At 41.5% G+C, this 115,648-nt stretch overlaps 11 protein-coding genes across 24 annotated transcripts; 9 read left to right on the top strand and 2 right to left on the bottom strand.

The window, feature by feature from the left end:
- Positions 1-14,724: 14,724 nt before the first annotated feature.
- LOC130165327 (transcription elongation factor A N-terminal and central domain-containing protein) lies at positions 14,725-17,159 on the top strand. The gene is made up of 2 exons (XM_056370512.1): positions 14,725-14,808; positions 15,017-17,159. The coding sequence occupies exon 2, from the start codon at positions 15,022-15,024 to the stop codon at positions 15,940-15,942; it is 921 nt and encodes a 306-aa protein (XP_056226487.1). The 5' UTR covers positions 14,725-14,808; positions 15,017-15,021; the 3' UTR covers positions 15,943-17,159.
- Positions 17,160-18,166: 1,007 nt separating this feature from the next.
- On the top strand, positions 18,167-22,384 carry LOC130165263 (ras-related protein Rab-9A-like). Its single transcript, XM_056370366.1, has 2 exons — positions 18,167-18,294; positions 21,338-22,384. The coding sequence occupies exon 2, from the start codon at positions 21,427-21,429 to the stop codon at positions 22,030-22,032; it is 606 nt and encodes a 201-aa protein (XP_056226341.1). The 5' UTR covers positions 18,167-18,294; positions 21,338-21,426; the 3' UTR covers positions 22,033-22,384.
- A 1,883-nt stretch (positions 22,385-24,267) lies between these two features.
- LOC130165262 (neuronal membrane glycoprotein M6-b-like) lies at positions 24,268-47,340 on the bottom strand. Its single transcript, XM_056370365.1, has 7 exons — positions 47,169-47,340; positions 30,494-30,680; positions 30,178-30,337; positions 29,468-29,636; positions 28,222-28,295; positions 28,067-28,132; positions 24,268-27,179 (listed from the first exon to the last, which is right to left on the bottom strand). Exons 1-7 carry the CDS (start codon positions 47,236-47,238, stop codon positions 27,027-27,029), a joined length of 879 nt encoding a protein of 292 aa, XP_056226340.1. The 5' UTR covers positions 47,239-47,340; the 3' UTR covers positions 24,268-27,026.
- Positions 47,341-59,074: 11,734 nt separating this feature from the next.
- Positions 59,075-61,580, bottom strand: gemin8 (gem (nuclear organelle) associated protein 8). Its single transcript, XM_056370463.1, has 4 exons — positions 61,459-61,580; positions 61,107-61,176; positions 60,416-60,746; positions 59,075-60,163 (listed from the first exon to the last, which is right to left on the bottom strand). Exons 2-4 carry the CDS (start codon positions 61,107-61,109, stop codon positions 59,904-59,906), a joined length of 594 nt encoding a protein of 197 aa, XP_056226438.1. The 5' UTR covers positions 61,110-61,176; positions 61,459-61,580; the 3' UTR covers positions 59,075-59,903.
- A 173-nt stretch (positions 61,581-61,753) lies between these two features.
- On the top strand, positions 61,754-88,492 carry LOC130165305 (uncharacterized). Of its 12 annotated transcripts, XR_008826774.1 has the most exons (14): positions 61,755-62,339; positions 62,599-62,667; positions 64,024-64,125; positions 72,081-72,398; positions 73,096-73,216; positions 81,231-81,270; positions 81,367-83,434; positions 83,654-83,971; positions 84,261-84,375; positions 84,601-86,097; positions 86,293-86,598; positions 87,322-87,436; positions 87,671-87,728; positions 88,012-88,492. XR_008826774.1 is itself a non-coding variant. In XM_056370459.1 (7 exons), the coding sequence occupies exons 3-7, from the start codon at positions 64,035-64,037 to the stop codon at positions 88,135-88,137; spliced, it is 696 nt and encodes a 231-aa protein (XP_056226434.1). In that variant the 5' UTR covers positions 61,796-62,339; positions 62,599-62,667; positions 64,024-64,034; the 3' UTR covers positions 88,138-88,492. The 12 variants fall into 12 exon arrangements, 2 of the variants coding, with proteins under 2 accessions (XP_056226434.1, XP_056226435.1); XR_008826775.1 differs by having other exon boundaries at positions 61,754-62,339; positions 81,234-81,270; positions 81,367-83,971; XR_008826771.1 differs by having other exon boundaries at positions 61,754-62,339; positions 81,367-83,971.
- A 349-nt stretch (positions 88,493-88,841) lies between these two features.
- On the top strand, positions 88,842-92,008 carry LOC130165306 (uncharacterized). Its single transcript, XM_056370462.1, has 5 exons — positions 88,842-89,479; positions 89,659-89,964; positions 90,186-90,306; positions 91,327-91,366; positions 91,451-92,008. Exons 1-5 carry the CDS (start codon positions 89,407-89,409, stop codon positions 91,595-91,597), a joined length of 687 nt encoding a protein of 228 aa, XP_056226437.1. The 5' UTR covers positions 88,842-89,406; the 3' UTR covers positions 91,598-92,008.
- A 3,402-nt stretch (positions 92,009-95,410) lies between these two features.
- LOC130165138 (OX-2 membrane glycoprotein-like) lies at positions 95,411-99,263 on the top strand. The gene is made up of 6 exons (XM_056370105.1): positions 95,411-95,468; positions 95,759-95,848; positions 96,032-96,283; positions 96,629-96,952; positions 97,868-97,961; positions 98,085-99,263. The coding sequence occupies exons 1-6, from the start codon at positions 95,432-95,434 to the stop codon at positions 98,116-98,118; spliced, it is 831 nt and encodes a 276-aa protein (XP_056226080.1). The 5' UTR covers positions 95,411-95,431; the 3' UTR covers positions 98,119-99,263.
- Positions 99,264-99,609: 346 nt separating this feature from the next.
- LOC130165137 (OX-2 membrane glycoprotein-like) lies at positions 99,610-101,954 on the top strand. Of its 3 annotated transcripts, none has more exons than XM_056370102.1 (7): positions 99,611-99,845; positions 100,194-100,532; positions 100,645-100,950; positions 101,027-101,059; positions 101,167-101,254; positions 101,357-101,407; positions 101,522-101,954. In XM_056370102.1, exons 1-7 carry the CDS (start codon positions 99,791-99,793, stop codon positions 101,646-101,648), a joined length of 999 nt encoding a protein of 332 aa, XP_056226077.1. In that variant the 5' UTR covers positions 99,611-99,790; the 3' UTR covers positions 101,649-101,954. The 3 variants fall into 3 exon arrangements, with proteins under 3 accessions (XP_056226078.1, XP_056226077.1, XP_056226076.1); XM_056370101.1 differs by having other exon boundaries at positions 99,619-99,845; positions 101,345-101,407; positions 101,522-101,951; XM_056370103.1 differs by lacking the exon at positions 101,357-101,407 and having other exon boundaries at positions 99,610-99,845.
- A 627-nt stretch (positions 101,955-102,581) lies between these two features.
- On the top strand, positions 102,582-105,836 carry LOC130165377 (OX-2 membrane glycoprotein-like). Its single transcript, XM_056370607.1, has 6 exons — positions 102,582-102,859; positions 103,164-103,502; positions 104,120-104,425; positions 104,564-104,672; positions 104,826-104,888; positions 105,151-105,836. Exons 1-6 carry the CDS (start codon positions 102,805-102,807, stop codon positions 105,278-105,280), a joined length of 1,002 nt encoding a protein of 333 aa, XP_056226582.1. The 5' UTR covers positions 102,582-102,804; the 3' UTR covers positions 105,281-105,836.
- On the top strand, positions 105,718-108,305 carry LOC130165640 (OX-2 membrane glycoprotein-like). Its single transcript, XM_056371086.1, has 7 exons — positions 105,718-105,766; positions 106,549-106,884; positions 106,997-107,302; positions 107,379-107,411; positions 107,519-107,606; positions 107,697-107,759; positions 107,874-108,305. The coding sequence occupies exons 1-7, from the start codon at positions 105,718-105,720 to the stop codon at positions 107,998-108,000; spliced, it is 1,002 nt and encodes a 333-aa protein (XP_056227061.1). The 3' UTR covers positions 108,001-108,305.
- A 784-nt stretch (positions 108,306-109,089) lies between these two features.
- LOC130165378 (OX-2 membrane glycoprotein-like) lies at positions 109,090-112,178 on the top strand. The gene is made up of 6 exons (XM_056370608.1): positions 109,090-109,211; positions 109,795-110,133; positions 110,246-110,545; positions 110,687-110,792; positions 110,956-111,018; positions 111,260-112,178. Exons 1-6 carry the CDS (start codon positions 109,157-109,159, stop codon positions 111,300-111,302), a joined length of 906 nt encoding a protein of 301 aa, XP_056226583.1. The 5' UTR covers positions 109,090-109,156; the 3' UTR covers positions 111,303-112,178.
- Positions 112,179-115,648: the final 3,470 nt, after the last annotated feature.

Below are 115,648 nucleotides of genomic sequence, written 5' to 3'. Positions count from 1 at the left end.
ACTTTAATTATGATGCGACAGCCAGAGACAGTTAGCTTAGCCAGAACTTACATGTTAAATATAGTGTGCTTAATCATTATTAATATATTATTTATTATTACTTAATCTTTCCCGGTTTTTATGCTAGCTGCAGATAATGTCTCCTGGCTGTAGCTTCCTAATTAGCGAACAGATATCTCTTGGCAAGAAAGCAAATTAAGGTTGCAAATGATTACAATTAAAAAACCCTTTTACATTTCAAATATGCAAATGATATTTTGGGAAATATCTGCTTTGTTCAGTATCTTTGATATGGGATAATCTTAGCTTAGCTCAAAGACAGCTAGTGTGGATCTGTTCAGAGGTAACAAAGTCCACCTACCACCAGCACCTCTGTCGCTCATTAATTAACAAGTTAAATCTAGTTTGTTTAAAACTGAAGTATAAAAACAACAAGCGCCAAGTCTGTTGACAGTGTCTATGTTAACCTAAGCAAGTGAAAATGCCAATTTGAATATAATGAAACAGGTAAAATCCTTGATATCGAAACACTTTGAAAATACAAGTAGACATGAGCATGAGTTTGAACAACAGGACAGTAGGAGTTTGTCTTGACAGTCAGTCAGTAACATCAGGAGTTTTTGAGCTTTTATTTATTTCCTCTTCCCAGCTTTAAATATACAATCTGTAATTACCAGCTAATTAAAGTGCTGAAACCCCACCATTAGGTCCGCCTGCTGACTCTTGAAACAGGAGACAAACTTCACCCTGCGGTTCATTGTCTGTGATTTTGATATCTGAGTATCTCACCGTTAGACACGACTTTCACACCATTTAAACAAACTGCCGCAGAGCTTATTTTTCATTTAACACAGAATAGAAGTGGTCAGATATGATGCTGCCTTGTGAGGGAGATTTGATATCTTAGCAATACCTTCATTGTGACACTTTTACAACACCTCATTCAGCAGGTTGCAGCACTTCTCAATTTGGCTGGAGGTTGCAATCTGTAAATAAAGCAACCATACAGGAGTGGGAGTGGACGAACCCTTGAGGAATTGAAAACTCACGTTCAAAATGCGAGAGAAAAGGTCAGAGGAAAGAGGATCTCTGCAGATAAAAGGAGTAACCTGTTTTCATGGGAACTGGAGTAGCGATAGGGTTTTTTTTTTTAGATTGCATTGTCAAAACCACTAAGGAAACTTCCTCTAAATCTTAAGTGATTGCATTTCTTGAGATCATATTTCGGTGAGATTCCTGTTTTCAACTCCTTCAAAAACCCCCAAGTATAACTTCTAAAAAGCCTTGTGTACTAATGAAGTTATTTTTCATTCCTGAAAGGCATAATGTTTAAAAATATGTGCTCATGTTCCCAGCAACAGCAAGTTCCCCTCTGTTATGAAAATGTTGATCCAGGATTACAGCTCATATCTGTCAGGTCATATCAGCGGCCACCGGCAGTCATTTTAATAAATATACAAAGGAAGCAGTAGAGAATTAACTTCACCACACGGACAGATTGCAGACTTAAATAAGACTCTCCATTTATCAACACTGCGTTGTCATGGAAATGCTCGACTGGGCCAAAAGTGAGCAGATGGCTCAAGAAATCGATGGCTGTGACTCAAACTAGCTGATCCGCTGATTTGCCTCAGACCCAAGGGGAGAGTGTTTGGACTCGCTCTCAGCTTGTGTTTTCACCAGCTGTGTGTGTGTGTGTGTGTGTGTGTGTGTGTGTCTTTGCAGTATAAGATAAGGTCCAACGTGCACAGGCCTGCCACTATCACCACTGATTTTGAGGGTTTGTCCACTTCTGTCTTCTTCTAGCTCTGACAAGTCAGAAATTCCCCCTAATGGAAAGAGTGGGTGTAATCAGCAGAGTTCAGGTGAGACTCTCTGAGCTGTTTCAAGCTTAAAGTGGAACTGAAATAAAAATTTGTGGTTGCTGAGAAAGCAGTATTTATTTTTACATTGGGGTGGTTTTTCTGCTTTTTCTTTAATTGTGCAGGTAAAATCAATTAATTAATTTGGATGAGTGGTTAATATTTATTTTTTGTACAATTATGATGGTATCAAGGTGGGCTGTAATCTAGAGTTTCTCAATTCTTCATACCTCTTTTGAGTGATGAGAAGTTTGCACAATAGCTGAAATACAATTATAATTCATATTTCCTCCACAATCAGATGCGTTCACTGTCACATCATCTGCAATTTTAGAATGACCTGGCCATGTAAATCAAGCAAGCGTCCACTGTCTTCTATTGAAATGGCTTTCAAAAAAGGGCATTTTAATATCCATGCGCTTACGCAACCTTACGTAATCTTGTCTCAACTGTCCATCACTGATTCAGGTTGGTTTTCTTCACTGTTCTGTTTATAATTTTTACCCTAAAACACTGCAGGACTTTTATTTTGAAAACTGCTGCACAAACAAAGATGAATCTCATTGTTTTTCTCTTTGTTTTGCTTCCACAGCCCTGCCACTGTATTAATATGAATATCAATATCAATAGAGCCCAGAGAAACTGAGAAAACAGTCAGTCAGACAGACTGTCTGCCTTTAATGCAACTTTCCAGTATTACCCATAATCCACCGGGATGCATCTGTGCAGACCGGTCCAGTTGTCATGCTTAGAAGCAGCCAATCAGACCTCATCTTATGTAATCCCTGCATCCATCTAGCGGCATGGTGAAGGCAGACAAATTGTGGAGGAGTGGTTTGCATGCGTGCACACACACGCGCACACACACACACACACACACACACACAAAATTAGACTATTTGCCATTCTCCCTCAAGATAGATTTTCATCTCCTTTTGTCTTTCAATCTTTCGGCCCTTTTAAACACACACTCTCACACACACACACACACACACACACATCCACTCCACCCGTACCAGCTATAATTGCAAACATTCCTCTTCCACGAGCCAACGTCTCCTGTTGTGCATTCCTCAGACATTAGACCGGGCCGCTGCAGCAGATGGGAATTACTGTAACCGCTTCTGTTCCACTTATGTCATCACACACATTGTATGTGAATTAATAGTGACGTATAAATCTCTGGATGGTTGGGATATTATGAATTACGATTGTGTTTTGTTAATGCTGTAAGGCAGCGGGCATGTGCAGTGTGATGGTGAATGTGGAAAGTAACACTTCTATTTATTGCACTGTAGGGGGATTATGGCTGTAAAATTGGTTAATAGAATTTTATGGCTACAGTGAATGTGAAGCCAATTTTCCAGCATGTTTGTTTATACTTCTATTAGTAGAAGTTATCATGTGGTGTATTTTCCTACTTCTAAATGCCATGTACTCTAATTTAACTGAAGTTATATCAAGCTTACACTAATTTCCCTGCATTTCTGCTTAATGTACTTGGCGTTTGTTGAAGCGATGGGATAATAACAAGAATTCAAAATAAAGTTCTATGCGCCCATATGACTCAACTTAAATGCAAACCAGTTGATAAGATGGAGATTTCTTGCAGCGTGTTCATTACAGGAGTGGGACATCAGTCAAATCCAGCTTGCTTCGAGTTAACTCTTGGAAACATCCTAACTTTCGCCAAAGCAGGAAGTGGCCTTCAAAACTACAATGTGCAACATTTTATCTTGAGATAGGAAGTGTACTGTCACCCCCCCCTCCCCCCCAGCCTCATGCACTTCAGTTGATAATGCTCCCCAACAGTCTGTCCAACAGTAAAGCTGCTCCTCCAGATAGCCAGCCAATTCAAAGCCCTCTATCACACGCCACACCACCCCTCTGCTCCTTTCTGCCCATTCCTTCTGTCCCTCGCTGTACAGTATTAACACACCCGTGGCGGGAAAAGCCAGGCGTGCCATTGTCTGATTTGGGGGTGGGGGGGGCCACCGTTAGCTGCGGACAACAGACGACCAATGAGAGGACCCCCTGTTGCGACAGCTGTCGTGCTGTTTCACTGATCTGTGGGCATTCCTGCTCATTAGCAGCCTTTGTTGCTCATTCTGTGTGTGTGTGTGTGTGTCCGTGTCCGTGTGTGTGTGTGTGTGCATATAGCTGGGTGATGAATTGACTGTGGCAGGTAAAGTAAGAGGAAGAAAATGAATATGTATGAGCTTTCCCGGACTGGAGGGAAATGTGTGAGGGCATCTTTGTCACTGTTTGTGCACAGCAGGTGCACCGAGCACAGACTTACCAACGCTGCCCCTGCTTTGAGACTCCACCTCGGGTCAGGGGTCTGTTCTCTTGTTTTCACAGCATGGGCGTCAAAAAAGCAAGGCAAGCTTTTGCCTTTTGGAGCGTCCGTAAAGGAGAACACACATGAGCTCAAATCTGTCGCTCTTACCTCATTATTCGCTTCTTGCCAAGTGCCAGCAATGAAACCATATTTGGACACGACTGAAAAACACTCTCATTTTCAGGAATTTCTCAATCTGACTCCTTATCTCTGGTAATCGAAGCTGTGATGACAGATACTTCTGGCTCAGAAGTGCACACTTCAGGGAAGAGAATGAGGAAGAGAGTGAGAAATAAATAATGACCTGCTATCTGCTTCACCCTCTTAAGAACGGAGGATCCCTCATTAAGATTTTATGCATTTTAAGCCACAAAAATCTACTCTGCTGAGCTTCATTCATCCTTTGTGTGTCACTCTCTGCTGGCCTCTGCATCTACATACCTACTTTTTGCTTTTTAGAGCAGGCATAATGGTTTTCAAACATGAGGTCAGCTCTAAAGAATGTGGGCCGTCCCTTCCTCTGTTACACTGAAACCAGCCAGATAACCTGCCCGTTACAAGGACAATACATTACCACATCAAGAGGGAGTTTTTTTTTCTTTCTTTCCTCTGCTGTTTGGCCCTGAGCTGAAGAAGCACTGTTTTTGGTACAGAGAGCAGCCATTGTGTCAGGAATGTGGGAGGGATGGTGTCTTTATTAAGGCGAGGACATTAACTCGGGCCTGAAAAAGTCATTCAGCCGAATCAAATCTAGTATTTTTCAAGAGGAAAAGAGGGATTTCTTTTCTTTATCCATCCTGTAACTGTATTGCTTCCATATATTTCTGTCTTTAAACCCTTGCTATTCATTAATATCATGTCTTAACGACTAGATATATCTAGTGACCTTGTCATATATAACAATTTGTTGTCAATGCGTGTGCACATTAACTGTCCGGGCAGTTTCAATGCTGCTGTGTTTAACAGGGTGGTTTAATAACCAGTCCATTGAGCTGCAGTTGTTTTAACTGGCTCAATAGTCAGAGATCCATGGGACAAATACCATCACCACCACCACCAAACACCTTGTAACTACTGTAAAACTGAGGCACGTGTGATATTACACACTCCGAAAGTTACCAGTAAAGTGCAGCCTGTGACTATTAATGTACCACTGGGAACTGGGAACAACATTTCCTGGTACTCGATGCATGGTGGGTGGTTTCCCCCGAAAAAACAGAGACATCAGGTCACACACAGGGATGAAAACTTAAAGTCAGGTGATGCTCAAAAAGAACTAGTGGACACGCTTGTTAGGTCATCGGTTTCAGAACGTTACAAAGACTGTCAGACGCTCTGGGCGCCGTGCTTCACACGATCATTATCTGACGTTCATCATGCATCCCGGTAGCTATATGTGTGACATGCAGTCGTAGACGATGTCCCTGCACCAGACAAAGTGGATTCTTGTGCTTTACATGTTCAGAATGTTTGTTTGTTTCAATCAAAATGGATGTAAAACGGTGTGGGATAGCTGTTTGTTTGTGAATGCTGATTAAAAGGAGGAGGAGGAGGGAGGAGGAGAATGAAGAGGCTCAGAAAGAGAACTGAGAGCGACCTTTCTCCTGTCTGAACCATCTCCACTTCTGCATTTGTTCTTGCCCAGGAGGAAGTGGGAGCGCAAACTTCCTGCTGCCATAGGTGGCAGGGGGGAGGACCCACTGTACCTCCAGTCCTTACCCAGAATCCCTTGCGCAAATTCAAGCACAGCAGAAAGACAGGAAGTGTGACCCAGGCCTGATAACAGCGGGGGCGGCTATTTCTGAAAACGGCGAGCGCAGAACAGACAAGGAGGTGTCTGTTCTGTTTCCTGTTGGTTGTTTTGTCAGATGTGAGCGGCTGAATGTGTCTTTATGTGTCAAAATGAACTGTTTGTGCTCTGGGGTCGCCACACCGAGTTAGTGACAGACAAAGACGCCTCTACATGGGCTCCTCGGATGAGTTTGGATCAATGTTTTTGCAGCTTTAAGACGTTGCTCCACTTTTTCTTATCAATTTCTTCCCAAGCTGTACAATTATAAAGAAGATTACAGCTCAGTATCACGCCATCAGAGGCCAGAAACGCAGCTTTGTTTACCTGAAGGAAAGACTTCAGGCCTCAAGATGGCTGACTCCGGATATTGTTATTCTGCTTTCGTAGCAGACAAACCGAGCTTGAAAGGCCGCTGCTGACTCCACATCACTCTTGGTTTGATAAAAACCTGATGTGGAATTTTGGCCCCTCGCCGCCTCCTTCCTTCCTTTTTTCTTCCCTGTGATGCCAAATAAGGCCAGTTTGCCACATGTGCTGTAATTCGAGGCCTCGCATTGTAGCTGTCGCTCAGCGTCTTGGCATTTTTGCTCCGGCTGAAAGAATGAGAGAAGGAAAAAAAAAAAAGAAAAGAAGAGCGATGTTTGTGTGTTTGCTCTGCTGGCTTTATCCCCTTCTCTTACTATGAAACGTATGACATCATCTGGTTTCTTTCCCTCCTCCCCCTTTTCTCTCTCTCTCTCTCTCTCTCTCTCCTCTATCTTTCCCCTCACTTTTTCAGTCTCCTACCTTTTTGTTTTTTTTCTTCTTCTTTCACATGTTCTCTGTTATGTAACTCTATTGAGGCAGCCAGGGCGAGATTGTGAACCTTTGCACCGCGTGGAGAAAACATTTCCCCTTTTCCACCCCTGGCCACAGCTGCTGTGTTTCACCAACTGTTAGTATCAGACTACACACAATTAACCCAACAGTCTCTGCACCTCTCTGGGTATGTTCAGTCGCAGAAACAAAAATGGCCTAAAATGGTCATTTACCCAGCTCTCAACAGCTGATGTAACTGCTGGCTGTTAGAGAGGTGATACATTGAATTTATCTTTGCTTTGACACTTTAGAAGGAAGTTTGGTAACAAGAGGTTGGTTGTCTTTATGAAAATGAACCACGCGTTGTTGCTTTTACAGATGTTGGTGCAAAGATAAACCTGCAAAAAGTCACTGTCAAATTAAGAGCATCTTTTTATGCACATTTGACAAAAAATATTGCATTATGCATTATTTTGAGGGTTATATCATGGCAAATAATTAACGTGGCGTCAACGTTTTCAGCGTTGTCAGCAGCTGTTCCCATTTGTTTTAAGTAAAACAAGCTATCGAGTCTCTATACAAGACTACGTGACTGCTTCTGTTTAGTGCTACTTCCTCTAAGCTGTGAACCAGCACAATGTGTGTGTGTTATGTTTTTTGAACTCTAAAGTTCCCCTTTGGGAATGAAACAAGTGTTAAATGTTGGTTGAAAAGGAAGCGAGACGCAGTGTTGTGGTGTACCTCAGATCAAGGCCTCCAGTTCAAAGCCAAGGGGAATGAAAAGAGCATGACCCGCGCTGTTGCCTTCAGACGTCCCCACTTAAGAGTGTGTGTATCTGTGTGTTTCATCAGTGCAGGAGCAGCTTTCATCCTTCTGAATAGGGTTTCTAGCTGCAGATGAGAGAGTTCAGTGACCGCCACCTCAGTCTGACGCGTTTTTGTGTGACACCACAGATTCCTCATGACCAGCAGTTCCGTGGTGAACTATTTGCAAAACAGAGAGATAGCCCCACCTTTTCAGACAGCCAGTCACCACATGTGTGTGATGTTCAGTGTTTGACGAGTGATGATTTTTGGATGTGTGTTTGCGCCGCGCGTGTTTGCCTCTGCAGTGCAGCCACTGGCTCCTTTAATTGGGTTTGATTTAACTAATTTACCTTTTTTTTTTGCTCAGAGCAAAGAACTGTGGGTGTGATTGCACCCATTTGACACCTTAACTGTGCATTCCTTTATTGATTACTAAAAAGAGTGAGGTGTTTGCTGCTCTCATTTGGCTGCTGATGTCTTCGCCACATGACCACGCGGGACTTTGTGGGAGCATTTTTTCCGTGCGCAGATGAACACATGCAACAGTAAATGAGTGTGAATACATTCCTGTGGCTCATGCCCAATCACAGTCCACCAAACACACCTCGTCCCACAGTTTCTTTCACACTTCCTTCTGTCTTCAGTTCCTCCTTTCGTACAATATGTCAGCCCCTCGGCGATTCTGATCCTCCGAGCTTCTAATTGTGCATCCATCACAAGGCTGAAGTGGAGGACGGACGCCGGTAGGAGAAATGGAGGATGTGAGAGGGGAGGGGAGGAATGTGTGTTTGGCAAATCTGCAGGGGGGGGGGGGGGGGGGGGGGGGGGGGCTGTTGAGAGGAGAAGTGACGTGGAGGAGGAGAAAGAGAAGAGAGGAAGGTGAAGAGCAGGAAATGAAGGAGAGAGAGAGAGAGAGAAGATGGAAAAAAAAAAGAATAGGAGAAGGTAGAAGAGAAGAATGAAAGGTGAACGGGGTTACGAAGTGTCCTGTCCATGCACACCGCAGGCCCATGAATCTTAACTGTGGGATATCTGGAATTCAGACTCAATCACCCAACGGAAATTACCAGAGAGGTGGGGGGAAGAGAAGAGGGAGAGAAGGGGGAGGCTGAAGGCTAAAAATGTAAAAAGGACAGTACATGCTGCCTCTGTCCTTTCCGTTTTAGAAAAATATTTTGTACATAACTTTGATAGATCCATTGTACTAAGAAGAGTTATGTTCTTCGTCTTAATTCTCTCACCGCAGCTTCAAAATGCAAATTAGACGATTCATTATCTCATGCGAAGGGACTTTCTCATGTTAAACAGTAACAGAAGCATCGTAGGAATAATGTTTCAGAGGAATTTAAAACTTTAAACTTGAATTTCAAAATATACATATCCAGCTTTGTGAGAGGGAGAGAGGAGGCGGTGCACAACATGTCACACTGCACAAAAGGCCTTCTGTTACAGTGGTCACCTACACGCAGGGCGCAACCCTTCCAGACAAAAGCATTCTCTGCTCTTATCTTGGCGTACCTGGATCACACCTGTTTAAACCCCGTCACACAGGTAGATGTGTAACTGTGTGTACAGCGCTGCATGCGTGGTCGCAGCTCTGTATGTGGTAAGAGAAACAAAGGAAGTTATGTATGGCTTCGCATGAGCGGGACATTCAGCTGTGCTGTGGATTCCACCGCAGTAGAAGTGCTGTGATTGATCCACCACAGCTGAGGCTCGGTTTCAGGCAAAGGATTTAAACATAGAGACGGTCAAGTTAAACATAAAGTTGAGGATGCTTATATTTAGGTTTTAATTTGGGAATTCGTTCTTTGAAGAAAACTATGTTGAAATTGTTCTCCATCTTTTTTTTATTTATGTAATGTTTATTTTTATGGGGACAACTATGGCGCAGCATTTGTAGTTTAAGTTTTGGCCCTTCATACAAATACACATTACTCATTTGGAAAACACATACAGGACAATACAAAATATAGATAATGTTGCAATATAAATACTATAAAATGTTTTTAAAAAACCCACTAAAATCAAGCCAAAGATTTATAGATAATAATAATTAGAGCAAATTGTAAAATGTGTGGACGGGACCAGATTTTTAAAAAATAAGGCAAATCAAAGCAAAATAAAATAAAATAAATAAAAAGACAAATTAAGTTTCCTGTGGTTGCCACTGTTCTTCAAAGGTTTTGTCGTCTTGCTTTGAGTTTGCAGTCTGGTTCTATCTACATTTGTGTTTTTGTATTCGGTGCAAAAGTCTCACGAGTTACCACATACTTGTTTATCGGGAACCAAAGTCTGGTAATTTGTCGTTGTTGCCAACATCACACTGTATGTCATGAAAGATATCTGATCCCAGTAATAACAGGTGACTATGAGTCATGTGTTTGCTCTCCAAACATAACAGCTGCTTATCAGGTGTGAGCATATCTGTTTTTACCCATAAATCCTTGCATTATGTGGGTCATTTCGGACCACTTGGAAGAACTGAGACGCTTATTTGGTGCCACTTGAAGTTGAGCATCCCCACACACACACACACACACACACACACACACACACACACACACACACAGCTGAACCCAAACTAAAGGGCAGTGAACACCCCCTCACACCTGTGCACAGTTTACACTTTGAGCCTCACCCCTCCTCCGGTGATCACATTACAAACGTCGGTCCGGTAGATTCTGCACAACTGCGAGCGACGTGGGGAGGATGTGGTTATTTGGAACCCCGGGGTCTGTTGGTGGCGGATTTCCCATGAGGCAGAGCATGTGTGTGTGTGGGACAGCGGTGGGGGTTTCATGGGAAAAAAAAATGTGATGAATCAATGTGGATAATTGTTTGTGCACCGGAGGGAACATATGGTCATGACCACAGAGGATAGGTCCTTGAGTGCAAAGTCATGTGTGAGAATAGTTTTAAAATCAATACTTATAATTTCTTTGATGTTTCGGGTCACTGCTTTGGTATAAAAGTCAAACAGAGCTAGTTATTTAGCTACATGTGATGATTTCTACTTTCCTTTACAAACTGCTGCCAACAGAAGTGTTGCATCACATCACCAGAAGTGTTGAGAAATTCGAGATGCAACGTAAACTGCACCGTTTCCCACTGCAATCAAAAGAAAAGTGTTACTGTATCTTGTGTTTGTTTCTATGAACACACCATCAACAACATGCTGATATCATTGTGCTTCCTTGTTGTCTCTGGCTTTTACAAGAGTGTTATCAGGGAAGGATAATATTATGATCAGCCGGAGCAGAGACAAAACACTGAACAGTTGTTACCTCTTGTGGTTGCATGTTTGGGTGGAATCTCATATCCTGCAAGCTGCAACTTAAGACTGTGACACTTTGTCTGTCGTACAAGCCCCTTAAAATAGAAAGTGAAGAAACACAGAAACCTTGCAGAGTGTCAGTCAAAACAGAATCGACCCTGTGGCAGAAACGAAAAGCACAGAGGGGGGAAAAAAAACAGCCTCCACTCCAGTCATCTGTGATCACCCTCAAGGTCATGGTGAGTGGGTTGGTGGGTGTGGTGGGTAGGGAGCAGCCAAGCAAATGTCCGTCCCCCCCGTCACACAGACTGTCTCATGCATACAAACACACACACACACACACACACACACACACACACACACACACACACACACAGACACACTGTCAAGAGCATTAAGCACAGATACAAAATAGAGGTTGATTTTCATCACGTGTGTGTGTGTTTGTTTTTTCGCAGCCATTGTGAACTCCTAAAAAAAAGAAAACATGCCGTCCTCATCATCAGCATCATAGATGATAACAACTAAATACAAATTCAGTAAGGGACTGTATGACAGTTACTTGGGGAATTTCACATTGCATAATCTCCCTCAAACCTTTGTATATTTTTATATTTTTATTATTTTTGTATATAATAACTTTCACATGAGCCACTAATGCGTGTATGTAATGTGAAGTTAAATTTTTGATTCTCAAAATTTAGCAAACATTACAAAGCCTAAACTATAACATAATTATATGATTTAATTTTAAATTAAAAAAAAAATTATTTCTTATTCTGATGCAGAAAAACATTAAGCAGGAAATTTAGGGGTTAGATTTAATGTAATGGGAAACATAACAAAGACAGGATATGACAAAACACACCTTTATATGACCCACCATGCACACTGGAAACCACCATTTTTAAGTAATTTCTCAATTCCTTCTTTCTTATGTTCCTTAAGTTTATTCATCCTTCAAGGGAATGCTGAAATATGAATTTGGGGTTTTACCTTTTCTACTTTACCAAAAAAGTCAGACAAGTCAGTAAAAAAAAAAAAGAAGAAGATACATACTGTCAGCCTCTTCTTTTTCTCACCCCTCCCACCGAATAATTTGTGTACAGTCCCTAAATAGGTGGAATGATGCTATGACAGGGTAAGAATGTGAATACTTCTCCTTAAAAACACCATTTAGCCATTTTTTAGAATACCTTTTATTCTGTTGTGTGGTGTACTGTGCACACACACACACACACACACACACACACACACACACACACACTCATGCAGTAGAACCCACACTTGGAGTGTTGGGGGTGTTTTCAGGTTGTGCGTGTGTGTGTGTGTGTATGTGTGTGTGTGGGGGGGGGGGGGCCTTACCATGTTGTCATGAATGTCTGGCCATGAAGAAACTGATCACTTTAACAAGAAAGCCTCCCTCCTCCTCAGGATTTCTCAAGCTCAGGGCGGGGTAGTGTGTGTGCGTGTGTGTGTGTGTGTGTGTGTGTGTGCGTGCGTGTGTGTGTGTGTGTGTGTGTGCACGTGCGCGTGTGTGTGCTCATGCGTACACGCCATCAAAGTGTGGCGTGGTCTGCACAAGAGGCGGAGACAACAAAAGCAGGATGTGATACAGCAGTACTCCACTTCCTCATAGAGCTCCATTGCAATCAGCACAGTGCAGAGAGCGCCACCTCTTGGCGACAGTGCGTCACAGCTGTGGCGTGCTGGTAAAATTCCATTCCCACAGATAAGGAGCACACAAGTGTAGACAGGCTGCAGTGAAATGATTTGATAAGATCCAAGGAGCCTTGTGAGTGTTTTCGGGAATTCCAGCCATGTGTGGCCTGTAGGAACAAAATTCGGGGGGGCTGCAGTGTGTCGACTGGTAAAAGTTTTTCTTTCTTTTTTTGTCCCTTACATATGTTCACTGTAGGATCAGCCAGACCCCACCCATCCCAATACACACACACACACACACACACACACACACACACACACACATATAAAGGCAACACACAGTTTGACGTATAGAAACCCTCCTGAGACTGAAAGGTCACAGCACAACTCCAACCTAAATGGCAAACAGAAAACAACACACACCTGCATGAAACTTTACTCTTTCGTTGCACATTGCTATACATCGCTGACAGAAAACTCCTGATAGTTAGACATTAACTCTGCTAAAAGCCTCCCGGAAGCTTTAACTTTTTAAAAGCTGCTGTTCGAAGACTCGAGAGCCAGAAGCTATTACATGAAGAGACTGTATCAGTTTTCCCTCAGGGCCTCCACCACTACTGGCCCCAGCTGCGTCTGAATCTTGGAAGAAACATTTTTTAATATGAGGTTAAGAGGATGATGTCATACTGCCGGTTACATAATGGCACCCTGCTCATCTATTTATGTTATGGAGGTATCTGTGCGTGAATGATATCATATATAATTTGCTGGGAGCGCACTTTGAAATATGGTGCTGCTATTAAATGTGCATCACTGAATTAAAAGGTCATTTTTGATATAGAACTAACTCTATGTCAGTGTTAAGTCCACATGGGGCAGCCATTCGCAGTCAGTGGAGTCCGGCCAAAGGGACATTTGTACAGATTGCAAACTGGACTCTGGCAAAACTATTGGCAAAACCACCATGTATGAGTTATCACTTTTACAATAGCCTCCCTCGTTAGCCTGGACATTTTCATACAGTCCCTAAATTGCACTCAGTTTTGGCTGCCATATTCCGTTACATTGCTATCGAATATTCCTATTCAAATAATGTTAAATGATTACATTAGAACCTCTCACCTTCAAGGAGGATTTCTATCTCACTGGCTCTTAGAGCACAACAACAACCACCTGCAAACTAGTCCGTCCACTGTTGTGGTTTTAATGCACGGAAAGATTTCTCGTCGCAGCTCCACAACCACGAATTATCCCCACGCACTCATTCATCTTCTTCCTTCATAACATGCAATTGCAACAACAGCTGAAAGGCCTGCCTCAGCTTGTGAGATAACCTTCCACTCTTGAATTCTTGTCTAGCGGCTGTTTGGCAGTTTTGTGTGCGAGAGCTGCAAGTTTGTGCACGCAGACCCCAAACATCCCCCTCTACGTCTCATGCAAATCAGTACCACAACTATCCAGACAAAAAAGTAAAGAACGGTCATAGTCGCACAGATGAATGCATGAACAAACTCAAAATGATCTCTTTATTGATTACTTTAATCCGTGGAATACTGGGTCACACCCTCAGCTCTTCCTATGCATTCACACAGGAAGTTAAACCAGGTTTCTGAATACCTGTCGTCACAAAGGGAATAACCTGAATGGCCTACTGCACACGCCTAAATCCTTACATAAAGAGATAATCCTGCAATGCAATTGAGACAATTCACAGAATCCCAGCACAACTGCAAGGCCTGCCTATTATTGTGGCGTAATAACAGATTCAACACGTCACAAAGTAGGACGAGGATGAGTATAGGATTCAAGATGATGCTCCCTTTAGTGATGCTCACATTTGGCATTTTTACATTAGTCTGTCTGTCCAGATCTAAATAACCTACAACATAGACCAGACTTCAGAGAATATAGTAAATGATCTGAATCTGCCCCAAAATGTAATGGGTTCCTCCCTGGTCTCTCACCCAACCCTCCACCAAGTTCGGTGCATATCAGCTCAGCTCTTTGCGTGTAATCCTGCTGACAAACAGTCAGGTGAATGAAAAGAGGTACATTTAGTTCCATTGTTAGAAACTGACTGAAAAGCTAACCCTAACCCTCTGTGAGCACGTCCATGGCTTCTGATTCTGTGAGGCTGTAGCTCCATCTAGTGGGGAGTTCAGGTCATTTTGCTTCTTCTGAAGCCACATTCAACATGGCCGCTCCCGTGTAGACGCTTTCTAAGGATTGCTGCTTGTGTGAAGAAGCTGTAAACCATGAAAGAGATGAGGTAAACCAACACAAACACATAGAAAGTAATGTTTTAACATGTTGCATACTGCTGAGTAGAGCATCAGGAAAACACCACGTCGCTTTTGCAGTCAGTGGCAAAATCCTGCACATTAAGTTACATATTTGTATTTATTGATACTTTTTCTGAAAAGTTAGGTATCTTTATCTTTTTAAATAATGATGCTAACTATTTGATCTCTCTGTAGCCACCATGGATGCCAAAGAAATAGTTCACTGTGCCCAGCAGATAGAGAAATTCGCTGCAGACAGAAGCTATGGGAACATCTTGACCCTCCTCGGTGACCTTGATAAGTCGGAGATCACGGCAGAGCAGCTGGAAACGACGGACGTTGTCAAAGTTCTTTATAGAGTCCTGAGAACCTGCTCTGATGACAGTGTGAAGAAGACGGTCAAGAGCCTGTTGTCGAAGTGGAAGAGACAGTACAGCAGAGATACACGAGGAGTGAAATGCACAGCCTCTTCATCACATGAGGATGAGGATGGAGGAAGTTCAAAGCAAGAAGCATCACCCCCAATGGAAAAAGATGGCCTCCAGACTCTTACTGCAGAGAACACATCTGCATCCTCTGATTTCCCATCTGTAAGAACCAAATGTGTTCAGCTCCTCCTCGCTGCCCTCCGCCCTCAACCTCCCGACCAGGACATGGCTGCACAGCTGGCGGGCGACATCGAGCGGCAGATCCATGACCTCCACAAATCCAATCAAGTCAAATACAAAACCTGTGTGAGGAGCAAGGTGGCCAACGTGAGGAATCCTAAAAACGGTCACCTGCGTCAGGGCCTCCTGAGCGGCTCCCTGTCGCCTGAAGCCTTCGCCCGGATGTCAGCAGAGGAGATGGCGAGCGCAGACCTCCGCCAGCTCAGAGAGGAGTACTCCTCTCGGGGGGTGAGCGAGAGGCAGCTTCCTCAAGGGATAGAGGGGACGCAGACGCAGAAGATTCGCTGCAAAAGGTGCGGAGGATTGGACTGTAGGGTGACGCAGGTGTGCAGGGGGGCCCTGTTCTTGCCTGCGTGGGTGAGGAGCGGTGGCCCCGATGAGGATGCGATGACTTTTGTGACCTGTAGCGGGTGCGGGCAGCAGTGGTACCACAGCGGCTGGGTCTGCCTCTGAACAGAATCCATCGATTCATCAGCCAATAATTGTTTGGCCCATGAATTGACAGACAACAGTGGAAATTGTCATTTTAGCTCTCCTGTTGTGTATCACCTTGTGAAACCACCAAAAATGTCAATGGTTGTCCCGTTTTAACCGCAGCTCAACATTTTCTTTATGGGTTGAGAAACTTTTCTAACCTTTCGCAACAATCTGAAAAAGAGTTGAAAACATTGTGGTCAAGGTTTAACTGCTCCTTCCTGAGTTTTGACATGGTGAAAGATTTTGAACCCAAAAGTGCTGACAAGTTGTTCCTGCAGTGTGTTAGATATTTTCTCCAACATGGTGAGAGGAATGCAGAGTGGAAACAGAGGACAGAGCATTCCTGCAAGATGAAGCATCCACTTGTGGTTTCAACAAGACATTTTAGGGATTTATCTTGGGTTTTTTTTTTTTTGCATGACAGAATGTGGGGTTTTAAATCCTAAAATGGTGATTACCTTTCAACTGGAGGTACAGAAAAAGCCAAGTCACTGCCTATTGCAGCTGCAGACTGAAACCACAACTTTTCAAGAAGTAGCTCTCGTCATCTTCTCCTCGCTGAATCATTTCCTGTATCCTTGACACTAATTGCCCGTCACTTTATCTTTCCTTACAGTAGACCATTTAGCTGCTGTTCCTGGCTTCTTTCTCTTACGCTGTCTCTTTCAGAATCAAGCAAAGCCACTAGTATAATTCTTTTAAATCTTTATGAAAAAAGTGTGTTCTGTTGCACTTATTATAAGTCAACCCGGCTATAAATGTAGAGTAAATTCCTTAAAAAGAAAGAAAGAGAAAGAAAGAAAGAAAGAGAACATGCTCCTGGCTTTCTACAATATCCCATTCATTTGGAGGAAACTGGATCCAGTGGATGAGACATGTGACCTGAGTAAACGGCGAGCATGTGAGTCAGTAATCCGCAGGGGTGGATATCCCCTGATGGCCCACTCTCTGTAAAGTCAGTCGACGTGGCACAGTGACTCACTTACACATCATCGTGACATCACATCGAGGGGCCTTCACCGCGCAGAGACGTCTCACAAAACACTTTAAATCACTCATTTGTATTCTTAGCTGGTTTGTCTGAACCAGGCTGTTCTGTCTTCAATGTTGTTTTGGCTGTTCTTCTTTATTTTTGATTTATTTGCACTACACATTTTTTTTTAAATAAAAAACACTTCCTAAACTGACAGTGAGCGAGATCTCAGACGTGCATTTCATTTGTAATGGTGTTTTTCCAACATCCTCAAGCTGGTTTTAAAGGACAAATCAGGCATGTCCGAAGATAACCCCCCCCCCTTTGTCATGGCTATTTTCATGGTTTCAGATATGGAGCTGCAGTATCTTGTCAGTCAGATACAGTAGGAATGTGGCAGCTCTTTCTCTGCGTTGTGTCTCCTTTCAGACGCTCTCTACCTTTTGGTTGTTGTGCTGTGTGAAGGATTTCACCCTTTCAGTCATGGTGGTCGGTCAAATCAATGCTCTGTTATTTCCCCTTCTCTCCCTTACACACAGATACAAGCAGAGTATAGTTTTAAGTAATCAAGTTATTTGGTTTGGGGCCCTTTCTTAATGCAGAAATGCATATTTGTTAAGGCTTTGCACTTGTGTTGTTCTGTGCAAAAATATTAACAATGCACAAGAGATATTGGAATTAACACAGGGCTATTAGTCCTTAGTTGCAGAAGACTGTCAGGTCATGGTTCCCGACATTTCTAGCTTGTGATCCCTTAAAACAAATCAGTATTTATGTGAGACCCCTCATCACAATTTATGTCTTTAATGCGTTTCATTCAAGGATTTTTACAGCCCAGAGGTGGTGAAAATATCTTGTATTTCACACAAAAAAAGCAAAAGAAATTGAGAAAAGTTTGAAAAATTCAACATAATTGTAATATGTTTTACTTTTCTATTACACTAGTCATGTTGTCACCCCTCATATTTATGTAGGAAGTTTTTGGAGGGCCCCAACTCCCAAGATGGGAACCACTAACCCAGTGACCTCCCTGACCTAGTTTAAGATAAAATATTCTCCATGTTTTAAAATAGTATTTGAAAAGTAACATGTGCAAATAAGAGGAACAAAGAGAGTATTTTTTTTCCCCACAAAGATGAAACATACAATACAATACAATGTGGATGCACTGACCGCATCCAGGCAAGCGCATGATGAGAGGAGGCGTGACACTCCCGGGTCATATGAGCGTCACCGGCGGCTCCGGGGGCCAGAGTGCAGCGGGGACACCGGAACGCTGTGTCACCGGCTGACAGCAACACCATGCCGGGATGGATGACGGGAGTTTAACCAGGCAGTGACCACCAAACTCACAGGTACGCATACCGACATGACGAAACTATCCTTTCAGTGGCGAAAATAATGACTTTGTGTTGTTTTAATCGGTAAGAGCGTGCCAATGCGTGCGCACCCATTATCGGACAGCGATAGTATATGACCAAGCTTCCATTGTCGGACAACCCCTGGACGTTTCGCTTTTTTCCACATTTATCCCCAAAATATTGACAGCGACTAAACACAAATAAACAGGATCCGACACTGGAGCGTGTAAATGAAAGTGTAGGCCCTTTTTAATGTGATAAACTTCTCGTAGGAGTGAGTGTATGCTAACCGAAATCGGTGATGCTAATTCCCGATTTTACACGAGTAACTTGCAGTTTCTGTTATACTCCATCTGTTTTCTATCTTCTTCTCGCTCTTTCCTGCAACTTAACGCTTTCAGCTAAAGTGTTGAAAGACATAAAGTGTTTGTAAAGAAGAATAACTGGCAGCAGCATTAACCGCGCCCTGGTTTGGCTGCTAGTCCCCCCGAAAAAAATGAAGGATTTGTTCAAACACTGTAATTATGATGTAATTATTGTTCAAGTGTATTTGTGTTATTACTCTCCTGATCTAACATGAATTTAGAAAACACACATCAAAATATGATATTTTGTAGGTTTGAATCAAATCGTGTGGTGAATTGTTGTTTGGAGGAAGTAGTAATTTATTGATAGGAAATAATCCAAAAGAGCAACCTCCTCTATAAATGGGAGCCTTCTGCTGAATGAAGCACATGACTACTGAGTGTGTGACTGTGTGTGTGTGTGTGTGTGTGTGTGTGTGTGTGTGTGTGTGTGTGTGTGTGTGTCCACTTATTCCTGCTTCAGTATTGCATTGCCTTTTTTTATTTTTAATTTTATTTATTTTTATACTTTGCAAACATTAATGCTTCTCCTGAGGAAAGTCTGTGTTTAAAGCTCCCAGGACAAAGACATCATTTACTCAATGCTGGTCCTAAATGGGCTGAAAATGTGCATTGCTGCCTGTTCACGTGACAGTCCAGCCAATATGCCCCTATAGGCCGCAGCAGTTTAACTCTTCAAGTAGTTCAACTTCTCCCAACATGCTGCGGATTTGTTCAGTGGGTTGGCTGCAGACTGTGTGCACTCTCCCGTCTGGTAACACACAAATAGGTTTTATTGGCCGGAGAAGTGTGTAATCAGATTTGGATTCAAATATGGAACTTTAACTTTAACTTGCATCCATCCAACACCTGCACAGTAATCAGCTTAGATCATGGAATTGCAGAATTCAATGAAACCTCATACGTTTTACCAAATTGCACCGTACCCCGACCCTCAGGTGCTGAAAATCAAATAGCAATACCCAGTCTGATCTTTGTTACCTTGGAGAGTAATCTAAGGAAAAATAAGATGATTATTTTCTTAGTTAATGGGTTGATCAGTATATTACCAGCAACCAAAAGCATCAAGTCGTCACATTTGAGGAGGAGAAAACCAGCAAATGTTTGTTATTTTCCTTTTATATTTATATTTCAACTAATTGATGAATGAGCTACTGATTAATTATCTCACCTCTACTTTGAATAACACACACTCACTCTACCAAAACTACCCAAACCCACTTCCTGCTGCCATGACAGCCAGTGATGGACCGGTGCTCCATCTTAACTGCGGCGGAGGAGCTGATCCTCTTCATTATAACAAAGCTCCCCCTCACTGCCGTTTAAAAACCACGCTCTTTAAGATTTGTCTCAGGACACTCACATCAGCGAGCTTGGTTCCGGGGTGTGGGTGGGGTGATTGCCATGAGCCTCAACTGGGATGCAAATGTGCGGTGCCGGGATTAAACTCACACTGAAATCCTCATTAGTCGCTTTTTAGCAGCTGAGCCTGTGAGTGGGTGAAGTCTTTTGGCCACTTTGTGATCCGTGCAGTTGAATACTTTCTCTCTGTCTCCTGCAGATTGTTGACAAAATGAAGTGTGAGCAGATGTAACGATGAGAAATCGATTCTTGTCTCTCGTTGAATTGCACCGCTTGCGGACGACTCACTGGTCCTGTGATCAGCGTTCATGTGATGGGCTGCTGCGATCGCTTCATGCATAACATGCTCGACGCTGTGTAGGAAGTTCATTAGTCGTGCAGTGTAATGAGGGGGCAGTGGCTGTTTAATAGGATTAGCTAGTCGACTGACTTTAATCAGTTCTCCTCACAGTCAGAGTGTGAGGAAACATGTAAACAGTCAGTGTCGCCACCTCACAGCAAAGTGAAAGTTGATGAAGATGCAGTTTGTTCTTATCTCAACTCAACTTGTATCTGCGAGGCCAAAGGTAAAGAGTCAGTAAACAAAATGACACCAAATACTAACGAAGGCTAAACTGTTAACCAAACTGTCATACCGTCCCGTCGGCAGCCCGTGTTTTCATGTCATTTTTTGTCTGATACAGACACACGTCGGTTCGAAAATGTGTGAAAGTAAAGCAAATCTTACTTCTGCTTTAGATGCAGTCGCTGTTTCCAGATTTCTGATAGATCCTCTCATACTGTGTGCAAACAAAATATATCGTCATTCAATATCCAAACTTCACTGTAGTATTCTCTGTTTCCAGACATCGGAACCGGCCGGAAAGTTCACGTGAGGTCCAAGCTGGTTAATAATTTAAATAGTTTCAAGTGACAAAATTAATAAATGATTTAACCTATCTCACGTAGATTATTTTTTTAATGTGACTGCAACAGGGCTGCAACCAGTGATTATTTTCTCAATTAACCCTTTAGTCAATTAAATATCAGAATATAGTGAAAATGCTCATTATGATTTGTCACAGCTTGAGGTGAAGTATTCATGCAGCTTGTTTTATTCAACCAAATATTTTCAGTTTATTATCATGTGACAAAAAAAGGCTTCAAATCCTCACGTTTGAGAGGTTGTAACAAGGGAACTAGTTTGGCATTTTTGATAAATGATTGATTGGTTATCAAAATAGTTGCTGATTAATTTTCTGTTGAATTCAAAGGTTCATTATGACATTGTTGCTTTTCCTAAGTTAATTTAAAGTTTTCCTGCTCCCAAGGTGAAAGTTTCTCCATCGTTTGGTGTCTACAAACTCTGGTGAAGTCTCTTGGTGCAGACTAGGAAGACCACAGCAGGCCCACCGCCACCATGATGTCCAAGTCAGCTCTCCTGAAGGTGATCCTCCTGGGCGACGGCGGCGTCGGCAAATCGTCGCTCATGAACCGCTACGTCACCAACAAGTTTGACTCGCACCTCTTCCACACTATCGGCGTGGAGTTCCTCAACAAGGAGCTGGAGGTGGACGGGCACCACGTCACTCTGCAGATCTGGGACACGGCGGGTCAGGAGCGCTTCCGCAGCCTCCGCACGCCTTTCTACCGCGGCTCCGACTGCTGCCTGCTCACCTTCAGCTTGGACGACGGACAGAGCTTCCACAACCTGGACAACTGGAAGAAGGAGTTCGCTTATTATGCCGACGTGAAGGACCCTGACAGCTTCCCCTTTGTGGTTCTGGGCAACAAACTGGATGTCCCCGAACGTCAGGTGTCAGGGGAGGATGTGAGACGGTGGTGCCGTGACAACGGCGGACACCCGTACTTTGAGACAAGCGCCAAGGATGCTACAAACGTGGCGTCGGCCTTCGAGGAGGCGGTGCGCCGTATCCTGGCGCTGGATGACAGAGCTGATCACCTCATCCACACCAACACAGTGGACTTAGAGAAGAAGACTCACTCTGATCCCACCTGCTGCTGAGCCGAGTGACCCAGCAGGAGCGCACGAGATGCTTCTGCAGTCGTCACGTACTGTATGGGTGTGATGTGTGTGGTTTGTGATTCTACAAAAAGAGGAACTGGTGTTTGCTCAGCAGCTTCTGTACAAATCCTGGTCGACTTTTGACTCTCGACCAGGATCAGCAATTTTAAGCCAAACATGATATATGTTAGACCAAAACTGACAATGTTTTGTCCCCATATTCTGCATTTTTACACCATCAAGAGACAAAAAACTGCCCTGGATCAGCTTATATTTGGTTCCTTTTGGAGACATAATTATTAATTTATGAAAAACATTAAAAAAAACCTTTAATAAAATAACATTTCTGATATATCTTTGCAGATTTTATAGATTTATTTGTGGTTACTGACAAACCTCAATGTCACTCAACGACCGGAAATTGAAGAAAGTTTAAACACTGCTTTATGGTGAAAGGTTAGTGTCCTGAAGGGGCTTTCTGACAAAAGTTAGACTCTTCACCTTTAAAGTAGTAGCAGTTCTCTAAACATTCTGTTTCTCATGTAAAAAAACAGTCTTGACGTGACGGATGGACCTGTGGTCAGAGGTCGTAGCCCACACAAAGAGAAGTCTTCAGAGTGTTGTCTGCCTCTAGAAGCAGATGCAGTTACGCACACAACAAAATTTGAAATACAGGATTGGAACCAGCTAATTCTCCCAAAATGACTTTCAGGTCTTTAAATACACAAACTGCCAGTACCAAACAACTAAAATATCATTACTGCACTCACAAAATGTCAATTTTCCTACTATAATAAACTTGATAAAAAGGAGATATGAAGGTACGTAAAAATCTATGTCCATAGTACCACTGTCTATCTGATATATAAATTATTTAAATGCTTCAGATTTTATGGGGTTAATCAACTATTTTCTTTTCTTCTTTTTAATAATTTCAATTTTCATTGTTGTTTTTTTGGGATAGCAGTGATGCCATGATGCTATTTGATGTTCCTCTAAATAAGAAAAGACATTTCTAGTAGTTTTACATAAATAGACGTTGTATTTATTGATCACTAACCCCTCCATTCTCTACACTGCTGAAACTGAAGTTGCTATTATTACACTGTATGATCTTCATTAGCGCTGCACTGGAAGAGCAGTGTGCAGTTTGTCCACAAGGTGGCACCATTGTATCAAAAGTATGAGATACAAACACCCAGCTTGTGGCTTCATAGTAACATGAGTAAACTGATGTCTCTATCTGAAATGTAATTCATGCTCTACAGAGACACAATTATGTCAGAATATTTCATATTAATTTAGGCTCTGCACACGCACACACACACACACACACACACACACACACACACACACACACACACACGAACAGGCCTTTTCACTTAGTGGTCAGGTTGAATGTGGGAAAAATGTGGGGTCCATCAAGCTGTTTGTATTTATTATAAGAATTATGTTTTGTTTCCATAATAGTAGCAACAAAATGAATGTGAGGGTGAGAGAGATGTGGGCTAATTACAGTCTAATCAGGCAGTGTAAGTGAAAACATCTGTGTGGGCGAACCATGGGCTCGTACACTTTTGAAACTTCCACAGAGAAGGCAGCTCTGGTCGGCAGCTGTGAGTATTCAGCAGTTTCACAACTGTAATGATAAAAAAACCCACATCCCGATTTGATGTCAAGCTTCCTTAGAAATAAACCAATGATGTAATTTGGCAACTTGTAGTGACTTTTTGAGAAACTGCCTCCTATTTTCCTTGGAAGTGAGATGTGGTTCACTTTGTGGAGGCAGCAGTCACTGGCTGACTAACTTTACTGGCATCACCTGTTGCAACAGTGACTTGTAGGATTTTATTTAATACGTTTACTATTAAAAAGCTGTCTTTTATTTTGTAGTAAAATATGTAGAATGGGCTACATGAATTGATTTATATATTTACAATACCAAAATGTAATGTTTCCAGCTTCTAAAATGTATGGAACTGCTGATTTCTCTTTTCTTACATTATAGCAAACTAATTATCTCTGAGTTTTAGATTGTTGGTTGAACAAAAAAAGCAAATTGAAGAGGTCACTTTGGACTTTTACTAAATAAACAATCAATTATTTGAGAAAATAATCAGAAGATTATTGGATACTAAAAATTACAATTAGTTAGTTGCATCCGTACAAGAAAAAAGACCAAATTTAAATCACTTCAGAGACCCAAACTCAAGAAAGAGGCAGGAGACAACGGTGTCACGATAATAAAAAATATCGGTTTTACTAGAGAAGGTTACAAAAATCATCACTATATAGGAGTCATAGAACTATTTCCAACTTAAAAAATAAAACCATAATGAAACACCTACAGGGACTACAATGCCATCAAAGTACAATGGAGTTTTCTTTAGAAAAGAGTGGGTGGAAAGGGGACGGGGGGGTTGTGGAGGAAGAGGGGCAAACACCGCCTACCATAGTTGTCAGTACAATTGACTACACATCACCTGAAAAACTGCAAAGACACAGTCATGTCTCCTTCATGCAAATAACGAGGAAACAACAACACCCTGACACGCATCGTCCTATAGGAAACTGAAGTTTGCCTTTACATCAACCTGGCGGCAAAGCACGTATATTTATCAAACATAACACACATGGCAATATAGTCCTTTTTTATACAGAATAGACAGCTGCACACATGGACGATACTGACATGCTTCATCTCATCAAAGTTCAAAAATTTTGTCTTCTTCAGTGTTTTTTGAGGGTAAACTAACCAGTGATGATCAATATAGAATATAGTTTATGATTATTAAACAATATTTGATTATAAAATTAATGTATGAAAATTCCTGACTTGTTTTATTCTGAGTGTAAACATCCAAAACAGTCTCTGTGGCTCATGTGAGAGGCATGACGATAAAAATAAAGAGGAAAAATAAAGAGAAAAAAAAATGACATTTTCCTCAACTGGCGTGTTGAGTCACTCATTTGGCTGGCCATTGAAAAATAAGCACAAACAAGATCCATAAAATCATTATTACTGAATCACAAGAAGAACCCAGCTGCCTAAAACTGATCAAACATTAAAAATCAATTTCCATATTATTTTTTTTTCACATTTTAAAATGTATACGTCACAATCACCTCCATCCATCATATCATATCATGACTGTACTGTATCCCTCTCACGACATATCATTTAAGATGTTACATTACAATTATTATATCAAATGCAGAACTAGTATTTGAGTGCTAAACACATATCTCAAAGGGTACATTTACATATATTTGTGGAAAAAAAAAAATAATAGAAGAGCATGGCAAAACACTGATTGTGTTTCTCCCCTTTTTTTGGGAGAAGTGTAAATCGAGATCTTTTAGGGTGATTTGGCTATTTACAGGTGAACTTCATTCGCAAAAGGAGGAATTTTTTTTTAGAAAATGAGAGAACAGGTTTGACTGTATAATTCACACGGGACAGCGCACCAATCCGGTGAGGGTTAGCGTTTAGATGGTGAAGGTTTAGAAAAGGAACACAACTGACTAAAATCAGATTTAGTTTGATACCTGAGGTGTGTGTCTTCTTTGCCTTAAAAGACCCGGACAGATTTATCTTTGATTTCTGCTGCCGCTGGTGATGAGAGTAGCAAAAACCGTAAAGATCTTCAAAGGAATAGTTTGACATTTTGAGATTTGTATTTGCTTTCTTGCCAAGACTTAGATGACAGCATTGATACTACTCTCGAAAATACCAAGTAAACGCTTATCTAGAAATGGGGGAAAGCAACAAAATCAGCCTACCAATCTCATTAAGTAATACAGTAACCTATATCTAGCTGAGAAATAACCCCCCTGTAAAACCACAACTTGTTTTTAGACTTTGGTTCTTGTGCAAATTAAAAAACGGGTTAATTTCTAATTTTTAGAGGGGCTGTTAGGTGAATTTTTTTATATTCTGACTAAACCAGACCAAGCTACTTCCTGTTTGAAGCCTCATATTTACCACACACATGTGAGTGAGGTATCAATCTTCTCAACTAACTGTTGGCAAAAAAAACAAACATATTTTAACTATTCCTTTAAAAAAGTTTGCTGCACCTCTGGTCTTAAATTATCTGTAAATACCATCGTGGATAAATCAACTCTGATCATGTAAACGCACAATTAATCCTTGAGATACCACATGATTTGAGTGTTTTAGGGGTTTTCTATGAGAGACGGGGGGGGGGGGGGGGGGGGGGGGGGGTGCCTTGTGTTTTTAAGGGATTTTCACCCTCCTTGTTTTTTGTTTCATAAATAGTGCAACACATATTGAGCATTAGCAATAAAAAGTTAAGGATGGAGAAGAAAAGTAAAGGAGAAAAAAACCTATGAGCGCCAAAACATAAAGAAGAAAAAAGATCATAATAGTACCTGGCATACTTTTCAGAGAGTTATTAAAAAAAACAACAACATTCATACACATTCGCACAATATATTCATATTCATATATATATGCATATAAAACACCAAAAAAACAGAGGAAGTTGGTCGCTGCTTGGCTTCCCTGTGGCTGAAGCTGACAGTGAACAATGTTTTTTTTAGGCTGTTAGGAGCTGTGTGTCGAGAGGCTGTGCTGGCTCAGGGCGCGAGGCCATCACAGCCGGGCCACGTTCACGAGCCGCCGCCCCAAAAGCACGGGGGGGGAGGAGACACTTCTGAACTGATGTACCGTACCTGAGCTCAACCCCGGCGGGGCGGGCTCGCCCGTTCTGAAACATCTGCCTCCGTCTGGGCCTTCCGCTTCTCCTGACCCTCTATTCTCTTCCCCTCTGCTGTGGGTACGCTCCCACAACTCTTAATCAACATCGGGGAAGGGAAGAGGATGGAGAATCAGGAGGCTGGGGGGACTATCGAACATGACCGAGGTGGTTTGTTTTAACGGAGGGAGGGGGTGGGCGCTGGGTTGTTGTAGGGTGGGGGGTTGAGGTGTGGAGCGGAGATGGGTGGCGGCTGGAGAGGATCTCTTGTCCTTATGAGTAGGAGGAGGAGTTCTGGCCCTCCTTGGAGCGCGCCTCGGCCTCCAGATCCTGGTCATCCTTGGTCTTGATGTCCTGGTACTCGTGCGTGGAGACGGCGCTCTTCAGATAAGCCCAGTTGGCCGCCAAGATCATCAGGTAGTGGATCTGAAGAGAAACAGAGGTTCATTTCATCTACTTTAGGCACAGGATGCCGTTTCCCCGATTCCACGCTACATGCTAACTGTCAGAGGAAATCAACGTAGTTCACTGTTGTCTACGTAACAAGAAATGCTGTGCAAATAGATGCTAATCAATGTGTCCTATTCCTTACTGCAAGCTAATTCCAAGCAGGTTTTTAGTAGGTTTTCCCTCTCGTTTACCTCTGTTTTTGGTCTCTATTAACATCTGAGGGAAATGTCTCTCTTTAGCTGCTAAATGCTTAGAAATGACAGTAATAAGCAGTGTGGAGCTGGGATACAGGTGGAGCGTGTGAAGGTTTGATTAGAGCGAAAGACTGCAGGTGATTCCACGAGTTAGAGTAAGTGAAATAAGGCTGCTGCAAAAGAAGCAGTCGCTGTTGGTGAAATCACGCGGTCTGGTTTAGAACTGTCCAAATGTAGATGTAAACGTAAAGAATGCGAGGTTTGAAATACTTGGATACTCCTGGCGTCTCGGTTCTACTCTCTCTTGTCTTGTTGATACTATTCTCTATCTCGTTCTACCTCCTACTCAACGTGAGCTGTAAAACATCCAAGTGCAGAAGGGCTTTCAGGTGACCCGGCAAAACATCTGGAAGGTTGCTACTCGCTTTTTTTAGTCTCCATTTATTCAAACACGAAACAGAAAGGTCCGCCTCCACAGCAGAGTGAAACACTGACCCTGTGTCAGCACACGCTCGCACACAGAGGCAGGCTGCGGGATAAGATTTCAACCCATGAGATGACATAGTGATAAACGTGAGAGGCGGGGTTGCTATGGCAACAGATAAGCACGCCATAGCAACATGCATATTTTTGGGCCGCACATTATCAGTGGGATCACGAGGAGCTTACCAGTGCAATGACAGTGGCTCCGGCGCCGGCTAGAGCGACAATGTAGAGGTGGTAGGACAGGTAGAACTGTGGGTGACAAGAGTACATTAGCTCTGAGGAGATTAAAAAATAAGAAAAGAAAAGAAAGCAAGAAGGTCAGGTCAGTGTCCTCTCACCTCGCTTGTGTTACAGATGTCTCCCAGTGTGGCTCCGCAAGCTTTTCCCGGTGTGGCGTTCCAGGGAATAACACCTGCAGGATCAGAGAGATGAAACGTCACTGAGACAAGAAGCTTTTTCCTCCCCCGAGACTGACTGTATGATTGAAGGCTTTATGAATTAGGCTCGGATAAAGATTAAAGGAAACAGGGCTGCTGCTGTTCCAGCCTCTGAGCCTCTCCTACAGGAAAAATATGGGTCATTATTTTTGAATCACTTCTTTCCTGTCAAAACATTTTTACAGACTGTGAAGTTAGAGACTTTTTCTTTTTTTTTTTAAAGCTGTTTCTGCCTGTTTTAGTCTCTTTTTTTACATTTTTATAAATTCCTCTCATTAAAACAATTAACATTATTATACAATCTGTAAAGACTCCGAATTCCTTCCAAAAAAAAAAAGTGATGAAAAAACATCCTTGATCAATCAGCTTGTAACTGCCAGTAATTGGGGTTAATATTTCATACTGAGTTTGACTGCCAGTGAAGCATATGTGAGCCTCATCCTACTTTGTGAGCAGGCCAGCTGTCTTTCAAATGTGGGTCACATACTGTACATTAGGGCGTCCAACAGATAAGCAGATATGCAATCACAAGAGAGCGTCGCTGTGTAAGGTGGATTTTCATACAGACCCAATCAGGCTCTCAATAATCTAAATGTGTTTTGACCTCTTGCCGTATAGAAAATGACATTTAAAGCAGCAGGAGATGAATGTGTGATGTGGCTGAAGAGTGAAAAGCCTTCTGATTCACACTGTGGGCTTCTTTTTTTTATGATTTGCTCTCCTGCAGGTGAGTCTGGGCCACATGTGTGAGAAGCGCCGGGACGTTGTTTTATGTGCAGACTTAAAAGCTTTTATTGCCGAAGCCAGCCGGCGTGTTTTGAGCTCCCTCTCCTTGATCAGGAGGAATTTCTCTTAAACTTGGAGGGCGTGTAACGCAGCGTGGGATCTGGTCCTGTCTGCTTTAGCTGCAAATCAAAACGCACCAGGGATATGCAACATGTTGCACTGGGAAGTTTTTCTTATTTCACTTTACAGAATGTTTTTGCTTCATCTTTCCAGCGAACAGATTTTATAATGAAGTCTGACAACCATGCTTTTGCAAATGATTTTAAAGATAGCCTCTGGTCAGTGTGGTCTAAACTTGCAGCTATTTGGATTTTTGTTAAATTACAACACTGCTAAAAACTATATAAACCGTCTAAATTACCATACTGCCTGACGTCCACACAGATGGAGTCAGGTGAGGTGATGTTGGCGTCGGGAGACTTCATGGCGGCGCAGGTAGTCCACATGTTGAAGAAGAGGAACACGGGGATGGCCGTGAAGCCGAAGATGGCGAGGAAGGCCAGAGCGAGGATGTAGGTCAGGAACATGAACTGAGGAGAGGAGAGAGGTGAAAAGAAAGGAGATTTAGATTTTGTCAGGATCACTCAGTCCCTATAGTTTGAATTGCATTATAAAAAGTAGGTTAATATTGTCCTTAAAGACCACCACACACACATCCGCAGTCCAAGCTCAAGCTAATGCTACTGGACATCTGCAGCAATTAGAGTAATCAGGGTAGAAAGGACAAACTGTGCCAGAGTTACCCTCAAGGCTCGAGTGGGATTCTGTGTGTTTGCATATCTGTATCTGCCTAATGTGTGTGTGTCCATGCACAAGTCGAGGTGTGTGATTGTGCCTCAGCAACACTTTCAAGATGACTCTTGTCCGGGCTCGTAAAGCATAATGGATGACTGTTCTGTGCTCATTTTTCTAAGCCTGTAAACACTATTTTAAGCAAGAATGTTATAAAATACACATCAAAGTAATTACATCTCATTTACAGGCTTTCATTTGGAGTGAACTGGGTCAGTGGGTGTGATGATTCGCAGCAGCTGCTTGTGTGTGTGTGTGTGTTGACGTGCGTTGACATACAAAGGCGGTGATGCAGCGTCCGCAGACGGTGGTCTTGAAGTCGCTCTGCAGCTCCTTCTTGATGGCGCTGGTGGTGTAAAATCCCTCAGCCAACAGGATGATGGCGTAGACGAAGAAGAAGGAGGCGATGCCGTAGATGATGTACTGAAAGATCTGGATCCTGGAGGAAAAGAGATTTAAAAAAAAAAAAAAAAAAAAAGAAGCTAAGTAATGACAGAGGGCTTTTAAAGCTGCACTTGGCATCTTTGCATCCATGCAGCCAGTAGAACCAGTACGTTCTGGTCACACTAGTGCTTGATCCACACAGAGGACTTACACCATGGTGAGGGTGGCGTGGTCGCTGGTGACCCTGGAGAAATGGTTCTCCAGCATGGTCAGGGTGCCGGTGAGCGCCACGTGGCCGCAGCCGCAGAACAGAGCCACGCCTGAGAAGCAGAGGATGGTCGCCACGAGGGAGGCGTAGGGCACCCCGCCCAGACACTTGATGCAGCACTCGAAGCATCCTGCACAGGGTGGGGGGGTGTGTGGGGGGGGGAGACAGAGAGAGGAGAATTCACTCACAGATAGGAAGAGGTTCCTGTTGCATTTAGCTAAAAATACTTGAAGGAGGATGCAAGAGCAAACATCTAGGTCAGATCTGAAAGCAAAAAATGGCGAATGGCCCTGATTGCAAACAAAATGTTTGGTTGAACAACTGCAACGTGACTCCTCATAAAGTGGCTCAATCAGCTCTGGTGATGACACTCGGTGCAACACTTTGCCCGCCGCTGTTTGATCATCGCTCATGTGCAGAAACCTGCGAGATTCACGTTCATGCTGCTGGGGCTGAGTCAAGCAGGCGTGATGCAGGAGCGTCACGCTCGTCTCTCCGAGTCTACAAGAGAGGAACAACGCTTCTCCCTGTCAGGCATGTCGGGAGGCTAATCATAGCATCTTTCACAGTTAGCGTGGCTTCACTTTGAGCTCAGCTGGGGCTGCTGAATATTGCATGTAAAGCCGTGCCACATGCTCACATCCTACTCTATCTCCCTTTTGTCTTTAAAGAAAAATTTCAAAAGTTTTTATTCTTTCCTAAGACCAGATTGCATGAATAAGTCATGAACTCCTAAATAAATCATGTCAAAATAAATGACTCGAGCCATTTTGTAGGGCACCAGAGAAATGACGTTTAAGACTAGGGCCAAAAGAGTTGAGCCTTTAAAATACTGAAGATGTGAATGAGACTGATGTGATGCGTCACTTATTTGTTATTCCAGTGCAATTAAAAACAGGCTGATTCGACATGAGAACATTTTAACTCCAAAATGATGATGAACGCTCAAACCCCCCCTCCGTGCTCCAGCAGTTTCTACAGAGTGATGATGATGAATTAGTAAATTTTGTTTTCCATTAACCGCAGCACCGCACAAAGCTTTCCCCTGTGAGTTATGAGCTTGAGATGTGCAGGTACGGGAGCGCGGTGCATCCTGCTCCCATCACAGCCAACAGGGACGAAAAGGAGGGGAAATAACGCATTGTATTGAGCACACGAGTTGCATCTTATATAATGCCTGTTAAAAATAGCTCCTCCAGCGAAGCCGGAAGTTACTCAGGGAAAAAAAAAAAAAAAAAGGTAAAATGAACTGTCTTGTGTGTGCCACTTTGCTGTTTCCATGACAACCTGCTCCATTTGGCAACTCTGAAGCATCATTATTTCATGTTGAGAAGTTTGTTGAATCTGAACATTTCTATTTGTAAAGACTCGAAAACGTGATTAACACGTCTTTAAAGCGTGTACGTGCAGCTCTGCAGACATGGAGGGATCCGTCCTGACGGCCCCTGCTACTGAGGTGATACCAAGCATTAGAGAACAACACACACTTGGTGCCGGTGATGGTCCTTTATGATATATACCGTATATGACAGGCGATCATATGAGAACATGAGATTCACTGTCACATCCACACAAGCAGGAGCCAAGCCCCTCTGAAAGCTTTCATCAGCATCAAACTCAGTCAGCAGACTCTGACAGCCGATGACGTGAGGTGATATCCTTCCACAGAAAGCAATTAAACCACACACACACACACACACACACACACACACAACACTACTCAAGGCTTTCACGTGCTCGTTTTGCAAGATGACATCCCCACCAAAACACAACAAGAGAGTCATTTTATTCTGAAATGAAAACCCCCTCGCCTGCTAGTGCACTCCCAGTCGTTTTTTTTTTTGTTTTTTTTTTAAATCGACCGCTCAAGCCAGGTCGTGTTACAAGCCTGTGGACAGCTGTTATTGATGAGTCTAAAAGAGCAGATTGATTTCAGACCCCCTGAGGGCAAGAAGAGCCATCAACTGAATGACTGCTGGAGGAAAAATGACGACTTGCTGAACCTAAATGTTTTAAATTCTACAAACCTCAAACCTATGAAGCTTTTCTTCAGCCGTATTATTTATGATTTAAAATACCTCAACAACTATTGGATGGATTGCCATCAAATTTAGTACAAACATCCTCCTGTCCCCCTCAGGATGGATTCTAATGACTTCACCCAACGCCATCATCACGCCAACACTTGAATTTCTCCAGTATTTTTAGTTTATGAGCAAATACTTTGAAAGCTAATAATATTTCTGACCTCAGTCAGGGTTCACGTGCCGGCACATTTTGAAAACCCCTACAGTCCCTGTCTGAGTGGGGAAAAGAAAAAAAGACCCAAGCTGTAATTCTAAGAAGCAACTGCTCCCCTCCAAAGTGTGTTGTTGCCAATGAAGACTCTGCCTTGTGTAACACAGCGGAGCCTCGTTGCATAATAGATCCAAATCCTATTAATGTTAATGAAGGAAGCGGGCTGATGGAGAGGTGGAGCTGGTAAGGCTGTGTGGCTCTAAAATCCTGAGCCGAGGAACAGGCCAGGCCTCGGGGGGGTGGGGGGTGGGGGCAGTGGACTCACTGGTCGATACGATGATGACCCGGAGGCTCTTTAAAAGCTGCTCTGCACTGACACTCCATCTCGCTATAAAAGGTCAATCTCAACAGGTAATTTAGTAGGTTAGTGGTTAGTCTGTCTTTTTTTATTTGGAGAAGAGAATAAAACCTGTCAGTGAGACGGGATAATTCTGCTTTTTCAAATGCAAATCCAGAATTTCCAGGTGACATCATCTTGATATTCATGGATTCTGACTCTACCTCTTTTAAAGGTGTGGAAAGGAGCCTTTTCGCTTATTTTGCTCATTTGAAACTTGAATCTAAGACAAATTCCACAGACTGCGTGGCTGACATTTCAGGGTCGTATTATCTCTGCTGTTAACCCTTTCTTTCTCTCGCCCCATGCAGCTTCATGGATGAATCTATAGGTTCCATTTAAACCCTAAACAGGGGCCCTCATCCGGTCCACCTCTGGCTATGACTGTTTGTCAGGCTCAGTTTTAAAGTGTGCTAATGGGAAACAGACAGGCCGGAGCGGTCAGCTCCAGGCAGCCCTAATGGAAATCAATGGGCTATTCATTAGAGTAGAATTTAGGTGACACACTGAGGCCAACCCATCGCTCTCGTTTTATACCTCACTGCCTCTCGCTACCTCTGTCTCTGCCTTTGGCCTGCTTTTCTTCTTCTCTGCTCTTGTTCTGAAATATGACTGCACGCCCGCGCCGTACTTACAGTGAGCCAGCTGGAGTTAATCGCTGAGACAATATGTTGAGCCCCTGTTACAATGCTGTGTCGTATATCATCCCGACAATCTCAGATCGAGGACGATGCATCAGTTTGTGGGAACATTTTACAGTCTGTGTGTGAAGGTGCAAATAATTTCACCGTGCAACGCAATGCAATTACGCATTAGCATACCCTGCTTCCAAAGGAGCTGCAGGACAAAACTAAGACACTAAGAATTAGTATTTCAATTTGGGAGTGTGGGTGACAGTTAAGCCAAAGAATGATGATAGACGCCTCCTCTTTTTGTTTTTTCCACACGCGAAGACAAAAGGGAGGGATGAGAGTGGGAGATGAAGAAAAACTTAGAAGGAATGGTGGCATAAGCGAGGAGTATGAGAGAGAGAAAGAAAAGCAGAGGTGAATGGAGAGGACGGCCGAGCGAGAGATCTATAGAGAGCGAGCAGAGGAACAGAGGGAAGAGTAGAAAGAGAGAAGGAGGTGAAGAAAGAGGCAGAGCGAGTGAGTAGAGAGAAGAAGCAGAGCGAGAGAGAGAGAGAGACAGAGAAAGTGTAAGTGAAAAGCAGCGCTTGGCCCCAGGGCCGGCAAATAGCAGTTGCCATAGCAACGTGTTACCCACGACCCAGTTCAGCGGTAGCGTAGTCCTTCGCTGCCGCTTTACTCTTCTCACACACACACACTTACGCCGATGTAGAGTGATGCAACCTCAATCAAAACCCAAAGATTGGTGCTCAATGGTCACAAAGGTCAAATATTTGAGCCAAAAATAACAAAATCACATCAGAATGTAAAAACAAATTAAAAGCCTTAACCAGAAATATGCAAGGAGGGAAATGTGAAGTAGCTCCATCCATACTTCTCTGCTCAGATTTTAGGAAGTGGGTCAAACAGAAATTGTATTATTTGACATGAAAGGGAAACAGATGCAGGAAAGAGACGGTTTTTATCTGGAGGTTTATTTCCGGCACATTCCTCCAGGTCGACGTAAAGAATTCATATTACTTGTTGCCTGCCACAGATAACTCTATTGTTGGTATATCTGTATCTGCATTGTTCATAACGTTGTAAGAATGTGGAGGTTTCCATCTTTGTGATGCAGTAAATCTACAGTAGCTAGCAACAGTTTTCATTGTTAAACCTGCATTCATTCATTTTTTTGGCGACTTGTAGGCAGATAAATATGGCTATATTATCACCTTTACGCTCAGACACTAAGCTTATTATTCATTTGGAGCGGTCTCATGCAAGGTGATATATTAGTCCTACAGTCACTCTTCTTTTAGCGCTCCATTCACTTTACATGTAGTAGTTTCATCCACTGTCATATAAAAATATTGACTATAGCAGCTTTAATTTCTTAAAATCTTTATATGATACAATTCCAAGGTGATTATGAAGTTGGAGTAACATTACACAATCTGTGCAGCTGAACAAAATACGCAAATTCATAATCACCATTATTCTTGAGTTTCTGTGCAAACTAGCAGCTTGTGTCATCTAAAAAACACCTTCCATTGCAGCAGATAATCCACACAGTCAATACAAAACCTTCATTTGATTTTTTTGTTAATTGCATTCATATTTCAAGTGTTTTTTATTGGACCAGAGAGGCGTTTCAGGCTCTGATTGGGTAAATGACGCGTGCTGCAGAGTACATATCTATCTATGGAGACAGAACCTGTCACTGACTGCTGACATCTTTTGTGATTACGCCCTGCTTCCTGTCAATCACCTGACGCCCACGACTTGAATTGAGGAGTGTTCCCCATAGAATAATCCCTCCAGTACGTCGCCTTACAAACTTGATTGTCACGTTGTCACTATAGGATCTAAGTAGATAGAGCACGCATTGCAAAGTAATTGAGGTAAATATAAACTAGACACTAAAAATAACTGTATTCTCTTCTAGCAGCAGCGCTCCACTGTCATCTACTGCTTGTATTAAGTGCTGTAGTAATCCGGCACAATTGATTTCCTTGCTGCTGTGTCTATAAAGTAGATTTAAATATGAATTGAGAGCAGAGGAGAGAGAGATCACATCGACTGTCCTGATAGTTAATGATTTGCAGTAAACTGCAAAACTCAGTGGCACAGCGTGATTATTGCCAACTGTTAGGACGCCCAGTGCATCTGCCAGGAATAACAGCACTAATAAAGCTTTGTGAATATTTCAGCGGCCGGTCTGGTCCCTGCCTGCGGCTGTATTCCAATTTAGAAGTGCTGTATTCATTATAGGGCAATTTCCTCACGGTGCATTATGGGTAGATTCCCACAAGAGATGGGGAGGACCTCGGAGAAAGAGAGAGGAAAGGTGTGGGAAGGAGGAAGAGATGGGACGAGGATGGATGGCTCCGGCTCCTCTGGTTGAGATGAAAAAGAAGCCCCATCTGTTTGATGACAGCAGACATCAGCCACAACAGCAATACAAGCACACACACACACACACACACACACACACACACACACACACACACACACACACAAACACATAACCTCATGACTGCAGCTTGGGAGATTTCCATCTTTCCACTTGAGCTGTAGGATAAAATGCTCCTCGGAGCTTTGATGAAACGCTTTGAAAACCAAGAGGAAACATCAAACTACCCTGTCATGACGCTATAACAGTCTATTGTTTCAACCAACGGTAAACAGCATGTAAAACAGGAAGTGGCTGCTTAAATCTGAGAACACAGCGACATTACCACAACAATGTCCAACAGGGACAGAAACACAAGGACTTCAATGATCAGACTGGTTGCAAACAAGCCAATAGTTCAGTCAGATTATCTAAAGCAATAATCAGCAGAATCAATAAAATGGTAACAATCCTTCTTTGCACAAAGTTGTTCAGATTTCATGATCAATCAATCTGCCAGTTACTTTCTCAGTCAATCAGTTAATTGTTTTGTATTTAAAATGACAGAAAATAGTAAAAAAAATTGCAAAGTAGACGCTGCAAAAGAGACCAGTATCTGCATGTGGTGCATTCAGGTACAGCACTGGATGTAGGTCATATGAATTTGTAATGCCAATGCTTGGAGCCGAGAACACAATCAGTGTAGCAAAACAGCTCGAAACAGACAAAAACAGAGGAAAAGCAGCAAATCCTCTCGACTGAGGCTGGAATCAGTCACACTTTAGCATTTTTGCATTAAAAATGACTATTAATTAGTTATCAGAACAGTTGCTGATTATTTTTCCAACTTATTGTTTCAGCAGTGACTGAAATGATGGTTCATCTTGGCCCATTTTCTGTCGCCACATTCCCAGATTTCACCAGTCAACCTAGTAATGTTACTTCTGCTTGATAGAAAACAAAAGTAAGTTCAACTTTAGACTCTGCATTTTGTTCCATTTCCTGTTTCGTTTGATTCCTCTGATTCCTTCCTCAGCCATCTGACAAACGACACATTATCAAGGCAAATGTTGTGAGTAATCGGCTTGTTTGTGGCATTGATCAAGAGGACACAATATGCTCTGCGCCAGGTAAGAAGATGATGCCAGCAGCCATCAACATTCCCAACCAGAACCCCCCCCCCTTTCTTTTTTTTCTTTCATTCCCACGGTACATAACTGACCCTAATCTTCTGTTTGTGAGAAGCCCTTGGCTGGTTGTGCAGCATTATGAAGGCCACAAGGTCGGCATCTGGCCGGGGCGTAATTGAGCGTGATAGACTGCACGGCTCTAAAATCCTGTTATCGGCGCTCTGCGGGGTGATCAATACTTCTATCCTGTTGATCTGCTGGATGTTGCTTCCCTCTACATCCGTCCTTCTGTGGCCAATCTGGGCTAAACTCTCACAGCTGGGAGAGGGCAAACTCCCAAGACACAAAAACAAAATGATACAAAAACTCATGCACAGATGGGGCACGCATGAGAGTGGATGCCCTTGTACCAGACACACACAGATGCAGAGAAACACACCTCCAACCTCTGCAAGCCAATAAACAAAATTACAGCACACACACACACACACACACAGTTTTCACCTTTCACCAAGTAGGAAAAGTCGGCCACAAAAAACAGGGTTCTTTGTCCAGTAGGATATGAAGTATGGAAGCCCATTTGTGCCAGGAAAAGAAAAAAATAGATGAAGAGTTGGTTATGATAAATAAAAATTATGAGAAAGTTTTAAAAATGACAAGATAGTGAGTCAAAATAATAAAAAGAATAATATATGTCAGAATTTTTGAGAAAGTAGGTTAAAGTTTTGAGACAGTGTGGCCAAATTTTCACACACTGAGCCAAAGTTATGTAACAGTATGTTAAATGTTTGACTTCGTTACAACCATGTACATTTTTATTTTTATCATGACTAACTCTTCACCATTTATTTTTCTTTTCCCGGCAGAAACGGGCTTCATTGTAGGAAATGGCGAGCTCAAGATTTTAAGAAAGTTTCAGAATCTGAGAATTTGAACTGTACTATGATGCAGGAAGTCTGTGTTTATTTCCTTTAGGAATTATTTTGGAAGACTTAAGGAGTTTATTTGAAAGTGCCTGGTTATAAGGTGTCTTAACAGCACTCTCTTGTCTGGGAGCTCCCCCCACACACACACACACACACACAGACGCAGGATCACCTGTCCTGAGCTGCTCAGCGGAGCGGAGTGAGCGCTATTAGTTTGAGTCTTGTTCCACCAAAATGTAAAATGGCCCCTGTGGCTATAAGTGCCGTGCCATCGAACTGAGTGGCTCAGCGGTTACGCAACCAACTTGGCTAATGTCACTTTCCCTGAGATGTCAAAGAAGTAGGTGGCCCTCCCCTGGCCCCTTAGCCTCTGCTCCGACCCCCCCACCCCTGATGTGATTATGAAGATTCACTTTCAAGCAGCCTCGGGGGCTCGATTAACATTGTGCGCGTGTGTGTGTGTGTGTGTGTGTGTGTGTGTAGCTGGCACAAGGGCCCAACTGAGCATGAACTCTCCAATATGAGTTACTGCAGAGTCTCATTTACTGTAACAAGAGGTACTTTCTGTGAAGGCTGATTTCAGATACTTAGATCTCTACTCTTATTATTCATCAAATATTAAGGAAGCAAAGGATAAGAAAGAGAACCTGTTGGGATTGAATAATGTGCTGCAAAACTAATCTATGAAAAACAGACCAATTTCGTAACGAAATAGGTTTTTAATGTATCTAATTCACAGTTGTTCAGAAATGCAGTTTTGAAGTATTCGTTCGACAGCAGAGGAGTCAAAGTTTATATCATCACAAAAGGTCTTCAACTAGCAGTTTGAAAGCAGGCCACAAAACAGACCTGCAGCGTGAAACTGAGACCCAGAATGACCCACATGTTCAGGCGCGGCCGTCTCTCGCTGTCAGCCACGCCTAAAGATGCCGAGCGCTAATCAGCATCGGGCGTTTTATTTTATGGGCTACGGTTGAGAGGAGCAGATTGGGCATCCGTGGGTGATGGAGGAAGGCCAGAGGACGTTGGCATTGCTCAGGAACAAGACATGCTGAGCCAACCTGCCACTCGCTGCTATTCATATACCCACTGCAGACTGGGTGGGGTGTTCAAACGTTGGAGGGTGATGCGTTCACATTACAGGGCTCCATTATTATTTTCATCACAAATTCATCATCTTCTTAATGAATCAATGAATCGTTTCATTTGCAACTTCGATCAGTCCACTTTTAAATTCCAGGTCATCAGCCGCGGCCTCGCCACGTTTCAGATGCACACATCTGGACTGGAATCTTCTCCACGGCAACGGTGGCCGAGGCTCATGGGTATTGTAGTATTTAGGCATGCACACCATGCTAAAATGACGGACAAAATGTGATTCATTACATTACCCAGGAAAGCCTGTGGCTCTGTGTTAAGTAAAAACTTAAATCAAATATCAGAATTGTGGAGGATTAATTCATTTTCTATCGACCAAATACTAAATTACAATGGGGTCCAAATGTTTGGGGCCACTTCCCCATTCATGAGCATGTTTTTGAAGTGGGCGACACAAAAACACTCAAGCAGGAGTGTCTTTGTAACTTGCATCGCCAGACAATAAACAGCAACACGACACGCTCGTACTGAGTGCTGCTTGTTTTGTGGACCATGCGAACAGAGGAAGCTGATTTAAATATACAGTAAATGTCGACCACAATGTGGGGACTGAGGGAGCCGAATGTGAACACAGCAGAACGCAGTCTCGCCCACGCACGTGCACACCAAAATAGAGCTTTTCCTTCAGTGCAAGCAAAGAGAAGTGAAGCGCCGACACAGACATTCCCCTCAACCACTCTTGGTCACTGACACGTAAACAAGCCCAAGCACACACACAAACACACTAATGCCCACATACAAGCGCACACACACACACACACACACACACACACACACACACACACACACACACACATCCAGATGGAGGCTGACAGCATGCTTTGGGCAAATGGCTTCAAATGAGGACCACATGAGCCTCTCCCTGTGTGACGGCTTTCACATGCTCCCACAACCTCACACACCTTCGGGGTGAGAGGAGGGGGTGTGTGTGTGTGTGTGTGTGTGTACATGAGTTTCTGTGTGTGTGTGTGGGGGGGGGGGGCGGGTGGTAGCAGAGGAATCAGGACAAGACAGAGAGGAGAAGAGAGGGACACAAACAAGACGATTGTGGCAATAAATCAATCAATGTGCACAAAGTCTGCGATCTGACGTGCGACACAAGTTTTCAGAGCACACAGGGACAGAGCCTCATCAAAGTTTAAAGAGGAGGACTTGCCTCTAGCTTTCGGTGGTTTGCATCTCGTACATGCAAAACACAGCAAACCTCACCAAACTGTCTTCCTGTTTGACCCAGAATAAACTTCTGTGGGTAAAAATCTGTTTTAAATCCGCAGCTTTATCACTGTCCCGGTATTAGTTTGCCGCTGTCTGAATATTTTTGTCACTAATTTAGGTAATTGACGTGAGAGCTCCACCTGGGATTCACACCTGTGTTGAATCGGGTGAAGTCTATATAAGGACCTTGTTGGAAGGGCGATGTTAAAACATTGTGGCTGTGCTTTCGAGAGCATCAATTTCAGTGTGTGGGAGGCTTCTTTTTTTTTTTTTTCCCTTCCTTCTTGATCTTGTCATTGAAAAACTCCCACAAAGAGATGAAACTGGAGAGAAGAGTTTCAGCCTAAATGAGAGGTGGTTCTGTGGAGTCCAATAAAAGCGAGTCCATGCATTAGTCCGTGTGTGTGGGTGTGTGTGTGGGTGTGAGAGAGAGAGGAAAGCAGCCGCAGCACAATGACAGTTTGTCAGCTGAAAAATGTCCAAATCAGCCACTACTCCAGTCAGCGTTTCCACCGGTGGTAGACTTTATGAAATACAAAGGAAATGTGGTCCTGGGTTGACGCACAATTTGCATTTGTGTTCGGCTGAAACAGCAGGTGTCAAACAACCACACGCCAAACAATGGCGTCTCAGTACTTTAAATAGCCGAACATTTCAAGGCTTTGGAATGTCAACTTGCAAAATGCGAGCACAAAAAAATAAAAAATCATGTGCTTCAATACATGTGTTTATTATCAAATCACTTCCTGTGTTCATCTCGGATTAGGCAAGCATTTCTTGTTTTGTTTTTTTTTTGGACTGGCTTTGAGGAAAGAGTGGAAAGCATTTGGATATTGCACAACTTCGCCGTTAGCGAAGCATCAGAAGATGAGAGTGTGTGTGTGTGTGTGTGTGTGTGCGTAGCCGACGTGATGAATGTTTCCGCCCTAAAGTTGTATTAGACACACATGAGCTTAATAATGAGCGGCTCGCTGCTAACTCTCACTCCTTGCAGAGTGTGGACAAGAAGCTTCTGAGGATTTGTGTGTGTGTGTGTGTGTGTGTGTGTGTGTGTGTGTGTGTGTGTGTGTGTGTGTGTGTGTGTGTGTGTGTGGCAGCAGTGCTTTGCTTTGACCTGTCAAGTGGATTACAAGGCAGAATAACACTGAAAACGCAAGTTCATTCAAAAAAAAAAAAAAAGTACTCTAGACTGAGGTCAAATGAGGAATTCAGTTCAACCAGTGCTACTATCACTTTTTCATCAGCAGCAATGATCCATAAAGGATCAACATGTTTTTATACAACAAACATGCAATGCTTGATTTACAGTGAGGGCAAGAGGGCAGGGAGGGGACTCTATCCAATGTTTATCTGCAACATAAACCAAATGTCAGCACCAGCAGGGAGAGCGGTCCAGCTCCTCTCCTGTCGTTGTGCCCGACTGATGATCATCAAACGAGGGGGTTGGCCTTTAGATTCAAACTGTATCTTCCTGGCACGGGGGCGATACGAGAGAGAGCCGCCCTGGTTTAGAGCTGATCATCAGCTGATTATTTGCTCCATCATTAATTTGGTTTACATATACTGACAAGTTGGCCTATAAGGTGACATTTACAGTTTGCTTGTTTTGTCTGACAACGGTCAAAAACCCAAAGATGTCTGATTTAACGCCATAGAAGAGAAACCAGCAAATATTCACATTTGACTTTGGAGCATTTTTGCTTAAAAATGACTGAAATAATATATTGATGATCACTCCAAATCTGTCTGTCAACTAAATGACAAGTGCAGAACCCTTTTTGGTTCCTTTTTGACCCCTTTAAAACAAACCAATAAATCTCCTTTCAACCCCTTGGAGATAAGACGTCCCTTCATGTGGACATAAGCTGTGAGCAGTTCGGAAGTCCATTTCCATTTTAATGGATTTCCAGAGGCCCGAGGAGGTAAAAGTATCCAAAAAGTTTCTTTCTATTATCCATTGCGACTCCTTGGGGTCTTGAAAGGTTGGGAACCACCAGACTCAGTGAATCCGTTATGATTATGAAGATGAAGATAGGGTTTTTAGGGAAGATAGATTTTACTGTGGGGGGGGGGAAAGATGACACACTGATTAAGAGGAACTCTCTTTGTCCTTCAGAGGCTGCAGTAGCTCTGCCCTTCCATGCAGAAAATTCAACAAAACCTGCACCCCTCCAGACGGTGATGTAATCTCTTACGGTTCTGATCTGAACATCATAGCCAAGGACAGAGAGCCAGCGATGCGTTATGTAAGAGCGCACACACACACACACACACATACACACACAGGGAAAGGGAGGAAGGAAGGTGTGTGTATGTATGTATGTGTGTGTGTGTGTGCGAACAGGCCAATCATTTAAAACAAAGGGGAGGACAGACAGATGCAATAAGGTTAAGTTGAAATGCACTCAGGGCCACCGTGAAACACTCAAAGCCGCTTTACGGAGCTGCATTAAAGGTGAAAAAAAAACGTCACATGGGAGGCTTGCTTTTTCTAATCAAACTGTCTCATACTAATGAAATCAGATTTAATTGTACCTCAGAGAGCGTAGCTGATGTCTCGTTATCCGAGTCCTGAGCACGGTGTACCTCCGCAGACATACAGATTAAAGATTATAGGAAGCAATCAGGCAAAAAAGATCAATCCATACCCAGCACCTCCGGATTATAAACCATGCCTGTGTTCCCTGTTCATTTTCCAGTCTGTAATTACTCTCAGCTCAATGTCGTGCAGAGACGCTGCACAGAGACACAACAGCGGCGCAATCAAGAACACGGACTCTGTTTACCATAATTATGGCAGAGCTAATCAGAATGCTCCTCACAGCAAAACTGTGACCGTGATGCTAAAATAAGTCGCATATGCTCTGAAAATCCTGACTGTGGAGTGAAAACAGAGCTCTTATTTCTTTATCATATTTAATGTCAAAAAAGGTTTTGCTAATTATTGCGGTTTAAACGGACAAGATGTGAATTAGCTCGCCATTTCCAGTCTTAAAGTAGCAATACCATTCTGTACAAGTAAAAGTACATGTAAAAGTAAGTAAGTAAGTAAAATCTAATTTATGTATTAAAAGTAATAGTAGTTATTATACATGGGAACTGCTCCTGTCAGTGTCATATCATTACACATTATAACATTCGATCAATGTTACTGGGGCAATATATAAGCGTGTAAGCATTATTTTAATGTTGTAGCCGGTCAAAGTGGAGCTGTTTTACATACTGCATCATATTTTATAAATTAATCATTGGGGGTTTTTTTTATATAAAATCTAATCAATAATTAATGAATAAAGGTAGTGGAGTAAAATGTAAAATATTCCCCTCTGAAATGTAGTGGAGAATAAGTAGAGAGAGGGGAAATGCTCAAGTTAAAGGTCCCATATTTTACACTTTTCCTGTGTTTTATTTGAAGGGTTTATATACGTTTATATAAGATATATTTGTGGTTTTAAGAACCAAAAACCATCTCAGTGTGGTTTTACATCTCCTCTCTCAGGCTTCTCTCTCCACCTCTCTCTCCTAATAACAGGTCGGTGAGGCTCAGAGCCTCCTCTCTTCTGATTGGCTGCCTTAGTGATCCAGTAAAAATATAGCAGATCACAGGTAAACACTCAGACACACCAAATCCTGCAAGGTTGGATGGTGGGTCCAGGTGGGCGGGGCTTGGGGCATGGCTTTTTGCATCTAGGTGCAAGAGTATAGTTGGTGTAGTTTTTTACACTCCACCACTGGAAACTTCCTCCCTCTGCTTCCTCAATCAGAAACATGTCATAGTGGAGCTGAAGAGTCAGCGCTGGCACACACCGACACAAGCTCCTTACATGACAGCTCTCGCCTTCTTGCCCCCCCCCACTGTAAATCTTCAGCCTCTTGATGGATGCTATAAGCTGATGGTCACATTCCAGATGTCAAAGGCAGACACACAAATGATTACACTGACAAACGGGCCAGCTTCCAATCCAGTCTATTTTGGTGCGCTGGTGTGGGTGGATTCGGTTGCGCAACATCACACCTGGAGCACAGCAGTCCAGGCTGCAGAGGTTGAACTGGGTGAACGCACGAATGTGATCATTTCATTGCTTCCACATAAAATGGTGATTAAAGAATTCAGAGGGTTAACTGCTATACCTATAAATATGGCCGCTGTCCCGCTCAACTATCCTCAACGTCTTCTCACAGGCACGCCGTTTACTGAAGTGCACGGTGTGAACTCTCATTGGAAACTGGCCTGTGTGTAGCAGCGTGCCCCGGGAGAGGATGATGTAATGTCTTTTTTAAAACATCACTGTTGAGGGACACCCCACTCTTCTGAAGCGTACGTCACAGACACACTGTGACCCAGTAATAACACTGTGCCCGGGTCCAGCTCCTGCTGCAGGGGAAAGTGTGTTGGTGCGGAAATTTTAAAGTCACAAAAATCTGAATAAAGAATGAAAATCCGGCGCTTTAAATCACGACAGCCTCTCAGAAACAACCAGAACTCACCGGCTCAATATTTCCTTCCGAAATCCATCCATGAAATCTAACACTTCATGTCACACTTATTAAGACCAGTTGATAAATCTGCATAGAATTGACTCCCTAGATACGTTGTAGCCGCGTACCCTCCGCCATAGCCTGACGTCCACCTCCCAACTAGCTTGGTAGCATTGCATCACACGATGGTCGTACACACCCATCTCCTTGGACGTCTTTGCAGGTGCGGTAATTTCAGTAAAAGTAACTGTCCCGACATTTATTGGCTCCAACTCCAACATGATCCGCTCGGTTTCAGTCGCCACTGTTTTGAAGTGGGAGCGTCACTGCCACCGATTAGAGAGCGATGCGGTTGCACCAGCGCACAAGTATAAATGCTCACAATGGCGTCGACCCTGTGCAGGAGTATAAACCGGCCTTAATCGCTCCATTTTGTACATGCTGGAGCTAAAAAAAAAAAACTTCTAAAATGCATCTTTTCAAACACCCCCCCATGATTTTAACACACTGGCACAGATGAAGCTGAGTGTGTGTAAAGCCCCTCAGGTCCATGAACTCTACTCGGTATCATCTACCCTGCTCTCTAACAGCCAAGAGGCCTAAAAGGCATCCTGCCAGATCAGCTGCATCACTGCTGCTGACTAATACACTACATGTAAATACATTTTTAAAAAAGCATGTCAACCCCCCCAATCATCATCATCATCATCATGCTTAGTTGTTTTCCCCATTTTAATCCCCATGATGAACACAGGTCACACCTTCATGCTTCATACATCAAATCTGAAGCTGTGCATTCATATTTAAGCAGCTCTATAAACAAGATGGACATGATAGACAGCCTGCTATCAGTGAGCTCCTCCGCTAACCGCCTGCAAACTGAAGGATGTGATTTCACCACCAAGACACACTGAAAACAAATCAGTCACATCCACATCTGTATGGGCGTCGAGTCCACGGACGCACAAAGACACGCCTACACAACACACAGGTTGAGAATGAGCAGAGAAAACAGCAACAGTTTGGCATCATTTGGACTCAATCGACCAAATTTAAGATTGCTCTTCAGTGTGCACATGGATAAATATATTTTAATTGATTTTGCATCCACATGAATGTTTTTTAAAGAGGATTTTTGTGCATTCAAAGTGATGCTGTGGGATTTACTGCAGAGCATCTTCTATAAAGCCAGACCTGCATGTATGAACCCTACACAGGGTCCATTAACATGTCTGAACGGCCGGGGTTGGAACTGATGGGCACAGCCGCCCCTCTGCGTCAAGCGCACCGTTGATTGTTTCTCTTGCAGCCTCCTGTTTGTCTGAAGCACCTGATCACGTCGGTCATACTAAACACACGCGCCATCATTCTGTTCATATGTTGCATCGCAGTCGATTTATCACGCCCCTGAACGGATCAGACAGCAAGCCTGTGTGTGGTGGGGTGGGAGGGGAGACGAGGAGGGGGAGTCAGGGGGGTGGTGGTGGGGTCGCCGATAATAATCGAAGCGGCTGCGGCGGGAGGATCATGGAAGCGGCGCCTCCACACCTGACGGAAAACAATGCAGCCGTGCACGGAGGGCAGCGCGGCGCGTCGCAGCGCACAGCCTTCCTTATCAGCCGCTCATTAGGCATGATGATGGTGCGGCAATGCAAAAACAAATTGGCATTAGTATGCTCCATAAAACCAGACCGTGCACCTTCCACAAGCCATCAACCCGCCCACCCTCTTATTCTCCTCCACCAGCCTCCAAATCCCCCTTTTTCTGAAGGCGCAAAAATAACACGGAACATTTGCGCCGTGGATTTGTGGGAATAATCTCCCGCCACCTGCGCTTATTGCCCCCCCCCCATAAAAATCGCCCTCAAATGGCGATAGGTGAAGAGAAAAATGCAGCGCTATTGTGTCGCGCACAGGCGAGAAGCCATTGCAAGTAGGTTAAACCCGCTCGAGCTGGCGCGGACGCAAATGTCTCCAAAGAAAATACACACACACACACACACACACACACACACACACAAAAAAAAAAAAAACCCCAAAACGCGCAAATGTCAGCGGCTCATTAAGCGTACCTTTGCTCTCCTGCCCCTCGTCCTGAGTCTCCTCCGCGTTGGACTCCATGGCCGGCTTTGTCCCATCCATTATTTCAGAGGAATATAGTCTCCTTGTGGCACTTGTACCTTACAGTGTGAGGATAGTGGAGCCTATCCCGGTGACTTGATGCTCTCTCTCTCTCCCTCTCTCTCTCTCTCTCTCTCTCTCTCTCTCTCGTACACACCCTCCCTCCCCCTCCCTCTCTCTCGCTCTTTCTCTCTCTCTATCTCTCTCAATGTTAAAGCTTAGCACTGTCTCTGTGTATATTAACAATCCAGTTTCAAGATGCAAAGGCCCTGTCACATTGGATTTATTTCGCACATGCGGATTAGCCGCCCCCCAACTGATGCCAGATAACACTTTTTGGCCCCTAAAATCACTCTTAACTGTGCTGATGGTGTCACACACTCCTTAAATATCTCTCCATCTCTTGTCTTTTCTTATTCACTTAACATCCTGGCATTTTCATCTGTGGTTTCCTGTGTCTGACAACAGCTGATCTTTTTTTTTCTTTTTTCTTTATTCTTTATTCTTTACTCTTTGCCTCAGTGAAGCAGAGGAGGATATAAGGACAAAATGTGCAGGGAATGTAAATATGCAAACTCATGGGTAACCATGCATGCATGAATAAACACACACTCACACACACACACACACACACACATGGCCGCCCCCTCTCCATCTGGTGAGTTGAGACAGAAATGAGAGAGAGAGAGTCAGTAAGGGAAGGAGGGAGAGGAAGGGGGGGAAGATGTAGTGGGCTATAAGAGAGTGTAAGTGTTTAAGAGAAAAGTGTGAATGTGGGTGAGAAGCTGGGAGAGATGTGGTGGTTTCTGGCTTCCTTCCACATCAAAGTGGACGCTCATCAGTTAATTTAACACTTTAGTTATTTTAAGCAGCCAGTCGGTGCTGCGGTTGTGCACTGTATGATGACGTTTCAGTCACAACAAGTCAGCGAGCATGTGGCAGCAAGGTCCAACACTCATGTCAAGACTTTAGTCCCACTGGGATGAAGAGGACGAGCAACAAACACAAACTGTGTGTTGCATAATGTGATGTTTCTGTTTCGACGTTGTCACACTCCTGTTTCTGTTTAAAGATATTTTCCCCAGTTGTGGGGAAAACAGCTTCACTTAAACTGATTTGATTGGATCACATTTGACCAATCAGAGCTTCTTAACTGCTAAACAGCCATGTGCCAGGCTTTACTTAAAGATGGTAGTCTTTGTTTGCCTCCGAGGATGCTGATTGGCTTAGCCCAGGATCCCACAGTCCAATGAGAAATCAACCTAGGTGAGACCTTGAACCCCTGAGAAAATGGTTAAAAGAGGGTGTGGTGTGTTTATCCGGAGAAGGGGGGATAAAACCCCGTTTTCTAATAATAAACACATCCTCAAACAATGGGATGCCATCTGTCCTGAATCCTCTTAAATAAGGTTTTAATTCAGGTCCACGTGGCCCTGTTTCAGACAAAGCTCAGCCCACATAACAGTCTAGGAACCCCCCCCACACACACACACAAACACACACATTGCAAACAGAGGCCTGTGTACCCCCCCCCCCCTTCAGCCCCTGACGTTTTCATCCAACACAACATTAGACACCAGAACAGCTAACACGACATATATGACATTTAGTGGATCCCTTTACCCCGAGGGGTGAAATTAACACCCACCCCGCACCATATGCCGGTGAATCAAAGGGGGTCACCCATCACACTGACTTTTTGACATTTGAATGTCTCTTTGATACTGAGCCATGAGGAAACCTGATCCACTGCATCGGCAAATGACCAACCACGAAACTCGTGTCGATGGACCGTATCATTAGAGTTGCTGTCTGACAATCTCGTGTCGAAAATGAATCTATGAGAGGATGTGAAAGGGAATGAAAAGGGAACACGACTTTGCACATGAACCAGTCAGTAGGGGTGGGTGTTTTCCATTGTTCCATTCTACATACTATCAAGACTTTATCAATCCAACCACCCAAACTTCAAAAGGGGCCATCAAGAAGCTGAAATATGACAACAATTTTTCAGAAGTAGAATAGCTTAAGAGGTGATGGACTACCTTTATATATTTCCTGAATGTGCATGTGTATTCACAAATGTGAATAATATTAATAATTTATACATTTATTTATTTATAAATCGTCATCACATGAAAGAAAAAGGGATAAATCTACAAGATAAAGCCAATAAACACACGAAATATAGAACAGGAAAATATTCAAAAACCACAACATGTGCAGCTTGTTTCTTTTTACCCATTTCAAGAGTCAGCTGTATCAGGACTTAAGAGTTTAAAGTTTCCCATTAGTGTTTGTGTTACTACTATAATGAAAACCTGTACAATGAGATTATTTCCTTGTGGATAAAGAAAATTGAGGCAAATGACATAATTCTTAAAGTAAAAAAAAAAAAAAAACTGCACTCAAACACTCTAAATTGTCAGTTATCAGGCTCGAAGGGTGAGTTTCAAGCCCCATTTTTCTCCCTGAATGCCCATAATCCCTTGCTGGGTCACACAGATTAAGGACTTGTCCAGAAGATGAGATACAGTGCTCCCTGGCACTCTTCACCATCATCACCCCGTCACACGCGTTCACATGCACACACTCACAAACACACCAGTGCTTGGACTCAGGCCCGAACCTCTCTGCTAATGCTGCGTTCAAGAGGCGTCAGAAAGTCCTTACCAAGAAAAACGCAACAGAAACAAAACGTCTCTTCAAGTTGGAATTCCAAGTCGGATTTTTTTCCCCAAAATTCTTTTACCTCACATAAAAGCTGAGATGCCATTATGTGTGTGTGTGGGTGTGTGTGTCTGTATAAAAGTGCAGAGTGCTGGTATAGTGCAGGTATTGCTTTTCCTTTGGGTGCTTTTGTGCTGTGGTCACGCTGCAAAGCGTTTCCCACAGATTATTTGTTAGTCAAAGTCTGGCGACCGCTCTGATGTCTTTGCGCACGAGTTATTGGCATATTCTGAGGACCACACACACACAAACACACACACGCACACACACACACACACACACATACACACACACGCACACACACACACACACACACACATACACACACAAATCTACCTGTTATTCTCATGTACTCGCACCCAATCTCCTCCTGGACTTGCCTTATACATAAAGCCAAGAAAGTGATTTATCTTTGTGAAGCCCCTCATATCAAAGAAATGTAAACTGTGTGTGTGTGTGTGTGTGTTTGTGTGTGTGTTTAGTGTTAGGAGATAGGGTTGTGGATTCATATATAATCCCCTTTAGCCATATGACTGCGTCTAGTGTGGAGCATATTATTCAGAAATGAGTAACAACAGATTGAGGTTCAGACAAGAAAAAATGACACCAAATGTAAATCCAGTGTGTGTGTGTGTGTGTGTGTGTGTGTGTGTAAATGTTTTCAATGCAAACTTTCTGTCACATTTTGAAGTCGTATGTTCAGAGCTGACCCACACTGAACCAAATTGCTGGGCTTCAGCTCAGCTCCAAAAAAAAAAAAAAAAAAAACTTTCCTATCTGTCTGCACAACTCTTGGCTTCAATCAAAGGGAGAGTCTGCTGAATGCTTGTCTTCCCTCATTACAGCGAGACAGAGAAGAAAGAGAGGAGCCCAAATGGGGTCGTCCCAGACTAATGAGGACATTGCAACTCCTTCATGTCATTAGATGTGGAGTTAATGCCAGAGAAGAAGAAGTAAAGAGGACACAACCATCTCTGGACACCTCTGTACAAGAGGAAGTGCTAACTGACTTTAAATTCATTTCAAACTTCAGCTCAAACAAATTTCCACAACAAGCCGAGGCTCTCGTGATGGACACATCCTCAACATCCGAGCAGTCTGATCTCAGACTGATACGGGCTCTGCTGTTGCCATGGAGATGTGTAACACCGCCAGTAGGCTGCACTGATTTAGATCTTTCAGCGATGCTATCAGTTTCTAGAAAACTTCTCACGTGGCATCGTGACAGCGTGATTCCGCCGAGAGCCAGAAATAACAAAAGCAAATTAATAAGATAGCCACGAAGAGGGACAGGCTGAAAGAGATCTTATCCATGTGCTGTCAGTAAAATGATTTCTACGCCGGCATGTCAACAACTGTAGCCTCCAGCAGGGCTGAAGGCGATGGTTGTTGACATGCAGAAAGTGTCTTTCAAGCTCTTTGTGTTGCTGCCTGAAAACACCAGAGGGAGAATCCTCCTGTGGACAGTTAAAGTGGGCAGTAAATAAATGAGTGAGCCGTGTCCTGTGAATGGGAGCGACCACAAACAAGACGCTTTAAGTCTTCTGAGTCGTATCATTCTCCATCAGCTGTACTTTGTAGGTCGTGCAAACGTCGAACACGATACACACACCTGTTTAACATCAGTGTGTTAACGTTCTGATGTTAGCATTCATCTCAAGCCTCACAGAGCTGCTGGCGTGGCTGGAGATTCCAACAGCAAAGCGCTCACACAGCTACAGGATGGTATTGAACAGCACTAATGTTATTTATTTAATGGCTCTTGTTTCCTTAGTCTCAAGATACTAAAGCTTCACTTCAGGGATCAGATTAACTTTTTAACTGCCTTCCCGACACGCCGCACTGGACCCATTTCGCATCTCTTCCGTCGAGCACTGACACTGACTATCAGGCTTTGAGCTCTGATCCCAGAGGTTGACCGCACCATGACCTACAGTATCTGTCGTCCCACGCCTTGGGAAATCACTGCGCCGCTGCTCAAAGCTATTTGTGTCCGTCTCTGTCTAATACGGGGTTCTAGGTCAAAGAATGAGATGACTGCTTCAGTATCATGAACTGAAATTGCAATCAGGCTATTGTCAACTGATTCCTGAGCCCTGCTGCTTGCTGTTCCTACACCTTGCCACTGCAAATATGCATTAAACAACAATAGTGGCAACACCTAGAAATTAGCAGAAATGTTTGAAACATGAGTGAGTGGTAGCCAAAAGCAGCCTTCTTCTTTCCAGGCATTGGTAGCTCAACTTTAGCTGCATTACACGTGTCAGTGTTATACATCCAGAAGCTCCTACGTGGAAGTAAGCAGCCTCTCATCCATCATCCACACTATGAGTGCAGCATGAAATGAAAAAAAAATCTCCACAAAGGGTCTTTCAGCTGTGCAACTAAAAGCATGAAAAACATGTAGCCTTGAAAGAGAAAAGCGGAAAATACTTTCACACTAAGCGTCTATTCTGTACATTTCTCGTCGGAGTCACGCCACGAGTCAAACTTTCTCCTGCGTGCCACAGTTCAGGCATCTGTCTGATCGCATCTTTCTCCAACTTGCCTGTTCGGGTGTTGATTTATCTGCCTCCATTAGTCAAATATAAGTGTTTTATCAGCGGTGCTGGAAACAGGCCATCGCTTGAGCAAACACAGACGTACAAAGACGCTGGTGTACACACTCACGCGCACACAGAAACAAGCAGAGTGTCTCAGCGGCGGCTTTATGAGCCTCCCGCTGTCGCTTTAGTCTAATCCTTGCCATTTTAATGGGCTTCTGGCTTCCTCTAAAAGGGAAACCTTTGGCAGAGAGCAACATGGAAGCGCTGCACTTTGTACCGTCTTGTGTCTCACCTGTTTAGTTCCTCTAATTTCTCTGCACAGGAAGTGTGTTTGCACAAGTGTGTGTGTGTTTGTGTTGTTTGTGCATTTGTGTGCCTGTGTGTGTGTGTGTGTGTGTGTGTGTGTGTGTCCAGATCCGGGTTTGTTAATCTGTGGGGGTGACGATGACCCAGTTTCCCCGCCCCTAATAACCCCCCCACCCCACCCCACCCCACCCCGCCCCGCCCTCAACCGTCGGTCACCAAGGAGACGCTTCACTCTCATCCCTGAACAGAACCATCGGATGCTGGCAAAGGTTAATCTCAAACAGAAATATACACACACTCGATCTAAAGATAACGACAACACTTGCTGTTGAATATTTCTTCACTCAGGTCAGTCTAACTGTGGGACTTTCCAAAGAAATGCAGAATGGCATTTGTACTGTCGGCTGAGAGGTTTCTTTCTTTCTTTACCTCTTTCCATCTCTCCCCGCATCTTTCTTCAACTGACAACTGAAACACAAAGCAGGCACATGGGCAACTTTGATGCAAATTCAAACAAACGAAGCGCAACATGCTCCATCGTCAGCATCTGTACGGCCTGAAACACCTGCACTTGCAAAGTTTCTCTTTCACGTGTAATGATTTTAGTAGCAGCAGAGGTTCTTTTTTGGCCTGTATCTCTCTCTCTCTCACACACACACACACTGACACACACACAAATCCTAATGCCTGACGGAACGCCTACCCTTTACTGAAACCATGTATGAATCAAAGTGAGAGCATCTCTGATATATCATGCCTTATTTTCAATATCTGTCAATACAGATACAGATGGCTTAACCTACACACACCTCCACACACACACACACACACACACACACACACACACACACCGACACAGCCCTCCCCCCACCACCCACCTCCATCCAGCAATTTATCCGACGAGCCGCTAATCCCGCTGGCCCAGATTTGGACCACAGTCTGCTCCACATGATGGTACGTTGTCGTCGTCATCCCAACAACTGCACACACACCCAACCCCAACCCCAAACACACACACACACACACATATATATATACCATCACCCCTCTCCAAAGCTGCCTGCCTGCATCATGTGACCTCTGCAAGAGTCATGTGACTCAGGAGCTGCTGCACCTGTGACCTACTGTACTGAACTGCAGCACCCGCCGGCAGCAATGTGGGATAAGCACTGCCTCCATCTACAGTATACAAGCCCATCATGAGTCAGTGTGTGGAGGAAATGCAAAGCGGGGTGGGCTCATCATCATCATCATCACTGCAGAGGTGGTAGAGCAGCAGGAGGAAGTGAGGGAGAATGACCATCCATTGCTGTCTGTGGGTCATGTGTGTGTGTATATATATATATATATATATATATATATATATATATATATATATAAATATTAACACATTGCCTATTTGTTTTTGCCCGTGTGGGATTGTGCAATCAGATGTATGACTGTCCGCATGTGCCAGGTTTGGCATGATGCCTGCCTCGGAGCTTTTGTGCATCGCCGCGTCGCCATGGCAACAGGTCTTTCTCGACAACGTCTGATTCTGACACATCAGAGTAGCCACTGGGCTGAGCTTAAAATGCTCCCATGCAGTACAGGGAGAGGACAAGCTGATCGTTGCCTAAATATGAAAGGAAATACGAGTATGTTGGGAAGTGGGTGTATAGAAGGAATGGCTGCATGTTGGAAATCTTTGTTTCTTCTACAGGCTTAATAAAGAATAAGAATATAAAATCAATATCAAAATCAATTGTACATATATAAGAACAGCCAGTATTATGAAACAAAAACAAAAAAAATAAAAGGTTATTTCTGAAAGCCAAATAATGATTTTGCCAAGAGTAAAGTGCCTGGACCACAGGTGGTGCGTTGCTGTGATATAGCTTGGTACCCGAAAAGAGATCAGTAAAACCACAAAATCAATTCCGAGACTAACGAGGAGATGAAGTACAGATGCTGCAGAAGTTAGAGATGAAAAAGAACTATGCCTGTTGCAGAGAAACTACAAAAAAAAACCGGGGTGGAAGCTGAGGAATAATTTGCAGTTATGAGACAGGAGTCGGTGATAATAAACATATCCTTTGAATAAAACTAAACTTATTATCTTTGCTACACCTCTTTCTGGTCGGACCAGACTGTTTACTCAGCTTTCCCTTTGCTTTTTGTCAAGGCTCCCTGCCCATTACCAAACCCCATCACACACCTGAGTCCTCCCGGGTTTTAATGTGCCTCTCTCCTTATCTGTATTATTTACTGAAGCCCTCACAAAATTGCGATTGCTTCTCTCCGTGTCTTTCTTGGCATTCAGTCAAAATCCTAATACACTCAAGGCAGCTAATTCCGATTGTCAATCTTAATTCAACTCTAATAACCATCAGCTATGCCAGTGTTTCTCTAGGTCCACAACCTTCATAGTTAATTAAACACTTACAGACAGTTTTGAAAGGCTGCCACAAAGTCATATCATCATATCTCTAATATCAACTCCTAATAATTAACAACTGAAAAATCCAACATGCGTTAATGTTGGAAACTGTGGATTGCAGTTCTGTTTACCCGTTAATTGATCAAAATTGCACAATATGCATGTGTTTCATCTTGTGTGTGTTTTTTATAGTAGATATACATCATTACATATTAACACACACACTGAGTATGGAAAAGTATTTCATTCGTACACTGTTTAAGGTAGTGTTTGTGCAAAATGTGAGTATCAGCAGCCCCTGTCTTTAAATACAAGCTTTCACAAACTTGCAAACTTAATTTGCAGATTAATAAAAACCTACTAATTCGAGTTTGTATACTGCAATCCCCAGGCTATCATGACACGTCTTAATTGTTGGTGCGCTGTTATTGTAATTAGGTCAGTGGATCGTTCCACTTTCTCCCATTTTCCCCAGCTGATTGATCATTTATTCCTTCAGAATAAAACAATCCTTTAAGATCTGCAGCCTTTGAAGTCTATCTGCTTGACAGCTGCTACATTCAGAATCCATCCTGCAGATCGTCGCGCGGCAAATCCACAGGAGAGGATGCAAGAGGATATGAATTTCCACATACGGCCGAGTGGAGACAAACTGCAGCAAAAAAGAAAAAAAGAAAAAAGGGAGCACAAAGAGCGAATTCATGAAGGAGGATGCGTGGGGGTGAGGGGGTGGTGGGGATAGTCGGGGTGGGAGGGAAATGGAAAGAATAATGATGAAGACAATGAGCGGGGAGATGATGAGAGAAGCAGATGCAGATGCAGATGAAAGATGGGATGATGATGCTGACGATGATGAGACAAAAGTAGCAGTTTGGGGGAATAACAGGCAAAGCGGTGGAGCTGAAAGAAGAGAAGTTTATGATGGCTCCCTGCAGAAAAATGGCTCTGGTTCCCCATCGCAGTAAATCATGTCACTTGGCTACATCCTGTCTGTTCTCAACTTCTCACCGGCCTGAAGGCGATAAACAGTCCTGCTGCCTTATTGGAAACAGATGTTATGAATGGGAGAGAGAGAGAGAGAGGAGAGAGAGAGAGAGAGAGAGAGAGAGAGAGAGAGAGAGGCAGAGACAAAGAGAGAGATGTAGTGGAGGAGGGTAGGGAGAAAAGCAACGGATAGAGATAGAAATGTTCAGAAAAGTTGGCGCCTGTGCATCAGCAGACTAATGAGATCAAAATGAATGCTACTGGCCTCAGGTCAGCCTTCAGTGAAACAGAAGCAGAGACAATGCTGAACTTCTGCCAAGACATTCTGGTCTGGTTACAGCTTCCCTAACAAACTGGAAACCAGTGTTCTCTTTTCTATGGTCTCGAACATCATAGAAAAGTTTGGCACGGGGGTTTGGCAGAATTAACAAGGGGACAAGGAAACGAGTCACATGAGCTTTGTCATCACCGGGTTATAGATTTCATAGGTTTCAAGATTCAGACTTTTCATACATGAACGACTGTTGTTATCAATGTAAACATGCACCTCTATGCACCCATGAATTAATATGTTTACCATATACAAAGTCTCACCCTATTTGACAAGTCATAACCTTTCGTTTTGGACCTCTCTAGAGATCTGGGCTAGTTTGTGCCTGGCTGTGATTTGTGCTCTCAGGTCTTCCATGCAAAAACAAGTTGCGATATCACTGAATAAATGCTTGTTAAAATAAAATAAGAAAAGGCACAAAACACTGCACTTTTCTGCGTCATGCCTCCGCTTCCAAACACAACAGCAATTGTCGTCCGTGTTTCAAGCCTGTCCAGCCTGTTTAATCCACTGTGAGGGAGCGGATCATTTCCCTGTTAATCCAATCAACACCAACTCTCACACGAGGAGTTGCCATGGGGAGGACGAGGTGAGTCTTTATGTGCAACTGCAGTCAGGCGAGCTCGCATTTTACCTCGGAACAGGAGACATTTGCCTGAAAATATGCCCCATCACTGACCACTAAAACTGCTTTGCTCAGGAGCATCACTGAATTTTCATATATTTTTTTATTAGTATTCATATTATGAAGGTATAACACTGTAGGGAAGCATGCAAATATGCACCTGTTGCATATTTTCTGAAAGTAAACTACTGAACTGTGAGCTCCTCCATCGCTTGTCAAGACCTTGCTCTTGACTTAATCTTTAAAAGCTTTAAACCCTGCTGTTCAGTGACATGCAACACAAACACACACACACACACAGAAACCAGACACACTGCACACACACACACACACACATATATATGCATTTTCTGCTCCATACACACATAAATGGATTTTTCTGCTGTTGATATAGGCTGGCATCTCACACTTACTGCTGCAGATAATCATGCACTCATTCATAACTGACCCATTATGCCCAAAACTAATATTTGAAACTACTTTATCCCCCCCCCGGCACGCGCTTTCTTGTTGCCATCAATAGGTGAAAAGAAATGCAGGGTGGAAGTTTAACACACTCAGGAGGTTTTACACTGTTCGTTTGAGCCTTTAAACTGATTAGCAGACATGCAAACTGGAGTCGACCTCAGCGACGCCAGCCTCCCTGCATCACACGGAGCGCACACACCCGGAAAAAGAAAAGACAGCATCCAAATGAGATGAGACAAAAACAAAAAGAGACGTTAAAGTGCCCCCCGCTTTCTTTCACTGTGGCGTTGAAACAAAACGCCAGAGAGAAGAATGAAATTAGAACAGGTCACCTACCCATGTTTCAGCTGCTGTGGAAAAACTTTTGGCCCTGAGACTAAAAAAGAAAAAAGAAAGTGGCTCCAACTCTCAGATGATGTCCACAGGTTGTATGAAGGGTCGGCTGCATGCAAACAACTGGACGTCCCGTTTTGGCAACAGAAGGGAGTGGAAGGGGAAGGGTGACGTCACGGCCGGGGCTAGAAATGGACCACACTTCAATAATCCAAACACACTCGAAACAATGTCCTTATTGGTTCTCCATGCTACAGAGCGCTGACACTTTATATTCTTATTTATTTATTTATTATTGTTATTATTGTTATTATCATACCAATAAGAAGTTAATTAATCATAGACTGCATGCACATTTGTCCACACTCCTGCTGTATACACAAGTTGTTGTGCAAACTCATGCAGTTTGATTTCCATAATGCACAAGAACTACTGTTATTGTACAACTGTAAGTCCTTGCATGCAGTGGTGGAAAGTAACTAAAGTACATTAACTCAAATACTGTACTTGAGAGCAATTTTTTTGAAGGATTAGAGAAAAGTAATTAATGCAAATTTGTGTTTCTTCTTTCTTGCCCCACTGTCAACTCACAACCCTTCAGATTTACTTCGTGACTCCTTTCCAATCCCTTGCTTGGGAACCACTGGACAAACAACCTAACTGTAACTATCTCTACTGTAACTAAACCAGCTGCAACAGTAAAATGCAACTTATAGGGGCCACTCTTCTGCAGAATAAGTGACCTTATTTTAAAGGGTCAGAAGGGCGGTGACCAAAGCTGAAAACGCCACGTGAGCCTCATCCTGTTCACCAGTGTGTCTTCTTCTATGCACAAGATGCTGCACTCACATCTGCCTGCTCATCACCAAGATACAGTAGACAAGAAAAGCTTTACTTCCTCTGAACTGAGAAATATTTATGCACAGTGCAGCGCATGCAAATGAAGTGCTGAATGAGATATCTTAAAATAGCATAAATGTTTAATTTCATTAAAATCTAATATTGGCCCAGTTTTTGGATGTAGAGATGTACTGCCCAAAAACTGAAAAGCAGTTATGTAATCAAGAGCACATTACACAGAGAGCTAACCGAGAAATCACAGCTGACAAAGCAGGTTTTTATCCAAACATAACACTTTATTATAAACAGAATTTATATTAAAAAACACACCCTTCAGTCTAAAAAAAAAAAAACCAAAACAAGTGCAGGCACAACATGAAAAGAGAATAGTCGACACCCTCCTGATAATCCGCACAACCTCCTTTGAACCCGATGAAATGTCAGAGAGCCACAGATTAGAAATAAAAACGACAAATCAGTGTGTATGTGGAAGGAAAAGTGGAAGATCAGACGCAGCCATGCAGGAAACGCTTCTGAATTTGAACGGAGGAGCACGATGAAAAATGTTTTTGTGCTTAAACTGAGATGACAGGCATAAGAGGAGCTGCTGCAGCATGAAACATCAACAGGGCTGGGGGGTAAACAAAAAACAGATCAGGAGGAAACAGCAGGCACATGTTGTTTAACTGATTTACATCACCTACAGGGGCAGTTTTACTGTACCTCTGACCCTCAGCTGACACTTGCTTTGAGGTTTTTATCCTAAAAATCAACGGGCTGAGAAAACTTCTAGAAATCTGGGGCAGTACTATGTGCTAGTGTTTTTATGCAGTAAATTAAAAACATTTGATGTACTATCACAGCCGCAAGTTTCCATTTGGAGCAGCAGCTGAAAGGTCAGTGACATCTGTGTCTGGCTAAGCAGAACCTCAGCTAATTTATGCAACTTTTCAGAGCTTAAAATAACTTGTAACCCTCAGCTAACCCAAACCATTAGTGCTACATCAGCAGCTTCATCAGCCACAATCCATTACACGACAAAGCTGCCGTCTCACTCAGAGATCAGGGAAGGGATCTCCTCTAAATCAGTCCTGCACACAGCTATTACAGTTTCAGTGGGATCACGGGCCAGTACTTTGGCTGCTTCAAGTCACAGTTTCTGTCGAATGTGAGCTGCATTGCGGCCTCCATGGCCAGGATCTTGGCCGCCTCGTCTCCATACAGCTTTTTCATCTCCGCCCCGCGTCGCTCACCGGGCCGCTCGGACGGAGGAGCTGCGGTGCTTCGCCAGGAGACGCAGTGCAGGTCCTGGTCGGCTGGCACGTAGCTGCCCTGCTGCTCGGCCTCCATCTGCTGCTGCTTCTCTGGAAGAACAGGAAAACAGATTATTTTTAGACACAGCAGACAGCCTCTTTACTTTAAACAGAAACTCTTATATATGATTACAATTGTGCATCCCAAGGCAGAGCAAATTATTATTGATTAAGTGATGGAGAAGTTTGGAGACCCTCTAATCAGTATGCAAAGCAGTACTTTCACAATCTTTAACTTTTTTAAGTTCTTTATATGGTTGCCCCTCTTGTTCATACCAACACCTACACCCCCTGCTCTCTTACTCAGCTCCTCTCTGTGTCTCTCTGTCTCGGCGAAGTACTCCCGCAGCTCCTCACTGATCTCCATGTTGCTGACGTCACATTCGATCTCGCTGTCCGAGCTGCTCCCCTCGTCCCCGTCCTCACTGTTGCTTTCTCCGGCGTGCCAGTCGGCATAGCGCTGGTGCCTGCTGGGATGTTGCTCCTGGCAGTATCCGGGGCCGTAGGCAGCCTCCAGGGCCTTTCGGTAGGCACGCCTGTGCTTCTGGTGCCAGGCCATAGCCTGCTGGTAGTGCTGCCAATAACGGCTGTACACAGGGCTGGAAAACCAGGACATCACTGTGCTTATGTCCTCCTGCCAATGAGAAAGATCAGTTGTTAGGCTTAATTTCATATTATTTGTAGTCTCACTTTTTTTTTCATTTAAATCTGCTAGTTTGAGTTAATTTGAAGGTATACTGAGCACTTTTGCACAATGATGGTACTTTTAAAAAAACATTTAACTTATCACATGCTGTGGTAGTAACTCTGCAAGACAGTGTCATGCAGGTAAAATGTCCCAACAGGGTCTCTTATTATCTTTCATGTTGCAGTCCCACTTTGTCATGAGACTATGACAGTGGGGCTATGTAACTATAAAATCATTCCCTGTGCAGATTTGATGTATCATTACTTATCACCAAGCTGAAGACTCCATTTACCACAATTTACTTACCATGTTTGTTGATATGCCTGCACCACTGTGGATCTCCCTGCTAACTGATAACGTTAAGCCATCCGTAAGCCTGAAATTTATGAACAAATTTACACAAATAAAGATAAACTGACGTGAGTAAGAGCTCTTTCATAGTAAGGTTAAACACTGTTTGCGTAAGTGAATGTGAACTAGCTCTAAAACTCGACTGTTGATGCGTTAAGAGCAACGAGGGAACATGCTGACATCTTGAAAAAACAAAAACAATGTTTTCACCGAGCAATAAATGAACAACACCACACGACTTAATACACAATTAGTACATGTATAGTATAATGTGTATTTACATACAGAATGCCTCTCACACAATTACCTCTGTGATGTAGGATGTCAGGTTGTTTATCTGCTCATTCTGCTTCCTGAGAGAAAACTTCCCAGCAGCCTTTGCGCCACAGCAAAAATAACTGCCGGCTATGTGGCGCCACCCAGTGGATACTGTGCAAACATGCACATATTTGACAGTGCGACTGAAAGTGACATTTCTTTACAGCAAAATGATATGAAAAGGTGCAAAACAATAAGGCTTCTGTCATTTTTACATTAAAAAAATAGAATAGAAAAAGTAGTTTATTATCTTGCCTTTTAGCAAAACTGACGTGCTGGAAGTCTCGCACTGTTTTTGTTTTGGCCAGCAGAGGGCGCTACCGGGTCGCTGGAGCAGCTCCATATCACTCTTCTTCTGCAACTAACTACTTCCTAGGTTGCCATTAAAACGAAGAAGAAGAAGCAGAAGAAGCCGAAGAAGCCGAAGAAGCAGAAGAAGCAGAAGAAGCAGAAGAAGCCGAAGAAGCAGAAGAAGCAGAAGAAGCCGAAGAAGCCGAAGAAGCCGAAGAAGCCGAAGAAGCCGAAGAAGCCGAAGAAGCCGAAGAAGCCGAAGAAGCCGAAGAAGCCGAAGAAGAAGAAGAAGAAGCAGCAGCAGCAGCAGCAGCAGCAGCAGCAGCAGCAGCAGCAGAAGAAGAAGAAAAAGAAAAAAAGGGAAAAAAGGAAAGAAGAAGAAGAAGAAGACGACGACGAAAACGACAACGACAACGACGATAACAACAACAAAACAAACAACAAAACAAAAAAACAAACAAACAAACAAACAAACCAAAAAAAAAGTACTTGCAGAAAACTGTTGTGTTTTTCAGAAGCAAGTTTCAAGTGAATCCACAACATCAGCACAAACGTCTTTTGAAGCCAGGACGTAACCAGGTGAGAATCATAGGTGGGGTTACGGGATTTAGGAATTGTACCACCAGGTGATAGGTTAATGATATGTAGGCAAACAATTTGATGTGGGCTACCATGTGACCCACAAATATAATGCATCATTTTAATAATTAACATATGCAACAGGTGTGAGGGTAACTGTTGCTTGTTTGAAAATTGTTGTTAGAAATTGTAAATGGGGAATATGACTTTTTCCTACAAAAACATAAAATCTGAAGATTTTTCTTCTTCATCGCTTTAGGGATAGTGGAGAGGAAGGAGAAGAGGAAGACTGGATAGGAAGAAGAGAGAAAGAGTTAGAGGAAGAGAGGTAAAAGATCTATTACAGAGCTGCTAATTTATTATTCTAAACAAGGAAATACAAAAATGAGGCAAACAATGGCAAACTGTTCACTGAAGTGTCTAATAGTGTTATCTAATATCTCTATTATCTGTATATAATCTGTATTATTTGTTATTAAAGACTGGGCAGGAAGCAAAAGAGAGCAAGAAGGAAGAATTAAGGGAATATAAAGAGTGGGACATGTGATATTTTATGTCATATGTAAAATTTATATCATTTATATTTTACAGATGTCAATTTCACTCCAGCTACACAAAACAAAAACAACAAACAAGAGATTTGACAAGATATTGTCATTTCAGAGTCTTGTACTTTGTCCAAAATCCCAACAGGCCGAACCTTTTTACATGCAAACAAATATTTGCAATTGTCAAAACACAAAATGTAACATTAAGTGAGCAAGGACATTGGGATATTTTAGGAAAGGTGGTGTTAAAAAGAATAGTTGGGCATAGTTGAGTGGTGACACATGTTTGACTGTATATCTGGGTCATGCTTTGGCTTAAGGCTGCAAAGCTTTCTGTCATGTCTGTCAAGTTTCTGTTTTGATTTCGCACATTTCACGTTATGTCTTGTCTTTCCTGTTTTATTTTGAAATCACTAACCCTTTGTCTCTGTTCTACCTTCCTGCACGCTCTTCCCCCGTCCCGTCACACCTGTTTCTCATCTTCCCTGATTACCTCTTGTATATTACCTTGTGTGTCTCACAGTCTTGTTGCCAGTTCGTTGCACTTAACGGTCCTCGTCCCAGCTCTTGTCAAAGTCATAGTCTGTTTTGTGTACGACCTTGTTTGCCTTTTCGACCTGCCTTTTTGCCTCTCGACTTTTGGATACCTCTGCCTGTCTGTGTACCGAACCCTGTCTGGAATAAAACCTGCCTTTACGTCAGAACCCTCTGTGTTGTGCATTTGTGTCCACCTGTTCTGTGCTCTGGTGAGTTCATGTAACTTTCAGAGGAAACGGAAAAAGACAGATGTGCCTTTTTCAAAACACATTTCCCCCTGTGTTGTTTTAATCACTTAAAAATAAAATAATCATTTTCTCCTTTACAGGACATGGATTTTCATGAATTGCTTCCTTGAATATGACTCCATGTAGATGTAACTTAGTGGTACGCAGTGTCATGTGGGTAATGCATGATGTCGTTGTTATGCGTTTTTTAATTTAACACATTGATGTTATAGGAATATGTTTCTCCAGGTTGAGTAATTGCTGGTTTTTATTTACATCTGCAATATAGATTAAATGTATTGATAACTGTTATATTAAAGCCACATTATATTCATAACCATTACTGCTCGTCATCTGTTTCCTGCTCTGTAGCGGTTTGGAAGATGGTGAGGACCTGGCTTAATACAGACACCAGCAGCAAGCTGAGGTTTGTCTCCGGAGGTGACATCCAGACCAACATTGATCCCTGGCCAAGTACGTGAACACCCACAAACACATAATGCATTTTTCAGAATGCGTTTATCACCTTGTCAGTCTGACCGGAGATAAATTCAGTCTGCTTCACAAATGTCAAATGTGAGTTCATACAAAACGCTGAAAATGTGGAAATTACACAAGCGTAATGAGAAATTACTTTCTGACTAATAATCAGTGATGCATTAATTAAGTATCAATCTACAAATATATTTTTAATCTCAATGAAATGAAATGTTGTGCTGGTGTTTAAACAGTATATGTAGGTTATACATGTATATCCTACAGATAGTTTTTTATTTATTTATAACTATATGTGTACTACTCCCTCTGCTGACAAGCCACAGTGTGCATCCCTCACAGTCATGTGGAGCAGCTGCAATATATTTGATGTGGCACTTTGCTTTCTGTTAGCTAGGCTAAAGTGTCACCCACTAACTGATACCGAGACTGAGATACTGACATGTTTAGTAATGGTGGCTGACCACAGAAATGACACTATGTCATGTACCATAGCTAATGGACTATGCTGCTTCACACACATCATTTTCTTGCTTGTCTTATGACTGTGGTGGAGGAACATTCAGCCTAGTTTCATTCGTTATTTACTTGAATGTATACTTGTTGCGTTTCAACCGCAACCTTGAAACGTAGAGCCCTGACCGCCGACAACAAAAAAAGTCAGTGTTGATCTGCATCTTTGGTGACCTGTTCTATGCGGTTCCATATCCTGTAAACCTGCATCTATTCAACTCTTTCTGAATGCCAGCCTACTTTCAGTTTTTGTCAGTATCTTTTTTAGTTTTGCTTAAGTCCCGTCTATTTATAGTCCAGCTGAGGAACTGAGCTTTGGCCTGAGAAAGACAAACAAAAGATGTATTCTCATCCTCCAAATCACAAATTGGGCAGTCGGTAAGGCAGGAAAGAGGAAAGGGGTGACTGTTCGTCTATAAATCTGTGTCTTAGGATCCATGTTAAAGAAGCTATTGATGTTGTTAGAGTGCTTTGTTTAAATAGATGATAATAGACTGCTGTATATCAGGGATCCACCATAAAACACGCCACTTTTTATGTTGTGTAGATGGCCTGTCATTTATATCTTATCATTTCACATATGACTCATTCTTTGACTAATGATACTAACACAGTGAGCCTCTGTAACTCTGTTGGTTCCTAAAAACAGGAAAAAAAGACGTCTGCCCTCAATGCAATCATTTTTGACCACAACATCCTTGAATTTATGATGCTCAACATTTGCAATTTTCATACTTACTTGGATGTTTTATATGGAAACAAATTACCGTCTGTTTATCTTTATCGTTCATACTGGACTTGTTATAAATTCCATAATGTTGGAAAATAATTTCCAGCCATTAAATAACTGTTTGGCCTCATATCATTGTAATATATCATTTTTTAAATTTTTATTTGTCAATTTTTCCTTCAAAAAATGAACAATTTGAAGCCATCTGACGTTCTTCAGGCAAATCTGTTGAAGTACGTTTTATCTTTTCTTTTTATATGTACGGTATAAATGTTTCTTTTTCTTTCGTTCAACATGGTGCTTCATCTGAAATTGATGCTTTTCAAGGAAACCCGAAATCCATCACAGAGCGTTTTAACAGGAAATACAAGTGGTCATGACGCTTCCTTTCACCATCAACACTTACCCTGCTCCTTTCGATATAGTTTTCTGACAGCAGCACTGTTGTTTGGACCTTTCTGCCATTATGGATCAATGGCAACCTTGGTTGGTTCTGCTTCTCCGCGTGTCTTTGTGTGTTGACACTGAAGGTACTGTACAGCAGCTTTTCATCAGATACAGCTTATGTCTGTCAAGTACTTCCTTTCTTAGTTTCCTTGAAGTAGCCTTTTCAAGTGCAGTCAAAAAAAAAACTACAACGATTTAAAGATTTTAAATATTTCCTCTGATTGCAGAGACTGTTGTGAAAACCATTGCAGGGAAACAAGATGTTACTCCAGTGTGCACTGCTGCACTGCAATTCATCACACTGATAGTATGTGAGATCAGCACAAAGAGGAGCAGGGGACGACTGTGTCGTCTGCTGTATCAACACGGACATGACTTTGAGAATGGCTGTGAATCCCGGTTCACACTTATGACGGACAATCGGACTGTATTTCTCCAACTGACCAGTTTAACACCAGAAGACAGTGGGAACTACACCTGTGAGTGTTCACATATTCATGGAACAGATCTTCTTCATCTGAGCATCACTGTGGAAGGTAAATGTTTGATTTATTTACCTGCTTTAGCTGAATGAATCAGTCGTGCTTCACAGAGTAACCAACAGCAAACCAGGACACATGACAGCACTAGTTACTAGTAACATTAGCACTGACTGTAAGTAGTGCTAAGTGCCATTGCTACATTAACAGCTGTTTACTTACCAGTCTAGAAGTAAAGTTGTCACTTTATGATAGCAATTGTATTGTAAGCATGATGATGAATGAAGCTGTGGACAAGCGACAGTAACCACCACACACTACTGGCAAGAAACCACATTCTGTAGCAGTGAAAACTTTCATATAGCATCTTTACTAATGTATGCAGATGTAAAATGGAGACCATACAAATGTCAGATGTGCTATTAAAGGGAATAGTACTGTACTAACTATATTTATTGCTAAATATTGATATGCAAAATAAAATCGTATTTAAAATGAAGTGGTACCGATTTAAAAAAATAAAATAAATAAATAAATAGTTTCAGAGACGATGCAAGTATTAACATGTTTTTTTTTTGCTTTTTGTGTCTTTCTTACTCAGGAGATGAAAAGGCGAGCACTTCTATTAGAATGCTCAGTTTGACTGCTGTGATTTGTAATGCTGCTGCATTGATCATTGTTACTGGAGTTGTCCTTGGACTTATGACAAGGAAAAATTGTTGCAGGTGAAAATTCTTACTTCATATTTTTAACATAGGTAGTCGGTAAAGCACTGGAATTTAGGATACTCAACAGTTTAATAGCAGCAATGGAAAGTTAGTGTTTGTTCTTTCATTCCAAGACAGCATTGTCAGTGTCCAAGTGATCTGTTGTTATTTTTGAGGTTGTACTGTATTTTAAAATTAATAGTCAGAACTAGGGATTCGTGCACTAAGAAGGGGCCTTAATTTTCAATTTGTGGTTGAACTATTTTATTTGTATAGGTTATCCTGATATCCACTGATGTAACTCTGATATTCCTTCTTATTTTCAGAAACCATACAAGGGAAGGACTATCTGGATTATATGGATGTGAAACCGCCTGCTCTTTGGTGAGCAAGGTATGTATTTTTTATTTTATACCTTCCAACTTAGTAAGTAGCAAATGCTCTAGTTATTTGGCTGCTGATCTCACGCAATAACCTTTGCAGCAGTAGATGCATATGTTCCAAATTACTGCTGCCATCAGTCGTCGATTTACCAGAACTGCGTGTAAGATGTCTGCTGAGAAGAGAACACACTCAGTGGAAAGTCAGCGTGCTTGCCTAGTAACATGTCCTGTAAGACTTGTTTCAATTCCGGCTAAGCCACCAAGTCCCCCCTGTTCTCTTTCTTTTTTTAGTTGTCACGCCATTTCAATGTCTCAGTTCGGCAGAGAATGCTGTGAAAACTTTTTCACATGTGGCAAAAAGTGTTAAAATGAACGGAAGTGGCTGTCTCTGAGATGCTGTTAAACATTTTAATGTTAAGTAATTATGCTCCTAACCTTCTCTGCATGTATTATATAATCTGAATAGCCACAGGGTGTGCATGCTAAGGAAAAGAGACAAAGGTGTTTTTAGATGAGTGAGGTTAGGGGAACTGAGTTAGCGGAATATTAGGACATGAAAAGCTCAGTTTTCAGTTTGACTTTACTTTCTCCATACTATGTGTCAACCTTTTCAGACTTATACAACATGATACGTTAAGATTTTAGGTACCACTTTCTAATATGACAATATATATATATATATTTTTTGATTGTAAATAATGGTTTGATTAATTATTCCTAATTAATACCAATTTTTTCTGATGGGATAAGAAACCAAAGACCCTTAATTGATATGCTTTCATAGGGCAAAGATGACCCAGATGACCCCTACATGGGCCTTCAGCAGCGGGAAAGTGATATCTACCAAAACTTCGTCTCGACGCACCATCAACATGACGCCAAGGCAAATTCAGCCGGAAACAGATCAGTGACTGTCCATTTAGAAAAGGAAGCAAATGGAAGAGACACTGGTCAAAAGTATGAAATCTATGAAAACATCTAAACCAACAGTCAAAATAACGGTGATATCTACGTGCCCCAGAGCATCTGCTGGTCTCAGCCAAAATACTGTATATTTTTATTAATAGACTAGTTTAACAAGTTGCTGAGGGATATTTTTTTTAGGTTACCCAGAATGGTGTTCTTAATTAAATAATTGCAGGAGTAATAATATACAGAAATACTATAAAGTAAATGTGAAAAATGCTGTATGCTACGCTACACTACACTACACAGAATGATGTACAATGTTGCTAAATTTCCCTGATGTTTATATCAATTGAAAATTCTTGAGTGTTTGTGTATTTAAACAAATAAAGTTTCTACAATGAATTTAAAAAATGAAGACTTTAAGCTCTCATGCTCTGTTAAAGTTGACAGCTGTTTGGACCACTGTTCGATTTTACTCCCAAACACGTTTCACCAAGTTCAACAAGTTCAACAAGTTCTTACATGCAAGTGAGAGTGTCTCTTTGCATTCATGCACCGCTGCATTGTTTTACCCATGTGGATTAATACACTGCTTCCCAGAGAAGCTACTGTTGCATGATGACTTGAAAGTAGAAGCAGTCAAGGTTCACTTCTGTTTCAGCTTCTACTTTACCTTTATAAGGAGAGAGTTTGAGGTTCTTTCACGTGGACAGTAAAAGAACACTTCAGAGAGCTGCGTTGGTCGTCCTTGCAGAACAGCGTCCTGTACTTTGCTGGCACCACTTAAGATCTCTCGGCGAGTATGGATGGATGGAAACAGCTGTTTGTTCTGCTTCTGCCCGTGTGTGCGTGTGTTGACAGCAGAGGTACAGTACAAAAACCTTCTTTACATAACAAGATTTATCTACTCTGACTATTGTATCGCAGCTCGAGTGTAAAATATGATGCACTGAAAGCCTGTTTCCTTTTGATTGCAGTGAGTGTTGTGAAAACCGTCGGCAGAGACCCAGACATCACTCCTGTGTGCACCAGTGCAAAGTTAGGTGTCATTATATTAGTGAAATGTATGATCAACACAGAGACGCACCGGGGGGATAAGTGTTGCCTGCTGTATACAGGTGACAAGCAGTCTGACTATAAATGCGACTCAAGGTTCACGTTGCTAAGCAAGAATTATTCTATATTTATCCTACTAAATAATTTAACACCGACGGACAGTGGGAACTACACCTGTGAGTGTTCATATGAAAGAGGAACACATGTTGTCCATCTTAATATCACTGTTGAAGGTGAGCGTGTTCGTAATCTGAGCAGTTCGTACAAAATTGCAAGATATTGTGGCGTGGAAATACAGACTGTCCTGACTTTCTGTGTGACAGCAGGTGGAGAGGAGGGAACTTTCTCTGGCGTGAGGTTCATTGCCTCACTCATCATCGCCATTATCGTTCTTGCCATGTTCATCATTATGGCTGGGATCATCTGTGATCAGACCCAGAGAGGAAATCATCACAGGTGAAAAAGTTTAACCAAATGCTTTAATACTTCACTTTTAGTGTGTCGTAGTGCCGTGTTGTACTGTAGCAGCACGATGTCCTCATACTCTCTTTACTCCCATTGAGCATATTGCTCCAATCAGCGTGTCACTTGGTTTTGGTTTCTTTGAAAACAATCACACTCTTTCATTTGCTCTAAAAATAGTTTGCTTGACAGCAGTTCCCTTTGTGATAGTACAGAGGATCCTACTAACTCTGACATTCATTTGTGCTAACAGAGAAAACACAAGGTCAGGAGCATCTGCACTAACCAGATCTGAAACTCCCTTCTCTTTGGTAAGAGCTACATAGTTCTGTTTTTGTTATTCTTCTCAACGTTTTGTAATGCCGACACATCACCTATTGTTTTCAACTACATGCAATTATATTTGAGGTGCGATAATAAAATGCTGATTTGTTTTCTCAGGACCAAGATGATCTCTATGCGAGCCTTCACCTGCCAGCCTGTGATGTCTACCACACTATCTCCTCAAGTTGCCATTATCATGATACTGAAGCAGGTCCAGCTAACAGTTTTAATAATCAGGAAACAGATGGAAAAGAGAAGGATTTACACCCAGATTACACAGTCTACGAAACTATCGAAAACTAAGGTGAAGATGATGTATGTAATCCCATTTACAAAATATTGCATGTGGACATTCTGACTTGCTAACATAGCACTGATTCTAGTTTGAAATGACCAAAGTAGTTAATTCTCTATGAATTATAAATGATGATGTACAATATTGTTTAAAAAAGCAAAAATTTACATATGATGATTAAACATTTAACTTCCAAAACACTTTTCTTGTTTTCAGCCAGTCTGTTTATGTCTGGACAATTGTCTTTAAAGGTAGTATATATGTAAGTTTTAATTCTGCTACCGAATAGGGTTTCTTGTCTGGAGCGAGTGGCGGTGGTGGTGATTATGGTCGCTTGCCAAGAGCTTCAGCCATCTTTGCGTTAACAAGAGGTTATTATATGCTCTCTGAGCAGCACTGCTTTTTCATCCTCCTATAGTGACTCACTGTTGAGATGGATGGGCCCGGGGCTGCTAACTAAGGTAGAAGAAAGGAAGTGATAGAAATAGAAGCGAAATAAGAGGGTTGATTTAGACCTCTGGAGAAAGCTCTAAGTGAATAAAGGAATGAAGTTTGATTCTGAACTCAAAATGTTTCCATCAGGCTGGTAAGTAAACAGCTGTTAATGCTAACATCGGCTATGTAGCAATATAGGAACTTTTAATATAAAGTCTTTTACTAAGTTTCAGTGTCCTGGAAACCTAGCCGCGTGTGTGGGGGGTGATTTTGCAGCATAAGTTGTCAAGCAGGGTCAAATGTGTATTAATGGATTCTATTGAAATTGTTCTGTCTCTGCACTTCATGAAAAGCTGTGGCCCTATTAAAAAAAAAAAAAAAAAGAAGAAGTATTGTGATGATGACAATCCAACTTGTGAGTAGCGTTAAAGTCAAAACAATCAATCCAGACTGTTGAGTAGACTTCTGTCTTGTATTGACTGCATTGTATTGCCAGTGCACAATATTCTTAACACTCTTTCTACCACCTCTGTACTGATGTAAACGTGTTGCCCTGTGACGTAAACACTCACAGCTGACAGTCACATTGACTTTTGTCCTTGAATTTCACCAAACAAGACGGTGAAGGTTGTCACATTGTCCTACATGAATGTGGGCGCAATTCTCAGCCTGCATATGTTATGTCAGTGTGTTTTTATGCACTTTTCTCTCTCATTCTGTGTTAACATGAAAGCACCAGCAGTAATGTCTTAAACTTCCTCTTTAACAGACCTCGCACTAACTGATGCCTCAGTGCAAGCTTTGAGGTTTAGGTCGCTGAAGATTGGTGGAAAGGGGTGTGCCTAACCCCCACTCTATACTGTATACTACTTGCAGTAGTTGTGTTGTTGCTTATAAGTCTTGACCAGTATGGGGAGATGGAAACTGTGGTTTGTTCTGCTCCTGCCGCTGATTTTTTATATTGACAGCCAAGGTACAGTACAGAAACCTCTTTCTATGTGTAACTTATGTAACACATTGTTCTCTGTAATTCATTATTTGTTTGGCTTTAAAGGAGTAACAGAATATGTTTGGTGATTTCTCTATCAGTGCAGTTAAAAGGTTTGTCAGGCATTTACATAGGCAAGAAATCAGTAAGCACTCATTGACTATTTCATATGATATTGATTTTTGATTTCAATTATGTGATTGCAGAGACTCGGCTGCTTGTGAAAACCATCGGCAGAGAACCAGATGCCACTCCAATATGTGCCAATGATACACAGCATGAGCTCGTAATGTTAATATGTAGGATCACCACAGAGAGGAGCAGAGGAGAAGAGTGTCAACTAACGTATAAATATGGACATGACTTTAACAATAGTTGTGACTCCAGGTTCACACTTATGACAGAGAATCAGACTGTCTTTCTCCACCTGACCAGTTTAACACCGGAGGACAGTGGGAACTACTCCTGTCAGTGTGCAAACTCTGGTGGAACATTTAAGCTGCATATCAACATCACAGTGGAAGGTAAGTGACTGATTTATTTTCTTGTTTTTATGAGTTTATTCACTCGGGTGGCTGGGAAATAAAGGAAATTTGTCCAATATAAATAAACAACAGGGTTTAGAATATGTATTTCATCCAAAAAAAAACCCCAAAAAGAAAATAAACAAACAAAACTCAACATACTTACCAAAAATCCAATTTTCAATCATTTTTGACTGTTTACCAACATCTGTAATATATGCCAAGCTAGGTAGATAGGTAGCTACGTTATTAGCATCTTAACGGCAAATCAACAAAGTACTACAAAATTATTACCTGACTTCTCTAGAGATTCGGTACCACACACAAATATCATGTGTTTGGTGTTTCCACAACGCAAATGGTGCTGTTACTTCTTTTTTTAGGAAAGATTATTTTTTATTTTTTATTATTATTATTATTTCAATAGAAAACGGATGCAAAGTAGACCTCGGATTCAGAGGAGTTGTACTGAAGTCTCCACAGTTTTACCCTGTGTCACACAGTTGAGGTGCAAGGGGGAAAAAGAAGAGAACGACCGTTTGAAAGGCCTCAGAAATAAGTTCCTTCAAACTGCTGCTCCCTAGATTGAGCAGATTCATGGACACACACACACACACACACAAACTGCTCCCCAATTATAGTTGTACGATACCGATGCTGCTTTTCTGACTTTGTTTTTTTCTTTCTATGGTTAAAGGGGATGAAAGCATCAGCAGGTCTACAGAAATACCCTTCCCTTATGTTGGAGTTGGTGTAATTATATTCCTCATTATAACTGGAGGTGTCCTGGGATTGATCTACGGAAAACTTCATAATGGGTAAGAGATGAATATCGTGCTCAAAGAGAATAAAATAAGCTTTAGCAAAGCATAATAGCCTTAAGCGCTACATCAATAGCGCTTAAGGCTAATTCTGTCTGTTATTTTTATTTAATCAAAAGAATAGTCTTTATTGTCATTATACAAAGTATAACAAAACCTCAAGTGGCATCTCTGCAATAACAGCCCAATAAAAATCAGTCTGATTTACTGTCATCGTTGGGGGAGTTGTGGGGGAAGATGGAAGCCACTGCTCAGGAGAAGAAGCTGTTCGTCAGTCTATTTGTGCAGGACCTTATTCTGAACCGTTTACCAGTGGGTTGCCGGGGTGAGTAGAGGCTGTGGCAATGCTGCTGGCCTTCTTTCTCAGGCGGGTGGTTTAAATACAATCAAGGTGTGGGAGCTTCATCCCCACAATGCGCTGAGCAGTTTCCACCACACGGTGCAAGGTCTTTCCGCTCTGCAGCTATGCAGCCGGCATACCACACAGTTGTGCAGTTTGTAAGGGTGCTCTCAGCGGCGCTCCTGTAGAAATTCAGCATCAGCTTCTGAGGGAGCTTGGCTTCTTTCAGTTTCCTCAAGAAGAATAGTCTCTGCTGAGCTTTGTTAACCACACGTGAGGTGTTGGAGGTCCATGTACTTATGGTTTATCTGACTGTCTCCAAGGAACTTCAGCCTGTCCACACACTCCACTGCTTCTCCATAAATGTGAAGGGTGGGGTGGCCTTCCTCTTCTTCTGAAGGCATTCTCATCTCCTTGGTCTTCGAGGTGTTAAGGACTAAGTTGCTGTCCTTACACCACTCGGCCAGATGTAGGCCGTCTCATCATTGTTAGCGATCAAACCAACGATGGTATTGTCGTCTGCGAATTTTATCATTGAGTTGGAGAGTGAACAGCATTTGGCTCAAAACACAACCCTGCGGGGTTCCTGTGTCCAGGATGATGGTGGAAGAGGTGTGTCTCTCGACTCTGAGCTGCTGTGGGTGGTCTGTAAGAAAGTCCATAACCCATGAGCACAGCGAGGAACCAAGGCCCAGATTGTTCAACTTGCTGACAAGTTGTTGTGGGATTACCGTTGTTGGGTCTGAGCTCTATTAGTAACTGGAAATCATTAGTACTCGGCCTCACACGGGCGGCACCATTATGTTAACAGTACTCTACCTCATGAGCTGGACACCAAATGTGTTAGATTTCGGTTGTTTATCAATTTATTGGCTATCACAAATTAAGGAAATATTAATATTAAAAATATTAATATTAAATAATATCTTTAAAATGAATTAAAGTTCACGGGGCACCAGCCTAAACTAATAGGCAAAATAGCCAATATGGTTTTAGTCTCAATTTATTACCATTAATCTGGAACTCTGATTAACCATTAGCTTACTAACTATAACCAAATTACCAAATCAATAGTAAGTTACAGTTGAAGGATTGGAATTCTACCGAGTAGAGGTTGGCAATATTCACGCTTGTGCAACATTAAAGACACCAGTGGTTATACTTAAAAGGCATTTATTTACAATGGAGCAGAGTAAAGTACAATGTCTAATCTAGCATATACAGGTGTGTGTGTGTGTGTGTGTGTGTGTGTGTGTGTGTATGTGTGTGTGTGTGTCTGTGGGGACACAGACAAAGGCAAGATGGCCGACTCAAAGTGGTCACTGTGACCACATGACCTGAACAAAGAAGACTACAAAGATGGCGGTAAACAAAGAAACTACTAAAATGGCCGCTGAGACCACCTAGTGTGTGTGAGAGGGGAGGTGTGAGTTTCTTTGTTAGCCTAGCTCATGTAATCTAAAGGTACCAGGTTAGAGGGGGAAGGTTAGCTTCATGCAGGTTCTAGGACTGAGACGTACTGCTATGTGTGTGAACATACGAGTACTCGATTAACTGTATGACTGACCACAACCTAAGCAAACATTACAACAACAAGACATCAATCAACAAGTACATTAACAAGTTAAGGCTTCTGCTGATTAGCTATGCTGTGCTGTGCTATGCTGTGCTGGGAGAGGTTAGGCCCAGTCCGTTAACGTTACCCGATCCTTGGAACAAGCAAAAAGGTCCTTTCCAGTGGTTTGTAAAATCCAGTGAGTTTGGGGGGTTTCCTGGTGGAATAAAGTCCTGTCTGGCTGTGTTGCTTGCTGGTATCTCCTTTGTTCTCCTCACAGAGTTAGCTGTTCCATGCTAACTCTGCTACGACTCCTGTTGCTTGGAAAATCAGCTGGCCTTGTGTTGTAGCCGCTGATTCTGAAGAGGATTTGATTCACTCACAGTTAATCCGAAGCAGGTCGCTGTTGTGGAGGAGAAGAGTGTTTGCAGGCTGCTGGTTGCAGGCCGGCGAGAGAGCTAGTTTCTCAGGTAGCAGAGCTGACCTGGGCTGGGGCCTTGTTGCCCTTTGAAGAACCGAGAGGGGAGGGCTGGAGCTGCTCTCCAGAGCAAGCCAAGAAGGGAAGAGAGCGAGAAGGGGTCTAGAAGACTGGTTTTGTTTGTGACACCTTAGGGGGTCACATGTCACACGCTGGCCCACACTGGCTGGCCAGTGGGGTCCATGGGGGGGAAGGGTCATCCCCAGGTGTGAACCGTGAGGAACTGTGGGGTGTGAATTCCTTTGTCCAGTGGAGCAAAGAAACATTTGGTCTATTGAATGACTGAGTCCCAACAGTCCCCCCTTTGTTGTCAGGATGCCACCTGACGTGTCATCCTGAGAGCATAATGTATAGTACATTTGTCATTTCATTCAACAGGTAACATCCGGGCATTTGTCAGCACTATCTATCTTGGCTAAGCAAGAACAATCAGGTTACAAAGCAGAGTTCAGATAATAACCACAATGATCGAATAGTGTAAAACAACTAACATGTTTCCTAGTTACTCATGGTGTTAGTGAGGACAGGAAAGTCAGTGATGTTAGTTTGTTAAGGTGAGATATAGAGGGTGGCACCTAGAATGACAAGATTTGGAGTGTCTGGGTGAGTGTGCCATGTATATGCAGTGTCCTAAACTTGTATCTGATTTGATTCAGAATTTAGTTTGCTGCTGCTGCTGCTGACAAACCCATTGAGTCCATCTGGAAGAGTGTAAGGTACCCTGAGCCTACTTACTGTCAGTACTCAGTGCGGCGAACTCTGGAGCGCCGGTGCTTTAAGTTTTCTTTAACCTGTGGCACAAAGCTGTAGCACTTTGAGTAGCTGAAGGAAGAACATTCAGAGGCATTGTCACTGTCTGAATTAACATGGTCAGAGATGACGTGGTCATTGTCTGATCCATGTGTTGACTGGTCCTGTGTCTGAGCCAGAATTTCTGCGTAAGGCCGTCTCCTGCTCCTGTTGTGGGAGTGCCTATCTCTACGCACTTGGTGGGCGTGGCGGTTACGCTCAGCACCCATATGTGGCCTTTTATCACCCCCCTTCGATCTGTTCTGAGGGTGATCTTTTGAGGTTACATGTCTGTGTGGCGCTAAGGTGTTTGAGTTGCTAGGCTCAGTTGTTTTCCCCCTTGCCTTGGAATTGACCATGGTTTCCCAAGCCATTTTTGTCATTTTCTTTATTTCCTGCATGGTGGGCTTACCTTGATGCGTCATCAGTGTAACATGAGTGCGTACACAGGGATGGAGGTTTCGTAGGAACAAAGACTTGAAGGTGGAGTTCTGCTCTAAGCCTGGTGTGTTCCTACCCTGAAAATATGCATGCCTCAAACGTTGGTAAAAGTCATTGGGATGTTCATGGCGGGAGTGTTTGATTTGAGAAGCTGCAACCAAAGATTCTATCTCATCTGCAGCAGGAGAGAATTCTTCTGTCAGTGCTTGACAGAGCTCTTTGTAGTCATCTCTGACACTGGGAGGCAGTGATTGCATAAACTTGTGGACTGCTTTTGAGCTGGTCTTCCACACAAGTTTAGTTTTCTCCCTTTGGGTTGCATGGGGCAAATCAATTAAGTTGTGATCTAACTCCCTAAAGTAGTTTTCAATATGTTGATCAGAGCTGTCTGGATCAAAATGTTCAATGTCCTTTGCTAATAACTCAAGCGCTTCGAGGCGGGGGCACTGTGAGGTCCCTACTGATGAAGGCGAGACTATGCTAGCTGGACTAGAGGAAGGAGCTGAACAGCGGTCATCACTCTCATGGAGGTGCAGAGAGGAGGCTGAACAGTCCGGAAAAGTTTTGGTCCTTCTGTTGGAGGGGTGAGCACAGGTGAAACTGTTATGCATCAGTGGCTGATGGGAACATGAATATCCTCTACCGGATAAACTACCTGTCTCTTCATTGTCAGTTTCAGGAAGATGGGAAGTCAGGTGGGTGTAACCTCTGTCTCTCAGTGGAGGTTGAGGAGCTGACTTCATTTCCCAGGACTTAGGGTCAGTTGGGAATTTGTCCCATCCTCTGAGTGGAGGCGGAGTTAACCTGTCATTAAGGGAAGATTGTGAAGCAGAGAAACCAGAATCACAAGCACTGACCGATCGTGGTGGAGCAAAGCATTCTGATTTAACCCTTAACAATTCTTCCTTGTGTGAACAGAGGTCTACCTCTGCTGCATGCAGGTCTCCTAAGTAGCGCATGGCTTTCTTGTTAGCTTCCTTAACTTCCTGGAGGAGAAAAGCATTTTGAGCTCTAAGCGATTTTACCTCCTCCTCTAGGGCTGCTTGGCTCTGAAGGGAAATGCTGGTCTGCCTGTGGAAGTTCAACAGTACACATCTTAACAATGGGCCTTTGGATGCAGTCTGAGCATCACCTTTGTCACTGAGTAGCAAGTCTATTTCTTTACTGCACTCACTGGAATTTAACTTGCTGATAAATTCTAGGTAGCCAGGCTTCAGGCTCTGTGCTAGGGAAGAAATAAACTGCTCTACACAGGAGTTCTCCATTGTTGTGTCTGGGAAAGAGGGAGGTTAAACAAGTTTTTCACAAAACAAGAAGGCAATATAGTTGGCTGCGGTGTTGCGCTGGCAGACACCTTGTAGTGTAGTTTGGTAGTACACTAGCCTAACTAAACAATGCAGTGGCCTACACTATGGGGGGTAGCTTCCTGTGGAGGAGGGGCAGCTACACTAGTGGGCATAAAGATTAAGGACAGTAAAGGCAAGTGCAGGTTTACTGTCTGCTTAAGAAATGTTTCAAAAAGCAATGACTGAGATGCAAGGCAGTAACAGTCCAAAGATTATCTCTTCAAGTTGACTCAGGCTGTAATGCAAGGCAGTAACAGCTAGGTGCAGAACTTGGGTTTCACAGGGCTGGTAGCACGCTGTGGCTCTATCTCAGGCTCTATTTCTTACTCAGGCTGAAATGCTTGGCAGTAACAGCCAGGTATAAGCTCTCTGTGTTACACAGGGCTGTCGGCACACAGTGTTTAATGTTAAAGGGAGCAGCAATTCTGACAGCTTTACTAGATAGCATTGAACACGTGGTATTCAAATGCTGAACTGAGGTTCTTACATTTCCTACAGAATAAACTCAACTGGAATTGTTAGCAACAATAGCAGGCTCTTGATACTAAGGCTTAAGTGTTAGCTATTAATAACTGGAGGACGTCTAATATTACTTCAGGTAAAATTAGTAAACCAATTCTCACCACAGTGCACTTGTTTGTAAGTACACCTGGACGTTTACTCCTGTGGTGGACTAAAAATTTTTCAACCTTTGCGGTTTTGGCCAAATTATGAATTTAATATTGCACAATTATGAATATTTGCCAACAGTACTCGGCCTCACACGGGGCACCATTATGTTGGGTCTGAGCTCTATTAGTAACTGGAAATCATTAGTACTCGGCCTCACACGGGCGGCACCATTATGTTAACAGTACTCTACCTCATGAGCTGGACACCAAATGTGTTAGATTTCGGTTGTTTATCAATTTATTGGCTATCACAAATTAAGGAAATATTAATATTAAAAATATTAATATTAAATAATATCTTTAAAATGAATTAAAGTTCACGGGGCACCAGCCTAAACTAATAGGCAAAATAGCCAATATGGTTTTAGTCTCAATTTATTACCATTAATCTGGAACTCTGATTAACCATTAGCTTACTAACTATAACCAAATTACCAAATCAATAGTAAGTTACAGTTGAAGGATTGGAATTCTACCGAGTAGAGGTTGGCAATATTCACGCTTGTGCAACATTAAAGACACCAGTGGTTATACTTAAAAGGCATTTATTTACAATGGAGCAGAGTAAAGTACAATGTCTAATCTAGCATATACAGGTGTGTGTGTGTGTGTGTGTGTGTGTGTGTGTGTGTATGTGTGTGTGTGTGTCTGTGGGGACACAGACAAAGGCAAGATGGCCGACTCAAAGTGGTCACTGTGACCACATGACCTGAACAAAGAAGACTACAAAGATGGCGGTAAACAAAGAAACTACTAAAATGGCCGCTGAGACCACCTAGTGTGTGTGAGAGGGGAGGTGTGAGTTTCTTTGTTAGCCTAGCTCATGTAATCTAAAGGTACCAGGTTAGAGGGGGAAGGTTAGCTTCATGCAGGTTCTAGGACTGAGACGTACTGCTATGTGTGTGAACATACGAGTACTCGATTAACTGTATGACTGACCACAACCTAAGCAAACATTACAACAACAAGACATCAATCAACAAGTACATTAACAAGTTAAGGCTTCTGCTGATTAGCTATGCTGTGCTGTGCTATGCTGTGCTGGGAGAGGTTAGGCCCAGTCCGTTAACGTTACCCGATCCTTGGAACAAGCAAAAAGGTCCTTTCCAGTGGTTTGTAAAATCCAGTGAGTTTGGGGGGTTTCCTGGTGGAATAAAGTCCTGTCTGGCTGTGTTGCTTGCTGGTATCTCCTTTGTTCTCCTCACAGAGTTAGCTGTTCCATGCTAACTCTGCTACGACTCCTGTTGCTTGGAAAATCAGCTGGCCTTGTGTTGTAGCCGCTGATTCTGAAGAGGATTTGATTCACTCACAGTTAATCCGAAGCAGGTCGCTGTTGTGGAGGAGAAGAGTGTTTGCAGGCTGCTGGTTGCAGGCCGGCGAGAGAGCTAGTTTCTCAGGTAGCAGAGCTGACCTGGGCTGGGGCCTTGTTGCCCTTTGAAGAACCGAGAGGGGAGGGCTGGAGCTGCTCTCCAGAGCAAGCCAAGAAGGGAAGAGAGCGAGAAGGGGTCTAGAAGACTGGTTTTGTTTGTGACACCTTAGGGGGTCACATGTCACACGCTGGCCCACACTGGCTGGCCAGTGGGGTCCATGGGGGGGAAGGGTCATCCCCAGGTGTGAACCGTGAGGAACTGTGGGGTGTGAATTCCTTTGTCCAGTGGAGCAAAGAAACATTTGGTCTATTGAATGACTGAGTCCCAACACCGTGTTAAATGCAGAGGTAAAGTCCACAAATAGCATCCTCATATAACTGTTTGGCTCCTTGAGGTGTGTCAGAGCAGTGTGAAGAGCGGTGGTTATCGCATCCTCTGTGGAGCGGTTTGACTCATAGGCAAAAACTGATGCTTATCCAGGTCAGGCGGGATTATGTATCTCATGTGGGACAGCGCCAGTTTCTCAAAGCACTTCATCACTATCGGTGTTAAGGCCACTGGGCGATAGTCATTCAGACACTTCACAGATGTTGTTTTGGGTACTGGGATGATGGGATGGGACAGCAGACAGTTCTAAGGAGTTGTTGAATACCTTGGTGAACACTTCTACCAGTTGGTCTGCACATGCTTTCAGCACCCGACCTGGCACTCCATCTGGGCCTGCCGTTTTGTTAACATTCACCTTCTTCAGGGTGGTCCTCACATGGTGGCGCTGTAGAACCAGTGATGGCTCTGTAATTCTGTTCTTTGTATTAGCTTCTAGCAAACTGAACGCACTATTCAGATAACAGTGTGTTTGTATATACTGTATGGGAGTGTCTTTGTGGGCACCATATTTCTATAATAACTATCCTATGTTATTATATAATGATATAGTACAATTTTATTCCTACACAATTTGAGGTGGTGGAGCAAATAAAGAATTTTTGTAATGAAATGTTTTTGTTTGTTGTTTACCCAGTAGAAGACAACTAGAACCCATGACCAGCCACGCAACCATGGTACTGTACACCAAAATGCTGGTACCTACTGTACTTTCCATCTGCCAGTTATTTCACCTCAGAAACATTTTTTTTAACTCTTGTGTTCTTCTGCAGGAGCCGGGAGACATTGAACCGTACAGCACTTTCATCCAGAAAGAGAATGAACTTTACTCAGTCGCCATGATGTACAGAAACACATGATACACTAAAACTGATGCTGATAATTCAGATGTGTTCGCCAGAGATGACACAGATTTCGGAATTCCTTTATACAGCATCCATTATACAATACCTACCGCTATGTGACGCATGTTTTTCTATTGATTAACAAGTGAAACTGGGCCTGCCGTCCATAAGGAAACTATTTTAGTTTGCCATTATTTCACTCACTCATTTGTCCTTTTAAAATGTTAAATTCCCTTTTGTAAATTTAATATTCTTAAAGGCATGAGAGCATTTTACTGCCTAAAAATATGATATATTTTAATATATTAATTATTACAAAATAATAGTTAAAACAAAATTTGCATTTGTTCTTTTGATGCCCACTGTTTTGTACCTGCAAATCCAAAATATTCAGATATGTAAATATGTTTTAGATTATATTTAAAACAAATATCTCATGTATTTTCATGAGACATATAAGGATTTCTATGTGAATCCAAATAATATACACAAGCTCTGCAATGCTTTCGGATGTATGATAAGTGATGTACACAGGCGTGTTTCAAGGTGTTTTGTTTTAGCGTGAACGTCAGTTGTCAGTTTGACCTGTCACTTCCTGTACTAACACACGTCTACCATGAGGCTTTCTCAGCCGCCTCCATGATGTTGCAGGTGCCTTCTTACCTCTCTGGCACATACATCGATTTAAAGAGAGACCCAGCAGTGGGGTATTTTATCATTTTTTATTATACATGCTGTGAGTGTGACTCATTTCACATAGTAAGAAATATGAGTATTTTAAGTCTTTGAATCTTGATGCTTTGACACAAACCAACAAAACAGCTAAGTTAAGGCAAAAAACACATTTGAGCTTTTATTTTTTCTTGTCACAGATTATCTTCATCTGTCTGAGTTGTCCTGATTTCTCCAACTATCCAAATTACATGACAGGAAGAATGAGGGTGGCGATCATAATTGCATTTTGTGACGCTCGGAGATTAATTATTTTTTTATATTTAGACTGAAGTGTCCTGCATCAGACTCACTTATGCAACCACCAGTGGTATTAACACCCACCAATGCATAGACATCCTTGTATCAGCTTTGAGTGGTGTGTTAGTTGTCATTGGCGTTTCCTGTCGTCTCTCTGCCGTCTACTCTCTCTTAAACCTTTGGCCTCTGGGGTCTTAAAAGTACTTCAAAGTAGATGTAGTCAAATATAACACTTCCTGTTTAGCACAAGCTCACAGACCTATGAGGTATTTTAGGTCGTTTTGTGGTTTAGGGAGCAAAAGGGTTGTGTCAGTGTTTGTCCTCCTCCCCTCTGAAGTTTGGTAGAATCACATTTAGCTATCATTGCTTTTCCTAACAGTGAGTTTAAAAGAGTGTAACCCACTATTTACTTTATCCTGCTCATTGTTATGCAAGAAATATGTTTGCTTATGTCATTCATAAAAAAAAATAAATAAACGAAGAATTAGCTGCTCAAACACTGTCACTATTTTACTTTTTGATAGTATTAATATGAAGGCAGAGGCCTGTAGAAGCTCTTCCTTTTTAGAACAGTTCTCATCTGCTCAAATGTTGTGAGAGTGGGGGTTTGCGGTTTAAGCAACCAGAGAAAAGTGCAAAGTAGTGTGTCCCGTCAGTGCAGTACACTGTGCACTACCAGCAGCCGTTGCTTCATGACCAGTGTGGGTGGATGGAGTCCGTTCTTTGTTCTGCTTTGTTTTAACGGCAAAGGTACTGTACAGTTTTAATGTTCATAGGTCAAATTGATGCAAGTCATTATTCTTGAATAATCTTTGTCTTTGGGGAATATTAAATCATATTAGTTTACACCAAACACCTAAATACGGTGCTACTGCTAACTTATTAAATGTTGATTGATTGCAGTGACTCTTAAAAACCCTCAGGAATAAACCATATTCTTGCTTAGATGTCTTGACCAGTATGGGGAGATGGGAACTGTGTTTTCTTCTGCTTCTGCCATTCATTTTTTATATTGACAGCCAAGGTACTGTACAGAAACTTCTTTATGTATAACTTATGTAACACATTGTTCTCTGTTGTTCACTATGTCTTTGGTTTTAAAGGAGTAACAGAATATGTTTGTATAATTTACTTATTCAATGCAGTTAAAGTTTATCAGGCATTTACATAGGCAAGAAATCAGTAAACACTCATTGACTATTTCATATGATATTGATTTTTTATTTCAATTATGTGATTGCAGAGAATTGGCTGCTTGTGAAAACCATCGGCAGAGAACCAGATGCCACTCCAATATGTGCCAATGATACACAGCATGAGCTCGTAATGTTAATATGTAGGATCACCACAGAGAGGAGCAGAGGAGAAGAGTGTCAACTAACGTATATATATGGACATGACTTTAACAATAGTTGTGACTCCAGGTTCACACTTATGACAGAGAATCAGACTGCATTTCTCCACCTGACCAGTTTAAGACCGGAGGACAGTGGGAACTACTCCTGTGAGTGTGCAAACACTGCTGGAACATTTCAGCTGCATATCAACATCACAGTGGAAGGTAAGCAGTGGCTCAGTGTAAATTGGTAATTTTCCACTGCATTGTTAAAGTTATGACAAATTTCAATAGCAACATGATGTCTGCACTTAATGTACATATGAAAAAAAGTAGATAGTGAATGTTTAATTACATGCTATAATCATAGCTGCATGTGAGATAATGTGCAGATATAAACCATTAAAATTATGTCATGAATTAATTTTATTAAAACAAAAAAGTCATAATGTTAATATATAAATCAAGGACCAGAGTCATTTTTTGAGTAATCTTTTTCTTCTACGTGCTTTAGAGGATGAGGAGCTCAGCAGTTCAACAGAAATCCTCATCCCATGTGCTTTGACTGGTGCAGCTGTGGTCATCATTATAACTGGAGTTATTCTGGGATTTATCCACAAGACCAAAAGGTTTGTTTATCAATTTATTTTTTGATAATTCATAGTTGAGGACTGGCAGATAAAGTGAAAAAAACTATTTATTAATGCAAATATTCATGATTATGCTCCTTTTTCTGACAATTATTTTTTATTATTGTTTTAAAGTTTTCTAAAAGATGTAGATGAGCTTTACTTTTTTTGTGCATGCACATGTGCGTATCTGGCGTTTCATTAACTATCCCATCTTATTTAAAGATACCGTTCATGGTCGATCATAGTCGATCATGGTCGAAGACCCAGATGAGCCTTACATGAGCCTTCAGCAGCCAACAGATGAACTATATGAAACTATCTCCTCAATTCAGCGTCAACGAGACACCAACATGACAAGATCAGGAAGCAATGTGTAGTGACTGTCCACTTGGATGATCAGAAATAGATGGAAGAGACACTGATTCAAGTTGAAAAAACTATGAAAACATTTCAACCTGAAGTCAGGTCAATATAAATATTATGCATCATGTGAATGTTTGATTAAAGGTTCCATATTGTATAAAGTGAGGTTTCCATGTCTTCTGTGCTTATAAAGCAGGTGTAGGTTCTATATTAATACTGTGAAAGTATGAAAGCGCTCTGACCACAGAGAAATGCACACAGCCTGTATTCAGAAAACTGAGCCTTAAACAAGCTGTCAAGACTTCCTGAACTTTGTGGTGTCACAACAAAGCTGTTACCGCCCTCAGCCATGCCCCAAGCTCCGCCCACCTGGACCCACCATCCAACTTTGCAGGATTTGGTTTCTCTGAGTGTTTACCTGAAATCTACTATATTTTTATTAGATCACTCAGAAAACAGTCAGCCAATCAGAAGAGAGGCTCAGAGCTCCAGAGAGAAACTTGAGAGAGGAGATGTAAAACTACACTGAGATGGTTTTTGGTTCTAAAAACAACAAATATATCTTCTTATGCATCAACGCTTAAAATAAAACAGGAAAAGTGAAAGTGTAAAACATGGGACCTTTAAAGCTATATGAAGAGAAGGACCTGGGTCAGGGACAAGTTTTAATCACTTCTGAAATCTACATTTGAACAAAGTTAAGTCACTTGCATCGTGTGCTGTGTATTCTTGTTGTGTCAAGTTATAACAGTGGTGTGAGGGACATAAATTGCGACGAGCTGCAGAGACCATGCAGCTCTATTTACACTTTAAGCTCAGGCTGGTCAATATGTGATGACCACAAAATCAAACATCTCTGTTTTAGCATGCTACGTGATGTTCCACTCTCACTGAACTTACACATTGCAAGACCTGTGCAGGCAATACTTGATACAGGATCTCAGTGGATCCAGCTCCAGCTGTAATCCAGAACATGTGACTGGACCTGAAGCACATGTAACATATGCATGAGCAGCTTTTTGACATTAATAATGTTGTGACCAATGTTAACTCTTCACCAAACGAGACGGTTAAAGTTATTAAAAGGTTGCTGACTGTTGTACCTTTAGGGAGTATTAATAAGAAAGTAGAAGCCTGTAGAAGCACTTCCGTTTTAGAAGAGTTCACATCAGCTCATACGTCAGTGAGAGCTGAGAGTTTGAGGTTTAGGCAACCAGAGAACAGTGCAAACGAGTGTGTCCCATCAGTGCAGTACACTGTGCACTACCAGCAGCAGTTGCTTCATGACCAGTATGGATGGATGGACTCTGTTCTTTGTTCTGCTTCTGCCACTAACTGTGTGTTTTGACAGCGAAGGTACTGTAGAGAAAATCCCTTTTAGTTCTCATCAAGTCAAATTGATGCGAGTCATTGAATAATCTTTGTCTTTGGTGAACATTAAATCACATTAGTTTAAACCAAATACCTAAAGACAGCAAGTGCTACTGCTAATTTACTGACTGATTCTTATTCATTGATTAATTAATTGATTGATTGATTGATTGATTGCAGTGACTCTTGAGAAAACCCTGGGGAGCAAACCAGATGTCACTCCACTATGCAACAATACTACAGCTATCACACTGATAGTATGTTCCATCAAGACAGAGAGGAGCGGAGGAGAACAGTGTCGTCTACTGTATCAATATGGAGAGGGCTTTCACAGTAGTTGTGACTCCAGGTTCACACTTAAGAACGGCAGTGAGACTGCATTACTCCACCTGACCAGTTTAACACCAGAGGACAGTGGGAACTACTCCTGTCAATGTTCATATCATGGTGGAACATATATTGTCCATCTCAATATCACTGTGGAGGGTAAGCAGATGACTGCTTTTCATGCTTTTTTGATTATGCTTTTGCGTCGTTAAAATAATGACAAATGTCTTTTTTAGCCTATGTCTTGCCTTAAAATGTTATTTTTATGCACCCCCTTGCCTAGTCCGGTTACACATATATGTGCACAGGTGTTTTCAGGTATGTGTATGCATGATTGGGTAAGATGATGATGGAGGTATGAGTGCCACTTGTTTTTCACTTAATTATGTAATTATTTCTATACATGTATGTACTTTATTTAGTGAATCACCTTTTTTATTTTTTTTATTTTTTTTTTTTATTACTTTCTTATTACTTACTTACTAATTTCATTCATTATTTAACTATTAGTTTGTATTTGGTAGCAGCTCACTCTACTGTGCCCCATTTTTATGGTCATATGTCAGGAAATGTTTTGTAAAAATGTTTAAAATGTTTAAATAAAAAGTTCCAAAAAAAAAAAAAAATAAATAATGACAAATATCAAAAGCAACATTATGTCTACACTTACTGTACATATGAAGTTGGACCCGTTTCAGTTTACAGAATAAAAAGTGTAGAGTTGTAATGTTTTAGAGTTTATTTGGGTAAACTTTTTACTGCAGCTGAATGTGAGATAGTGCTCTGCTGATATGAAATATCGGATCTTTAAAATTATGTTATTCAAAATTATGTTAGTCATTCGTCTGACAGAAGATTGTCTTTTTCTTCTACGTGCTTTAGAGGATGAGGAGCTCAGCAGTTCAACAGAAATCCTCATCCCATGTGCTTTGACTGGTGCAGCTGTGGTCATCATTATAACTGGAGTTATTCTGGGATTTATCCACAAGACCAAAAGGTTTGTTTATCAATTTATTTTGGATAATAACTTATTCATAGTTGAGGACTGGCAGATGAAATGAAGAAAAACTATTTATTAATGCAAATATTCATCATTATGCTCCTTTTTCTGACAATTATTTTTTATTATTATTTTAAAGTTTTCTAAAAGACGTAGATAAGCTTTACTTTTTTTGTGCATCCACATGTGCGTATCTGGCGTTTCACTAACTCTATCCCATCTTATTTAAAGAGTCCGTTCATGGTCGATCACATCTGGATTATCTGTAAATGAAACTCCTGGCTGTGTGGTGAGTAATGTATTCTTTTGTTCTACACCTTTAAACTGGGAAAGTAGCTAGTTTAATGTTTGTATCCACACATACAGAAGACTATCAATCCATATGTACTGTATATGTTCATGATTTACTGATGTTATTGTGTGAAGCGAGACAAAATGAACTTTTCAACAGTAGAAGACACACACATGAAATTCCAGTTCAGTGGCAAACAGCCTGTTATCATTCACTGATGATTTCACTGAAATGCCTGACACCAGCAGTCTGACATGATGCATTATTATTTGTTTTCTAGGACCAAGAAGACCCAGATGAGCCTTACATGAGCCTTCAGCAGCCAACAAATGAACTATATGAAACTATCTCCTCAATTCAGCGTCAACGAGACACCAACATGACAAGATCAGGAAGCAATGTGTAGTGACTGTCCACTTGGATGATCAGAAATAGATGGAAGAGACACTGATTCAAGTTGAAAAAACTATGAAAACATTTCAACCTGAAGTCAGGTCAATATAAATATTATGCATCATGTGAATGTTTGATTAAAGGTTCCATATTGTATAAAGTGAGGTTTCCATGTCTTCTGTGCTTATAAAGCAGGTGTAGGTTCTATATTAATACTGTGAAAGTATGAAAGCGCTCTGGCCACAGAGAAATGCACACAGCCTGTATTCAGAAAACTGAGCCTTAAACAAGCTGTCAAGACTTCCTGAACTTTGTGGTGTCACAACAAAGCTGTTACCGCCCTCAGCCATGCCCCAAGCTCCGCCCACCTGGACCCACCGTCCAACCTTGCAGGATTTGGTTTCTCTGAGTGTTTACCTGAAATCTGCTATATTTTTATTAGATCACTCAGAAAACAGTCAGCCAATCAGAAGAGAGGCTCAGAGCTCCAGAGAGAAACTTGAGAGAGGAGATGTAAAACTACACTAAGATGGTTTTTGGTTGTAAAAACAACAAATATATCTTCTTATGCATCAACGCTTAAAATAAAACAGGAAAAGTGAAGTGTAAAACATGGGACCTTTAAAACTATATGAAGAGAAGGACCTGGGTCAGGGACAAGTTTTAATCACATCTGAAATCTTCATTTGAACAAAGTTAAGTCACTTGCATCGTGTGCTGTGTATTCTTGTTGTGTCAAGTTATAACAGTGGTGTGAGGGACATAAATTGCGACGAGCTGCAGAGACCATGCAGCTCTATTTACACTTTAAGCTCAGGCTGGTCAATATGTGATGACCACAAAATCAAACATCTCTGTTTTAGCATGCTACGTGATGTTCCACTCTCACTGAACTTACACATTGCAAGACCTGTGCAGGCAATACTTGATACAGGATCTCAGTGGATCCAGCTCCAGCTGTAATCCAGAACATGTGACTGGACCTGAAGCACATGTAACATATGCATGAGCAGCTTTTTGACATTAATAATGTTGTGACCAATGTTAACTCTTCACCACAAAAGACAATTAAAGTTATTAAAAGGTTGCTGACTGTTGTACCTTTAGGGAGTATTAATAAGAAAGCAGAAGCCTGTAGAAGCACTTCCGTTTTAGAAGAGTTCACATCAGCTCATACGTCAGTGAGAGCTGAGAGTTTGAGGTTTAGGCAACCAGAGAACAGTGCAAACGTGTGTGTCCCCTTCAGTGCAGTACACTGTGCACTACCAGCAGCAGTTGCTTCATGACCAGTATGGATGGATGGACTCTGTTCTTTGTTCTGCTTCTGCCACTAACTGTGTGTTTTGACAGCGAAGGTACTGTAGAGAAAATCCCTTTTAGTTTTCATCAAGTCAAATTGATGCGAGTCATTGAATAATGTTTGTCTTTAGTGAACATTAAATCACATTAGTTTAAACCAAATAAACCTAAATACAGCAAGTGCTACTGCTAACTTACTGCCTGTGATTCTCATTGATTGATTGATTGATTGCAGTGACTCTTGAGAAAACCCTGGGGAGCAAACCAGATGTCACTCCACTATGCAACAATACTACAGCTATCACACTGATAGTATGTTCCATCAAGACAGAGAGGAGCGGAGGAGAACAGTGTCGTCTACTGTATCGATATGGAGAGGGCTTTCACAGTAGTTGTGACTCCAGGTTCACACTTAAGAACGGCAGTGAGACTGCATTACTCCACCTGACCAGTTTAACACCAGAGGACAGTGGGAACTACTCCTGTCAATGTTCATATCATGGTGGAACATATATTGTCCATCTCAATATCACTGTGGAGGGTAAGCACATTTTATTTATGTTTTCCTCACACTGTTACCATGGTAGAATGATGTCTGTAGTTTACAGGCTAATCAAAGCACGCATTAATTTGGCTAATTTGTTAGCTTTGATTAGCAGACTTCAGTAATATTACATGGTTCTGTGTGGAGCAGGACAAATGCATGTTTTTTGTTTGTTTGTTTTTTTCACATTTTGACATATTCTGATTCCACACATTCAGAGGAGGAAGAGGTCAGCAGTCCCACAGGAAGGCTGATCCCAACTGCTTTGACTGCTGTAACTGTAGTCCTCATTATAACTGGAGTTATCCTGGGATTTATCCACAGAAGAATACATCATGGGTGAGACACTACTGTAATCTCCATAGTTATTGTTTTTAATAAATTTATAGGAATGCTTTATAAGTTAATAAAATTGAGTGGTGGACATACTTATCCTTTATTTGCATATTTACCTCTAATGTTACTTTCAGCTTGTACTCCTCTACAGTTGAAAGGGAAATCTACTTTGTAGATTCAAATTATTAGTAAAAAATACAATTAACTAATAAATTATGATGTAATATTATTAATTAACCTTCCCATCAGTATATAATGTAGTTAATTAGTCCTACATCTACCATCTGCAATACTTAGCGTGATGTTTCAACATTAATATACCAATAATTATAAGCCTATGATATAATATAGCCTAATGTTTGATTATGAACGGGGCCTTTCTGAATAAAGAGTACTTTTTTATTTTTGGTCCTTTTCTACAGTCTGTTGTTGGGGACAATATATACACTGCTACTTTTACTTAAATAAAAGATCTTGGTGCTTCTCCTGCTATTTTTAGCCTCTTGAGAAGTTAAAAAGAAGTACTGCGAAGCTAAAAATAGTACAGAGATCTTTTATGTAAGTAATAGTAGCAGTGTTGTAATTGTAACAGTCACAGCCGGCGCCCCCTCTGTGCTGAACTCTGTTTCCTGTTGATCAGTATGTTAATTGGGCTCGGCCAGCCAGTCATTGTAGGCGGCTGAAACAATATGGCTACATCCATTGAGGTGAATGAAGGTTAATTTACATGCAGCGACTTCAGCGACAATATTGCTGCTAATAATGCTATAACTTTGAAAGTCAAGTATTTTAACTAGTTTAGTTTGTCATCTCTTTTAATATCACTTGTTGCAACGTGGTTATCTCATTTTGAATTACTGTAAATGCACAGCAGTCATTAATGTCAACATCTTGACTTGTAGTTTCATATGAGGCACTACAGGAAGACATGGTCTTTCATTTCCTGTCTTGCCTACAAAAAGCACTGTGTGTGAATAAACATCAGGATTCACTAACTGCATTGTTGTTTGTCGTTTTAAACAGCAGAACACAACTAGGGCCACAGAGCAGTCATCCAAACCAGGTAATGGACAGGAAAATATTAAACCTTCTTCATTTATGTGGTTCATATAAGTTTCATTATTTTTATTCATATGTCTTTCTGCAGGAGCTGCAAGACATTGAGCCGTACGGCACCTTCATGCGGAAAGAAAGTGGACTTTATTCAACCTTTAATGTGCCCAGCCCTAACATTAATACTAATAATTCAAACATGTCTATCAGAGAGGACACGAATTCTGGGAACTTTTTGTAGAGCTCCAGTTTACACTGTACCCATTCCCACATGATGCATGTTTTAGAATTTGATTACAAGTGAAATTAGAACTGTTGTCCACAAGGTGACAGTCTTTTGCTTTGAGAAATGTATATCAGGTATTTCATTCATCTGTACTGTATTTCTATCAGGGCATTTAATTATGTTTTTCACTATAGTCTTCTTTTTTAGTTTGGTGACTTAAAAGGAGCACAAGATGTTCATGATCAACTAATTATTTGATAAATAACCTGTTAAAACAAAGCTGATCCCTAATGCTCATGCAGGTTATAATGATCATTGTAGCTTTATTTTTTTGTCTTATCCATCTTCTTTTAATGCTAATGTAAATGAAAATTAAACTCTTTTTTTATTTTTTATTTGTGACGATGTGTCTGTTTGTGACTTGGGTTTACATATGGGCAATATAATAAATACCTCATTTTTTATTCAGTGTTGTGACTCTGCAGTCCTTCAGATGACAACCACATGTCTCTATATGAAGCCAATGGAACGCTTGAATATCAATTCTGTGGTTATAGTTTGGAAGATCATAACAGAGAGGAACGGGGGACAACAGTGCCACCTACTGTACATGTGTTTGTATCACCGTCTTTCAGTGGTTTGTTTTTCCCTCAACAGTTAAACAGCAGGATAGTGGAAGCGATCTCAGTGTTACTATCAGAGGTGGATATTTGGTTTAGTTCAGTGCTTTTATTCACTGACATTAAAACTAATTACATTTTATCAAGCATACTTGTAACTTATTCTCATTTAGAATACCTGCCTGTTTCAGTCAGGTCTATTACAGCATGATGTCCTTTGACAGTTGCCATTATTATTGCCATTATTTATTGCAAAGTCTTGATATATAGATTTTAATTACTTTATTTCTTTTAATTTCCTTGATTTCTTTTGCTGTCTTTTCTTTTATTTTCATCCTGCAAACACTAACACAAAATTAAATCCTTTGTAATTGTCTTCCCCCGTCTGGTGTTCCCCTGCTAACTGTAGCATTCCTTTTTATTTACAGAGGAAGTGAGCTACTACAGGTCAAGAACATCGGATATAAAAATCCCTACCCTGGGAAGAGTATGTACTTCTGTTCTTCACTTGCACAAGGTATGCAAATAATGTTTGTGTTTTTCAACCACAGTTGATCAGGCATTAAAAATGAGCCTTTCAGTCACCAGATAGGCCGATTTTCCCTCAACCCCTCGTCACCTGACGTTCCCCTGCCCACTCACACACAGCCTGTATTTATTACCAGTTGCACCTGCTCTCATCAAGATCACTGTTTCCGTACTGTATCGTGAGAGCAAGCAGCCTATTAGGATTCATTGTCAAAATTTACTGTAAACCATAAATCAAGCGTCAGTCTTTTCTGCAAATGCCCCTAAACAACATGTTTATGTTCCAGTCAGGAAGCCCTGTATTTCCCCACACCTAAGCAGGTTGTTTTTGTGGTTAAGCCTAACCAAGCCAGTAACATCATGAAAAGGCTTGTTATTTATTTTTTCAACAGTGATTTTTTTGCCTGTGGCATATCTCCTAACACCACAAGAAACGCTCCTATGGGTTGTATCCGGGGGACACGACTCTATAGATACTGGCCTTCCATATAGGAATGCTCACCCAGCCTTTTGGCTTATTGTATATAAGTGTCAAACCTTTGCAAAAACAGCAGATCAAGCACAAACTCAGTTGAACCTTCAATTCCCTTTGGAAAAATTTGTTTTGCAACTAACTGGTAGGCTGTGACTGTCAACGAATGGTGCATAGAGATAAGACAGAAAATCAGAGAAGTGGCCCCCGTGACCAAAATAGTATCTAGATTATATTGATGGAGCTTTAATATTGGCATGTGCAAATACACAAGCCATGATTTTAGTGACACATACTGGTTTAGAATAGCATGTGTCATGGGCCAGGTAGGCAGCACAGGTACTTTCCACATGTAACTTAGAATGGTTTTTTGTTGTTTTTTTTTTTTTTACCACATGCAGCGGTAAACCCTGAGGATCTGGAAACGCGTGGCCTTTGCACAGTACATTTTCCACTCTAACACACCTTTTATTGATTCATATTATCTGGATTTAATAGAATGAGTAAATGCGAATCTGAAAATGAAAGGTGTTTAATGATTGATGAGAGTCCAGTGAGCAGTCCATTAGGAAAATTAAATGTTTGTATTATTAATATCATTTTATGTTTTATCCCAGGCTATGGTGAGTACATCCATAACTGACAAATGCTTGGCGGTCACATAACCCTTCCACAGAGCACTTGGGTTCTTTCCTAGACTTACTTCCCCTCTACACTGTTTAGTAAACAAGATTTCACAGGAGACTGGATTATATAAGATTATAATACTGCTTACTGGACAACCAGGGTCAAAAATGTGACCTCATAACCTCATCTTGGTTTCAGATCCGCCCTCTGTCAGCATGTGATCCTGCTCCCTTTCCTTCCTGTTGTGTCGTGATGTATCCGATGAAAAATGCAGGAAGGATGCTCTGAATGAGGCAACGACATCAATCTCCCCGTGATATATTTCCCGAAGATTAAAATCGCAGGGTTGTGCCCCACCACTAGTTTCAGGTTTACACATGGTCATTGTGCATAGGGTGTGACCTGATAACGAAGGGGGGGATGTAGTCGGGGAACATTTCTGGTAAATTATGAGGATTTATGCATGACCATACAAACCTAAAGGGAATAAGTTTGTATCATTTTTATACTGGAGTTACTCCCGTGTTTACTAAGAATTGAATCAGTCTTACTCAAGACACGAACATGACTGTTGCACTGTAAAAGCTGAGAAGTAGCCAACACTGAAGGCCATGATGGAGCATCTTTGGAAAGAAATAAGGGTTTATATCAAGCAGTGTTTAGCCTTAATGGACTAGGCAGGATAATTGGTCGATGAGCAGAGGAAATGCTAATTAAGGTAAGTCAACTCTTTCAAGACCTGACTTGGCTATGAGCTACACCAGTGACTCATGAGTGTTGAGAAGCCTCCTGAATATTTCTTACCTCTTTACACAGAAGTACATACATACTGTGGACTTCCCCACTGCAATCTGTGACATCAGCTCACAATCTGTGACATCAGCTCCAGTTGACCAGAGCCTCATATGTTAAAATATCAAATGGTTATGATCATGCTTATACCACAAAAATAAGCACATGGTCATCTATTCCCAGCGGTTAATGTGGTATTGAAACCTCAAACCACAGCTAATTACCATAGAACTTCTGCTTCTCGGGGTTTTTTTAACCACTTGAGATTCCTGGACTTGTTGCACAGTACAGTAAGTATACCATTTACTGGACTTTACAGTAGTAACATGAGCAAACTGAAGAAAAAAAAGTGTGAAGCAATGAGTTTCAATAGAGAATATGTTTCTGTGAAATATTATTTCAGTGTGTTTGCAATGACTGTATTTTCTCCTGTATTCTCAATTTGAGTTCAAAAGTAAAATGTCCTGTTATCATGTGAATATTCAGTAATATATTTTACCTGGATCTCCCAGCATCATCCAATGGTCTGTAGTCAGTTTTCATATCATGTAAAAATCTAATTCAGCCTCTTTTACACCCATGTACAGTAACAGTCAACTTTTCTGTATTGTTTTCTGAAAGCTGTTTTCCCAAAATTATACTTTTGCTTAAAGCATTCATCAATTCCCAAAATTGATAGCTTTCATTTGCTCTGCTGTGGCTGTGTGGGCTGTTCAGAAACCCCCACTCCATCCTCCATATAGTTTCACTTTAAGCCCTTTAAAAGGCAAAACTGAAAGTGTGCTCAGTACAGACAGCACTGGAAGGACAATGTTGCACATCCTGATATTCAGTTTGCTGTTCAAAGGTAGGTCACACTGTCAGATGACGATGTTCAGTGTAGTAGTTTTTTTTTATTATTATTATTTTTACTATTATAGAAAAAACTGGAAGCATATTGGTATTTTATTAAAAATCCAAAAATATATTTGTAGATTTTTTTTCTTCATGTGATCACAGACTGGAAGTCAAAGCTTCTCTGTTTTATTAGAATATTTTTATAGGCTATTTTATTATTATAAATAAAATAAATAAATAATTATATTATTGTTTTCATTAATTGTGCTTTTACTGACATGCAGCTATTTTCATTTTTAGCCTCAGCCTCGCAAATAACTGGATATGGAAATACAACAGCTGAGTATGGCGGGGAGGCGCATTACAGGTGCACACTGGGAAACCAAAAAGGTGTGTTTTTTCTTTCTTATTTTAATGCTAGTCTTATTGTGAAGTTGTATCTCTATCATATTTCTGTTGTTCCCTTTTCTATTTATCTGCTCTGAGCAGCTGGTGTCACTCAGTTTTTAATGAACTTCTGATGTGTTTTACTGTAAATATTGACTTAAGCGTTACTGTCTGGCTTCCCAACAGGTGTGCTCCAGGTCACGTGGCAGAGGCTTTTCAAGGATAACTCAATAGAAAACTTGGCAACCTACAGCGAGCGGTTTGGACAACAAGTAAATGGGCCTTATCTCGGAAAAGTGATCTTCACAGAAGCGACCCTGAGCTCAACATCCATCACTCTTAACAATGTATCATGGCAAGATGAAAGCTGTTATATCTGCTCATTTAACGTGTATCCTGATGGGTCCAAAACGAAGAAGACTTGCCTCAAGGTGCAAGGTAGATTGAAGTACTGGTTTCCTACCAATTAAAAGAAAAGACTGAATTCTGAAATTGATGTCATAATTCTGAGCAAAAGTCATACTTAAATTAATTTTGAATTTTGGAAATAAAGTCAGTACTTATAAAGAAGAGTATTATAATAACAGATGAAAGTCTTGCTTTTGCCGACTGCTGGCAAAAGCTAAAAACTTTGCGTTAGAGGTTTGACATTTATTTTGAAACTTTTTTATATATAATGCTTTGATTGCATGACATTTAACTGATGAATTCAAGTGGTCATATAATCTTTGTCAAAGAGAAGCTCGAAGTTCTCGCAGTGACCAGTTTCGATTCTCCATTAAGGAATATCGGCTGTGAACACAATGTATGTTCCCAGAGGTGGGACCGAGGGGGAAAACAAGGAGGTCGAGTTCAGCTGCTCTGCCACAGGTAAACCAGCTCCAACCATCGAATGGGTCATTTCACCCGAAGCCACCCACTCAGACCAACCACCAACTACTACAGTGACGAACAGTGACCACACATTCACCAGCAGCCGCAACATCACCCTGCGGGTACCTCCGGACTGGAATGGACAAGTGGATTGTCTGCTGAACAATGGAATGAGGGGACAGAGACAGGAGAGGATCCCTTTTGATTTAGGCAGTCAAAACAAAGAAAAGGATGGTATGTTTATCAGTCATTTTGTTTTTACTGTTTTGGTAGCATGTGTAGTAATGCAGCTGTAGTGGTTAGACAGGTTGTATCTCTGCAGCGTGGAGAATCCTAATGCCAGTTATGTTTTGGTGTACTGAAGGATCAGCTTCCTACAAAATTCCAAGCAATGAGTATCTTTTCAAGCTATTCTTACTGAGGAAACTACTCTTTAACAGCAGAAAGCTGATCTTTAGGAAGTGACCTCCCTCTAGGGAATCCCAAATGCCAAGTTTGTTATAGAATAATGAGATGCTAGAAGATTCTCAGCAACGAGCATCTTCACCAGTTATGCCCATTGAGTGGACATGATGTCATACATACACAATTCTGACTGTTGTTAATGTTTGCGTGATGGCTCAAATGAATCAGACGTACCTGTGAGTTATTTAATTTAATAAAATTTTTTGTTCATTTTATTTATTTAATAGAATGAGTGTCCCATTGTTCTCTGAACCAGGAACCACATTGAGACACAATACATTAGTATATAATTAATTACGCTGTAAGTGCTGACTGTACAATGAGTCACTTGATTTCCTGCAACCAATAGTCTGACTAAGAAGTGTAAACAGTTTATTGTTGTTCCCCACAGTCAGCTAGGCAGTGACGCATTACATTCGGCTGGATTCAGTTTCATTTGTCAAGAACAAGAAAAAAGAAAAAAAACCCACGTCACAGGACAATGACCTGTGTTGATAAGCCTGAGCTCTCTGGGGAGGTGTCTTCCAACAGATGAATAATCAGATGAAAATGGGGAAGTTAGGTTTCAAGATTTGAAAATAAAAGTCCTACCCAGAATATTCCCCACATTTCTCTTTTGAGGAAATATCATGTCACCTTATTTCTGTACTGAACCTGACTAACCAGGTGCTATTTTTTCTCTAGGGAAAAGACAGTCACGGTCAGGGGCCACAGTTGCTATCATTTTTGTAATGCTCATTCCCTGCATCGCTTTTGCTGCAGTCATGTGGAGAAAAAGGTGAGATATTATACATTATGCACAGCTGTTTAATCGGGTAAATATTCACCCAGTGCCACGGTATCTTATCTGTGAGTAATGTTCTGCCCACAGAATAATGAACTTTGTCTCTCTCTCTGGCAGGTTAAAGGCTAACAGGACAGATGAACCCGTTTAATGATTTGGCCTTCCAACAAGCATCTTAAACTGCCTGTGGACTTCTAGCATGAGAGCATTATATATAAAAAAATCTGCATTCCTTGCATCTGACCTTCAGAGAGCTAACAGTGAATTAAGCTAAAACTGGCTGTCCAACTACCTGTCGAATTTATGTTTCTTTCCAATGTCAGAACTCAGCACTTTAACTTTGTGTATGAATCTTCAAGCTAAATGCTTGTCCAAGCTGTGTTTAGGAGTAGGGGTTATCACAAGAGCTGCCTCAGAGAAATAGTTAAGTTTACAAAGAGACAAGATGTCAACAATGACACAGTTAACTACTGTAAATTAGTTGTAACCCAGTGCAATAATACAGATTTGCCTCAAGCAAATCTAACCACTTTACCAGTGTAACAAGCTGGTTTGTTCTGGTGAGAGACCGTAGCTGAAAACAAGGAAATGCCCTGTGGGAGAAATGAATCTCAGACCGAGGACTACAGTGCCATCTAGTGTTCTTTGTGGGGAAGAGGGAAGGAGGGAGAGGTGTGTTTAAATTTAAAAGGAGACGGTTTTTCAGAATCAGAATCAAGAATGCAGTGGCAAACAAAACACAATCACATGAGGCCAATTAGGTCTCACCAAGGAATTTAGTAGAAATTTCAGTCCGTTCATTTTCTGCCCAGCAAATGTGAACTGTGTAATATATAGCTGACATTATCATATTCCAAAATTAGGATATTTATATCTATCTATATATAAAGTGGGAATTAGACATAATAAATTACATAATAGACATAATATATTTACTGCATGCTATTTCTTAGTGTGCTTGCAGTTTTGCACATGTTCAATATTTGTGAGTAATTCAAATGTTATTTATTGCTTACACATTCACACATAAAATGCACACACAATGCACTCAATGGACATCTACCCTCACACGTAGCTAAAATACACTGTATAGATGTGATTGTGGTATAGTCCCTCTGTGGGTCAGCTGTGTGGTTTTGCATCAGTGTTCTGTCTATTTATCAACATGTGGTTTGCTTTATGTTTAATATCTAATGAGCCAAGTTGTTTTGTTGAAGAGTTTTGAATAATGTGCGTTCTAATTTGTTCATATATTTATTGTTATTCACTTAATTAAAACTGATGTTTTAAAGTTTACCATGATCCTGCCTGTGTGCAATGTGTTTGTTGCTCTGGATTATATCTGTAAGAAGTACAAGCTCCTCACATTATGCAAAGGAAAGAAAAGAAAACAACTTGAAGTTTTTTTTATCTTACTCTTTTCACTGCACCCAGATGTCAGAGGACCAGGTTAATCTTTTGTCCACGTGCTTCTCCGGATATACCATTGTGGTGGAACTGGGGGGCATGTGCTGTCTATAAACCAGCCATTAACTGTTGACTAATAATCTCTATACATTTTTCATAAGAATGCCCATATTTTTTAATTTGGGGATCCGCTGCCACGTTACATTGTTTGTGAATAAGGGATGATTTGGCACCTACGATGATCAGTTCACCTCGAACTTACCTGCATGTCTGTGCCTGCCTGCAGCTGCACAGTGACAGGTTATTATTTTAAAATTTTGGCGGATGGATGCCAACCGCCGTGAAAGGCAGAAAAGGAAAAGAAAGAAGGGGAAACTTGAGTGGGTGGGAGTAACCACCAGACACATGCAGCAGAAATGGCACAGTGTGGAGTTATACATGTCTTTTTTGCATTGGGAATCTTTCAGAAAGGTGAGGAAAAGATGATACATTACTCTGTCTTTTACTTTTATACAGGCCTATGGCATTTCTTTATCTTAAACTGAAGAGTTTGACCTTTGTCTTTTCCAAACCTTTGACAGTTTGTCTTTCCTTTTGTTTTCTTTTGTTTGTAGCTGTGTAATGATGCAACTTTTCAAGGTGATTTATGTATGTTTGAATGGTTAAAAACAAAGTTGATATTATAAAATGCAAAGTAAAAAGACCTCAAGACATCTGACTCCAGGGAGTTGGTTCTAGCACACAGAAAACTAACCAGTGCTACAAGTGCTCATATGTGCTTGAATGAAACCGAAAATCTGTTACTATCATTTCCTGCAGGTCTAACAGCTGTGATACAGACACAGCAGACTGTGGTGGCAGCAGTGGGAGAAGACGCTCGTCTCAGCTGTCAGCTCATGCAACATAAAGAAGTTCTTCAGGTCACATGGCAGAAAGTTTTACCTGAGGGGGAGAAGAATCTCGCCACCTACAGCAAACACTTTGGTTCCAGAGTGATTCCTGACTTTAGAGAGAAAGTGGAGATAAAAGATGCTGGACTGAAGAACTGCTCCATAGTTATTAGAGAGGTGATGGAGCAGGATGAAGGCTGCTATCTCTGTTTGTTTAACACCTTCCCTGACGGTGCTCTCGCTGCTACAACCTGCCTCCAACTCTATGGTAAGAACCTGACTGCATTACAGTTGGAACCTGACAAACAGGATCATATCAGAAGCTCATGTCTGGAACAACTCAACTCATGTCATGTTTGTTAAATGTCTTTCCTCTGCAGAGCTGCATGAACCCATTCTACATGTTAGAGAATCAAACTCTACTCAGGAGTCACTTGTGTCCTGCTCGGCCACAGGACGACCTGCTCCAACACTGACACTCAATGTCACGCAGCCACACCTCCACTTCTCACGCTACAACACTGTCAGTGTCCACAGCAGCGATGGTACAGTCACTGTCACCACTACAGCTGTGCTGTCAGGTTTCCGTGACAACAGCGCACAGGTTGGATGTGCGGTGCGAGTGCTCTCCGGTCACAAAGAGGTGTTTATGATGATTCCTGAGGTCAAACAGACGTCTGCTGATGGTGAGAAACACTTCCACAGCTACAGACTCACACACTGATAATTACTGTGTGATTCTCATGTTTGTTTCTTTTCCAGGTTTTCAATCTGGATCTAATGACAGAACCTTCAGTAAGTTAATGTTCAGATGGTCTCAAGTCAGTGCTCTCATTTCATCTGTTGTTGCTTCATAGTTGTTGAATGAATGATGTCAACAATTCTTCTTCTTCCTCTCAAAGTCAGGACTTGGATTGTGTTAGTGGCCTTTGGTTGTGCTGCTGCTGCTTTGCTCATCACTGTCCTGCTTAAACAAAAACATCACAACAGGTACGTCTTTAAACCGGTGTAATTCCTGTGTCTGAGTCTATGACAGTTAATTAATGTTTGTCCACCTGTAACTGTTCTTAAATCCTTCAGTCTGTCACACAGAGACCATGAGATGAGTGAGATGCCTCAAACTACAGACAGAGACACTGATCTGTAAGACTGGCCTTCTCTGTTCATGACCTGTTTAGACCTATTTGTTTATTTAATATCGACTGAATAATGAAGCATTGTGAGTGAAAATTAAATATTTTTTATTTTTGTTCTAAGGACCCAAAAACCTCTCGTCACACAGGAGAACAATCAGGTCAGGAAAGAGACACCTACTGAGAATAATCGAGAAAGTGACAATCCATCATCGTCATCTTCAATAGAGAGAAGACTTCATCTTGACTGATGTTAACTGTTTAGTAAAACACAAGGACTGACTCACTGTTGAACCAATGAGGATTTGAGTTCAACAGTGACCTCAACAAAACTGCATCAAAGCTTGAGAGACAACATATCTCAGTGCTTTGACAAAACCTTGAAAGTTTACATTAAAATCTCCACACAGCAGTTTTTACATGTATTTATAAACTGTATTTTTCAACCTGGAAAAGAACTGACAAAATAAAGATCAGTGATTTTAGAAAGTGTGATGTTTTGTTGACTTATTAGAGGTGTATGTTTCATTTGACATTGGTAATTAATCATCAGTATTGTTGCCACTGACATTATGTCTTCTAGAGATACTATCAATTATAACCAGAAAAATAATGGACCTGTCGAATTCAGATGTTATTTATTCCCAGATGTGACTCAGTGCCAGCTGCTGACTTTCTGCTGAAGTTGCTCAACATGGCCACTGGAGGTCAATGTTTATTCACTTCAGAACAGGCTGGATGCAGTTTCATGGAAAATCCACCTTGTCCACTTCCACAGCGCCTGTTTTTAACTGTTTTTCATGAACCATCATCTGATCTATATGAGAAGAAATACATTATTTGTAGAATTTTCATTGTATAAATCCAGGAATATCTCTCTGATAACATTAAATCATGTCACCTGTCAGGTAGAAGGTTTAGTCAAATTGAGGCATTTGTTTTTACATTCAGGGCAGGTTAGAACTCCATCACTGAGACTGCGCATGATTTAGTTTCAATACAGAACTCAGCTGTTTATTTATTTCATATATTTATGTGTTATGTTGTTTAATTCATGAATATATTGCTTCAACATTTTCGAAAGTGATTTGTGAAATTCAAAAATTGTCCCAATGAATTGTGGGAACGGATCGCTCCAATGCGCGCGGTGGATCAGGGGACATTTAGGCGTCATGTGCTGTTAAAAGAACATTTTGAAAAGTAATATTTAATAATCAGCTGTTTATTCAACATCACACTGATTTGATGCTTTGTGTCACTTATTCATGTGTGCATTTGTTCCAGAGACACTTTTTCCATTGTTGTGTTGATACTGAGACACACCTGCGGAAATAATGGACTGTCTGTTTGCACCTTATTTGTTGGTCCAGGACAGTTTTGAATTTCTGGCGCTTTTATTCTGCAACAATGGAGAACGGTGCAGTTCTACATGTGTGTTTTGTGTTGACTCTTCTTTCAGAAGGTAAGATAGATGACTCCATTCTGTTTGTAATATATGTACAGATATTGAGTTGACATATATGTAGATGTAAAGTGGAACAATTTCATATATTGACATATATGTCTAGCCCATACAAATATCTGTTTTTGTATGTATGACATGTTATGTAAATATATATCCATTCCAAAGACATTAAAATGAATATGAAAAACATATATGAGCATGTAGAAGTTTTATGTGCATGTTGTTTTAATAATCTTGGATATATGAGTTAACTATATAGTTTAAGCCCCACATCTGATGTCATTTCATTTCCTCCTTGCAGGTCTAACAGCTGTGATACAGACACAGCAGACTGTGGTGGCAGCAGTGGGAGGAGAGGCTTGTTTCAGCTGTCAGCTCATGCAACATAAAGAAGTTCTTCAGGTCACATGGCAGAAAGTTTTACCTGAGGGGGAGAAGAATCTCGCCACCTACAGCAAATACTTTGGCCAAATGGTTAATTCTGGCTTTCAAGGAAAACTGGAGATCAAAAATGTTGGAATGCAAAACTGCTCCATAATTATCAGAGAGGTGACGGAGCAGGATGAAGGCTGTTATCGCTGTTTATTTAACACTTACCCCGATGGTGCTCTCACTGGCCGAACCTGCCTCATGCTGTATGGTAGGTACTGGTGTTTGTTTGCATGTGCATATACAATTTTGCAACCTGACATCCTGACTGTAATGCCAACACAAAAATATTTCCCCCGGTGAATTAACACTTTAGCCCGTTTCATAACGTTCATCTCCACCTTGAGGTGACAGCTGCAAATGGTGGTTTATTTGTCTGCTTTCCATCATTATGCCATGAAACGCAATTTTGTTCTGTGCAAGAAATTGCATTTCATCACGTTAGGCCACAAAATATATGTTCTGCATTGTGTGTGTAAAATCTGCTCATCCAGTCACTCACTTGTATCACTCAGACTGTCACAAAAGGGCATTTCATTCAGTGTCTGAACCTGAACTCACCTCAGCCTCCATAAGGGCAAACGTCTTACATCCATGTGTATTTACTTCCATATTCGTAGCTGAACAGGTGCACAATGCTTCAGTTATTGCAATTCCTTCCTTTTGTGGCATGAAAAGTGACACATTCCTGCGTCATTGTGCACATCACCGGTTGCAGGTGACTTCTTTCACCCCATACACCAACTTACATATTTGATGCAAAGTAACATGGCAGAAACTGTAACAGCTGAACTCATGTCATGTTTATTAAATGTCTTTCCTCTGCAGAGCTGCATGAACCCATTCTACATGTTAGAGAATCAAACTCTACTCAGGAGTCACTTGTGTCCTGCTCGGCCACAGGACGACCTGCTCCAACACTGACACTCAATGTCACGCAGCCACACCTCCACTTCTCACGCTACAACACTGTCAGTGTCCACAACAGCAATGGTACAGTCACTGTCACCACTACAGCTGTGCTGTCAGGTTTCCGTGACAACAGCGCACAGGTTGGATGTGCGGTGCGAGTGCTCTCTGGTCACAAAGAGGTGTTTATGATGATTCCTGAGGTCAAACAGACGTCTGCTGATGGTGAGAAACACTTCCACAGCTACAGACTCACACACTGATAATCAAATAATGATCCTTATTGATTGATGATTCCCATTTAATCTGTAGTTGCTTGATGAATGTTCAGGGCTCCATATCACATTTTGTCATTTGTCTCAGATTACACTTTGAGCGTTGTGTTGGCCTGTGTTGGTGTCGCTGCAGTCATCATCATCATCATCATCATCATCATCATCAGCATCCTGCTCAAACACAAATGTAGAAACAGGTACATTTTCAGCTTTAGACTCAGTATCTGTCTTGTTACTATGGTGATGACTTATTACACTACACAGCATCTAAAAACATATTTTACAACAAAACCCATAAATGAATCACTGATGTTTGTTTGTTCATCTCTGACTTTTCTTAAATCTTTCAGTCTGTCTCAAGGCGACTCTGAGAAGAACAAGACGCCACAAAGAACAATCAAAGACGCTCCTGAGTAAGACATTTTCATAATCATCACTTGTTCATGTTTGTTATTTATGACTTCTTCAGCATGAGATTTAATCTGCCTTCACTAATCTGATAATCAGACTGATTATTTCTTTTCTTTTCAGTTTGCTTCTTTCATTCTCTATGAATTTCGGAGCCATTTCTAGAAGTTTATCCACATAAATGTCGTGCAGACTGATTTAGTAGTTTCATAGAAATACGTGCAACATGATGTAACATTATGAGTCTCGTTTTGTTTTTATCTGAAGGAGCAAAACACCTTTAATCAAGCAGGAGAACGAGCATGTGAGGCAACGGACGGGGACGTCGACGAAGAAACGTCCAAACAGCGTCCACCTGAAACCATCGGATCTGACACCAAAAAGACTGTTCTATTAACATCCATTATTCAGACTGCATTAAAGAACGTGTTGGTAAAAGAAGTGAAAGCTCTGTACAATATTAATCTCATATCTCCAAATCAAAAAAACAGATTGTAGTCAGGTTTAAGATCATGTTTTTATACTGTTTATATTTGCCATAAAGTTTTGAACTTTCTTCTCTTCTATATATCTGTATGCCGTGTGATTTCATCTTGTCTTAATGTCTTTTGTAAAGCACTTTTAATGACCTCACTTCTCTCGCAGTTCTCTTTATTTCATTTGCTGTTGAGTCTGTTGTAACACTATGTGAACACAATATGCTGTGTTGGTGTTTTATGATGTAAGTTGTCGATTTTATTGAGTCTGAACCATGTAGATCATCATCATCATCATCATCATCATCATCATCATCCATTTGTACCTGATCATTGAGTCTCACTGAAACAGACTCTCATGAGGCGGAAGTGGGATGGATCCTCCGGAGGCCATGATGAAGGAGGAAGTGGACCCTTCTTCATGACCTCAAACCAGAGACGAGAAATAAAGTTTTGGACGGAGGTGATAAGAAATTACATTTTAGCCTCATTTTCACAACTCACACGACACTTAGACACTGAATAACTGTCAGATCTGATAGTTCTCATGTTATCTTTGTATTTCCCCTCATATTGTTGGAAAGCTGGAAATAGTTTTCATATCAGAACAAACAAAGATAAAAAAGGTTGATCAGGAAATGGCGGAAAAGTCTAAATGTGCTTTCTTGAAATTAGACATGAAATAACTTGACACATTTTGAGATCCCACCCAGTTTCTTGGTTTCAGCTTTACTAAGACATTATGATAAAAGAGGAGCCTCACAAACCATTACACTAGAGCAGAGCTACAGATCGCTGTTGCTGGTATGTGGCCGTTTATTTCTTACAGTTTCTTTTCAACGTTATTTTGAAACTGCCACTTCAGGGCACCATGGTCAACCCTTCACTTGCCTTATCTTTCCTGTTGATTTGAAGCTTGCTGCACATGAAGCAGCAATGGCAAAAGTGCAGTCCTCTACTTCCTTTATGTGTTGGGGTTTTATTTTCAAGGTAGGAAACATAATATCTGTTGTGTGTTACATGGTTTTATAGTTATTGAACTACAATAGACTTGAAGGTTTGTCACTTGTAACATTTCTCATTTCATCACCAACTTGTTTCTTATTGAATTACAAATGAAACTATTGATGCTGCAGATACAGACGCAGTTTCTGCCTCACTCTGTGGTCGTTTCATTTCCTCCTTGCAGGTCTAACAGCTGTGATACAGACACAGCAGACTGTGGTGGCAGCAGTGGGAGAAGACGCTCGTCTCAGCTGTCAGCTCATGCAACATAAAGATGTTCGTCAGGTCACATGGCAGACAACTTTACCCAAAAGAATGAATCTCGCCACCTACAGCAAACACTTTGGTTCCAGAGTGATTCCTGACTTTAGAGAGAAAGTGGAGATAAAAGATGCTGGACTGAAGAACTGCTCCATAGTTATTAGAGAGGTGATGGAGCAGGATGAAGGCTGCTATCTCTGTTTGTTTAACACCTTCCCTGACGGTGCTCTCGCTGCTACAACCTGCCTCCAACTCTATGGTAAGAACCTGACTGCATTACAGTTGGAACCTGACAAACAGGATCATATCAGAAGCTCATGTCTGGAACAACTCAACTCATGTCATGTTTGTTAAATGTCTTTCCTCTGCAGAGCTGCATGAACCCATTCTACATGTTAGAGAATCAAACTCTACTCAGGAGTCACTTGTGTCCTGCTCGGCCACAGGACGACCTGCTCCAACACTGACACTCAATGTCACGCAGCCACACCTCCACTTCTCACGCTACAACACTGTCAGTGTCCACAGCAGCGATGGTACAGTCACTGTCACCACTACAGCTGTGCTGTCAGGTTTCCGTGACAACAGCGCACAGGTTGGATGTGCGGTGCGAGTGCTCTCCGGTCACAAAGAGGTGTTTATGATGATTCCTGAGGTCAAACAGACGTCTGCTGATGGTGAGAAACACTTCCACAGCTACAGACTCACACACTGATAATTACTGTGTGATTCTCATGTTTGTTTCTTTTCCAGGTTTTCAATCTGGATCTAATGACAGAACCTTCAGTAAGTTAATGTTCAGATGGTCTCAAGTCAGTGCTCTCATTTCATCTGTTGTTGCTTCATAGTTGTTGAATGAATGATGTCAACAATTCTTCTTCTTCCTCTCAAAGTCAGGACTTGGATTGTGTTAGTGGCCTTTGGTTGTGCTGCTGCTGCTTTGCTCATCACTGTCCTGCTTAAACAAAAACATCACAACAGGTACGTCTTTAAACCGGTGTAATTCCTGTGTCTGAGTCTATGACAGTTAATTAATGTTTGTCCACCTGTAACTGTTCTTAAATCCTTCAGTCTGTCACACAGAGACCATGAGATGAGTGAGATGCCTCAAACTACAGACAGAGACACTGATCTGTAAGACTGGCCTTCTCTGTTCATGACCTGTTTAGACCTATTTGTTTATTTAATATCGACTGAATAATGAAGCATTGTGAGTGAAAATTAAATATTTTTTATTTTTGTTCTAAGGACCCAAAAACCTCTCGTCACACAGGAGAACAATCAGGTCAGGAAAGAGACACCTACTGAGAATAATCGAGAAAGTGACAATCCATCATCGTCATCTTCAATAGAGAGAAGACTTCATCTTGACTGATGTTAACTGTTTAGTAAAACACAAGGACTGACTCACTGTTGAACCAATGAGGATTTGAGTTCAACAGTGACCTCAACAAAACTGCATCAAAGCTTGAGAGACAACATATCTCAGTGCTTTGACAAAACCTTGAAAGTTTACATTAAAATCTCCACACAGCAGTTTTTACATGTATTTATAAACTGTATTTTTCAACCTGGAAAAGAACTGACAAAATAAAGATCAGTGATTTTAGAAAGTGTGATGTTTTGTTGACTTATTAGAGGTGTATGTTTCATTTGACATTGGTAATTAATCATCAGTATTGTTGCCACTGACATTATGTCTTCTAGAGATACTATCAATTATAACCAGAAAAATAATGGACCTGTCGAATTCAGATGTTATTTATTCCCAGATGTGACTCAGTGCCAGCTGCTGACTTTCTGCTGAAGTTGCTCAACATGGCCACTGGAGGTCAATGTTTATTCACTTCAGAACAGGCTGGATGCAGTTTCATGGAAAATCCACCTTGTCCACTTCCACAGCGCCTGTTTTTAACTGTTTTTCATGAACCATCATCTGATCTATATGAGAAGAAATACATTATTTGTAGAATTTTCATTGTATAAATCCAGGAATATCTCTCTGATAACATTAAATCATGTCACCTGTCAGGTAGAAGGTTTAGTCAAATTGAGGCATTTGTTTTTACATTCAGGGCAGGTTAGAACTCCATCACTGAGACTGCGCATGATTTAGTTTCAATACAGAACTCAGCTGTTTATTTATTTCATATATTTATGTGTTATGTTGTTTAATTCATGAATATATTGCTTCAACATTTTCGAAAGTGATTTGTGAAATTCAAAAATTGTCCCAATGAATTGTGGGAACGGATCGCTCCAATGCGCGAGGTGGATCAGGGGACATTTAGGCGTCATGTGCTGTTAAAAGAACATTTTGAAAAGTAATATTTAATAATCAGCTGTTTATTCAACATCACACTGATTTGATGCTTTGTGTCACTTATTCATGTGTGCATTTGTTCCAGAGACACTTTTTCCATTGTTGTGTTGATACTGAGACACACCTGCGGAAATAATGGACTGTCTGTTTGCACCTTATTTGTTGGTCCAGGACAGTTTTGAATTTCTGGCGCTTTTATTCTGCAACAATGGAGAACGGTGCAGTTCTACATGTGTGTTTTGTGTTGACTCTTCTTTCAGAAGGTAAGATAGATGACTCCATTCTGTTTGTAATATATGTACAGATATTGAGTTGACATATATGTAGATGTAAAGTGGAACAATTTCATATATTGACATATATGTCTAGCCCATACAAATATCTGTTTATGTATGTATGACATGTTATGTAAATATATATCCATTCCAAAGACATTAAAATGAATATGAAAAACATAAGTATGAGGTAGTTTTATATGCATGTTGTTTTGATGAACTTGCAGATATAAGTTAACTATATTCTTAACGAATACGCTTGCAACATGTTATGCAAATATAAGAATTAATCAGATATTTTTAATGTTGGCCTTTGTACACATACAAATTTTAATATGGATATTTATAGGTTATGAACATACATCTTCATATATCTAGAGGATGTATATACTGTATGTGATTATAATATATCCCCTTAGGTGACATTCATGCATCATCGCTCTTGATATAGGGCCATATATGTCATATATTACATTTCTTTGAATCACACTGTCAATCTGTAGCAACCTGTTAGAGATACACACATACAGTTTCTGCCTCACTCTGTGGTCGTTTCATTCCCTCCTTGCAGGTCTAACAGCTGTGATACAGACACAGCAGACTGTGGTGGCAGCGGTGGGAGAAGACGCTCGTCTCAGCTGTCAGCTCATGCAACATAAAGAAGTTCTTCAGGTCACATGGCAGAAAGTTTTACCTGAGGGAGAGAAGAATCTCGCCACCTACAGCAAACAATTTGGCCCCAGAGTGACTCCTGATTTTAGAGAGAAAGTGGAGATAAAAGATGCTGGACTGAAGAACTGCTCCATAGTTATTAGAGAGGTGATGGAGCAGGATGAAGGCTGCTATCTCTGTTTGTTTAACACCTTCCCTGACGGTGCTCTCGCTGCTACAACCTGCCTCCAACTCTATGGTAAGAACCTGACTGCATTACAGTTGGAACCTGACAAACAGGATCATATCAGAAGCTCATGTCTGGAACAACTCAACTCATGTCATGTTTGTTAAATGTCTTTCCTCTGCAGAGCTGCATGAACCCATTCTACATGTTAGAGAATCAAACTCTACTCAGGAGTCACTTGTGTCCTGCTCGGCCACAGGACGACCTGCTCCAACACTGACACTCAATGTCACGCAGCCACACCTCCACTTCTCACGCTACAACACTGTCAGTGTCCACAGCAGCGATGGTACAGTCACTGTCACCACTACAGCTGTGCTGTCAGGTTTCCGTGACAACAGCGCACAGGTTGGATGTGCGGTGCGAGTGCTCTCCGGTCACAAAGAGGTGTTTATGATGATTCCTGAGGTCAAACATGCTGATGGTGAGAAACACTTCCACAGCTACAGACTCACACACTGATAATCAAATAATGATCCTTATTGATTGATGATTCCCATTTAATATGTTGTTGTTTTATGAATGTTCAGGGCTCCATATCACATTTTTATCATTTTTCTCACAGATTTCACTTTGAGCCTTGTGTTGACCTGTGTTGGTGTCGCTACAGTCATCATCATCTTCCTCATCATCATCATCAGCATCCTGCTCAAACACAAATGTAGAAACAGGTAATTTTCAGCTTTAGACTCAGTATCTGTCTTGTTACTAAGGTGATGACTTATTGACACTGAGAAGCTACACAGAGCATTTAAAACCATATCCTCTGACAAAATCCAGAAATGAATCACTGATGTTGGTTTGTTCAGTTCTGACTTTTCTTAAATCCTTCAGTCGGTCTCAAGGCGACGCTGAGAAGAACAAGACGCCACAAAGAACAATCAAAGACGCTCCTGTGTAAGACATTTTCATACTGCCAGTATTCTTTAACATTCATACATGAAACACTCTAATGTCATTGTCGTTCTTCACTTGTGCACTCGCAAAATATTTTTCTTTCCATAGTCACAACTTTCTATGTTATCAGATTTTATAATTTCCAACTCACCTAATCTGTTCATAACAATTAGTTTATGTAATATTGACTGAGTAATGAAACAGTGTGAGTGAAAATGAAATATTTTGTTTTCATTCTAAGGTCCCAAACACCATTACTCACACAGAAGAACAATCAGATCTGACAATGGACAACTCCAGAGAACAATCAGGAAACCAACAAATCAATGCCGTCATCTTCAACAGCAAGAAGACTTGTTTTTGACTAATGTTATCTAGATAAACTGGCAACCTGTCCAGGCTGCACCCGCCCTCACGCAATGTCAGCTGGGATTAGCTCAGATAATATTAATAATAACCACAACAATAATGAACCTGTCAAACATTGAGTATTGTGAGTATTCAGATGTCATTTATTCCCAAATGTGACTCAATACCAGCTGCTGAAATTGCACCACTGGAGGTCGCAGTTTAATCAGTTCAGTAGTTTCATCTGAAATCAAACTTGTCCATTTTCACAGTACCTGTATTTAACTGTTTTTGTTTTTTCATGGACTCATCTGATCTAAATCATGTCAGTGTTTTTGATCTGTCACCTGTCAGGTATCAACATGAGATTTTAGTCATTTATTATAATTTTCCTTTGGTAAACCTGCAAACAGACATATTTACATCCACAAATTATGTTGCTAATGTGAAAACATGTCATTACTTTGTTGAAAATAAAATAGCATAAAGATGATTAGATTTACACTTTTTATCAGTAGTCATATTTAAAAATTTAACCACATATGTAATGGGAATAATACAAAAGCCCTGAAAGACAAGTGAATTTTCCTCCAGAACTCTGTAGGTAGTTGTTTATCTATTTTATAAATTGATGTTTTATGTTATTTAATTCATGAATGTATTTATTGAACACTAATATTAGCACAGAGATTGCCATGAAATTTACTACAAGATGAAGGTATGTGTTAATGAGCAATTGAGGATAAAATAAAATGACATTGAATAGCACAAATTACGTTTTCTTTCTTGATGGAGTACAGTCCAGGTTCCCCCCCTTCTATAAATTAAATTGGATTCACCCATCTCCTGTTTGACAGTCTGACCTTTCACCTTGGCTTGGAGGGAGCACGGATGGGAGCACATGCTACAAACAATTGGGTAACTTCAATTCAATGAAATATCACTAAACAACTATGAAAATAAGTAACATTTAATGTCTTTGTGTAGCTCTTCCATTAACTTCCAAGTCATGTCAAAGGAAATCACAACTTAGTAGTCTCAAATTCAAAATAACCAAATTATTCACACTTCGATAATTTAGCAAGCCCAGTTCACCCCACATGCTTAAGCTTCTCTGTTGACTTTCAAACATCTTAACTCATGATATCCTTCATAGGAAATGTAGGAAAAGGCAAAGAAAACTCAAAACAAAGGTCCAGAGGGGAAGACGGCCTACAGTGCTTTGGTGAGGAATTTTACACCACATTTGTGTTTGTGTGCACCTCAAGTCTTCTCTGGCCCCTTTTCTCTCTTCATTCATAAATAACATTGACAAAACATATTATATTTTCTCACACTTGAGAGATAAGGCTTTGCAGAAAACACTCTGTATCTTTGCTTGTGCATCAGTCCACTTTACATGTGTGGGAACAGCGCATTAACGCATCCTATTTCCTCTGTCAGCTCTTCAGTCTTTCTCACTCTTAACAGCTCATGGAACAACATATTCAACAAAAACACCTTGTGCCGATCAAACCAGGGACATTATGCTTGCAGGGTTTCTACCTTACACCACTGCACCATGGAACATCTTCCTCAAAGACACACTCTAACACCCGTGACAAAAGGTAATGGCCCTGGCTCATTTGGGAATTAAATGCTCATCACGTACTGTAGCTGTGTAGTCACCGCTCCACATTATTTACAATACTCGCATCCATCCCTTCAGTGTCTTCTCATTTAAAACACTCTAATTATATCACCATCACAAAACAAACACGCTCTATTAAATACGCACATATCTTTCTCAACTGTCTCTGGAGAGTGTGTCGCCCGCTCCGGAGGTGACAGCTCAGAGACCACAGGTCCCACACCGTGGTATCCATTACTTTCATCTTTTATTCATTTATTTATAACATTACAAATATTCACTTATTCCTTTCTGGCCTGCAACCCTGTTACTCCCTCCAGTTAAAACACGAACACAAGGCGTTCTTGTAGATACAGGCATTTATTGCATCCATACTGTCAACATGACGTGAGAACTCATTGGCCGCGTGAACTAAAGGGGGTAAGAAAATGAACCTCCAGCCTTTTAATGCTTCATTCAGCTTCATACACTTAATACAGTGAGCAACCTTTTTCCATCCTCTCTGAAGAACCGAATCCTTTTTACCCGTGCTTCTGCTCAGTGAGCAACTAACCAAGAACCCAACCCACAACAACGCAAAGACCATTTGTTCCACTATCCAATATTACACAGCTCCTTTTCATGTATGTTTTATGTGTATTCTAACTAATAATCATGTTAATAAACGAAATAAATATTTTTATCCAAACATAAAATGATTCTAATTTTTAACTTAAATTATTAAATGAACTTAAATTGTATGACTATCTCTAATGGCAGCTACAACCTCTTTAAATTTAGTCTGTCAGTCTGTAGTTCAGTCTGTCAATTACAAAAACAAACTATTACTCGTGTCCACTTATCATTTTTACCATTCACAACTGCAATTCAAATTCACATCTTGCACTTTTATCTTATCACCACCAGATCACGCCAAATCACCACCAATCACCTGTATGGAGCCACGACTCAACCACTTCAATATTTAACAATAAAACACACTCTAAGGCTCATTTTTTACATTGATCACTGCAGCTCAAACATTTACAACACCTCATAACACTCACATTTGCTTTATTTCTTCTCACAGGTGGAGACGGCCGTTTCTCAACATCGCACTCAACTGCGTCAGGACCGTGACTGTCTGCAGAGCAGTAAGAGGATTTCTTTTATCTTCAAATCTTTTACTCTTACACAAACACAAAGTGCCAGAGAGAGATTTCATTTATCAAAAATATTTTACAAAATACATGCATTTTCATCTCAATTAAGTCTACCCTCCAAGCCCTACAAAACATACAAACCACCACCTGTAATTTCACATCACTTCTGACGCATGATCAACAGGATTTTCCTCAGAGGGCACATGTCTCCATTAACTTGAACTGGTACTTTCCTTGATACGCTGGATGCAGTTTGCCACAAAGACATAGAAATCATCTGGCATCATTATTAACGTATCCAAGGACGAGCTTTGAGTCTCTCCAGAAAATCTCCTGGGCACTTTCTATTTCCAGCTCCTTCCTGAGCAGATCAATAGTATGCACAGCAACAACAGCTGCTGACAGATCAAGTCTTGCTACGGTGGTGACCTTCGTGGGCGTGACTCTGGCATTACCCATGACTACAGGACAGTGGATTTGTCCTGATGCACTGATCGTTCTCAGGTAAGTACACACTCCATACCCTGTGACACCCTGTGACACATCGCTGAATCTTGACATCTACTAGATTCTGTAGGTCCAACAGCCAAGACTCCCATTGTGGCCGCAAGTCATCAGACAGAGGTTCATCCAATCCCATCTTGTCTCGGCACATCTGTTGAAGTATCTGCTTCCCAACAAGAATGAAAGGTGCTACAAACCCGAGTGGATCGTAGATAGAGGCCATAATCGACAAGACTCCTCTTCTAGAGAGCGGACGTTCGTTTACAATGACCCTGAATAGGAATTGATCTGAAGAGACGCACCATTTGACACCTAAGGCTCTTTGGGCAAATGGCTCATTGTCTTTGCCTGCAAGCACTTCCTGACGATTTGAAATTAACTTATGGATTCGCCTGTTGATTCCACGCAAAGTCCAAGAGCTGTCTTGAGACAGCATCACAAGTGTCTACTCTGCAGCGGGTCTCCGCATCAGGAGTTTTTATTGTCTTATGTCCTCATAAGCTTGTTTTACGTCTGATGAGGCACTTTGGATTTTGGTCGTAAGGTCTTGTAGGATTTCGCTGGAGAGAGGTCTGTCAAGTTCTTTCTTGGCCTCCTTAGCCACAGCCTTCCATTTATCATAAGCAGATCTGAAGTGATGCTGAAGCCTTTTAGATTTGCTTTCTTGGAGCTCTTGACCCTTTTCAGTGAGCTTTCGGGTTCTCTGGCTTCTTCGTAGTCCTGCAGCAGCTTGTGTCCCTACACCTGCATCAGTTTCCTTTGATGGGTTTGTGTCTAAAGGTGCATTATTGTTTGTAGACGGTTCCTGTAACTCTACAGCTTCACTGCTACCCTCAGCCATTTTAGTACTGTTTGACTTATACTTCCTTGCTTAGTTCTTGAACCTTAAATATAACTAAATTAATTAACACAACTACAGTGTTACTAACCAGTCTATGATTTGAACAGCCATAATAATAGTAATTGCAATGAACTTGATTTAATTAACCTTTAAATTTAACCAGCT

Source organism: Seriola aureovittata, chromosome 24, assembly GCF_021018895.1.
Source record: "Seriola aureovittata isolate HTS-2021-v1 ecotype China chromosome 24, ASM2101889v1, whole genome shotgun sequence".
Taxonomy (NCBI): Eukaryota; Metazoa; Chordata; class Actinopteri; order Carangiformes; family Carangidae; genus Seriola; species Seriola aureovittata.
The sequence above is the reverse complement of the archived record's forward strand: the minus strand, read 5'-3'. Positions and strand labels throughout refer to the sequence as shown.

What these genes read in the sequence shown, in the direction of transcription:
- gemin8 (XM_056370463.1), bottom strand. An exon ending in GAGACACAGAGAGGAGCTGA is followed by an intron (nt 60,164 to 60,415) that starts GTAAGAGAGCAG and finishes CTGTTCTTCCAG; the next exon opens with AGAAGCAGCAGCAGATGGAG.
- LOC130165263 (XM_056370366.1), top strand. Translation starts at nt 21,427, where the DNA reads ATGATGTCCAAGTCAGCTCTCCTGAAGGTGATCCTCCTGGGCGACGGC.
- LOC130165640 (XM_056371086.1), top strand. Translation starts at nt 105,718, where the DNA reads ATGAGGCGGAAGTGGGATGGATCCTCCGGAGGCCATGATGAAGGAGGA. An exon ending in AGGCCATGATGAAGGAGGAA is followed by an intron (nt 105,767 to 106,548) that starts GTGGACCCTTCT and finishes TCCTCCTTGCAG; the next exon opens with GTCTAACAGCTGTGATACAG. An exon ending in ACAGACAGAGACACTGATCT is followed by an intron (nt 107,760 to 107,873) that starts GTAAGACTGGCC and finishes TTTTGTTCTAAG; the next exon opens with GACCCAAAAACCTCTCGTCA.
- LOC130165306 (XM_056370462.1), top strand. Translation starts at nt 89,407, where the DNA reads ATGACCAGTATGGATGGATGGACTCTGTTCTTTGTTCTGCTTCTGCCA. An exon ending in TGTGTGTTTTGACAGCGAAG is followed by an intron (nt 89,480 to 89,658) that starts GTACTGTAGAGA and finishes GATTGATTGCAG; the next exon opens with TGACTCTTGAGAAAACCCTG. An exon ending in CACAGAAGAATACATCATGG is followed by an intron (nt 90,307 to 91,326) that starts GTGAGACACTAC and finishes CGTTTTAAACAG; the next exon opens with CAGAACACAACTAGGGCCAC.
- LOC130165138 (XM_056370105.1), top strand. Translation starts at nt 95,432, where the DNA reads ATGTTGCACATCCTGATATTCAGTTTGCTGTTCAAAG. An exon ending in TCAAAACAAAGAAAAGGATG is followed by an intron (nt 96,953 to 97,867) that starts GTATGTTTATCA and finishes TTTTTTCTCTAG; the next exon opens with GGAAAAGACAGTCACGGTCA. An exon ending in GCAGTCATGTGGAGAAAAAG is followed by an intron (nt 97,962 to 98,084) that starts GTGAGATATTAT and finishes TCTCTCTGGCAG; the next exon opens with GTTAAAGGCTAACAGGACAG.
- LOC130165305 (XM_056370460.1), top strand. Translation starts at nt 64,035, where the DNA reads ATGGTGAGGACCTGGCTTAATACAGACACCAGCAGCAAGCTGAGGTTT. An exon ending in CAACATTGATCCCTGGCCAA is followed by an intron (nt 64,126 to 86,292) that starts GTACGTGAACAC and finishes GATTGATTGCAG; the next exon opens with TGACTCTTGAGAAAACCCTG. An exon ending in TCTCAATATCACTGTGGAGG is followed by an intron (nt 86,599 to 87,321) that starts GTAAGCAGATGA and finishes TACGTGCTTTAG; the next exon opens with AGGATGAGGAGCTCAGCAGT.
- LOC130165378 (XM_056370608.1), top strand. Translation starts at nt 109,157, where the DNA reads ATGGAGAACGGTGCAGTTCTACATGTGTGTTTTGTGTTGACTCTTCTT. An exon ending in GTTGACTCTTCTTTCAGAAG is followed by an intron (nt 109,212 to 109,794) that starts GTAAGATAGATG and finishes CCCTCCTTGCAG; the next exon opens with GTCTAACAGCTGTGATACAG. An exon ending in AAACACAAATGTAGAAACAG is followed by an intron (nt 110,793 to 110,955) that starts GTAATTTTCAGC and finishes TAAATCCTTCAG; the next exon opens with TCGGTCTCAAGGCGACGCTG.
- LOC130165377 (XM_056370607.1), top strand. Translation starts at nt 102,805, where the DNA reads ATGGAGAACGGTGCAGTTCTACATGTGTGTTTTGTGTTGACTCTTCTT. An exon ending in GTTGACTCTTCTTTCAGAAG is followed by an intron (nt 102,860 to 103,163) that starts GTAAGATAGATG and finishes TCCTCCTTGCAG; the next exon opens with GTCTAACAGCTGTGATACAG. An exon ending in ACAATCAAAGACGCTCCTGA is followed by an intron (nt 104,889 to 105,150) that starts GTAAGACATTTT and finishes TTTTATCTGAAG; the next exon opens with GAGCAAAACACCTTTAATCA.
- LOC130165327 (XM_056370512.1), top strand. Translation starts at nt 15,022, where the DNA reads ATGGATGCCAAAGAAATAGTTCACTGTGCCCAGCAGATAGAGAAATTC.
- LOC130165137 (XM_056370101.1), top strand. Translation starts at nt 99,791, where the DNA reads ATGGCACAGTGTGGAGTTATACATGTCTTTTTTGCATTGGGAATCTTT. An exon ending in ATTGGGAATCTTTCAGAAAG is followed by an intron (nt 99,846 to 100,193) that starts GTGAGGAAAAGA and finishes CATTTCCTGCAG; the next exon opens with GTCTAACAGCTGTGATACAG. An exon ending in CAAACAGACGTCTGCTGATG is followed by an intron (nt 100,951 to 101,026) that starts GTGAGAAACACT and finishes TTTCTTTTCCAG; the next exon opens with GTTTTCAATCTGGATCTAAT.
- LOC130165262 (XM_056370365.1), bottom strand. Translation starts at nt 47,238, where the DNA reads ATGGATGGGACAAAGCCGGCCATGGAGTCCAACGCGGAGGAGACTCAG. An exon ending in TGTGGACGTCAGGCAGTATG is followed by an intron (nt 28,296 to 29,467) that starts GTAATTTAGACG and finishes CTGATCCTGCAG; the next exon opens with GTGTTATTCCCTGGAACGCC. An exon ending in GAGCCACTGTCATTGCACTG is followed by an intron (nt 27,180 to 28,066) that starts GTAAGCTCCTCG and finishes GTTTCTCTTCAG; the next exon opens with ATCCACTACCTGATGATCTT.